Source organism: Styela clava, chromosome 9 (assembly GCF_964204865.1).
Source record: "Styela clava chromosome 9, kaStyClav1.hap1.2, whole genome shotgun sequence".
In the NCBI taxonomy this organism is placed as follows: domain Eukaryota; kingdom Metazoa; phylum Chordata; class Ascidiacea; order Stolidobranchia; family Styelidae; genus Styela; species Styela clava.
This window is the reverse complement of record NC_135258.1, coordinates 2,911,445-3,055,623: the sequence shown is the minus strand read 5'-3', so window position 1 is coordinate 3,055,623 and position 144,179 is coordinate 2,911,445. Positions and strand designations below refer to the sequence as shown.

General features: G+C 35.8%; 8 protein-coding genes across 9 annotated transcripts in view; 3 read left to right on the top strand and 5 right to left on the bottom strand.

The window, feature by feature from the left end:
* LOC144411742 (zinc finger BED domain-containing protein 4-like) overlaps window positions 1-1,554 on the bottom strand; it is a 1,674-nt gene extending 120 nt beyond the window's left edge. Inside the window, exon 1 of the mRNA XM_078116253.1 lies at window positions 1-1,554. This exon is cut by the window's left edge and continues 120 nt beyond it. Coding sequence (XP_077972379.1) covers window positions 62-1,549 — 1,488 coding nt within the window. The 5' untranslated portion in view covers window positions 1,550-1,554 and the 3' untranslated portion in view covers window positions 1-61.
* A 6,018-nt stretch (window positions 1,555-7,572) lies between these two features.
* On the top strand, window positions 7,573-30,486 carry LOC120339895 (uncharacterized). The gene is made up of 7 exons (XM_078116248.1): window positions 7,573-8,750; window positions 10,347-10,436; window positions 19,709-19,810; window positions 24,786-26,273; window positions 26,518-26,828; window positions 28,603-28,767; window positions 29,163-30,486. Exons 1-7 carry the CDS (start codon window positions 8,699-8,701, stop codon window positions 29,349-29,351), a joined length of 2,397 nt encoding a protein of 798 aa, XP_077972374.1. The 5' UTR covers window positions 7,573-8,698; the 3' UTR covers window positions 29,352-30,486.
* Window positions 11,825-13,547, bottom strand: LOC120330652 (E3 SUMO-protein ligase ZBED1-like). The gene is made up of 4 exons (XM_078116260.1): window positions 13,229-13,547; window positions 12,860-13,146; window positions 12,516-12,776; window positions 11,825-12,436 (listed from the first exon to the last, which is right to left on the bottom strand). The coding sequence occupies exons 1-4, from the start codon at window positions 13,545-13,547 to the stop codon at window positions 12,317-12,319; spliced, it is 987 nt and encodes a 328-aa protein (XP_077972386.1). The 3' UTR covers window positions 11,825-12,316.
* On the bottom strand, window positions 13,584-14,472 carry LOC144427297 (E3 SUMO-protein ligase ZBED1-like). Its single transcript, XM_078116271.1, has one exon. The coding sequence runs from the start codon at window positions 14,043-14,045 to the stop codon at window positions 13,584-13,586; it is 462 nt and encodes a 153-aa protein (XP_077972397.1). The 5' UTR covers window positions 14,046-14,472.
* Window positions 30,487-50,649: 20,163 nt separating the features above from the next.
* LOC120339902 (uncharacterized) lies at window positions 50,650-55,155 on the bottom strand. The gene is made up of 2 exons (XM_078116052.1): window positions 53,143-55,155; window positions 50,650-51,435 (listed from the first exon to the last, which is right to left on the bottom strand). The coding sequence occupies exons 1-2, from the start codon at window positions 54,363-54,365 to the stop codon at window positions 51,288-51,290; spliced, it is 1,371 nt and encodes a 456-aa protein (XP_077972178.1). The 5' UTR covers window positions 54,366-55,155; the 3' UTR covers window positions 50,650-51,287.
* Window positions 55,156-67,630: 12,475 nt separating this feature from the next.
* On the top strand, window positions 67,631-115,947 carry LOC120329520 (protein kinase C delta type-like). Of its 2 annotated transcripts, none has more exons than XM_078116249.1 (18): window positions 67,631-68,011; window positions 68,975-69,069; window positions 69,606-69,719; window positions 78,621-78,681; window positions 95,518-95,703; window positions 101,120-101,205; window positions 101,765-101,802; window positions 102,460-102,551; window positions 103,593-103,708; window positions 104,151-104,262; window positions 104,929-105,092; window positions 105,531-105,704; window positions 106,191-106,332; window positions 108,180-108,331; window positions 108,715-108,903; window positions 109,776-109,904; window positions 110,542-110,607; window positions 111,346-115,947. In XM_078116249.1, exons 1-18 carry the CDS (start codon window positions 67,891-67,893, stop codon window positions 111,442-111,444), a joined length of 2,136 nt encoding a protein of 711 aa, XP_077972375.1. In that variant the 5' UTR covers window positions 67,631-67,890; the 3' UTR covers window positions 111,445-115,947. The 2 variants fall into 2 exon arrangements, with proteins under 2 accessions (XP_077972375.1, XP_077972376.1); XM_078116250.1 differs by lacking the exon at window positions 101,120-101,205 and adding an exon at window positions 98,308-98,387.
* Window positions 115,948-116,855: 908 nt separating this feature from the next.
* Window positions 116,856-121,298, bottom strand: LOC120339901 (uncharacterized). The gene has a single exon (XM_039408139.2). It carries the CDS (start codon window positions 119,905-119,907, stop codon window positions 118,330-118,332), a length of 1,578 nt encoding a protein of 525 aa, XP_039264073.2. The 5' UTR covers window positions 119,908-121,298; the 3' UTR covers window positions 116,856-118,329.
* Window positions 121,299-134,827: 13,529 nt separating this feature from the next.
* Window positions 134,828-140,194, top strand: LOC144427292 (uncharacterized). Its single transcript, XM_078116259.1, has one exon. It carries the CDS (start codon window positions 136,779-136,781, stop codon window positions 137,787-137,789), a length of 1,011 nt encoding a protein of 336 aa, XP_077972385.1. The 5' UTR covers window positions 134,828-136,778; the 3' UTR covers window positions 137,790-140,194.
* The last annotated feature ends 3,985 nt before the right edge of the window (window positions 140,195-144,179 follow it).

The window sequence follows — 144,179 nt, the reverse complement described above, 5'->3', positions numbered from 1 at the left end:
TGCTGAAGAAAATTGTGTGCATGGTGAAAAAGAAAGAACACTTATGTAAGTTTATGGAATCTCAATAGCTCCAGTTTAACAGTCTCAAGTTATAGTTGAGAAAGCAGAGTTTTTCTGCATTGGCTCCAAGCAATGAACATCTGTTATCTGCATAGATATTCCCAGCGGTGCTGAATACTCTTTCACTGGGAACAGATGTTGGTGGTGCCGAAAGGTATTTTCTGGCCAATATAGCTAAGATAGGAAATCGACAAGCATTGTCATGCCACCATTTGCATACATCCGTTTTCTTTCTGTCAGCCACTGGCTCCAGCATATATTGATGGAGCTGACTACTGCCTGTACCAGATGTTGGTCTTTCATAATGCAAAATCGAGTCAAACATAGTATCAAGCGAGCTTGGACCTGGCTGTGTCACTTCAGGCTCTGCAGTAGGTATAGACGCTGCTAAGACATTTGACTCTTCCTCCATCCATTGTATTGCCCGCTGTTTGCTTGCTTCATCCAGAATTGCCCTATCTTTGAATCGTGGATCCAGCAGACAAGCCAGCATGGCCTGCCTGTTTTCTTGAATTTTACAAAATCTTGAATTGATACTTCGAAGCATAACCTCCCTCATGGACTTTATACCCCTGGTTTCCGGCCCCGAAGATCCTAATAGCAGCTTCAAAACGCCAACACTCGGTATGATGAGAGAGATAGTTGCATCCTTTCTTGAAATGTCAAGAGTAACTCTGTTGAAGGGCTCTAGCGTCTCAATCAAATTTTCGATCAAACTCCACTCGTGCTCATTGGGCAATGAATTTTGGATATGGCCATGCTCTGCTGAGTACCATGATAGCGATCTTTTTTGTTCTAAAACTCGCTGCAGCATGTGTAAGGCGGAGTTCCACCGTGTTGGTATTGATTGCACTATTGCATGGACGGGCAGGTCAAGCGACTGCTGTATATCTTGTAGTCGCTGTTTGGCCAAAACCGAATGGTTGAAATGTGTGGCAATCTTCCTTACTTTTGCCAAGAGGTCAGACACAGCTCTTTGTGCTTGGAGCCCATCATTAATAACAAGTTGAAGGCTATGGGCAAAGCAGCTTAGATTGGGAAGTTCTACCATATTTAAACCCTTTACCATGTTTGCCCCGCTGTCACGAAGAACTAGGAACACACGGTTCTTGTCAATATTCCACTGTTGCAGTAAATCCAAAAAAGTGGTTCCTATGTACTCTCCAGTATGCGAGCCATGCATGGCCTTGATGTTTAATACAATTTGGAATCTTTCCCAATTACAATTTATAAAATGAACAGTCAAGCTAATAAGTGATTCTGTTGGTCCTGACCAGCAGTCTGTAGTAAATGCCAATCCATCGCCAGCATTTTCTGTCACAACAAGAGTCATTATTTTCTGGCTCACAAGTTCATATATTTGTGGCAGCATTTCTGTTCTGAAATACTTCTCAGTCTTTAGGGCGTAGCGAGGTTCAATGGTTTCTATTAGCCTGCGGAATCCATCATCTTGCACTATTGCAAATGGCCTGTTGTCAGTGGCTATCATCTCCATTATTATTTTATTAAGTGATTTCGTTCTTGCGTCATTTCCATGCCATTTATTAAATTTATCCATTATGTGTTCCCATGAAGGTTGCCGATTAAACTGGGAAGCTTCAGCTGGCCTTTTTCGCGTTAACTGCGTCTGTGAAATCTCATCATACTTGCTCTTGTGTTTCGATCTGAGATGACTCCACAAATTACTGGTGTTTTTCTTTTTGGAATCGGCGGAACCTTGACTTAACAATGATGAGCATATTTTACAAAGTACACCATCACTGTGGCATACAAAGTATTCCCATACTTTGCTCTTACCGCTAGAACCAGCCATCTATAACATACCAATACAAGAAGTTAAATAATACCTTCAACGACTAAAGCGCAAGGGAAATCAAGCGCCGTGTAAACTACGCGAAAATTCTCTATCTAGCGTATATTATTTGACACAAATAAGCCGTTCACGTGTTCTATTGCTTCGATTTGTAAGCCACCACGCTGCAAACTTGCTTGCAAAGTGTGAAATCCCGTGTCGCAATCGTCTGTGAAACCGCTTTTGATAAGAGAGAAATAGAAATAGTGAAGAAAAAGAGTTTCACGCAGAACCGCTCTCGAATTAAACAAGCGATAAAACTGCTTTCCCGGCGCAATTTTGACACTTTGGCAGTCACGTGATTAGCCGATAACTATCGGTAAAATTAGCCGATACCGATAGTTCAAAATTTGTGAAAAACAAGGCCGATATATCGGCCGGGCCCTAGCTATAACTGCATGGGGCTCTGCAACACAAACCAACATTCACAAATTGGAGGTCTTACAGAATAAAGCTGTTAGAACTCTCTCCAGCGCGTCTATTCGTACAAACTTAACCCTTTCCGTGCGGTGGGCACGTATACGTACCCACGACAAAACTCGCTAGATTGCGGCGGGTACGTTGATGTACTCCACTGTTTTATTTAGCAATCGGTCGCAAACTGTTGGTCTAGTTTTTCCGGGTTTTAGTTTATTGATAAGAAGGCTTCTTCGAGATCAACATAAGCGACGGTAAATCTCGCTTTCGCTCACTATGGAAATTTTATTTGCGTCGGAACGAGGGAGTGTTTTTGAAATTTATGCAAATTTCGGTGTTTTTTGGGTGATAATAGAAGACATATTATCCCTTCCATCTACCAAAGTATTTTGAGTTAGATAACGAAAGTGCTACAGTAATATTATGCTATTGTTTGCCAACCAAGAAGCGGTAACAGTAAAGGATTTAGCGAATATTTCTATTTTTTATCACGGTTTGAAGTTTCAACCCCCAAGAAAAAAAAATGCCTTTTTTCTATCCGGTTTGTGACTCAGACCACCCCTTTTAAAAAAAAAAAATTTTTCAATCGCCAATTGCAAGCTCTTTAAATAAGCTTTCCAACGAGCCGTCAGTGGGCAGCAGAGGATCAATACTTTTTCGTTATTCGATCGATTAGTTGTGGGGGTACAAATGCATAAAGTCGGCGTAGCAAATACGATTATTTTATAAAAAATAAAAATCGCATGGAAAGGGTTAAACACCCTTTACCATAAAACCAGGGTGTTGAAACTATCCGACATTTATACTCTAGAGATTGCCAAAGTTATGCACCAATTTCAGAATAATTACTTGCCCACAGCGTTCGACAATTATTTTGTTTCGCTTACCTCTGTGCATGAACACAACACACGCTCTTCGACCAAATCCAATCTTTTTGTACCTCGCTTTTCGCTGAGCAAATCTCAAAATTCCCTGAAATACAAAGGCGTAATAATTTGGAATAACATTCCCCAAAGTTTACGTGACTCCACATATGCTACTTTCAAAATAAAATATAAAAAATTCATGCTTCCATCCTACCTGTCTTTCTCCAGCACATCTGTTTGATGTGCTTACTGACTTTCCCTCGGCACTGCCAGCAGAATACTTGACTAGGTCCACAACCTCCCAGAGTCGACAGTACCTGTAATAAGTGAATCTGAATGTTTCATGTAAATTTTAAGTTGCTTCTTTATTATCATCTACTTCCATAGTGCATGCTCTGCACTATATTATACTGTATGGCCATTTGTCATACAATGGTAATTCAATTTTGCTCATAGCCTAATCGTATAGTGTTAGCAGTTTCTTTCAACAGTTCTACACTCATGATCCTTGATATTGGTCTCTCACCAAATACAATTTAATAACTATCTCGTATATATTTTTGTAAAAAGCTATCATATTTTACCACTTTATTATTATTGTGCTTTGTTGCATTTTCGAAATTTGTATATATATAGCACTGTTGATACTCAGTGCTGCAGTGGGTATTTCATCCATCTGTTCATACACATATTGTGTTCATTCTATATTCTCAACGATTCCAAGCGGTATGCTTACTAATTTACAACGCTATTTATTGTTACCCCCATCTACTTTGTTGACCTGTTTTTCACAGATTAGAATAATTTTTATCTTTAATGTATTAATGACGATTCGACTGGGAGGCGGACAACTCGACTACACGGACAACTCACCAGAGACAACTCGACTACCTAGAGGCCTGGTGAGTTGTCCGTCTTTTGGCATTTTCTACGGTGGTGTTTTAGGTCTATAGAAATGCATTTTTGATATTTTTAGTGCTCAAATGTTGAGAAATAAATAAATATGCTCTAGAAAGCATTTTTATTTGTATAAGTGGCTTATTTTGATCATGATGTATCAATACAAATACAGTTTACAGACAGAATTGGAGTAACGTTAGCGAAGTTAGACTGTTGACTTATAGGACTGTGTTCGTTTAATTTTTTGAACTTTATTGGTAATAAATGTTTTGAATGAGCACCTTTAAATATAATAAAACCTTTATACTTCACAGTAACACTTGAATATTTATGAATGTGAGCTCAGTAGTCTATGGTTGCAGTAGTCTAAACTCGCCTAGGGCAGTCGCCCGACAGGCCGTTAACTCACCAGTCGAGCAAACGCTCTGCGACGTGACGTCATCGATGCTCGAGGTGAAGACAACTCGACTACCGAGCAACGAGAGGCAGACAACTCACCAGTCGAGCAATCGCTCTGCGATATCGATGCTCGAGGAGAAGACATTGCTTTGCAAAACGCAGACTCAAGAGTTGCATGGCATTTACTTAGTTGACGGCCTGTCGGGCGACTGCCGTAGGCGAGTTTAGACTACTGCAACCATAGACTACTGAGCTCACATTCATTAATATTTAAGTGTTACTGTGAAGTCTAAAGGTTTTAATATATTTGAAGGTGCTCATTCAAAACATTTAATACCAATAAAGTTCAAAAAATAAAACGAACACAGTCCTATAAGCAGAGCCATTTATAATGGCTCTGCTATAAGTCAACAGTCTAACTTCGCTAACGTTACTCCAATTTCGTCTGTAGACTGTATTTGTATTCATACAACATGATCAAAATAAGCCACTTATACAAATAAAAATGATTTCTAGAGCATATTTATGTATTTTTCTCAACATTTGAGCACTAAAAATATCAAAACGCATTTCTATAGACCTAAAACACCACCGTAGAAAATGCCAAAAGACGGACAACTCACCAGGCCTCTAGGTAGTCGAGTTGTCTCTGGTGAGTTGTCCGTGTAGTCGAGTTGTCTGTCAGCCATTCGACTTACCCCAGCACTTGCAATCTTCTTGCACCCCAGCACTTGCAATCTTCATGCAATCTTATTCGAACTCTTGGCAAACATTTATAACTATGATTACGCCGTGTTATCGGCATAATATCCCTACCGGGATATATTTAAAATCTGTTAAATAACTATCAATTCCATAACGCTGCGATATCGGTTCGGTATCCTGTCATCGCACTGTACTGCATTCCTGCTGCCGTTCCCATAGTTACTCGCACATATGTGCTTGGAATCGTTTTTGGTTTTGCTTTTCTGTGTCTCGAGCGTCTCTTGGATTCAGGTCGTCTCGATTTTTCACTTCTTTATATTCTTTTATTTATTGTTTGACTTTTTTCATTGTTTTATGATTCATTTATTAGACTTTAGCTCAGGTGTCGCCGCTCGATAACCAATTTTGGTTTTCGCGACTCCTTTCACCTCGAATTATCCGTTTTTGCTTCCTTTTACATTCCGTATGCATTTAGTGTATTTCATGTGTGGTGAAAAAATAAACTACTGATTACTGAATTCGACTGCAATAGACGGGGAGTCGCAAATGAACTGTAAAGTTAACGTGTCAGCGACACCTAAATTACTGTAAACACAGATGAAGTCAGTTAGGAGAAAATAGTTAAATTGAAAATAAACGTGAGAAAAACCTGTCAGGAGAAAAAATGCTCAAATTGTCAGCGTCATGCTCGGCACAGTTACAGCTGTCGTGCTTCTGACTGACATGACGCTACCTTGCGGAGATAAATTAAGGGGAATTCCCAGCAACCACAATATGGGAATTGGTTTTGGAGGTATAAATACATATCGAAATCTGGGCGACAGAATCAACAATATGAGAGATTAAGTACAAGTAATACACAGCAAGGAGATTTGGGGCATCATGGCTTGTGTAAGACTAGTGAAAATATTCAATAATAATGGAAACGAATGATATGATCAAATTAGAAAAACATCACATTCAGCAAAATTGTCATCAAAAACAGGATTGATGACCAGTGAATTAGACTAGCCTACTGGATGTTATAAGCATTGAGGTAGAGATTTTTTAATTCTTTTTTAAATGTATTATAGCTCTTAGAGCGTATGGTAACTGGAAGCATATTCCAAAGTTTTATACCAATAAACTTAATGGAATTTTGTGTTCGGCTGGATGAATAGCAAGTCATGTAATATGTGCTATCGGCAGAAGACCAAGTTGCATAAGAGTGAACCATTACCTGGTATTAACAGTTTAGCAGAATGGCGACACGGACCATATATTTTGTTCATCAGAGTGTATTCTCACCCAATATCTCCGGGACAGCTGAAAATAGACTGTTGCCATTTGCACTCTGCAACAAAAAAAATTATTGCGTAACCTTTAGACTATAGTCACGGTACTCGTTCCAAACATACTTGTGGGGTCATTATTGGTTGACCAGAGATCAAAATGAGTTACATGAGCAAAACCCAGATATCATGGCCAACAACTGATATTTCACAAAATTTCGATCGACTGAGTTCGAGTCTTTTTCGCTCCAATGCATATATTGTGATTTTGTATATTGTGTAATATTCAATATTTGGGTTATTCAGTGGAAAGTAAGTAAACACAAATCCTTATCTTGATGACTAGAAAAATTTATTGTTGAGGTCAATAGTTGATAAGCCAAGTATTAAAGTAACAATTACCTATCAATATCTAACACAATCTCAGTATATTTGTATCTGGTTTAAACTAGCAAAAGAAAAAGAGGTCTTACCTATTAGAATCCAAGAACAAAAACTGTGTTACAGAGTGTATATATATATTAATAGGGGCTCCCGAAGTATGCGAACCAAGATGGCAAATGTGTACTAGGTTAGGGTTAGGCCATAATTTTAGGTATAAATACTACGGGAGACTCTTGGCTAGTCTTCGAAATGATAATAGGACTGAAATAGGGAAAATTGGAAAAAAATTATCGCCTAACCCTAACCTGTTACCCATGTTACGTTCCGATGTCCGACATCTTGGTTCGCATACTTCGGGAGCACCTATTAATATATATTAGAGTTGTTCTAAATATGCACAGTGGAAAGAAACAAAGGCAGTGTCTTCTCATTCATACAAGTTCAACGAGAACAATAAAAATGATACTTTTTAAAACAAGACTTCTTGAAATAAAGCATTATTGGCTTAATTCAGTACGGCACACTATCCAAATTCCAAGAATTTCCCTCATTTGGCTTAATGAAACAAACACTCTATGTGTCTCACAAACGAGGGGCGACTGGGACCACATCAGATGCTTCATATCGCGGCCGTCACATGACCAAAATTGCCGTTTTTTGCTAAAAACTCTCGAATGCTACGGTAAAAATTTTTTCTTTCGGTAAATCGGATTATTTTGCGCAACTTCAATATACTGTATTATAACCGATATTTACGGACAACAATGTCCAGACGTCTCCCAAAGGAGGGGTGTCTGATCATCTGTAAAATGGGTTTCTCTGAAACGGGACAATGTCACCCGATTTGTATAGTGTGCCGTACTGTAATATTAGCAGGTAACATTAACAGATGTGGCATAGGCATTATGTATCATAAATGTAATATCTCATAGTCACAATATTTGTAGGGTGTACCCAGTGGTGGGATTCAAATTTTTTGTCAGCCGGTTCCATCATACAAATGTCGAATTTTCAGGCGGTTATGTTACAAAAAGTCATGTAATGCTAACCGGTTCGCTGATCTCATAAAATTCTGTGAGACGGTTTTATAGAACCGGCTGAATCCCACTACTGGGTGTACCATAGTGAGTATATACAAACGGGCGTTGTCTATAATTACATGGGCATAAAATTCCATTTTGTCTGGACTCATGGTGTGATAGGAATGATTTATAACTGATAAATATTCTTAGAGTTTCTAATTCTTCTCTTTCAACAATTTCCCTATCTACTCCAATGTGAGTAGATTGTGACTGACATGAGACTTGAAACACATATAACAATGCAATACTGTAGGAAAACAACTTGGAAGAACGGAATTTCATTCCAATATTAAAATAGAATTTCATATTAATCGGAGAAAAGGCACAATCTGTTACCAATCTATGTTAAAAGCTGACTGGTTGTAGAGACATATGCGGTTTGTGGAATAATTCGCAAACTGTAAAATGGCTACATGAAGGACCTTGTAACGGTAGGATAAAGTATTCCAAAACAGTAAAAGCAAGAAATCTTGTCAGTATTCAAAGCTTTTCATCTGAACCTATAGTGGACTTGTCAGCTTTGAACTGTTATATAAGCACTGCTGTTCATTTGTTAGCATACAATTGAAAGGCATGGTAGGGTTGAATATGAATAATTTTTGAGTTAGACCTAAACCTTTTTTTTGTTTTTGTATATTTAATTTTCTCAAATTATTCAAAATTTGTGCTTTTATGTTTAACAGATATTATAACATTTACATACTTTGAATAGTTATCAGTAGCATATCCTTATGAAAACATTTGGACTGTTTGTCTTGAAAAATGGCTGATCAAGACCAACCACAAGAGGGAGCTAATGTTGTGAACATTCAAGGTGAGGCTCGGTTAAATTTTATTTAGGTAATTTTCCATTTTTTGAACAAGATTGTCCTTGAGAACATGAAGTGCTGTTAACATTTCAAGTCGGATATTCAATTAATTACCAGTCGATTAGTATTTCCTACCAATCTTGTTCACTCTGGCACCTTTTTTTAAATAATACGCTATCTGTTGTTTTCGCACTAGTTGAATTATCTTCTTTAAATTGTTGAAGTCTCTTTCGTGGTATTTGTAAATGCATTTCTTACAGTAGTTGTTGAGTTCGGGGCTGGTTAGATCCATTATGGATACAGAAGTCTCACGAAGAGGCCCCAACTGATATCATTCTTATATATGAAATATTCTGTTCATTACTCTATTGTCAAAACGCAGCATTCTTCTCATGTTATTTTTTATCATTAGCAGGGTTTGAACTTTTTCTCGTTGGGTACCCCCAAGTAGAGGTAAGATCGGGTCCAAAAGTCCCAGCCCGACCCGACACGGACAAGAGTTTAGTACATTATATGGGAAAGTGGGGAGTGTTGGGACGCATTTTTTCTTTTGTATTTTGTGAGCTCTATAATCTGCACATCCATTTGACAATGCGGGGCTAATGGATAGAGGTAGGCCTATAATTGCAGTTTTACTGGGAAATTAAGAAGTTCCCTAGCGACACACATATTATCATCAAAAGGCTTTGAAAAATGCGTGTCAAATGTCCCATTAGAAATTGCTATGATAGACTAGGCTAAAATTCTTTACCGGTAAAAAAAAACAGCTTGTTGCATGCGATGAATTATAATGGTGGTTTGAAATAAATACCCCATTTTACTCGAAACCACTCGTAAAATAAAATATCCCCCGAAAATTTTGCAATGGTAAAGTATATAAGTCAGCGATAGAGCCCGACCCGAACGTAATGATTGACAATTCAGGCCCGACCTGGCCCGAACGCAATGATTGATATTTCAAGCCTGACCCGAACATAATGATTGACAATTCAGGCCTGACCCCCCCCCCCCCCACGAACGCAATGATTGACAATTCAGGCCTGACCCGAACGCAATAATTGACATTTCAAGCCCGACCCGACCCAAACTTTCAGGTCAGGCTCGGGCTTCAGATCTTAGCTCTACCCCCAAGTCATAAGAGAGTCCCAGTAATCTAGCGACAAGTGTTTACTTTACATATTCCTAAACGATTAACAATTTTAGATGTACTGTCGTATTACGAGCGTTTGTTTGTTTAAAGTTCAGTTAAACTTTATTTGATACCAAACACCCATCTATGTGGATAATTATTCCGTCTTTAGTATTCTTGAATAAGAAAATTGTGTAAATTATATAAAATACAAAATCGAGATTGTGTACATACACTTATCCACCATTAAATTTTACCAACTTCAAAAAATTAATAAAAAACCTTCAAATGAGACCAATCTCATACCACTAGTGAACAACATTTATGTTTTGTTTAGCAGTTGATATGAAAACTATAGCCATGAAAACTGATCTACTATTTAAGTTAAACATTCGACTTCAACTCTAGACCAGAATCAGAATATTTTCAATATTAGTTCCAACATAAACCTATCAAACTTAATTATTTTTAGCCCCACACCTTCCAGCTGTACCACAAGCTCAAGTACAAGCTGATGAACCTTCTCCCGGTACTGCACGAGAGGAAATACCGTCCACTTCAGGTATGAATTAAGAATCTTATCAAGTATTTTTATAGGAAATAAGTCTGAGGCAAAATTACAAGCATTCAAATGTTTATGATAAATGATTTGAACTTTTGCTGTGTTGGAGACCGTTTTTAAAACTCAATTTAACTTAGTTAAAACAGTCATGCTTGTTCTAATGAGCTTATTGAGAAGACTAGTATTTTTTATCCTGTATACCAGGGGTTCCCAAACCAGAGGTCGCGACCCCAAATTGGGTCGGAGTGATAAATAGGTAGGGTCGCAAACAGGTCATGGGGGCCCCCAAAGTGGGTCGGAGTGATAAATAGGTAGGGTCGCAAACAGGTCATGGGGTCGCTGAGGTATGGTAGAGGATGGATGTACAAATCATCTAAGATTTGACAAACCATGTTAATTTAGCAGTTTGTAGCATGGCTCACTTACTGTAAAACAGGTCCATAGGCATCGCTCTGCTTATTCTATAAAAAATGTAGGTGCTTATTGTGAAATCACTGTTTTGTTGTAGCTTATTTTACTCAATACCACCACATGACCAAGCTTAAAAGTCCAGTAAAAGAAGCTCTAGAGTTTCATGAAAAATATATATATTGACTTGGGTCGCACTGAACACTTGAAAGTTGTATTTGGGGTCGCCCTGAAAAAAACTTGGGAACCCCTGCTGCGTACGCTCTATATGGCTATTAGGTAAATGACAGGATAGGATTTACATATTTATACCGAGAGGGAAGAAATATGATAAAATGTCATCATTATATGTTAAACCATGGTCTCTCGTCTGGTTACCAGTCCATGTTGGGTATGGATTAGTTAGCCAGCACCGAACACTGATTACATAGAACACCCTACGGCAACAAGAGGCCCAGCAATGTTCTTGCACATAATTGTCCCTCACTAGATTTGAACCCATGTAGGATGATTAGAGGTGGAGTGTCGAACGTATTTCTAACGCTTGGAAAAATTTGTGCCATAGACCTTCTGACAATTTTGAAAGCACCCAATTTTAAATTTGTGTAACCCGTTTAAGGATAAGATTTACATATTTATCCCGAGGGAGAGGAAAGCCAATGAGACGGCTTAACCATATGGCGAACCACGTCCTCTCATCCGATTACCATTCCATGTCGGGTATGTAGGGATGGGCAATGTAGAATAATTTACTATTCTAGAATATTCTAGAATAGTTAAATCGAATCCAGAATACCGAATCCTATTCTATTTTCATTTACAGCCACATTGTAAGCTAAATGCCTCAACTGAACTCTACCCTGTTTCAATAACTTAACTAACAGCTTCAACAAACTAAATTGAAGTCACAATCTAGTAATCGGAATATTGGAACTGTTTTATTTTATGAAAAACATTTCAAAATCAGAACAGGAATGTGAAAAATTACAAAAAACAAGATTGTGGAACAGAAATGTGAAAAATTACAAAAAATAAGTTTATGGAACAAGAATGTGAAAATTACAAAAAATAAGATTGTGGAACAGGAATGTGAAAAATTGCAAAAAATAAAATTGTGCACTTCACATGCAAAATTTTTTGTTGCAGTGTAACACATTTAACATCTCCACATGTTTGCCGGTTAACCGTGATCGTAATTTACTAGCAGTCAATCCTGCACTAGAAAAGGATTCCGTTCCGTTCCGGGGATGCTGATGTCGCTGGCATGCATGAATACTTTACTGCCAGTTCTTTCAAAACAGGTGTAGCTGTGTTACTTTTCCACCATTCCAAAGTATTTAGGTTGATAGTCTGAATTTTGGTTTTTAAATACGAGGCCGTTTCTTCCGAAACGCTGGCAACTTCATCGTCATTGCCCTCGTCTATTTCTTTGCTGCTGTCGTGGCTTTCAATGCCACAGCCCAATAGTTCATCTAGTGATTCTGGCTTTTTGGCAAAATCAAATTGTTTTTCAAAACAGTTATCGATATCCTTGCTGTTTGCATTTGTCTGTCGTTTATTGCGATCATTTCTGATTCTATACTGCCTTTAATCTATGAGAAAGAAAGAAATCTATAAGAATTGTGTGTAAAAAAAATAAGGCTGCAAAAGTTGCAATGCAGTGAAACTTACTTGAATACCATCCACTTTTTTGAAATAGCTCGTTTTGTATCTTGGATCCAGCCAAGTTGCGATGCTCATGTGAATATAACACGAGTTCTGGTTGAAAACGAACCCAAATCTCTCATGCAATTGAGTTAGAATTTTGTTCTTAAATAAAGCTAAACTTCTTGAATCTTCACATGGCATGTACTTTTGTGACAATCCTTTGACCAATGGTATTACACCACTTATTGACACATATTTTTCACCTTCCAGGTAATATGTTGCAATCTGTTAATGAATAATAGGTTGTTATTAACAAATTATGTGGCCCAGTACAAGTTATTTTTCTCCCAGTCGCACATACGACTTACCGTAATTGGTTTAAGTTTTTCAACTAGGGTTTGAATCAGTGCCCAGTGGTTGTCTTTTAACTCCAAATGAGCTGACGATGTTGCTTTTACAATGAGCCCATTGCAAAGGACTTGGCGAACATATGCTTGCAGGCGACAAAGTCTCTCCAACATACTGTATGTGGAGTTCCATCTTGTGGAAACATCAAGTATAAGCTCCAGCTGATGTTCTTTTTCTTGAGCAGCTTTTAATGCTTGGCTGGCTTTTGATGACTGTCGAAAAAATGCAACAAGGTGTCTAGCAGCACCTAATAATAATAATAAAATAACATGTTATACAATGAAGTAAACATAGACTGGTCATAATGAAACAATAATTTTATCACTTACCAATAGCAGATTTAATCAGTGGAATATCGAATGCCTGCTTTAAACACAACTGTAGTGTATGTGCTGCACATCGTATGTGTATCCAACCATATTTTTCTTTCAGTTTACGACAAGCATTGACAACATTTGCACCATTGTCAGTAACAATGGCTACAATTTGTTGAGGCGACATCTCGTAATCCTCAATGACAGCTTCCAGCCATTCCACGATATGTAGATATGTATGAACATCATTCACCTCTTTTGTTGCCAGCACAAGATTTATGAGTTCAAAATCCTCATTTTTATAATGGAGAGTAACGCCAAGAAAAGATTGCATTTTTGCACTGCACCATAGATCTGTCGTCAATGCTGCTTATTTAACACGATTCAGAACTTTCCTTATTTCCTTCTTGCAATTTAAAAACTTTTCTTCAATATTTCTTGTCAGAGTTCGACGACTTGGCATCTCATACCCGGGTGCTAATTCTTTTATTAGTTTTTTGAAGTTCTCCCCTTCTACTAAGCCAATCGGCCTCAAATCACCGATTATGGTATTTAAAATCAGTTCTGTGATTTTCTTTGATTTTGCAGGTGTGACCGGGGTTTGAAAATAAGAGGCTAATTTCGGTTGCTTTGGTGCAGGCATAATCGAGGTACCACTTCCACTCATTTGATCAAGTCCAATGAAAATATGTTTTGTCCTCAAGTGCTTCAGAAGACTTCCTGTATTGTTGCAGTAGCTCATTTCAAGTTTGCAGTGATTGCACACCGCAAATCCATCGGGCCTCAAAACAAAGTGTTCCCAAACATTAGATGTTTTCCTCTTTCCTGGCATTTTGTATCTCGAAGCTAGACTGAGAAATTGAAATCGCTAATAACACAGTAATAAGTCGACTTGAAAGTATATATGTTGATAGTAGAGCTGAATAGCGCAAATGGACGTCCAAGTGCCTAGTCAGGTGCCATTTCGGTTTTGGTGCGATTTCACGATGAGATTCCAGCTGGTATTGCAGCTTTCGGCGCTTATCACCCATCGTTAGCGAGCGGCCACTATATAGTTTTTCCCTATAATGAAAAGCAAGACAACTGTCATCGGTCATCAACTTAAAGAAAGTGATCGAATAAAATACAGATTGTAACATTCTACAAAATACTTCGTAGAAACGATCGTGACTAAAAACCTATACTAAATACTTTTATTTAATATCAGGTTTTGGAGCACCAGATAAACGATTATTGCTAATAAACGCGTTGTTTGGAGGGCGTTTTATGACAAACAATCAACGATTTTATTATTGCATATAATAATGAACCATCGCATTCCACAAGCAGACAGACCGGCGCCGATAAACGAGAGAATTCTCGGCGTGCTCGCACAAGCACGATGTGGTGTTAGTATTTCTTTACAGTGTAATTATTAGATAAACAATGTACTCTTGATTGCTCTGGTTCTGTCGTACTGCATACTTCACTGTTTGCGTGTTATTCTATTGTTTATAGTGTTAAGTTGTGGTAATGGTGTTCTTATGTTTAATAAAGCCTAGAATCGGTATCATGTTATCTTTCATAACAATTTATTAATCATAACTTAACGAACCAACCACAATGGATAAAGTTTTAAAGCCTGAGAAACTAGACACAGATCCTGATACACGTGACGCGGAATGCGAATGGCTGCATTGGCAAAAGACATTCGAAAATTTCTTGGAAGCTTTACCCACTGAAGGACTGGATAGATTGAGAGTATTAACAAACTATGTGTCTCCGAGAACTTATAGATATATTAGAAATATCACAACTTATAATGAAGCCATAGATACGCTGAAAGGTATTTTTGTACAGCCAAAGAATGAAATATATGCACGTCATATGTTGGCCACGCGATCCCAACAAATTTCTGAGTCAGTTGCTGAATATTTAAGAGCATTGACAGAATTGAGCAAAGATTGTAACTTTCAGAACGTATCTGCTAAAGAATACCAGAATGAATATATTCGGGACTCTTTTATACGTGGCTTGAATTCCAGTTGGATACGCCAACGACTGCTGGAGAATAAGAAATTGACACTGGACGAAATGGTTGATCAAGCCAAATCATTGGAAACTGCCGTTCGAAATTCAGAATCTTATGGTATAAACGAAAACGCTTCCGTCGGAGCAGCACCTTCAACTATACAATCTAACAATTTCGATGTTGGATCGGTGCCAGATAATGCAACGATGACTATTAGAAGTAAATGCTTTTTCTGTGGTAATAGTAGACACCCACGATCGAAATGCCCAGCTCGGGAAGTAGTCTGTTTCAAGTGTCGAAAGAAAGGACATTTTGCAAAGGTCTGTCGCGGAAGAACTATTTCGAACAATGACTCCAGCAGTCGCATTGACATTTCAGCAATGATACCACATTCAACATTGGCTACTATTCATGACAAACCTTATACTCATGTTGGATACGTTCCGTCTACATTACGACAAGCCACAGCCTTGGTAGAAGTCGGTCAACGAAAAGTACGAGCTTTGTTCGACAGTGGTAGTACGGAAAATTATATTCACCCAAGGCTGGTAAAATCTCTTAGGCTCAACGTTCGTCCGACAAAGAATGTCATTTCCATGGCATCGTCTAAATGTTCAGTAGAAGTTCTTGGATGTACTGAAATGGATTTATACTATAATAATTATAAATATTGCGGAGTTAAGTTTGGTGTAATCGACAGCGCATGCGCTGATATGATCCTCGGACTCAATTTCCAAACCCTGCATAAAAGTGTAAGATTTCACTACGGTGGTAAAAAACCTGAATTATCAATTTGTGGTTTCTCGTCATTGAAAATAACCCCACCTGAACCATTCAAACATTTAACTGCGGACTGTCATCCAATCGCCACTAAATCAAGGAGATATTCACACAAAGATAGATTATTCATTCAAGACGAAGTAGCAAGACTTCAGCGAGAAGGAATTATCGAAACATGCCTTTCGCCATGAAGAACTCAAGTCGTTGTGGTTAAAGCAGAAAATCGAAAGAAACGTTTGGCAATTGATTACTTGCAAACTATTAACAAGTTCACTTTATTGGACGCTTTTCCATTGCCAAACATTTCAGAGTTAGTGAATGAAATCGCACAATATCGAGTTTTTAGTACTGTTGATCTCACTAGCGCTTATCATCAAGTTCCACTGAAACACCAAGACAGAGAGTTTACCGCGTTTGAAGCCGAGGGAAATTTATACCAATTCACAAGGCTGCCTTTCGGAATCACAAACGGGGTCTCTTGTTTTCAGCGGATAATGAAGCAGCTCGTGAAAGAAGAACAACTGCGAGGAGTTTTTCCATATTTGGATAACATAACTATTTGTGGAATGACTAAAGAGGATCACGACAAAATCCAGGCTGCTTTCCTGGAATCTGCAAAACAACGACGATTGATTTTTAATGAATCAAAAAGTATATGGACTACTCGAACATTGCCGATTTTAGGATATCAAATTGCTGAAGGTGAAATTCGTCCAGATCCCGAAAGATTAAAACCTTTACGCCAACTTCCAATACCATCAAATTCTAAAGAATTGAGCAGATGCATGGGATTATTTTCATACTATTCTAGATGGATTCCAAACTTCTCAAATAGAATCAGATCATTAACAAAATCGACCTCTTTACCTCTTACTGACGCTGCTATTGGAGCTTTTTATGAACTAAAACAGTTAATAGAAAATGCTGTTCTCATTGCCGTTGATGAAAACATTCCATTTGAATTGGAAACTGATGCTTCAGATATTGCTATAGCAGCGACACTAAATCAATCTGGTCGTCCCGTGGCATTTTTTTCACGTACATTACACGGCTCTGAACTTGAACACCCTTCGAAAAAGAAGCTATGGCCATAGTTGAAGCATTACGACATTGGCGTCACTTTTTAACAGGAAGACGTTTCATCATGAAAACAGATCAGAAAAGTGTCTCTTACATGTTTGATTTGCGCCACAAAGGTAAAATAAAAAATAACAAGATGGAGAATTGAGCTATCCGGTTACTCTTTCGATATCGCATACAAACCAGGCAAAGACAATGTTGCACCAGACACTCTATCGAGGATTTCATGCGCTCTTCCTTCTACTAATATCCTCACTAAATTACATGATGCATTATGCCATCCAGGTATATCTAGATTCGCTCATTTTGTTAAGGTCCGTAATTTACCTTGTTCGACTGAAGACGTTAAGCGAACTGTCTTGAATTGCCGTGTATGCAGAGAGATAAAACCTAAATACTATCGACCTGAAGCAGGAACTCTTGTAAAAGCGACTCAGTCCTTTGAACGTTTAAGTATTGACTTCAAGGGACCTCTTCCGTCGAACAATCGCAACAAATATTTTCTCTGCGTAATTGACGAGTTTTCACGATTTCCCTTCGCTATTCCAACACCTGATGTTTCGGCCGCCAGTGTCATAAAAAGTCTAACTCCATTGTTCGCTGTATTTGGAATGCCTGCTTACATACATACTGATCGTGGTTCGGCTTTCATGAGTTGTGAGTTTAAAAGATTTTTGCAAGAAAAGGGTGTGTCTCACAGTAGAACAACTCCTTACAATCCTTCGGCGAATGGTCAAGTAGAAAGGTGCAATGGTACAATTTGGAAAGGAATAAAACTTGCTTTAATGTCAAAAGGTTTGCCAATTGAATGTTGGCAAGACGTTCTATTAGATGTTTTGCATTCCATCAGATCACTATTGTGCACCGCAACAAATGCAACACCACATGAACGGTTGTTCAATTTTGCAAGAAGATCTACCACAGGATATGCCCTTCCAACGTGGCTGACAAATTCTAAAATTGTTCTTCTCAAGAGACAGATTAGAAGAAACAAATCTGATCCATACGTCGATGAAATGGAACTCTTATATGCGAACAGACATTACGCTCATATTCGGTATTCAGATGGTAAAACCTCAACAGTATCAACAAAGCATCTTGCACCGTGTGGTGATGGTACGTCGTTTGGAAGTGAAAATAATGGAAGTTCCTCCGATAATCAACCTTCTCAATTACCTGTAAAGCAGGCTGATACAGCAGATTCCGACTATGTACCAAAAATATCGCATCCCGTTATCAACCAATCAGAAATTCAAGAAGGGGAAGAAAAGTCAAATATTCCTGGTGATGATGAAAAACGCGAAACATCCCCAATGAAGAAGATAGACACCCCGGCTCCTAGGCGTTCTACTAGAGAAAAACGTCCAATTGATCGTTTACATTACTATGAGTGAAATGTTTATTAAACTTTTGTTAACTAATCTTTTAGGAGGGGGAAATTGTGGTGTTAGTATTTCTTTACAGTGTAATTATTAGATAAACAATGTACTCTTGATTGCTCTGGTTCTGTCGTACTGCATACTTTACTGTTTGCGTGTTATTCTATTGTTTACAGTGTTAAGTTGTGGTAGTGGTGTTCTTATGTTTAATATAGCCTAGAATCGGTATCCTGTTATCTTTCATAACACACGAGAAAACACTTTCGTCAGCCGTTTAATCGATAATTTGAGTACCGCAAACACGAAAATTGCACGCAGCGTAAACCGAATCCTGTTGGATTCGAATCCTCCGGATTCGGTATTCTATATTGCCCATCCCTACGGGTATGGGATTAGTTAGGTATTTGTTTTTCCGAAGCATGGACTTGATGGTGGATGAAGCCGTAACCGACCAGCGGTTACGTGAACCACCCAACGGCGGCGAGGAGTCCAGCAATCCCCTCGCACATAACCATTCCGCATGGGATTCGAACCCACGCAGAGCAATTAGAGGTGCGGTGGCGAGCATATTCCTAACGCTTAGCACGATGAGCCACACTGCCGCGCCGTTTCTAAATAAAAATGGGTCAGAGTTTGCAAGTCCTGGCCTTGGAAAAAGATCTTTACTCTGTTTAAGGAAACTTCATCTCGGCAAACTTGGCCCTTTCAAAAAGGCTATTCCCCATCTAAACATTATGCCCCCTTGGAAAGGATTTTCATCATTCCTAACAAACTATGCCCATTCTATACAACAGGGGTGGCCAACACCTCGATCTAATCGACCAGTCGATTGCCATGTCTCGAGTAGTCGATCATGTCTGATGATGAGTGAATTTAATATATTACCTCAAAAAATTGCCCTGAACCAGTTCCATGCAGCGGTATTTTTTGTATGTGTGTGTGCAGTTATCTGCATTTTCAGTACTCATTCGTTTTTGTGTATGACCTTATTATCGATTAGTCGATAGCGACTTGTTTTGTCGATTGCGGTCGAAAGCAGGTTGGCCACCCCTTCTATACAAGATGGGCGGATTCAAACAGGCTACTAACATTTAGACAAGTTATTTTCCCTTTAAACGAGCCATTCTGAACACTCCATGTCTTAACACTATCTTGCAAAGGTTTTTTCAAATTTGACCAAAATATCATCCGAATGAGTTTTAATTCAAAAAAGTATTTCAGTTTTTTATTTAAAATTTACCTCAGGTGAAACTGCAAGAGCTCAAAGAATGAAGGGATCCACTGATGCCAAACTTGCCTTAAAAGATTTTCCTTGTCCAGTCTATGAAGTGGTGCCCTCACCATCAGGTAAGTGTAAAATGATATTTATTGGTCACAAAGTGAACATTCGAAATACAATACAAAATATTTTGCTATATCACTGGCTCACTGCCTTTTCACCTGACTCATAAGAGTTCAATGCGAGCAGGGGCGGACACTTTCCATAATTTTGGGGGGGCGAACTTGGATCGCCTAACGAAAAAACACTGCGCCGTGTATCGTCACGTAACAATAACCTGTCGATGTCATTCTCTAAGTATTAGAATGTCATTTTGCTACTCATATATCGAGTACCTAGGATGCTTCGCTTAGACACGGAACTTGCGCGTCACTGAACCAATTTCTTGAATTCCGCGAGAATTAGCCCACGGCTCTTGCTAACAAACAGAAAATAACAAATTTGAGGAGTCGTATTGGGTCATTGTTTCAATTCCTAGTTCTGCATAAAGCGCACTAACACCGTTTCGTAAAATTAGAAATGCAAAACAAGGTAACAAGGTATTGTGCGAATTTTTTTCCTAAATTTTACCAAGGAATTATCATTTGACTAGTAGAATTGTCATTATTGCCGATTTATTGAATCATCATTTGAACTCGAAATAACATTCAGGATTCACGCAATGACTTTGCAGGGTTTTTATTTATAATTTAATACGAAAATAAACAGACACAAGTTCAGGCGCGCAGCCAGGATTTAAAAAAAAGGCGTGGGGGGGAGGGGTCAAAGTCGGAACTTCCCATTGTCGTCTGCAACAAGCACCGCGATTACGCGCTCGTTAAAAGAGCCGCCTATTCAAGCGTATAATGATTTTTCTGTCGCGTAAAATATTCAATCCATGACAGCCACGAGATTCTAAAATGTCCTTATATATTAATTTAATTGTGTGCAACGTAATTGCGGCTGCGACTTCTTACGTCAAAATAAAAAAAAAATACTAAACTAAAGTACCACGACGATATGTGGACATAAAAATATGAGATAAGCTGCCTGATGTATTTTATTTTGATACGTATTTTTGCAATCTTCCGAACTCGTTATCGCCGTTACAAAAATCTCGATATCTGATATAAAACCCCATATAGTACAATTTTACTTCATACAATGAAAGTAAGACCGATACGGGCATATTCAAAATGTCTTGATTTATTTAATTTAATTGTCTTTAATTTAAACTGCGATTGAGTCGACAAAACAAGAGCCACTCTAAAACATCACGGCAATCCGCGGACATAAAAATGTGTGGTAAACTGCCCGTTTATATATTGTTTTGATCCGTATTTTTGCTATTTTGCGAATTCGATAAATTTGAGATGTACTTGTAACACTGGCTCTCCCCTCAATCGCAATGTTGTCACTCCGATTATATTTAAAGATAAAACATTTCGGAAATCCGTAAATTTTCTGTCAATTCTCACATAGTAAAAGTTATTTCAGTATAATAAAAATACATAAATAAATACAACGATTGATCGAATATACTTTAATTATCTTATATATCATCACAAACCGGGAAAAAGTCGCGTTCTCAGCTTTGTTTAATGTTAACACGAAACTTTTCGACGCTAATTTAAAAGTAATGGATAAAAAGGCAAATGCCGCTCACAATTGACCATGTTTAGATTTTAGTGACGAAATGTTTTTAAAGGTCAAGCAAACATAAATTTTGCGATTTTCGATGTCTAGAAAAGCGTTTTTAGACTGTCGTGGGCCTCAACAAAACTTATATTGTTTACAGTTTCATTTTTAGTATTTTATATTGCCGATTTTCAACTTATGGATATTTATTAGAATTCTCGTCGGGTTCATAAATCCGTGCTTGTACGAAAATATAATAATTATCATAGTCATCGTGTCACGAATTTGTGATTCAGAGAGGATAAACGCCAACGTAAAGGCGTTCACGACCTAAATAATAGGTCTCAATAATGAAAACAATCGGCGATTTTAGCAAAAAGCAATTGCACGCGTTATTGGCGACTTTTTCAGTTTTCAAAAAAATTCAGGGGTATCTTTTTTAGATAGTTTCTGTGGTCAGAAAACTCGAATGGGCGTTTCGACATAGTAAATGCTTTGATCTTTAATCGCAAAGTATGCTGGGCCTTGCACGAAAATCATACCGTGAAAAGATACGCCCAGCGGTGAAAATTGTTTATAACAACTTTAGATCTAGTTTATTTTTTAGCGATAATTATTAATTGTTGTAATGAAAAACAGTTTGCCTCTTTCACTTCTCTCGCAAGTGCCAACAATAGCACTATTGAAAGATTTTGACAATGAGAAAACCATATTAAATTGTACAAAAATAAATTAATTAGTTGTGCGAAACCGTGGCGCGTGATCGGCGGTGTGTTTGAAGACTGAGTCTTACCCGCGCGGGCGCGCATGTTTCACGAAAATGTGAGGTGCTCCGAAAGCGCTCTGGTCCACATTATTGTAAGAAAACAGTTATAATATCGGTGACAAATAACCGTTTAATTGCGCTTGACTATCGCACTTTTCGGAAATGATAATTTTGTAAGGCAGAAACAACATGTATTAAAATTTTTTGCGAAATTATTGGGGGGGCGACTGCCCCCCTTCGCCCCCCCGGGTGTCCGCCCATGAATGCGAGATATGTGAAATCGAATTAAAGCAACAATATAATAAACAATTCTGGTTCACCAGCATGCTCTGATTTATTACTTATCGATTTTAATTAAGTATGTTGATAGGTATTTGTCTGTCTGTATGTATGTCTGTTAGATGCACGTGATATCTCACGAAAGCGAGATTAAATCTGCTCAAGATTTTGCATGTGCATTCATCATATCTCGGACCAGAAGCCTATTGATTTTGGGTTATTTACGTCATATTATTAGCGAGTTAATTAATTAATTAGTGATGGGACACAAGGTGTTCCTATGTAGTAAGAGCGCTGTTTTGGGGGATCCCCTAACTTTCGATCGATAAGTCTTCGGTCTCTGACCGATATTCTCGTTTTGAGGAGTTGTTAAATACACTTGCTACATTATTTTATAACTAATACGTTAAAAACTGAGACATTAAACATAGCTGTATTTTCTGATATTATATGTAGGGCCCGACCCGACATACATTATATGTAGGGTCTTTTCAAACCGATACCGATACTTTTCTAAAACTAGGACGATACCGATGTTTCCTCACCTAAAAAGATGGCTACAAGCAACACTTGGAGAATATTGTGTTTTTTAAGAGAGACATAGTCAAAAGAATTCTTTATTAGTCAATGTATATTATTTGACACAAATAAAGGGTTCACACCGTTTTCTCGTTTCAATTTGCAAGCCAGCACGCTCGCAAACTTGCTTACAAAGTGTTAAATCACGTGCCATACGTCAGTTTTGGAAAAGAGAGACGTAGTCAAAAGCCTCTTTTTGATAAGAGAGAAATAGAAGTAACAAGGAAAAAGAGTATTAGACAGAACCACTCTCGATCAAACAAGCGATAAAACTGATTTCCCGGCATGAATTTGACATTTTGGCAGTCATGTGATTGGCCGATATATATCAGTAAAATTAGCCGATACCGATAGTTTGAAATTTGTGAAAAACCCGGCCGATTGGTCGGGCCCTAATTATATGTGTTAAACGCAGTTCTGATGAAGTTTCTGCAAGGCGAAGTAGAGCTGTTTGAACTGGATAAAACTTTTTTGTTTGATTGCCTCCATTTTACTATCAAACGTCGCTAAATTATAGGCCTACTGTCAAAAACGGACCGTGCGAACTGCAAAGTTCTCAATCAGGTACCGTACTATGTGCTATCAAACTACTTCGTTATGACGTTAGCCGCCGTTATGAGGTCATAGACTTATTAATGAGCATCCAGCTATTTAGGGCTTGGATGGACAGAGCACCTCTCACCAAGTTTGGTTGTTGGGCGAATACCGGTACTACGGATAAATGAGAGTTGGAAAAAAATCACAATATTAATAGAAATGCCGTCAATATTTTGCAATTTGCTTATAATATATTTATATTGGAATATATTTGGCGGACTTTCAGCAAGGTTGCCGCGGACCGGCGGCTGAGAACCACAGAATTAGAGGTTATTTGCAATAGGGTAAAATAGACTCGAATAAAGTTTGGTAGAGTGTTAAAAAACCTAGAAATTTATTTGCTATTATTAACGGCACACAATTTTTATTTCTTCAAACAAGCGACAAGTCATAAATTTACTGAATATAATATAATCAATTTCCAATATTCAATTTGATATAGAGGTCTCCAGTTCGGTGTGATTTGAAATTGCCGCCAGCCGAAAAAAAAGGTTGATTTATTATGAGACATAATTTATACTTTTTCTCGCTTTTTGGCAAATAATTTTGATAATAAAAGTTGAAAGTATTTACTTTTTACTAGGATGATTTTCTATTGCGCAAAATATTTAAATCCATGAAAAATACCAGAATTTAAATTGCCTCATCAGTTACCGGATTAATTTAGTTCTGTTTATCGTAGCTCATGGTTGCGTCAACTTACGAAAAATAAAAGCATTACTACTCCGAAATACCGTGGCAATCTGCGAACATAAAATTTGTGGTAAACTGTCCTATTTAAATTAATTTTTGATTCCTATTTTTGTACTTATGAAAATATTACTATGCTAAAATATGTAGACATAAATTGTTTAGTAAAGTGCCTGATTGTAATTAATTTTTATTTCATATTTTTGTGAAATAAAATCATGACTATTCTAAAATATGGTGGCAAAATGTCTGGTAAATAGCCAGGTTGTAGATAACAGTTATTCCATTGTTTATTGTATACAAATATCTCCACCTAAGTTTTTTTAATGGAATTTATTTTTGAATTTATTTCAAAATAGTGAATTATTTGGTATCGACTTTCCCCCACATTCGAAACATTGACAAAATACCTCGTTTTATTGGCAGCTATGGTATAACCTGTCTGTATATAATGAAAATTTATTGTCAAAAACATTATTTAACTTAAATATTAAATGCATTCAAATCTTGTTTAGGAAAGTGTAGAAGAAAAGGATATGGAAAAACGACAAAAGGAAAAAAAATTGTGTATTCAAAAAAATTCATCAACTATTTCAACGAGAGAACCTGGGAGCAAACAAAAGTGAACATCACAGAAAATTACAAACTGCAAAACTTGAGCGAACCAGACTTTGAAGTAAATCCACAACTTAGAAAAGTGTCACGATTCTACCTGGGAGAAATGGCCCCCAAGGTTGCGGAATACAATATCAAGTCTGAATTCACCGTTAAAGCAAATGAACAAAAAGTTGGAAAACCTATATCTCTGGATGAACTCGTAAAACAATTAACTAACAAGAGGTATACACGCATTGCATTAATCGGGCAGCCAGGGTGTGGAAAGACAACAATTTTAAAACGTCTTGCTCAAATCCTTCTAGTTGTCAATGAATTAGTCCAACAAGCTCAAGTCAGTCATGGATCGTTTTCTCTTTCAAAAAAAATCAAAAAAATGAAACGTTGCTTTAAATTTATTCATCACTTGAATATCAAAGATATCCCAATTTTAAAAGGAACTTCCAGAGATGAAGCCATTAGCCCATGTGAATTACTTTTTGGAAAAATAGCTTCGAGACTCTCATCACAAGATAAGGAAGAAGGCTATGAATGGCTACATGAAAATCAATCAAAGACCATTCTTTTTCTTGACGGCCTTGATCAAGCAACTTGGAGTCTTCTTGGAAAACATAACAAGATGAAGTATACCGATAAATCTAGCACAGCAACATCCATGTACAATCTCTTAACCGGCAATCTCTTTCCCAGAATGACGATCGTGATTTCTTCACGTGAGCACAGATTGGCATCACTTCCATCAGAATTGAGGCCACAATTTATAACTGCCCTTGCTGGTCTGGCTCGAGATGACATCAAGCGTTTGTTCATTGCAATTATGGGAGACGGCGGAGAAAAAGCTTGGGAGAAACTAACAATGCAGTCGCCCGCACTTATTCCGTTATCATCTGTTCCTCTTTTCCTAATTTTCAATGCAATCGGCTGTAAGAACAACCCAGATACCATGACTGGGATAATGCTACAAATCCTCCACATCTTCATGCGATCCGATCACACTCATGAAAAAAACCAGATTGAAAACAAACTCAGAAAATTGATGCTAATGTCGTTCGAAGGCACAAAAGATAGGCGAGTCATATTCACAATCCATGATCTTGAAAAAGTCGAACTTGATCCCAATGATGTTCATGATTTTATCATCAAAGTTCCTGGGAAAAACATGTTCAACCAGCATCTCATGGAAGGTGACCATCTAATGTTCTTTAGTCACCAAATTCTTCAAGAAGTTTTATCCGCTCTCTATATTTCAAACATGGATTCCACTGCGTTTCGCGCCTTTATAGAAACTGAGATGGATTACGATCATTGGGCAGTTGTTCGTCATTTTCTAAGTGGAATTATTCTGAATCCTGATATTGAAAGCAGTCTCATAGCAAATCTTTCCTCTGGTAAGTAATATTGTATGCCTTTTATATCAATTTTTAATTAGTTTGCCCTCCAGATTGGTGAAAGATCAAATCGTGATTAAACAGCAGTTACTTTTGATTTCAGTCTATAACTCTTAGAAGTCCAATTATGCCTTGTGCTCATAATTATCCCCAACGAATCAATCCCATGTCTTTTACATAGGGTAATCAGTTTCAGGAAAATGTTGCTCTGAACCCAAACTACGAACAATTTTAAACTTTTCAGGTGCCAGACAAGATGAGAAGATAAGATTTGTAAGAGAATTTCTCACATCTAAGTCAAGTCAAAAAATGAAATCGTGTCATAGGTTGGATCTATTTGGAACATTATACGAAGCAAACGACACCGAACTTATTCATTCTTGCATCAAGGAAATCAATTTTAAATTTGAATCCATCACAACAGTAGGAATGCATGCCATGTCATCAGTTATGCGACGCTGCAACCAACTAGATATTGTTTGTCTTTGTGGCTGTAGTCTTAATGACGAGTTGGTTCATATCCTGACTTCAAATCTTAAAGGTTCCTGTTTGAAGGTAAACATAAAATTCCAAGCTTAGTGGAGTGTGATTGAAATATTATATTAAAATTTTAAATGCTGGTTGTGAGGTATATAATTTACTGAAAAAATCCTGAGAAAATAAATTATTATTTTAGGCTCATTCTTCTATCAATAAGGATTATTTTTTATAAATTATTGCTCTATGCAAAGCTTTAATGTTAAATCGAAGTTCCTTTTAGTTATTAATAAATTTCCAGACCAGCTTTTCCTCCTCCATAGTAGCAGTAGCAAAAAATCACCTTGGTTGGAATTTGCGATGAGGCCAAATTTTATGGATAAACAAGTTTTTTTTAGTATACTACTCTTACCGCATATATAAGCCGGCTCCCTAGAAACGGTCTCAAAACGGCGATTTTATAAAAATTCACATATAAGCCGGCCCTACGATTCATAAGTCAAGAATATCAAAGTATTCGAATACTTTTTCAGCTGATTTTCGAATAATAGCCACTTTAAAACATCGATTGTTTATCTTCTGTGCCACCCTGCGCCTCATCTTGTTGCAGAACATTTGCATGGTTGTGTGGTGGACATTGCCGCCATTTCCTTGCAAGGCTTCTCATTTTATATTTATTTCCATTACGTCCCAAAATTGAAAATTATATTGTTAAAAGTTGTATCTCTGTCCCGTAGAATGTAATAACCATTTCATGTATGTCAGACATTTTTATTCATGTTAGCGTTATGGTTCGGCGTTATGGAAGTGTACTGGTGCCGCTGCTGTGATAACTATACCAAAATGCTTGTAAATCCACAAGTATTTTGTATATTATGATTATTGAACTCATATTTTTTACCTAGTGGTCCAAATGGACTGTAAACCATCAAAATAGCAGTATGGAATTTTCAAATTTAAATGTTAAAATACTCAAATCCAAGAAGTGTGTAATACACAACAATTTTACTGAAAAGAATAAAAACATAAACAGCTTGTATGTACAAAAAAACTTCCGGGCGAAGCTTATTTGCTAATAACTTTTGTGAGCGTAGGTGTCAAAAAGTACAAAAACAATTAGGGCAAGATTTATGCGTTGGTGACTGTGCCAAAATCTATTTACAAACCACAATAATAACAACTGGGTGATGGAAATGATTCCATCCTAGTTATAGTCAGTTATCAGTAGTTATTTTATAATCATACTAAAAATATACTTTACATGAAAAATATAAAAAAAACGTAAAGTTGTTATTTCAGGGTGAAAGAAGGCATAAAAAAAACAATAAAACTCAGAAATCTTGGCATTTGCTTACATTTTTAAAATATTTTTCGATCAATAATTTTAGAACTTTACTTGTACCAACAATCTATATATACTGTGGCATCTCATAGATACATGTTTTTCAACTGTGCTTGTTGAACTTTTATCAAAGCTTGATTCGGGATTCAATTTCTTGGTTTAGAACTTTAGATTTAGAATGAATCTGAAGAGCAATTAGCTGTCTGCAGTATCAGGTAATAATCTGAGACAAAACTATAAGATTAAATGTTGGTAAAAAGCATTTCCAATGGATTACTAATGGCGCCAACTGAATCAGATCCAATGGATTACTAATGACGCCAACTGAATCAGATAAAATAACATACACCAACCTATCTTAACCGGCTTTGTCGACATATCTAAGGTTATCACCCCACAATTTTTATTTAATCCATGCAGTTGCAACGGGAAACTTCAGAACAGCGTAACTTATAATTTGGTTCACTTTCTCACCATTCTAAATAATCTAACAGTTTGTATTTGTTTCAGCTGAATGAACTAGATGTCAGTTTCAATGATACCCTTGGAGCTGCTGGTTTTGGTGAACTTGGAATAGTTGTTTCACAATGTCATGTGGAGGTATTCAGTGCCGCGGATTGCTATCTGACTACAGAAGGAATGAAAGCATTTAAAGAAAACACTCGTAATGCAAAGGTAGGATAAATACTTTCAATTCAGTGCGTGTGCATGGATGAGTAAATAGTGTGAATCTGAACTGAAAAATGATTTATCAGACGATTGGTTGTTCATGCATGACTTGAAGGAATTATGTTATTGACTCGAGTCAAATTTTTTAAAAACTCGAAGTGACTCGACCTTTTGAGTAACCACAAGATAATTTTGAGCATTAAAGCGAAAAAAAAATGATGCAATGCAATTTACCATGTACATCGTTGTAATTAAAAAAAATATAAAATGGAAGTTCCAGGTGTCAATGTGATCAATTTTGTCCATATCCTTGTTGTATGTGAAGTTTATTAGGTTTCGTAACTTGTAATATATGTTTTATAACTGCGTTGCTTCATGATTTCAAAATTTGATGTTTCTAGATAAAGTTGCTGGATCTGAGTATGAACGACATCAGCAGACTCAAAGATGAAGGATTATCTACAATCAGTGAAATTGTTTATCAATGTCAGGTTGAAAAATTGGGAATGCGGAGATGCTACCCCAACCTTGATCAGTTGGAAAGATTTAAAGCATCAATTGCAGATATTGGAGTCTATCTCTATGACTAATAGACACCACAAACGATGAATTGAATGATTCTTAATGCTGGGAATGAGTCAAAAAGCTTAAATCTTAAAGCTTAAATCTTATTTTAGTTCCATCAAAACCATTGCCAGTATAACATTATTTGCAAACAACACAAGAAATATAATTTACTCGTTATTTGAACTACAACGAGGTTTGAGCAAGTGCGTATGGATCATCCTGTTTAAATATTCAGTCCCTAAATATCCATTGCCAGCAGTGATTTCCCTACCCCCCCTTAAAATTCCAACACTAATTAGTAAATAAATTTTATCACTGATAACAAAATATCTACCACCTTCTCAATTTGGAAACACAAACAAATATTTGCCATTATCGAGATTTTGAAATCGCAACATAGCTTTACCTAAGCAAAACAGCAGCTTCCAAGTTTTTAAGCTGTCATACTTCACACGTATACAATTACTATTGAGCAACACTTCAGTACAAATATCAAACAAACTAGAAAATAAAAGCAGTATCTTTTAGTTTTATGTTGAAAAAATAAGCGAACAAAGAAAATTTCAATGTAACCCGATTTTGGGTCGCGACGCATAGGTTGGGAAACACTGCTATAGATCATAGGACCTGGATTTCCCAGGATTTAAAAGCGTGATTTATTTGTACAATGTATCTGAATAAATCTAAGGACTTTGGGGTTGAAAAGGGAACAAAGACGCAAAAGTAATTTGATTATAAAAGTTTTTCCATTTCTATTCATTTATTTTGTTGAAAAATTTGAAAATAATAAAATGGACTCATTGACACAAAAAAATCAAATATGTCAGTTTTGTTGCACGATTTGCAATTTAATCACACTTATTTCAATTGAGAAGATTGTCATTCAATGCCTCCCGTGTTACCATTAATTTTTTGCTGGACTGATGTGGATATCATATGAAAATGTTCCTTTTTGTAATTTTTATGAAAGAATCATTCGAGTCGAATTAACCAGCAATATGCTTTTTTTAGTTCAATTAAAATATTGCTTCATTTGTTTCCCTAAGTTGAGACCTCAGAGCTTTCTCTAACAGAGTCGAGCCAATCACTGAGTTAGGACTGGAGGCTGGGTGCGTTCGATTAGTATCGGGGTTTCCCAAACTGGGGTCCGCTGTTCCATGAGAGAGAGAAATTTATTGCCACAAAAACAAAATCAACACTAATATAAACATAATACAATAACGAAAATAATCCACAGTAATTGATTATTGCTTTGTGCGGGTCGGTGTACAAGACCGATTAAAGTCATCTAGGCTCCCGACCCTTGTGTATGTGCTATATATAAGTTCATCATAGGTGTATAAAAAAGAGATTAAATATAAATATTTAAAAAATAAATACGAGGAAAAAAGGAAACGAGTCGGCAATTCAATGGTATTATGGAAGTTACTAAGGGCAATTTAGGATTTAGAGAGGTTATGTGTTGTTTGAAGCCGGACATGTCCAATGGAAAAATTTTCACGAAAAGCATATTTTTTGTTATTGGACACAGACCGGGATCAAAAATGAATACCAAGGACGAAAAATAATATTATCACAGATTCAGTAATAGACCGAGTGCATGATGTAAAAAATATCATTACTTGTCGATCTTGTTTATCGATCTTTGTCTGTCTGTTAGATGCAAGCGATATCTCAAGAAAGCGGAGTTTAATCGGCTGGACATGGGCTCCACAGCAATATGAAAAGTTCTTGATCAATCTTTAATGATTGATTTCGGTACTCCCGAAGAATATGAACCAAGATGGCGGACAGCGGAACATAGTATGTGTACCAGGTTAGGATTAAACCATAATTTCAGGTACAAATACTATGGGAGTAGCTTGGCTAATCACAGACTCGTAAAAGAACTAAAACAAGAAAAATTGGAATAAAATTATGGCCTAACCCTAACCTTGTACACATACTACAGTCCAGTGTCCGCCATCTTGGTGCACATACTTATGCAGCGCCATAAGTTGTATTGCATATTTTGGTATTCTCAACTTATCTGTTTACTGGCAACAGTTATTTATCTGCTAATTCATACTTGACATACTTTTATCTGAGTCATGATTTCTTGGTGCTTTATCATTTCATTGTGTACTGCTTTTAGGTGCTGCTAACGTTCAAGTGAATTGAAGCCCAGTATTTGCCAATGGATTTGTTTGTAGACTTAGGCTACGACAAACTATAGTCGAGTCAATCAAGCCTTTCCTAACTATGTCAGAACTTATCTTTTAATTGAAGTTGAATATGTGGCATCCTATGTATTTTCTACTTTTTCCATATTTTCGCTATTTACTCACCCCTTATTCATCGCTATTATTTATAATGGTTTCACATTTTGTTAGACAAATCTTAGTGCTTTTTGTTGCCATATGTATAATATTCCTTATGATTGTCAGTTTCTCATGTGTTTTATTTTTGCACGATTAATTTTTTTGATATTTTTGTGAGCTATGGAGAGAATGTAATTTTACTCTGTGTGATTTCAATATCATTCTTATGCTTTTATACATTTTTGAATCAATATTTGAATGACGAAATAAATATCTGAACTTGATTTCAATCCAAAATATACATTGATGTCAGAAAAGGCAAACGACCTATATGTCTGAGGCAGCATATTCTGCACTTACCAATGTGATGACAAAATACAGGTTGACCCTTGCCGTAGATTCGCACCTACGAGTTTGCTTCTCACAAATGATAAATTGTGCAGTGAAATGCAACCTCATTCATCTCGTTAATATCTTTTGTGTTGTAAATGGAAAAATAATTTATATGTCTTGTTAGTAAGGCACTTAAATTGATACGGTATAGAACGGGGTTCCATCAAAATTAGATTCATAAACATGGGTTCGTGGCCCAAGAAGTTTGGGAAACTCTGAACATAAAGTTTCGGCCATTTTCTTAAATTTTGAATGCCATTCACACAATAATTTTTTACATTTTACTAATATTGCAATCTATACAAATCTAATCTCTGTAAATAGTCGTTTTCTGTATGAATATTAATAATCACTTTTACTTTGAATAGTTCGATGTGTCACATTTACATAAAAATCCTAAATAACAAAATATTGCAGTTATTGTTAAGCGTTAGAGTGCCACGAATTTGACACCCCTGGTCTACCATGCTGAAAATGCATCCAAATGCTATCCACGCTGCAACTCTGATCATCCAGTCAGCAAATTCACCTGGGTTACCCTGGCCGCCAATTTCCAGCATCCAATTCTGCAAGAGGGTAAATTGTAAAACTAATTCTGTCACTAATTTAACACGATGTCATATGGTCACCGAGATGAGATTTTGGTTTATTTATTATACAAACTAATGTTCCCGATCGGAATTAAATTTTTTATATGTTCCCACGAGTCCCAAGTTTTTTTTTATTCCAGAATCTTACTTCGGAAAACAAAAACATTATGCATTCAACGGTATTGTTTGTAAAAGACTACCGAAAATTGCATATATCACCCCAAAAATGTTTTTTTCTAATTTATTATATGTTCCCCAAATTGGAATGTTTTTTAAAAATTTTGATATTCTTTGCATTACATCAATAAAGTCTTGTGCTAGAATGCTCAAAGACTACTGTTTTAACCAGTTGTAGTAATAATTATAGTACATGGTATCTTTATCGGTATATCGACTTTTTCCAAATATCGGTATCGGCGTTTCTAGTTGGTATCGGAAATGTATCGATGTCGGCGACTTAATTTGTATCGTTACTATCGTTATCGACTAACCAATTTTGTAATCTTAATTATATTAACCACCACTGTTACGTCACAACCATCGAAGACACGCAGTCCGCGTTGCAATTCTTGCCATGTGTCCTTCGATTAAGGTGCAGTAGTGCTTTATCGAATCGGTATACATAGGAGTTGCAGATAGATATGCTAAGCACAGCAGGAAAGCGAGGATTTTCCAAGCGTAAAGAAATTAATTGCCCGACGGTCGCTCGGGAAATTGGCATTATTGGCGATTTTTGTCTTAGAAATAGAAAAAGTTGGATAGATCTCTCGAAACGCTTTACCCCCGGACATCTGAGTGCGGACGAATTAAATCGGTTGATTGCGAAACTAAAATACTATTGAAAAAATATTTTAGATAATCAATCCGGTCATAAAGATTCATCAGACCCAATCACAAAGAACAACATAGATTGCGGTAATTTCACGTTTACTCTCCCGAATTTTGATTCCTTCGACGAATGGATCGAACCCGATAGAACAGTAAAGGATGTGGATAGCTCGACTGATATGAATGTTCGGTGATTTGGACCCCCGAAACTAGTCTTACTGCAAAGTCGCACATTTCTATATCAAAATCAACATGGAGCCTCCTAGTGCAGTCTGTGGATGGGCGGTCTTTTAGGGATAGCATTTGGGCCGACGAAATTCGTGATTGCCTGCGCGAGAGCAATCCTTACTGTTGTTTCGCCATCAAGCGACACAGAGTCAACACAGGCGCAAAATCGAATGCAGCTTTATTTAATTGTGATGGATACTGCAGATTTCCATCTTGTAAATGCGAGGTGCACGTCAGTCTCGCCCACATTGTTGCCACATATATATTATTCCCTCTTATGATTGTCAGTTTCTCATGTGTTTTATTTGTGCATGATTAATTTTTTTGATATTTTTGTGAGCTGACAAAGTTTTTGAGTCGGGAAATAGAGATGCAGCTCCTTCAAAAAATGTGTTAAAAAGGCGAGGAATGAAGCAAATAAAATCAAAACACCAAGTCAGATCACCTTCAGATCTGTGGAATTCTCTAATGGCGATACAAGAAAATCAGCAAATTAGGGATAATGGTGAAACTATTCGAGGCACTTTACAACAAATTTCGGCTTCTCCAGGAATCATATTATGGTCAGAGCAGTTGATGGAAATATTTCATACTCAACGCAGAGAGGGCATAGTCTACATCGACGCCACAGGAGCCATATTAACATCAAATGGCGGTCCTTACTGTTTATACGAAATAGTTGTAAGACATCCTATCAAAGGAAAAGTTCCCATTGCTGTTGGGTCATATTTGACAAACAAGCACAATGTGGCATCGATCTCCAACTTCATTGCTCGATTCAGAGCAGACGAAATAAAGTTGTTTCCTTTAAAAGTCTCGCCGAAACAAATTATTTGCGACGGCAGTATTGTATTGATTCGTTCGATGTTAATGCATTTTATGGGAGAAACACTGGAAAGCTACACGAAACGGTGTTTTGACATGGTTACTTACTGGACATGTAAACGTTTTAATGATGACAGCTGGTATTATTCATCTCTGCTCAAGTCACATCATGAAAAATCTCACAATCTTGTGTCATGATCTCGACAAATACATACCAGATGGCATACATATATTTGGGTTGGCGGTGATGGCGGGCAACATGGAATTCCTCACCGAACTTATTCATCACGTGACAATATTGTTTGGCACCAAAAGCTCAGATGAGGCTTCTGTGAGTTGGGAATGTTTGAATAAACAGATAGCGCAAATAAACTCCGCAATTCCGGGACGTTGTCGGAAATGGACGACATTGAAATAAATATGACCAGTTCAGGCTATAATCCGTTTATGATCATGACAATGATTTTCAGACGACAATGAATCTGGCCGAAAAAAATATAATAAACTCAGACACAATGGTTCCAATAAATAAATGTTATTGCCCGAAAATTGTTCAAAAATTTATGAAACATTATGTACCAAAAATTGCATTATGGTCGGGACTCATGCTTGTGGATTTAGGAAGACACGGAACAAGCGATCATTACATAACATTTTCACGTGGATAAAAAAAAATTCTCAACTGAAAACTCAAAATATTACAGAAAACAACCGCACGCAGGGAATCATGGAGAAAAGTCAGCAGGAGTTGAAAAGGACTCGGTGAGAAGATTGAAGATTTTCTCGACTAGACGAGTTTGCTATTGCTTATGATGGGTTACATGATTCCCTCGTGCGGGAATATCAAGATGAACGGATTAAACCAAAAACGGGTAGCAAATGGAAAGTAGCGGAGATAGAAGAAGTTGAAGTTTGGCAGAATAGGGTGAAATCTACGGCGCCGAATCCAAATCTGGGTAAATATTTTCAAGTTCCTTTCAAACCAATTAGGAAACCTTCAAAATTATTAGCAAAATCATCAATTCGGCTTCAACGCAAGCATCGTTTCATGTCCACTGATATCCATTTCATATCTTCAACACCAAGACCGCAACAGTCTTCATGGGTTTCACGATTCTACTCTCTCTGTTTCCGTCTCCAAACCGCCAGAACGATATTTGATAGCGACTTCAATATTCTTCCCTAGACGAGACAAATCGGGTCTGGAGTAATTGATCATGCAATGAACATACTAAAGTCCCAATTTCCGAGTATTGATGGTTTGCAGGCGATAGAGGCATATACTAGTTTTTGTGGAATACCCGTTCACACGCCATTATCGAAGTATGTTCAAATTTTGTTGGTCCACGGTAACCACTGGGTTGTTGCATCCAATTTATATTGTAAAAGTATCGATGAGGTCCATCTCTACGATAGCGCGCAATCGCCATACACCGATGACGACATTTACCAAATTTCCAAACTTGTTCGATGCTCGGGCAGGAGCATAAAAGTTACATTCCCGAATGTTCAACGTCAATGCAAAGATGTAGAACAGGCCTGCACAACATACGGCCCGCTAGATACTTCTGTGCGGCCCGCGGGTGATTTGGAAATACGCCACTTCTCGAGTCTAACAATCAAAGCCCGCATTGTTATGCAAGCGCGCCGCTACTCCGATCATTTTCGAAATCGTAAGATTTATGTTTTGCACTAGTTTCAATAAATATCGAACTTTGTGTGAAATTGGTGTGCCCTTTGCGACCTCTAAAATTTGTTGCTCGACAAAAATATCGGTATACAATCTCACACCCATTAGTGCATATTAGCAACCTATTAACGAGAATATTGGTCAGAGACCGAAGACACATCGATCGAAAGTTAGGGGATCCCCCAAAACAGAAACTGCGGTTTTGATTCATCCGCTCTTACTCCACAGCGACACCGTGTGTTCTATCACTAATTAATTAATAACTCGCTAATAATACGACATAATTAATAGGCTTCTGGTCCGAAATATGATGAATGCACATGCAAAATTTGGAGGAGATGCAACCTCGCTTTCGGGAGATATCGCGTAACATACGAGAGTGTCCAACAGACAAACACACAAATACCTATCAACATACTTACCGATTTTAAGATCGATGAGTAATAACCCCATTATTTTTTACTAGCAGTTTATGAAACTGAAGTTTCTTTTTTGATTCAAATTAAGAACTTAAAAAACGATTCCTTCATTCATGAATGGTGCAGAAATTCTCGCACAAATAATATTGCTATTTATTGTAAAATTTCAAATAAATTGGAGCAGATTTTGTAGAAAATGTAATTTAACAGTCAAAAAAGTACAACAGAGGAAGATCTATTGATACTAATCGGATTGTTTGTCTAGCCTACAATGGAAATATCCAATAATGGTAGATATGACTAAATAAATTGTCATATATATATTTGGGACGAAAACTGAACCTGGGTAAAATATTTTCCTGCAGTCAGTTTATACTGCAACACGCAATACCTAATTCTAATAAAAAAGTAATATTGAAAATGAAGGGTGGGTTTTCAAGGTAGATGAACCACTAAATACATATTTTCCATCTCATATGCAAAAATACTGTACCTTGGCTTTACTCAAGAAAATGAGATTCTTCCTATTTTTAAGCTCCCAAATAATGAAAGCGTTTCATTAAATTTAACTGTTTCACAATATTATTTTTATTTGTAGTTCATCTTGTGAAATATGTATGTTTGCGGCCCGCCGCGCCTTCAGATTTACGCTTGCGGCCCTCGGGATAATTTGAGTTGTGCGGGCCTGAGGTAGAAGGTTGCGGAGCATTTGCAATAGGATTTTCCACGGCTTTGTGCTTTGGCGAATGCCCTATTATCATAACTTTTCAGGAGTTAGACCTTCGGCAACATATCTTCCAGAGTCTTAAACAAAAGAAATTTTTTCCACTTTTCAACCAAGGACCTCCACCAAAAGCAAGTTGTCTCAAAGATTTAAAAATACCTGTATTCTGTCTATGCAAATTGGCTGCTAATCCGTCAATGTTGGAATTTTATATAGAGTGCAGTTTATGCAAAGATTGGTATCATCCCGCATGTCTATCTTCTCCCATATCTCCGCCGCGCTAGAGAATGATGAGGTCTTGTGGATTTGTGAAAAATGTTCGTAGTTTACAGGCTTTTTTGTAATAAAACCTTGTCGTTATGGAAAATGAGCATAAAAATGTTTTTTCAAAGGAAAATACGGGATTTTCAGAAATGTTGCTGGCAGCATCGGTCGAAGGTCAGGAAAGTTGTAGTAATAGCCCTGGAATTTTCAGTGGTTATCGTTGTTCAAGATGTCGGGAGCTAGATCTAAAGTGTGGGTATACTTTACTGCCGGAAGTAAAAATGTTCTGTGTGAAATATGCCAAGCAACAATAAAGCAAGGATCCGATGAATTAAAAAAGAAAACAAACTTAAACACCACCACAGCAACATCCATGAAAAACTGCACAAGCAAACGTTCCAGAGCAGAGCAGCATACATTGCCGGATCTGTTCAGTTCTGTTAAAAAGTGGCACGGTACAGATGACAGAAGCAAAGTCATAGACAAGGTTATTATTGAGATTATTACCACCGACAGGCGACAATCAACCCTTTATAATAGTAAGCAACATTGGTTTCCAGAGGTTGCTCAATGTCGCAGAACCTAGATATTGAACCTATTAAAAACTTCTACAGAACTGGAAGCCTACCGAAAAATTTACCAGAAAGTTGTGATAAAGATCAAGCTCATGCTCACACTTGAAGAAGCCGGCAACATATATTTCAAAACAGATTGTGAATACGGGGAATATATCGCAAAGACTTTTGACGATATGCTCAACGACTGGGAAATTAAAAAAAAAAGAATTCAATTTTGCAGTCCGTCCCAACTCTTTGGAATTCGAACGTACAAGTGCTAGAAAGAATGCATGCACTAATATTTTATGCATCCAAGTATGGTCACATATAGGGCTGGGCATTTCGAATTGAAAATTATTCAAATTGGTTCGAAGCAAAATTTCGAATCGCAGCCATCTATTCACCCCAAGTAATCGAGATTCGATTCTAAAAATATATTCGATTCTAAAATCATATTCTTGATTCGAAACGAACGTATTTTATGTGATATGTGTAGCATTTTCGGTAAACCAATGCATGTAATGTGCATGTTTTTAACTTCTTAAATTTTTCTATTGCGCAAAATAACCAATTTGTGGCTGATTCGATCATTTTAAAATGTCTTTCCATAATAACTCTGTTCAACGTATCTCTCGATTGCGTCGAAATACGTTAAAATTGAAGCACTTCTACTAGAAAATGCCACTGCACATTTGAAAATACGTAGTAAGCTGCACAAATGAAACCAGTTTCTCAGTTTCTATTCGTATTTTTGCGATCTTGGAAATTAGAGCTATTCACAATAGAACTGTGTGGTGGTTTCTGGTCAATTTGCCGTAAAAATCTTGCGAAATTGGATTTCTAAAATTAGCAGTAACTATCCAGTTAACCGGATAGGTATAATACGGAACACCCGGATATATCTGTTATCCGGATAGTAAAAATTATAGGTATCCGAACTAACCCTACTTTGGGGGATTCTGTGCTTGATGACACAAATATTAGTAGAGTGTGAATTGTCATATTTTACGACTTGTTTTCTATCTTGCCGGTAGCTCCGGATCCAATTGAGTGGGATCCCTCTTCCAAGCCATTGTGATAAAGCTTACTTATTTAAAAGGATGGAATGACCAATGGTGTCGACATCATACCCTTTTTAAAACGAGGAAGAACTTTGGCTATGTGGAATAGTGTAATAAAGTGCTTCAATACCGAATCAAGAATCCTGTATTATTTTTGTTGTTTTCGAATTGTATCGGGTCATCCGAATAAACGGGATTTAAAACTAACAATCTTGCAGAACTGTTACTGTCATTCAATGAAAGCCGTGTGTGCTCAACACACACAAGTACCGTAATAATACCAGTACCGTCATGAGGTTGAGTAGTGTTTTTTTTAACTGTGAAACATTGCCAGAAGTTGATGAAATGTTTGAGAGCTTGGTTCTTATAATCACAAATTGACGAAAGACATCTCCAGTCGATGACAACTTTGCGAAACTGGACCAAAGTGTGCATATAGAAAACTTCCCCGCAAACGCAGATCTGTACGAAGATGATGAGGTATTAGATGAAGACAATTTTTTATTTCAAGTAAGACTGGCGACTTCCAGCACGAACATAAATCTCCATCATTTTACAATATTTCAAATTGACTAACGAATTCCGGTAATCAGATACTTACAAAGAACAGGAATTGGTAAAAACTCAAGTTGTCAAAAATTATTATTACGACGAAAAATTGTACAAGTAATTTTAGTAGGATATGAGCATTGTCCAAACTCATGTGAGAGGATCTATCGCGCCATACCACTGCTCACACAAGTTTAGACAAAGAAAAAAATATGGGTTGCAAGCAACTTTCAGAAAAACAGTTACAAGATATTCTCGAGCACAAAGGATACAATCAAATTGTCAAAACTAAAAAGAAGAAAATAGCTGTATTTGCTTAACCCCAACAGCAGGGATGGCCAATTCGAATAAAGTATTCGAATGTATTCGAATATCTCGTCATTCGAATATCGGAATTAGCGTTCATAAGAATATCGGATATTTGTGTGACGTCACACATTTTCGACGCCGCTCTCAAGACGTTTCCGTTGAATGAAAACATTCTCGATAGAAACTTGCGCGTGATTGTTTTCATCACTCATAGTAAAGTGTTATTTAGGCCGTAAACGCTTTTACGTTTGTGTTATTTTCTCTGAGACCAAAATTTTTCACAAATTTGTTCCACGATAACGAAGACAATTATTTTATTTTTGTACGCGCACGGAATTGTGAATCTGGTAAATACGTTCATCGGCGCGAGTTTCTAAAGACAACGCAACTTTTTGATTGAAAAGCGGCAATTTAAAAGACTGAAAATAAAACCGTAACCAAAATAAGTTTTATTGAGGCCCGCGAAAATTTAAAAAACGCTTTTCTAGGCAGTGAAAATCGCAGAATTTCGTGTGCCTCTGGCACACATTATGTCTGGTCGGCGTTTAAAAACATATCGTCACGAATTGCAGGCGGGATATGCCTGACTATCCATTACTTTAAATTGCCGTCAAATATTTTCAAAGTATATTCAATCAATTTTATTTTGATGAAATAAATTTCACTCCGAGATGTTACAGAAGATTTATGGATTTTTCGAACGGTTTTATCTAAAAATAATCAGAGTGGCAGCATTTCGATTGAGCGGAGACACTGTTAACAAGTACATTAACTAAGTATTTGCCGAATTCGCAAAATACGGATCAAAACATTATTTAATCGGGCAGTTTATCACACGTTTTTATTTTTATGACCGTGGATTGCAATGGTATATAAGAGTGGTGAGATTTTATTTTGTCGACGCAACCGCAGGTTAAATTGAAGACAATTAAATTCATAAAGCAAGACATTTTAAATATGCCCGTATCGGTCACGAATTCATCACTTTGCACAACAGAAAAATATATATTCGTTGTTATATTATTTGTTGTAAAAGTCGACTCTTTTAACAGGTGGCATAATCGCGGCGATGAATATGTATTTTCAATTTACTGCTAAACTTTATATTTATATTCATTGTATGAAATGAATTATACTCTACACTTAACAGGATTTTATATCATTATTTGAGATTTTTCTAACGGCGATAACGGGTTGGCAAGATTGCAAAAATACGTATTAAAATTAAATACATCAGGCAGTTTATCTCGTACTTTTAGGTCACAGATCGCCGTGGACCGAATAGTATTGTATTTTTTTTTTGACGTAAGAAGAAGCAACCGCGAGTTACATTGGACACATTAAATTAATATATTAAGATATTTCAGAAACTCGTAGTTGTCATGGATTGAATATTTTACGTAACAGGATGATCATTATACGCTAAAAGACGGCTCTTTTAACGAGCACGGAATCGCGGTGGGTGTTACCAAAGTCACTTTGGGTGTTACAGGTGGCAATGGGAATTTCCGATTTCGACAATACTGGCTGCGCGGCTGGCAGTGGTGGTCATCTATCCTCTACTAATTTATTTCTAATTTCAAACACAACAATATGTTACACATAATAACAATATGGTTCACATAAATGAATATACAAATATACTGGTAGGTAGTAGAATACTCTATGCTTAAATATTAGAATTTTTAAAAGCATAATGGATTTTCGATTGTTGTTGCTTGTTTCAGTTGCCTGTATCGCCAATAAATTTTATTACTCTCAGAAAATATACACAATTATCTGAATACAAGTAGTATTTTTGTCAATAGACTTAATATCATGATACCAATGATAGAAAGCGTCAGACAACTCCTTGGCTATCTTTTTATATGGTCATTTGTACAAAGTGAATAATTTTAAACTGACTGTGTCACAAGTTGCTATTATTTTTTAGTGATAGCTATAAGTATAAACTATCAATTACTTTGTGTACATATATTGTTGGTTTGTGGCTTTATTCTGATATTTTTATTGAAGCTTATTTCCTAATTTACTGGGTTTTAATAAACTAAACAAAAATGTGTTATTTTCGATTTTAGAATGTATTCGGAATTCCAGATTCGAAAACATTATTTTAGAATGTATTCGGAATAGTTTAGTATTCGGAAATGGCCATCCCTGCCCAACAGAAAGGAATCGCCAGAGACACCTATGGTTGAAAAGAACGAGACAAGGGATACTACACCCTAATATCTCCGAATAAAAATAGAATAGAAGAGATAGCTTCAGAAATTCGAGAAATTTCTCACTCACCATTCCATAACACTCACAACAAGTTGTACAATTTTTTCCCACTGTTTACATCGTACATTGAATTTTTAGGGAACACTCTCCTCTTGGTGTGAATTTTCATATGTTTATTCAAGTTTCAAGAATGTAAAAAACATTTGCCACATATCTCACAAGAGTATGGCTTATCACCTGAATGGATTCTCATATGTGTTGATTGTGAAAAGCATTTGCCACAAGTTTCACAAGAATATGGCTTTTCCCCTGTATGAACTCTTCTATGCGCATTCAGACTACTGAAACTTATAAAACAACTTTCACATGAACGGATTCGCATGTATGTCTGTTTAAATTACTTGATTGTAAAAAACATTCGCCACAAGCCTTACAAGAATATGGCTTCTCTTCTGTATAAATTCTCCTATGTACATTCAAATTACTGGAACTTGTGAGGCATTTACCGCATATTTTACAGTAGTATGATTTTCCCACTGTATGACTTCGCATATGACTTTTCACATTATCAGCATTATGCATCTTCAAATTACTTGCTGTTTTAAAGTCTTTCCCACATATTTCACAAAATAATTGCTTTTCTTTTGACATATCAGACGCTCATTCAGTTTAGGAGATATTTAATCAGTCAACTACCGCATGTAATAAGATACTCTAGACTAAATTTGAACAATCAATAAAATCTGGTAATGAAATATTATATATTTATGTGAATTAAGTCTGAATCCCAATATGAGTATGGAAATTAAATATTCTCTGGTCTGAGATACCAACAAAATCAATATTAATATACAAGCTTATTCTAACAACTTGTCTTGAGATTCAGGAATAAAGTTGGAACTTTTAGAATTTTGGTGAGCCGGCAAATAAAAAAGGAAGATACCAACTATCTAATACTAGGAATATATAAACATATATCACTTGCTTAAATAAACAGTTACTCTCATGCACCTGCAAAAACAAACTGGTGAAATGACTATCTTTATATCTAAATTGGACTGGCGTGATCAGACAGTTTTATCGGCATCTCATTTAAACCAGGTATGCTAAAAATTAATCTTCAATAATCATATTTTCTCAGAATATTCACAACGGGAATCGATTCATGCTATCAAAAGTTCAAAATATATTCAGCCAGCCTGCAAAATACGACCCATTCTCGGTGTTGTGTATTTACGTCATAGCTTGTTGTTTTTAACACAGACTAGATTTGTGATTATGATGTCATAATTGTTTTCTCGTAATTGCTCCTTGCTTTACCTGTCTGCGTGCTTGTTATTCATTCTTGTGTTTTGAACTGTCTAGCGTTAAGCTGCGATATACTGACGTCTTACTTTGCCGTATAATAAACTGTAATATTTCTGTCTACTGGTGATTTGGTAATACACAAGACATCACACTGGCGACGAGGATGGGATATTATTCCTTATAGGGCGAATACATGTGGAAACGAATCAACGTAATTTAAAGAGAGGCAGAAATACCCGCTCGATCACTCAGCAGAAAAATCAAGCTTCGGGAATTGAGAATAACGGCATCAATTGAAATAAAGTCGTCAGTCATCTAAGTAAACAGTTATCACTATTTAAAATATGTGAAATGGCGGTGGCAATTGGCTCAATCGGAGAATTTATAGAAGATCAGGAAGACTGGCTTACGTATGTTGAAAGACTGGAGCAATTCATGATTGCTAACGAAATTGCAAATGGGAAAAAGGTCAGTGTTTTCCTCAGCGTCATAGGGCGTAAAACCTTCATGCTTGTACGTGACTTGGTCGCCCCGGAAAAACCTGCCACGAAAACATTCGCAGAACTCTGTAAAGTGTTAAAAGATCATTTGTCGCCGGAACTACTGGTTCAAACAGAAAGTTTTCGCTTCCATCAACGAAGTCAAAAACATGGAGAAAGTGTGTCAGCTTTTTACGCAGATTTAAAGCGCCTCTCCACCACATGTGAGTTCAGTGCTGAGTTGGGAAACACACTTCGCGACAAATTCGTAAGTGGACTGAAATGCAGCCACTCACAAAATCGATTGATAACTGAGAAAAATTTAACACATGAAAAAGCGTTGCAAATTGCAGTAGAAGTTGAAACTGCTGCAAAAGATACAAAAGTGCTTCAAGGCAAAAATTATGAAAGTGAAAATGCTCATTACGTAAAGCGTGATGCATCAAGGAAATGCTACAGGTGTGGTAAAATTGGACACCACCCTGATAAATGCTGGTTTAAAGAGAAATATTGTCTTAATTGTGATAAAAGAGGTCACACCAAATTTGTGTGTAGATCTAAACCACACCACAAACGAAACTCCCAGCCACGACCTGGGCGTCATCAAAACTGCACTGGAGAAGCAGAGAAAAGCGTCGCTGCAGATAAAGTGGCATCGAAATTTCTATCGAATATACAAGTGGCAAAAGTAAATGAAAAAGTGTCCGTCCATGCCACTGATATCATATGGATACCTGTCAAAGTAGCAGGAAAAGTAATACGAATGGAAATGCATACGGGAGCAGCAGTATCGATAATATCGAATAAAGATTATCAAAAGCATTTTAAAAATGAGAAGCTCACACCTACTGCTATAAAAATGAAAACGTACACGGGTGAGCCATTAAAACCACTTGGGCTGTTACCAGTTGAAGTTCAATGTGGAAATGAAGCTGCAAAATTGAAATTGTATGTGGTCGAAAAAGGTGGACCACCATTAATGGGAAGAGATTGGATCAGAGCATTGAAAGTTAACTGGAATGAATGGGACAATGTGAATAGCCTGAATCCAAATGAAAATCCAATTGATATAAAAAAGAAACTGGATACCTTACTGAAAAATTATGAAGATTTATTTAAAGATGAACTTGGTACTGTTAAGGGCCATAAAGCTAAATTTGTATTAAATGAAAATGCATCCCGGTGTTCAGGAAGGCACGTCAAGTAACCTTCGCCATGAGACCAAGAATTGAAGAAGAGTTGAATCGTCTCGAAAAAGAAGGAATACTTACCAAAGTACCACATAGTGATTGGGGAACACTTATTGTAGCTGTAACAAAACCAAATGGTCAAATACGTCTCTGTGGTGATTTCAAAGTAACTGTTAATCCAGCCTTGAAGATTGATCAATACCCATTCCCAAGAGTTGAAGAACTGTTTGAAATCTTAGCTGGTGGACAAAAGTTCACAAAATTGGATTTGAAAAATGCTTATTTGCAATTAGAAGTCGATGAAGACAGCAAACATCTACTCACATCGAATACACACAGAGGACTGTATCGTGTAAATAGAATGGTTTATGGAATTGCATTAGCTCCAGCTAACTGGCAACGGGTTCTGGAACAAATTTTGCAAGAATTGCCTAAAGTGGCATGTATATTAGATGACATGATCATCACTGGATCAAATGATGAAGATCACCTCAAGAATGTGGGAAACGTCTTAAAGAGATTAAAAGAATATGGGGTGAGACTGAATTTAACAAAATGCGAATTTATGAAAGATCGTATTACTTTCTTTGGCCATGATATTGATTGTAACGGACAACATATGACAGAGAAACTTGTCAAAGCAATTGTGGATGCACCGCGTCCTGAAAATGTATCTCAAGTCCGAGCATTCACTGGTATGATTAATTTTTATGCTAAATTTTGCAAAGAGCTAGCAAGTGTGCTACAGCCAATTTATTGTCTATTGAAAAAGGGTCAAAAGTTCGTATGGTCAAAGTCGTGTGAACAAAGTTTTTTAAAAGCGAAACAATTGATTGCATCTGATCAAGTATTAGTGCATTATGACCCTAAGAAACCAGTGAAATTGAGTTGTGATGCCAGTCAATATGATATTGGTTGCGTATTATCAAATGTAATGAAAGATGGATCAGAGAGACCCATTGCTTTTGCGTCTCGAACATTAACAAAAGCAGAAATGAATTATTCACAAATTGAAAAAGAAGCTCTGTCCATAGTATGGGGTGTGAAAAAGTTTCACCTATATTTATATGGTAGACGGTTTACACTGGTTACAGACCATCAACCACTAACATCCCTTTTCCACCCGGATAAATCAATTCTAAAAATGACAGCTGCTCGTTTACAGCGTTACGCAATGTTTCTAGCATCACACCAATATGACATCGAATATCGTAAAACTGAAAATCATGGTAACGCAGATTTTTTATCAAGATTTCCATTGTCTGAAAGTTCACATACAGATGATGAAGAATATTCTTTACGTTGCATTTTTTTTGCCCGTCACAAGTACGGAAATAAGAAAAGCAACCACTGATGAGCCAATCTTGTCTAAAATAGTAGATTTGGTCCTGAAAGGTTGGCCAAACAAAATCAAAAATGATGAATTACAACCATATTTCAATAGAAGACATGAACTCAGTGTTAATGAAGGATGTTTATTGTGGGGAAACAGAGTTGTGATTCCACCTAAATTACGTTCAAAAATTTTAGAAGAACTACATGAGTCACATCCAGGCATAGTCAAAATGAAAGCATTGGCTCGATCATATGTCTGGTGGCCACAACTTACTAACTCAATTGAAAATAGAGTGAAAGAATGCGCTCCTTGCCAGGAAACGCGAAAAATGCCTGCAAATGCTGAACTACATATGTGGGAATTTCCCTCAAATGCGTGGGAACGAATTCATGTTGATTTTGCAGGACCGTTCATGGATATGATGTTTTTAGTTGTAATTGACGCGTATTCAAAATGGGCAGAAGTAATTCCTATGCGTTCTATCACATCGCAAAGAACTATCGAAGAACTCCGACACATATTTGCAAGATATGGTATATGCAAACAACTTGTGTCTGACAATGGACCTACTTTCACGTCGGAAGAGTTTGCAAATTTTATGAAGAATAATGGAATACGTCATTCACGATCGGCACCATTTCATCCGTCGAGTAATGGTATGGCAGAAAGATTTGTCGGAATTTTCAAGAGTTCTCTTCTCCGAGGGAGGAAGGAGAAAGTTGATAGGATAGGATCATACATATTTATCCCGGGGGAGAGGAAAGCCGATAAGACGGCTTATCCATATGGCGAACCACGGCCTCTCGTCCGGTTACCATTCCAAGTCGGGTATGGGATTAGATTTACTGTATTGTTTGTTTTCGGAAGCATGGACTTGGTGGTGGAGGAAGCCGTAACCGACCAGCGGTTACGTGAACCACTCAACGACGGCGAGGAGTCCAGCAATCCTCTCGCACATAACCATCTCTGCATGGGATTCGAACCTGCGAACCCACGCAGAGTAGTTAGAGGTGCGGTGGCGGGCGTATTCCTAACGCTTAGCCCGTTGAGCCACACCGCCGCGCCGGATATTTTAAACAAACTGGATAATTTCCTACTAGCGTACAGAAATACACCTCATTCGACAACGAACGAGTCACCAGCCATGTTATTAATGAAGCGATCTCTACGATCACGTTTAGACTTGGTCAAGCCTGATCTAGCATCAAAAGTTAATGAAAAGCAAACTAACGTGCAAGATTCAAAAAGAAATCGTAAAACAAGATATTTTGAACTTGGTCAAGCAGTCTTGGCTCGTGACTATTCTAGCAAAAAGAGAAGATGGGTCAGTGGCACAATTATTAAACATCTTGGACCACTGACATACCTTGTCAAAATTTCTAATGGTGTAACTTGGAAACGCCATATCGATCAGCTGCTGAAAGCTGAAAATGACGAACTTTGTCGAAGATATGAAGAACCGGAATGGTACAATTGGAACCGGTCAAGCACATCGACAGATGACAATCCTGTCCAGTCACAGGGTAATCAAGAAGCACAGCAACGTCCTATACCCAGGCGCAATCCTCTCAGAAACAGGAGGCCGCCTGACAGATTAAATTTATATTGATAATGAACATTGAAGAATTGAGAGGGTTCACTGTAAATGTGTTCATTTAGTGACATTGTTCATTTCTTCCTAAGGGGAGAGGGGTGTTGTGTATTTACGTCATAGCTTGTTGTTTTTAACACAGACAGATTTGTGATTATGATGTCATAATTGTTTTCTCGTAATTGCTCCTTGCTTTACCTGTCTGCGTGCTTGTTATTCATTCTTGTGTTTTGAACTGTCTAGCGTTAAGCTGCGATATACTGACGTCTTACTTTGCCGTATAATAAACTGTAATATTTCTGTCTACTGGTGATTTGGTAATACACAAGACATCACACTCAGATTCTAGATGACGGCAATTTAAACATGAAGTTACGCTGCCACAGCAAAACCTACCAACCCCCCATTACCATATTCTGTGATATCTATAACTACCGCATAAACCATAAATCTTAATAGACTCACTTTTACAATAGTGTTTTGGTCGCAGCGTACGGTATTATAACAACACGTTACACGTATATGATTACAACTGACACTAACAGAACAATACCGGTATTCGACCGTACCCATTAACGTTGAAGTGGGTGGCCAAGTACTCCTGTACTCATTGAATTTTGCAATTTGGCTCCCAAAGTTTTTTTATATGATTACATTGATCAATATATTTTCTTCCTTGCTCTGTTCCATATTTCTGTTCATCCAAAAAGCGGTTGTTGTTTATTCATACAATATTGTGTTGAAAATATTCATGCGAAACGTAAGCACTCGTTCTTCCGCCAACATAACTAAAATTATACACAGAATGGGTCAATGTTACTAGTCAGTACTGTATCGGTTACATGTAGACCGATATATTTAGCTTTTTATCCGATGCAGAATATTTCAAAACTAAAATACGAATGTTGAAATATTTTTTTGGGTGGCGGGATCATTGTGTACTTTGTTTTTTTTAACTCTGACCCATGATCTGATCTGTTGGATCTCCGCTCTATAGGAGGCCCTTATTATCAGTCGTTCTGTCTGTCTGTGTATCTGTCTGTCTGTCTGTTTAGATGTAGCGTCTTAATGGCTGGACCAATCTGGATGAAATTTTTCACATGGGTTATCCTGTCACCCTAGTAATGTGCGTTTTATAGAAAGTCCAGATAAATGTTTCGTTTCCATGGTAACAACGAAAAACGCTCTGATCGTTATGAAATTTCTATTTTTTTCACAGTTTATCGCCGTTTTCTCGCCAACCAAGTCGAAAATTAAAATTCCAAGAGCGCTTCCTTCCGCATGGCAAAGTACTCTTTCCAATAAGTCGTCTTTGGTCTCGATACTTCATGAACTGAAGAAGCCTTAGAGATTTGATGTACTTCTCGCTGTTAGTGGGTGGTTCACCTAAACGCTGGCTACAGTTTTTTTTAACTATTTAAGTCGTGGCGTGGCGGTGTGGCTCAACGGGCTAAGCGTTAGGAATACGCTCGCGTGGGTTCGCAGGTTCGAATCACATGCGGGGGTGGTTATGTGCGAGAGGATTGCTGGACTCCTCGCCGTCGTTGGGTGGTTCACGTAACCGCTGGTCGGTTACGGCTTCCTCCACCACCAAGTCCATGCTTCCGAAAACAAACAATACAGTAAAAAACTAAATCCCATACCCGACTTGGAATGGTAACTGGACGAGTATGTCAACGGAACGCGCAGCGTTTGAAATGAACTCAACGGAACTGGTGAGCCGGTGCAGGTGTTCTTGATATACGGAATTATTATTTGCTTGAGATTTGATGTACTTCTCGCTGTTAGTGGGTGGTTCACCTAAACGCTGGCTACAGTTTTTTTTAACTATTTAAGTCGTGGCGTGGCGGTAATAATCCTATTAAACCGTGAAGTACCGGAAAAAATGTTGAGTCTTGCATGGTTATATGTTCCTTCAGCTTAAGTTGTAATCATAATGCCTAGGCGAAAGAAAACTATTAAGCGATTATTGGAAGCACAAACAAGCCAAAATTTTGACGAATGTTGCAGCAGCAGTCAGATTGAAGATGACCCGCATAGCGTACAGTCTACTAGCCATTCCATTGTACCGAAAACCATTCTTGTGAGGAAGTATTCAAAGGTACGACGGGGAGGTGTTTCGCAGCGACTAAAATGAATTGGATCCTCGCGATATACTGTTATGCCGCGGGCCTGGGTGTCAGCGGAGATCCTGGACGCCTACCGGCTTGTTTTATCTGTTTATCAGCAAACCTAGCTCAACTGATTTGACTAAAACAAATTAATGTTACTATTCACAGTTTCACAACGCAAATATATTCAAGAGTCCTTGGTGAACGAGCCTAACCTATGCAAAAGGTTAAAGCTCGAATTATGAAGAATTGGCTAAGAAGTAAATAGTATGCAAAAATACAAGAATGCAATCGCAGAGCTAATCGTGCTATTGTTGCCCCGGACGACATGATAGATGCAAGCCAATTAGAATGAAAAAAGTTAAATCACCATATAGAAAAATCGTTACAGGAATTTCAGATTCGGGCAAGAAAATTGCAAAATATACACACTATACACTGTCACATGGATAAAGAAAACAATTTCAAGATTTATTTTATATTGACAAGAAAAGTGGAAAACATCATTCACATAGATCAAACTTGCGATGACAAGCCTGGCTCTCCTAAAACGTGGTCGAAAGTACTGACTTCTGTATGTGTTTACAAAATCTGAACAGTGGTTCTCATACTTTAAATCGCCCCCTTCTTAGAATTTATAAAGTCTCACTCCAAATCCACAAAAAAAATTGCTAACAATGAGCTACAAATAACAGATTCAATGCAAAAGTATGTTTTCTTTAAGAAACAGGTTGAAAATATTCAAAATAAGGCGGGCAAGATCAAATATTTAACAGCCTCTCACAAATTTTTTTTACGAACGCCTTATGGGGCGCGCCCACCGATTAAAAACGACTGCTCTAGAATGACTTTATTAATGTCTTGCCATTTCCCCCACCACTCCATATCACTCGGCACAAGTTTCCCCATTGTTTACATCGAAAATAAACTTTCATATTATTTTTTTTGTGGAATACTTTTCACATGTTTTGCAGCAGTAAGGTTTTATCCAATGTGAATTTTCATATGCTCATTCAAGTTGCTAGATTGTGAAAAACATCTGCCACATATCTCACAGGAGTATGGCTTATCACCTGAATGGATTCGCATGTGTCTGTTCAAATGACTTGCTCGTAAAAAAAACATTTTCCACAAGTTTCACAAGAATGGCCTCTCATCAGTATGCATTCTTCTGAAATGTCGATCCAGACCAGCTGTTTGTGTAAAACATCTGCCACATAATTTACAGGAATATGGCTTCTCTCCTGTACCTCTCCTTTTTACTCAATTCTTATATATTCAGTTTCAATAGGGCATGTGTGGCCTGTATATACTCTTTTAACCCTGTTATCACTAGTCTAAATTTGTGCAATTTTTTAATAAACATTAATATAAATAAAACTGTTGCCCAAAAATTTTAAAAATGTAGCTAGTTTGATGATGATAATATCCCTAGATGAACCTATTGTTACTGTACCAGCCATCAGAATGCAAGAATGCAGTTATTTGTCTTGTTAATAGATGGTTAATACTAAGTATTGCCATCATAAAACCTCCACAATGTGTGCTTCCCGATTACTGACTTGAAATGTTCGAATTGATTTGCATTGATGGAACTATCGTTTTCTATGGATACTAAATTGCTCTTTTTCCCTTGTGTACTCTCTCTAAATATATACTGCCAATAATAACTTGTCAGTCATGACCACGCATGATATATACCCTCGGCATTAGGAGAGACACCCTTTTTCATCGCAATATGAAGGCTAGAGAAATATCGGGTCGTGAGGATATTTCCGCTTTATGTAGATAATATTGGCCGAAAACAATTCGAATCGTTTTTGATCCGATTTCGAATATTCAGTTCGCTGGACATCACGAACTCCATGTAATTAGGTACATTTTTTAGTATGCCTTCCGAAATCTAATTCATTTCTTTCTCTCTGTGTACCCCTCATCCTTACTAGATTAGGAATAAATGCCAACAGATACACTCTGGATTGAAATAAAGGGCATTTATTTATTTATTAATAGTGATTATTTGTTCAGCAAACTGTAAGGTACTATTTATAAAGAATGATATAATAAGCAATTTCATTATAAGCACTATGAATATAATATTGTAATCAAATAGTCACATTATCAAGTTTTCCATCTTTGTATCATATTTTTCTTGCCGTTGCATGTCTTAATAGTGTAAATTTTCTGCCATTTGTCGCACCAAGTTTTTCTGTATGTATATTTCAAGCAAAGTGATTTGTACATGTTGTCATTTGAAGCCCAATTGAATTTAATGTATCTTGGCAAAGTATGAAATCATCCGAGACTGGACTGGAGAATTTGCTTCATGATTAATTTTCAAGGTCCTCGATCTTCCCCTAATCATACATGTATTAACTGTTATATCACTCCAATTATCGCTTATTTCAAGCCTCAGGCAGTTACCGTATCCACTGGTATGTTCTGGCTTCTATCTTTCAGTAGAAATTTTTGATGTGACGAACAATATTCAACCAGCTTAATACATAAGTATTGTATTTATTAGATAGTCTCCTACATTGCATGCAAAACAAAAAAATGTTATGAAATTGACCTACTAGGAGTCAAACCCCAGACCTAAAAGCTGAAAATGCCATTGCTTCAACCATCTTATAGCCTAATCTCAAAAATATTCTGTAAGAGTTCTGGTCAACTCTCCAATGAGTATCTTTTTTATTTTATTTCTTATTTATATACATTTAACTGTGAATCGTAATAGTGAACTTGGGGGGAGCTGACTCCGATGACCTTATGGTCGTATCGCTCCCCCCAGTCTATACCGAATTAACTTTGTGTATATTGTATATACTATTTTGTATACCATTGTTCGTTTACAGTTGACAAAACAATAAATCTCTCTCTCTCTGTATGAATTCGAATATGGGCATTCAGAGTGCTGGATCTTGCAAAACATCTACCGCATATTTTACAAGAATATGGTTTCTCTCCTGTATGAATTCTCATATGCAAATTCAGAGTACTAAAACGTGTGAAGCATGTGCCACATATTTTACAGGAATGTGGCTTCTCTCCTGTATGAATTCGAATATGGGCATTTAGAGTGCTGGATCTTGCAAAACATCTACCGCATATTTTACAAGAATATGGTTTCTCTCCTGTATGAATTCTCATATGCAAATTCAGATTACTAAAATGTGTGAAGCATGTGCTGCATATTTTACAGGAATGTGGTTTTCCTTCTGTATGAATTTGTATATGACGTTTCAAATCACTTGGCTGTGGAAAACATTTTCCACATATCTCACAGGAGAATGGCCTCTCATCAGTATGCATTCTTCTGAAATGTTGATCCAGACCAGCTCTTTGTTTAAAACATCTGCCACATAATTTACAGGAATATGGCTTCTCTCCCGTATGGATTCGGATATGGGCATTCAGAGTGCTTGATCTTGCAAAACATCTACCGCATATTTTACAAGAATATGGTTTCTCTCCTGTATGAATTCTTATATGCAAATTCAGATTACTAAAACGTGTGAAGCATGTGCCGCATATTTTACAGGAATGTGGTTTCTCTCCTGTATGAATTCTCATATGCAAATTCAGATTACTAAAACGTGTGAAGCATGTGCCGCATATTTTACAGGAATGTGGTTTTTCTTCTGTATGAATTTGTATATGACGTTTCAAATCACTTGGCTGTGGAAAACATTTTCCACATATCTCACAGGAGAATGGCCTCTCATCAGTATGCATTCTTCTGAAATGTTGATCCAGACCAGCTCTTTGTTTAAAACATCTGCCACATAATTTACAGGAATATGGCTTCTCTCCTGTATGGATTCGGATATGGGCATTCAGAGTGCTGGATCTTGCAAAACATCTACCGCATATTTTACAAGAATATGGTTTCTCTCCTGTATGAATTCTCATATGCAAATTCAGATTACTAAAACGTGTGAAGCATGTGCCGCATATTTTACAGGAATGTGGTTTTTCTTCTGTATGAATTTGTATATGACGTTTCAAATCACTTGCATTTTTAAACTCTTTTCCACATAATAATTGCTTTTCTTTTGACATTCCAGACTGTCATTCAGTTAAATCGAAAGATATTTAATCTGTGAACTATAGCAATCTAATAATGTGGTATAGTAAAATATTTTGAACTACGTTTGAACATGCAAATAAGAATGATCAAAAGAAAATCTGGTGATGAAATGGTACGGTATATAATTTTGTGAATAAAGCCCAGACATCCAAAAACTGTGGAAAAAATTATCACTGAACTGAGATACCAAAAAATCAATAACAATATACAGGTTTATTCTAATAACTTGATATTCGGGAATAAAAATAAGTTCGAAACTCTTAGAATTTCATTGAGCTGGGAAATAAAGAGAAAACACTACTGAAGTTCGAAGACAGCAGTTTATACTAGGAATATATAAACATATATCACTGCTTGATTAAAGTTCATATCAATTATTTGCATGCACCTGCAACAAAAACAGGTAAAATGTCCATCTCCTTATCCAACTTGCATGATCAGATCGCGTAATTGGCTCTCTTCCTTCCGGGTATAGGCCAGACTGGATTCCATGACAGGTGCACGCCCGAGGGCGCTAGCGCTCCGCAAAAATGCACGTGACCGAATTCAATTTTGCACGCCGAAAATTTGCAATTGCTCACCAATGTAAATCGGTTTAAATGGTTTTAAAATCAATATTCCAGTAATATAAAAATGCCAAAATATTATAACTCCACAATTGTCGAATAATACTAGCTTGCAAGATTTGGTCTGATCGAAAAATGCGAAGCAAAAAAGACGATATCGTATTGAATGATAGAAATCCCGTGAGAATAGCTATGGACGAAAAGATCGCCTCCGCACAAACGCTGGTCAGGTACGGCTCTGATTCAGCGTATTTTTCATACAATAATTATACACGGATGTACTGAACCAAAGTGACTATAAACCAAGTGAGGACAACCATTGGTAACGTTTATAAGCGCTCGTGTGACGTCACACCAGCCATTTTGTGTCCAGAGTTCTATCGCTGTATGATCCTAACTAAGTGATTTAAACCTGCGATCGTTGAACAGCTGATTAAAAAAAACGATGCTCGATAATTCGGACCAAACTTTCGCAGCGGCAAAACGAATGAACATTCTTCTGAAAATTTAATTATCCGCAGATGTTTCTCAGATAATTCGGCTCGGCGGTATGGTCAGCATATACGAAGTTAAGGTTGAAGTCATCCAACTTCACTCGATAAATCAACAACCCGATAAGACCAAAATATTAAACGAAAAGATACACATTTTAATATTAAATTATTATAAAATTCCTGGTGTAATTATCGCTACTTGCACAGAACCTATTTTAACAAACTGACAGAACTACAATACAACTTATACTACAGAAACTTGCACTATTTTCGCGGTACATGTCATGATATTAAAATATGCGTATCGCAAATTTTCAACAAGGTGTACATTGCCAAAATAATATCCAAAAAATATACTACATGCATGGAATGAAGGATAACGGCGTATATCAAGTTTACAAGAACATATAATAATCTGTAGTGTATAAAATAATATATTATTTATTTGACTTGAGCTCTTGCCGCAGGTCTACTGGCATACCGTTTTCAATAATTTTATTTGTCTCCTCTTTTACGTGAATATTTAACCTTAAATTGAGAAAACGTTTCAAAATTTTAAAAGCGATATTGTAGCAAGATGGGAAATTATATTTCAAGCAACTTTATCTGTCAGAAAAGTAACAGGCGAACATATATTAAGAAAGGCATTAATATTTGCGCGAAATATAGTTTATACTTCGCGCAAAAATACGATTGCTTTTTTGGATGGGTGGCATAAATATTGGGTAAAACTATCAATTTTCAAATATTTATCAGGTGTGTATGACCTGAAAAGAGTTAGTAACGATTGTGAGCATTCATCGGGATTGACACTTTCCATAGAAACAAACAAACAATTTAAACCCCGTGTCTTTATAGGGTTCCCCCGAAAACATCAAGGCTAATTTTTCACTGTTGGATATCGATAAAATTACAATTAAGTTTTATCAACGAGAACGTAGAATCACGCTAGATCACCTGGTAAATATTTTACATTTTTCGACGCAAAAGAATCGAAATATCCTGCCAATAATGGGTTGATAAGAGATGCAACACCAGTCGCGGCGGCTGGTTTTTAAATTTTGTACCTTATAATGTACATGCTGCGATGAAATTCATTGGGCCGCACAATGTGCTAGCCATGAGATCGTTTACATTCTATAATTTTTGGAGCAACTGTTGCAACAGCTCGTTAAATTAAGAAACATTTTTCCGAGAAAATTCATTTCATCAGCTTCTGGAATGATTAATGTAAAACGCAGGCTTTAAACTTTCGGCATGGTGTGAACAGGTATCATAATACCAGTTCAAATAGTACCTGATTTAAACGTATGCATTAGGTTAATGACGTTTCACACTTGCGAAGGAAAGCAATATGTTTTTTTCATACAGAACGTTGCGACGTAATTGCGTAACGAAGTCTTCCGTGATCCCTCGTCTATTGCAACAAGCCGATATCTGTCTTCGTAATTTGTTATATGTCTTTTTTTTTATTTTTTCATATCGTATATTGGTTTTGCATGACGAAAATAAAATCTGAATCTGAAGTAATTAGGTAACGTTGTTGTTTTACTCGAGTTTGCGCAGTGAACATGTCAGGAATTGGAGAACATTGAATGAAATAGCTTATACAATTTTACTGGTGCACGATAAATTCTATCTAATGTCGAAAGCTATCTTTAACCTCTGCAAATGTGTCGATGTCATATTAGGTTAAAACAAGAACAAATCGAAGTTTTTGTTATTTAATTCAAACGCTTTTCAAAAAAAATTCACGATTTTCAATTTTGCAGATTTTTGTATGATAATCGCAACATTTTATCTCCATCTCATAATTATAATCAGTCTCCTAGATTGTCTTTCAAACAATATAAAACTTATCTGCATCTAATATAAGGTTCGTGAGTTATGAGGTTTCAAAGTTGCATAACTCACACGGGATGATAAGATAACTATCGCAACTTTCACGAAACCGCACGATACCAGGCAAATGATTCCACGAGGCAAATAGCAAAAGAAAAATGATGAAATTACCCCAATTAAATGCAAAACAATAAAAAATCTTCAAACAAATTGACGAACGAGACGTTCTGGCGAAGCTAAAACAAATCGACGCTGTCGCGTTCCCCCGATTTTTTGGACACAAAATGACGTCCGATATGTATCATTGCACTCGGTGTCTCCACTTGGTTTATAGTCACTTTGTACTGAACAGTACCGGTATCTAGGGTCGCACAAACACTCTAAAAATTAGTGACGAAGTATAAAAATAATGTTCGGGGTCAAAAGTCAAACGTCCATTTTGCTGTAATTTGACGTATTTTTTATCCATTAATTATACGTAAAAACACTCCCAAAATTAATTACAAAGTATGTCCATTTTGCTCTGGTTCAACGTATTTTTTTATCCAATAATTTTACGCGGATGTACTGATCAGTACCGGTATCCAAAGTCGCACAAACACTCTCAAAATTAGCGACAAACTGTAAAAATAATGTTTGGGGTCAAAGGTCAAACGTCCATTTTTGCACTGATTCAACGTATTTTTTATCGATACCGGTAATTTTACGCAGATGTATTGAGAGGTATCTAATGTCAAAGTCAGTTGCACGCGGGCGCAGTTGTTTTGCACGCCGTGAGCTATAATTGCACGCCAAGAATTCTTATTTGCACGCGGGAATTTCAGATTGCACGTCCGATTTCTCGTTCAAAAAGCATGAAATCCAGACTGGGGTATAGGTATGTAAAATTCCATCATAACCGTGTAACGCCAAGAAATAAATTTTTAATCAACAAATCAGATTCCCAACGCCAGATGCAATCTTGTGCCAAAGGGGGATGAAACTAGCCTAGAAAGCCACGCCCACATTAATAAAACAAACAAAGTTATTCGCGTTACGAGTTTCTGCAGCTTCACGCTCCATTGCGGTCACTTGATTTGCTCGGGGACTGGTGATGACGGTGGTATGTGTAAAAAATATCTCGCTGTATATTCTCAGCTCAGCAGCCTATGGTATTTCATTAGGTTGGTTCAGTACTTCAATGTGGATAAAATATCAAATGCCGGTTGTCCATCTTGAGCTCTGTCTCTATAGTTTAATCCAAGATAGATTCGATTTACCGTTGGCTTCAACTAGTAATTTCCTCTTCAAGACAACGTAGGTACAGCAGGTGACTTGGCGTTCTATGAAACACCTCAATACTGCAATATTCTACCCGATTATCGTAACCTAGGCCCTAGGCTACTTTATTTCTTATGTTCTGTGAGTCCGGTACTGGGTTACGATCTTTTTAGTTACATACCCCCTAGTCTATAGGGATATAATTCTACTATTATAACTCACGACTAACATACCAGCACTATAGTACTGTATTCACCAAACTCTAAAAGTCAGAAAATTCCGATTCCTTTTTTCAAAGTCAACTCGTTTTTTCTTTTAGGCTACTTTTTTTTAGAGTTGCATAATTTGTATTATAGGCTATTTATTTACATCACTCATCAACATAAGTAATCGATGATGCGTTCCACAATGCGATAGTGTCAGTGGATCTTGCACCCTGTTTTTGGCACCATCCAAGCGATTTTGTTCCGGTTAAAAAGTTATATGAGCAGACAAAATTGAAAAAAATGTGATTGGTCTGCAGGCTGATCCTGATATTAAACACCTGTATTTATGTGACGAATAAAATTCGTGAAGGGCACTTGGAAGAAATGACATTCAAAAAAGTAACTTCAAGATTTTAATTTTATAATAAAAGAGAGGAATATCCAACAAAGCCTCACAGTCGCGTCCTAAAATTGGTGCAATACCCAAGATGAACGCCAACTTTGAATAGATCTTCTCCAAAAAAGAGGGAAGTAGCTGAAAAAATATGTCATAAAAATTGAATTTTGAATTTTTTTTATTTTCAGGCAGAGATATTAGTGTGGAGAAAATTGTAGTGGAAGATCATTGCAGCCACTGTCCATATTTTACCAAATGTGGTCAAATACTTACAATTGTTGCTGAAGAAAAGTCCTGAGTGATCAAATGTTATCCTTCAGCTGTGATGCAGTTAGCGTTATTCCTCACACTCGAACATTCCAGAGTATTCCAGGTTTACTATACCCTCTAGTCTGTCGGGAAATTATTTGATAGATTCACAGCCAAAGAAATGGATAAAACGAAAGGTGTGGTGCTTAATATTTGTCTGGATTTGAGTATGTTTAGATACCATAATTTTACGGACCATATGACTAACTGGCAAAAATTGCTTATATTGGGTTTTTATTCATACATAAGGCTATAAAACGCAAATGTTTTCTAAGCAATATTGGTTTTGAATGTAGGCAATAAAGCCCTAACTGATACATACATTGTGCGCACCAGCTTAACAGGCGCTTGATCGATTTCAATTCCAATTATTGACCCTGTTTGATTGAAATTCATGTAATCAATAATGTGATATCCTAATATTACACACCTGTTCCCTATGTTTTCCAGATTTACTGGATTCAAGTTCTATCATATTGAATGACGATGAGGTCCATATAATCCAATACAATGCTGGGTTTATTTTACAAAAAATGCAAAAACGATGCTAAGACTCGGAAGACTGCAAAAGAATCCAGTCATTATTTAATCCAGAACCGGACTGTTTGATAACTCTGACTCTATGATTGCAGTAATGCAGGAAACAGAATATGGACGCCTAACCGTACCATTGCCCAGTGTCCAAGCTGCTCAAAATTGAATTTAGATTAAACTATGCTCATGAAGGTGTTACAGCCACAGTTTTTGAAAATTTTAATATAGAAACCTTTGCTGCTGGACATCTTGGAAAAATAAGGTGCCATCAAACAGAATTTATCCCTACGAAAACTGCTTAAAAAATAAATGTAGATGAAGAGCATGATCTCTTTTCACTTTATTTTGCAAGGTAGTGCGTTTAGATGTGATTCCAGTTTTATTTTTAATACTTTAGCAGTAATTAAACAAAGCAATCTATTTTTCATAACAAAATTTTCATTGCAATATAGTATATTTTCATGACAATAGGCAATGTAAGTTGCATAATAAAAATACAGCATATCTAGAACTGTTTGAGTTGTCCCAGCGACAGATGATTCCAGTTGCGTATTCCTGGAATGAAAATTATTTTCAAGCCAAATCATACGCTCACCAATGCTATGGAATGGTCGGAGCACTTTTTTAGGCACTCCCTTAGTATGTGTACCAAGATAGCGCACAACCTGGTACACATATTACGGGAGCACCCTTTTTTATATTCAAAATTTAGCCAAGTATTCATAATATCAAACCATTTATCCATAGACAATGCTGACCAAGAGCTCTGGCCCACCTCTCTGCTGCATCAATCTTGCAGCAGTCTTAGATAGCACCTGGGCTGCATATTTGACACACACTTTTAGGTAGCTTTGTAAGCACAAGTGGGATTTCGTCAATTTGCAGGAGCGGAACTTTTCGGATGAAAAAGAAGGGTACTGCACGAAAATGGTCATCTTTTTTAATAGGCGAATTCCACCGCGTACTGTTTTGAGTAAATGAAATGATCAGAACCATTGAAACATGTATATGGGAAAGTTAACCTCAAATTATTTAACTCATGGAACATTTTACGGTTTGCACTAAGTCCATCTGTAATGAGCCCCAAACCCACTTCTCCAACACTTTCCCAGAAAATGCTGGCGAGATGGTCTGCGCGGATAACGTCAAGGGCTTTGAAAACTTCCCAATCAAACCATGTGCATAAACTTGCAGTGCATTGTGTGCAGGAACTTTTTCTTGACTCTCCCAAGTCAACAAAGCCATCATATCATATCCAACCATCATATCTTATTTTGAATTGTAGACAATATTTTCTTTGACTAAAAAGATGAAAAAGGTTTGTCTTCAAATATTTTGAATCGAAGTTATGTCAGGTTTTGAACCAAATTTCGCACATTACAGTTTGTTTACTAATAATAATTGTACAACTATAAATTTGGGCACTCCTCAACTAATTTTGTTCGCCTACTTTACATCAATTTGTGTAAAGGAACTGAAACTTATGGACAGGTGTATGTATATTCAATTGGCTATGTGTCCCTGAGCTCGTAATAGAAGTGAAACAAGGGAAATCTTCAAAACACTGTTCCCATTTTTTCCCAGATGAAATAAATATTTCACAATTTAGTGATCTAAAATAATGATAGAAGAAATTTCCTATTATTGCTCAAAGGAAGTGCCCACATAGCAGTGTTGTTATGTCATTCGCAAGATGATACTGTTAATGGAAATAAAATTAGAAGGTATTACGCTCAGACAAACAAGCTGAAATTACTGATTCAAGTACTTTGTTAGTGAAAAAATTGTAAAATTTTCAAGGTATTAACATGATGATATCAACACCAGTGGTGAACATTGTGAATTCTTGAAACAGATGATTAGAAAAATATGTAATACCTTAAATCAAGCAATCTAAGCTGTGGAGGCCCTTGTTCGAATTAGATCTCGAAAAGGACACTTCAAAATGTTGACTCGTTGTGGGACTGGAATTACTGCTGCCAGTTATCCCCTCACAAATGATCGATGTTCAAATAATATGCAGGATATTTGATAAAGTTGTTTCTTTTACATTAATATTATTTAGGACTTCCGATGTTACACTAGTCCAGCCATGATAAATTGCACCGATCTCCAACTCTGAATCAATGTTTATAGCTAAACTTGATTGCTCTGCAGCTGATTAGGGCTTGAGAAAAAATTGAATATTGTCTTCTAAATCCTGGTATTGCCAGTTGGAAGGTGAATAAGTTGATGCACTTTTTTCAAGTCTTGCAAATTTTTATGACATATTTTTTCAGCTACTTTCCTCTTTTTTGGAGAAGATCTATTCAAAGTCGGCGTTCATCTTGAGTATTGCACCAAGTCAAAGACGCGACTGTGAGGCTTTGTTGAATATTTCTCTCTTTTTTTATTTAAAATTACAATCTTGAACATACTGGAATGCAACAACGATTACTCATGTTGATGAGTGATGTGAATAAATAGCCTATAACAGTATAATACAAATTATGCAATTCTAAAAAAAGTAATACAAAAACGTAAAGAAGAGATAAAACGAGTCGACTTTGAAAAAAAAAAATTGGTACTTTTGGTGTTTAGTAAATCTGTGAATACTACCTGACTATAATGCTGGTATGTTGGTCGTAAGTTATAATAGTAGAATTATATCTCCTAGAATGAAGGCTGTGTAACTAAAAAGATCGTAACCCAGTACCGGACTCACAGAACATAAGAAATAAAGTAGCCTAAGCCCTAGGTTACGATAATCGGGTAAAATATTTCAGTATTGAGGTGTTTCATAGAACGCCAAGTTACCGTACCGTACCTGCGTTGTCTTGAGGGGGAAATACTAGTTGAAGCCGAAAAGTAAATCTAATCTATCTTGAAATAAACTAAAGAGACCGAGCTTAGGATGGACAACCGGCATTTGATTAAAGTATTGAACCAACTTAATGAAATACTAGGCCCATAGACTGCTGAGCTAAAAAATATACAGCGAGACATTTTGTGCACATACCACCGTCTTCACCAAGCTCCGCGCAAATCAAGTGATCGCAATGGAGCGTGAAGCTGCAGAAACTCGAAACGCGAATAACTTTGTTTGTTTTATTAATGTGGGCGTGGCTTTCTAGACTAGTTTCATCCCCCTGCGTATTACTGTATGTCTAGTAACGCGTGGCTTCCAATACACTACCTTTACTCAAAGCAAACGACTTCAGCTAATAGTGGAGTAGTAGCTTTCCACCAAAGCTCTTCCATTATTTTACTCAATTCAGCCTGCACAATTGGGGTATACCCTTTTAGCCTCAAAGCAGGCCGAATGTTAATTACATGTAATTTTTATTCCGCGATGTTGGTTGTTCAACTTTGGCTTCTCTTCCCCAGTGAAATGTGTATTAAATAATACTCTTTTGAACTTTCGTCTTTGTTGTGTCGTGAACTCGAAGAATAGACGATGTTTGTAGATATTCAAAATGTATTACAGAAACACATAGTCATTGACTGAACGAACCATCAACAAAAGAAGAATGGCGAGAGAGAAACCAAGGTCACCCATGCATGAAATAATGGGAGCCATAATACATTATGCCACATTTCCCCCTTTGAAAAAGAAATATGTACATAAGCAAAGTACAAAGCAATATAAGCAAGCATAAATCACATTTGGTAATCTCTATGCCATTTTGGAGATACACGCATTCTAGAACTTTTACGAGGCAATTCAGAATTAACAGTGTCAGAATCATCATTAGCAGTGTTATCAACATCAGGTATCACAGTATCCTTAGAATCAGGTAAAGCATCATTTTGTACAGGGTTAGGATTAGCACATGAAGAAATTTTGGATTGATTCCATATACGACCATCACTTGTAGAATATGTAGCAGGACCATCCGACCATGATCACTAGTAATTAGGGCTGGGCATTTTCGAATACCTGATGATTTCAGAATCGAATCGAATATTTTTTTCGAATCGAATCTCGAATACTTGGAAGGTATGAAATTGTATGTAAATTTCTTAGTATTTTAGGTCCTTCAGACACATAAATTACTGAAAACATAGAATACATCACTGACAATAAAAAAAAAACGTTTTCATCAATACCTCAATACAGAAAAGAGTCATAAGTCAGCATTGTGTTAAAAAAATATGGCTTCAATGAAAAAAAAAATTGAGAAATTTACCTCGACCATTGGCGGAAAGAGTAAAACAAGATGGCGGCGATTCGAAAATTTGCTCCAAACCGATTCGAATAATTTACTATTCGATTCGATTCGAATATTCGATTCGAAATGCCCAGCCCTACTAGTAATATGTACAGGTTCTCCGAACTTCATGTGTTCGTGTGAAGCAAGATTCTTGAATTGAATAGTATAGGCCAGTGGTCGGCAACCTTTTTTCAGTGACGGACCGGTAAAGCCTGACCAAAATTTTGGCGGACCACCTTTATATAACTTACAGACGAACTGATGTAATTTAATAAATTATATGCGCTAGAATAGTTATGTTAACAATACATTCAAAAACGAAGGTATACCGTGCTTCTTACGTTCGTCCTACTTAAATATTTCGTTTTTGTAGTTGTTAATTTTGAAAACCTGACTTTACATACTGGTAACAATGCTATTAGGGCATTGTACGTTTTTTGTGTCACCTTTCTGCGGACCCGTAGCAATCTTCCCGCGGCCCGGTGGTTGCCGACCACTGGTATAGGCTATTCTTTACTTGCATTTTGTTTCTTCATAACATGTTCATACACTTTTTTACTGGACCAGTCTTTCATCATATTATGAATTCCAGGAATATCAAGACCGGTTCTTTTTGTCTATTGTGTAGCAGAACAGAAGGAGAATGTCCAGTATATATAAAATAGTTGAATTGGATCTATCAACACAGCTGTACATTCAGTAGAGCAGTTTTCCCAGCATTTCCGAATACAGCATTCCAACGTTCAATTTTACCCGATGCTTGAGGATAGTAAAGTGAAGAGTAACTATGTTTAATATTTCTCTGACGTAAAAATTCTTCAAACATTTGTGATCGAAATTGTACACCATTGTCACTGACAATTTAATTGCAGTAACCTTCTTTGCAAAAAACAGTTTTCAAGAATTTTATCACAGTGGGTGTATCCACTTTCGAAGTAAACATAACTTCAGGCCATTTGCTGTAGTAATCAATAAATGTAATAGCAAAACGACATTCAGCAGGAGCACTTTCATTCGGACCAACAATGTCAATACCCAGCTTTTGCCAAGGTTGTTTAGGCGAAGGAACAGGTTTCAATGAATGAATACAGGTTTAGTAGATTTATCATGAGTATTGCAGACAGAGCAATGACGAATCATGTCTTCAACTTGTTTATACATACCATTCCACCAGTATAGATCACGTAATATTTGTTTAGTAGAAACAATTCCTTGATGTGTCATGTGTGCAAGGTTAATCCACTTTGTAGTCAGAGCATTAGAAACAAGGATTCATTCACCTCGAATTATCAATTCTTTGTAAACTGTTAGCTCTTCACGTACATAGTAAAATGTTTGTAGAATCAACATCTTTTTTGTAATGCCTTCCATTACAAATGTAAACTTTCATTTTAGAGAGTATAGCATCATTACGTGTAACTTCTTGTAATTCAAATAATGAAATGGATAAATCAGTATTCGTAGTATTCAGAAAATTACACACAACATCATCTTCGCAATCAGCATTTTCAGTAGAATTCAAAGGTAATCTGTATAATTGCAATGTAGCAAACAAGCATTCTATCGAGCATTTCTCATCGATTGTCGAGTATTTCCTTGAGATGTAAGCAAAGTAGAAATAGCTTGATGATGAGTTTGCAGCTCAAATTTTCCCATCAACCCATTTTACAAGCGCCAACTCGCAAAAGCACTCTTAAAATAGCCTCGAAAATTTTGCAATGGTATGTAATTATGGGAAGAATTTAGGTCGGGGAAAGGTCCATATATAAAAAAAACTACAGTATGGCATGTTAGTAGTTGGTATATCCCAAGTCGTTGGTATATGCATATGATAATCTAATCAGAAACAGGATAGCCCTACCGTGTTTCCCCGAAATAGAACCTACCCTGAAAATAAGACCTAGCTTGAATTTTAAGGAATGATTTTAATATAAGCCCTCCCCTTAAAATAAGACCTAGTCAATAACGCGATTTTTTTAACTGGTCGATAGCAAGAAATCTCTTCCATACGTTATAAATGATTAATCTAAAACGTGTGAGAGAGGAAAACGTGTCATTTAAGTAAATGGATATCGGTTTCAATATTTTTTATATTTGAAAATCACCTAATTCTGTACTTTCTAATTCTGTTTTTGATAAATGAAATTATAAGACATTCCCCGAAAATAGGCCCTAGTGGTATTTTTCGAAAAAAAATTGAAAAAAGACACTGTCTTATTTTAGGGGAAACACGATAAATGCTACTACAAAAAGGTAATATTGTATTTTGAGGGACTTTGGAGTATGGTATTTTGGTACACCGTGAGCATAAAATTGGAACCCAGTTTATTTTTAGACGAAAACTCGTGAGTAGGTGAGTCATCGCCATATAGTGTCTGAATCGGAGGCATTATCATGGCCACTCAACCGTGGTGAGAGATCTCGGATATGCTTATCCATTTCTATACAAGTAGGTACGGTATATTGTATTCAGAAAATTATAATTTCGGCTCTCTTATTTATTATTAAGACAAGATTTTGTATGTGATGTTTATTCGAATGAGTGTATTGTGATGGCACTTTACGCAAAACAGAAATTGGCAGAGAGAAGGTTTGCATAGTTACCGTACCGTACCAGTATATCAATATACGGTACCATATCTGTATATAAAATATTGCTATTAGGTTACGGTACCTGGGTACCGGTACCGGTACCGTGAATTTGGAATGACTATTATCATTATATACCGTACCGGTACCGGTAGTTAGTAAATCTATAAGTTCAGCAAGAACGCTCGTTTTAGAATTTGTTGTACCGGGATAGGCTTTTCATGTTTATGCCATGGAGATAAGAGTTGATAAAATGACTTAATGCTGTAGAGATAGGATAGGATTTACAGGTACCGGCTCATTTTCTTTACAGTTTCCCGTCTAACCGAAAGCCAGCTTAATCATATCTTGGTGAACCATGGATTCTCTTAGAGCTGTACCGGTAATGTTACTGTACCCTACCAGTCCATGTCGGGTATGGGGTTACGGAAACGTGGATTTGTCTACGATGGCGAAGTGTTCAGCGCAATCTTCTCGCACATAACTATCCACACATGGAATTCAAACTTGCAAAACTAGGTCTCAACCAATGTTCCCTCTAATTTTTTGTAGTATGTGTGCGCAGAAATTTTAGTGTGTGCGCACTTTTTTGGAAATGACTGATATTTGTGCAAAAACCAATGAAGAAATTTCGGCGTTCTGACCGGGTAATAAGTGGGTCAACAACAAACTTTCTCAACCTGCCAACCGAGCACATTGTTACATTACATCGAATGTAAAATATCGAAAATGTAACAAATTTAAGATATTTTTGAAAACTTAAGAAATATCAGTTGTGAGGTTGAAAACTATATTTGTGTGTCTGTTACATTTATGCTTTTGATAAACTTTTTGATATTATAGGATTATGTTAACGTAACATAATAGTATTTAGATCACATACATTTTATACTAAATACGTCACTGGGATAACGTTACGTAAAAAATAGAGATTCCAGAGTTCGAAGATTTCGATTTCAAATATATGGATATATCAAATATTTTATAAATTATCAGCAAAGAACAGTGAATACTACTTTCAAACTGGTTTAAATATCCAACCTTTTAAAACTCATCAAACACGTGGAAAAACTAAATAATATTCATATATTTTGACTTATCAACACTATGCCTCCATTTGTGAGGGTAAAACTGGTTAAGACGGAGCCAGGACCTAATTTTGTTCAGAATGGGGAACCATTTGATCCGTTTGTTGCAGTGAACGTAAAGGAGTGTATTTTCCAAGAAGGTTTGTAATTATTTAGGTCTTTATTTATTTGTTATCAAATCTTTTGTCGCATTTTATATTGATTGGGGAGTCGAATATGTTAGGGTTTCTCAAAATCTTTCATTTAGTTTAATTATTACAGGATTGTAAGACTCATTAAACACAACGCAGGTAAAAGCTTCTCCACCTAAATTATTTCGACCTGTTGTCTTCGGTGTTATTCAGCCTCATCTTGAGACCGTTTCCAGTTGAAGCTTGTGCTGTCGTTGGCCCTTTTATCTTTACAATAAATTTATGCTAAAGTTTCATAACTATTTCTTGATAGATACATATATCCATGTTCCCATAAAACTAATGAGATTTCAAAGCTGCCACTGGTATGTTTGGAACTTCTATCATTTGAAAGACTAGAATCAGACCTTTCCCAGTTATCCCCCCTCACTAATATTACCCCGCCATGTTTAAATTAGGTCCCTAAAATTTTTCTGTTATGGTATTGCATGCTAATTTTTTAAATCATTGTACACTGTGTGAGGTAGTTAGTGGATATGGGGTTTGAACTCTATTTTTTCCAGTTACATAGTTAATTCCAATTGTATAGTTCTAATGCTCTAACTACTAGGCCAGTGTTTTACAATTCTTGTCTTTATTAAATTCCCTATTTCGCCTATTTTCCAACTCTTTTTTACTCCCCTAGTCTTAAAAACTATTCCATTTGTTCAATCTTTATTAGATCTTTAGCTGGTGTTATGCACAAGTCGTGCAAGTTTATTACATTTAGGTTTGCATAAATGAGTATTATATTAAATAAAGAAATAAAAAATGTTGGTAATTCTACCCAAATACGAAGCTAAATTGCCCCAAGAACGATAAAATCACTCTCTGGGAGGGCATTGGGTCTGGAAACATTGTACCCATATATGTAACAAAAAACGGCTTTTTTTCTTTATCCGGTTTCTTATTTTCTGATCTCATTTCTCCCAGGTCGTGGAAGTCAGTTAGTACAGAAGAAGAAAACTATTTATCCAGAATGGAATAGTTGCTTCGATTCACATTTGAAAGATGGCAGAGTTATACAGGTGAATATATCAGTTCTGTATTCTGTAGTATTCAGATATTTTACAATTCACTTTATTTAGAATGCTATTGTTATAATCTATATCCAGATTTTATCATTTTGTTGAATAAAACTGATTTCTAATCTCAATTTGATATCTGCCCCCTCCCCTTTGGTATGATATTATTCTCTGACCAGAGATGCGAAAAACTGAATAAAGTATTATTATAAATTTTGAAGAAATATTCTTGCTGGTATCGATGATGACGAAATGCTGTTTAAATTGCCATGTTCAACTGAGAACAAGTAAAAAATGATGTGTAGCCTTTAAGATTGAATTATATTGGAAGTTAGTTGAGCATGATTTAGACGGGCCACAGCACAGCAACTATTCTCTGTTTACCAAGATAATTAAACAGTATTGTTGTGACTGAGAAATAGGATTAAAAGCCCAAAATGATAATTTACATATCAATCCAAGAATTTATAATCAGGTAAAATATACTTCCAATCTCCACCCTTTGACATTTAACCCAAGAGGTGCGACTATCTATTCAGATTGTGACTCTACAAAGGCCAAACAAGATGCTGGCTGAGTGCAATATAGGATTACAAATACTTGCTGATAAATGTAAGAAACAAAGCATGGGAGGAGCAGGAACAGATGTTTGGGTGAGTTGTTGTATCCTACTGTGAAGGGATAGATGTTTTCCCAAGCAAAGATTTCCTCACCTAATTTAAATTTATGCCGCCTCTTATACACTGCTCTTGCTCAGACAAATAATCAAGCATGTGTGTAAACGATGCCTCAATATACGATCGTAGTTTTGAATGTTAGAGCAGCGGTTCCCAAACTATGGGTCGCGACCCACTGGTGTGGTGCAAAGGGAGTCTTAGTGGGTCGTGAAATGATGTAGAAAGCTTTGATTAATTATACTGGGTATTAGGATCGGTGTCGACTCGAATACGTAAATCTTCAAAAAAAATAAATAAAACTAAATTTAAATTCTAATCTCTTAAAGTTTCCTTTTGCCAATCTTCTCAGAGGAACAAAATTTGCTACACAAAGAATGACCATGTGAATTTTTTACGCATAGCAGTTTTGTACACTGTACAGCATGCACTTCTTACCGTGTTTCCCCGAAATTTAGACAGGATTTAGATTCATTTTTAAGAATAACTCTAGTTTTTTTTAAAGAGGCCTTTTGGGTTCATTTATCAAAAATAAAATTACATTGTAGAAAATCACGAAATTTTAATGAACATTATATAAAAACCGACATCCATTTTTTTTTATTTGTATTTCCTATACAAAAATCAAGTGACAAATATCATAATTGTGATATCACACAATCTTGAATAGTGGTGTGATCTTCACATTACCTCAGGTAATTGAACCTTTCCCTCCCACACATGTTAAATTTATTTTAAGGGTAGGGTTCAATTAAAATCATTTTAAAAATTCGAATTAGGTTTTATTTTTAAGCCAGGTCTTATTTTTGAGGAAACACGGTAGTTTTGCGATGATTAGCCATTGCTGTGTTCTGTGTTGTGTCAATTTGTTTCCTCCATCAATGTGTTAATAAATAGTGGGTCGCAACTCTAAAAAGTTTGGGAACCACTGTGTTAGAGTGTATTTTTTTGAAACCTCTCTAAAGTCAAATTGAAAGGAAGAAATCTGAAAAGCGTGAATTCAAATTAATTCGACACAAAATGAATTTTCATAACGTAATACATATATGTTGATAAAAAAGGAAGCACAACCAATGGGGACTATTTGTTTGAACTTGTGCTAGTTTGTTTATTTATACATATTATCTTATCATCATCCTTTTAGATTAGAGTTGACGCCTTGATAATTTTTTCATATTTTTCCTTTTTCTTTTCTTGCTCTATATATATATATCCACTTGTGTCCTTTCCATATCATGCCCTGATGAAGTTTTTCTGTATAGAAATTCAAAACGCCGGCAAATTACATCGTTTTGCTAACACCGGTTGTGCTTCATTTATTATCAACATGAGTTTACCTGGTGGCAATCATGCACTAGTCATACATATAAATTTAACACACATATAAATATAGGTAGAGTACCGCTGATCTGATCTATTTGCATATAATCCCACCCTTTTGACTTGTGTGGGATTTTGTGTGTACCGACGTTACAATTTGTTCTTCTTTTCTTTGTTTTTAAATTCTATATTTAGCTTCGATGTGGGCGTCTGGTGCGATGTAAAGTTATTCATGTAATGTTTCTGGTGATTGGACATAAATGAAATAAGTTTAATATTAGAGGAAAAATAACGTTTGGAACTTGTTCCCATCTCTTCTGTCTAATTTTATTATCATTCCAAACTTATTTTGTTCAATTCCTCCCAGCTATTTTGAAACCCTTTATTCTACCCTTACTATGCATGGAAAGCATTTTTTAGAATAAATCCCCCCTTTTGTACTGTTTAGGTGGTTTATAATGTGTGCATGAATAAGTGTTATAGTAACAATAAAAAACTGGAGAATATTAGTAATATTACAGCAAAATTTCTCCCCGGTTAGGAGTTAGGATACATGGCTTTAAATCTTCGGTCATGTATTTAGGAGTTTGAATGTTATATATGGAAACATTCAGCTGAAGTATATGGAGGTAACTAATTTTGTTCGCCTACTTTACATCAAGTTGTGTAAAAGGGACTGAAACCTATGGGCAGGGGATATTCACTTGGCTAACACAGATAGTACTGAACTTGTAATAGAACTAAAATAAGGAAAATCAGAATAGGATTATGACCTAACCCAAACTTGGTACACTTATTACGGGAGTACCGAAAAATTCAGCAGAAGTAGGGTAAACGTAAAGTACCTTTCTATATATAGGCTCGAGTCATCTAACGTAACACTCAAGGCTACTTGTTTATTGTGTCACCAATGTTATGCATTGTTCTTAGTATCACACAATGGCAGGGTTTTCCTTCTTTATTTTCGTATACCATTTTTCGCCTACTATTGGTTATTGGTTATATTGGATCAAATCCTATTTCAAGCCTGTCAATATTAGGTATCTGCAATATATACAATACCCAACTTTTTGATTTACTCTAATAATTTATTGACATATATAAAAAGTTTCTTAAAAACTATTAGATTACTGAAATAACGTTTCTAAATATTTCAAAATTCTAAATACTGTCAAAGGCTCTATGTAATCCTATTTAAATTGCACTAGTACAGCTGTAATGTGTTTATATTCACATTTATCAAGCCATGGATAGATGTCATGAGTACTCTTATACAAACGTATAAATAATTTAAAGTATGAAATTTGATTAAAGTAATATAAGCATAGTTTTATGTTTTCTGTCTATGTCATTTTAGGCTCTTCTAAAGAGAGATAGATACATGAAAATATCCCAAATATGATTTTTAAAATACCTAAAATGTTTTTAAAGGTTACTAATATACTGTGAAAGTTTGAAAGTTATCGTATGACTTACGTAGTTTTTTTGTCAAACAATATGCACACTCAGAAACGCTCTGCAATGGTGTCATGTAGGCCGCCACATTAGTTGGCACTACTTCAATTTCATCGCAGTAATCAAGACATTTTGATGTTATTTACTAAATTGCTAAATTCAAGTTTTGGTAATTTGAAGATTTAATTTGAAGTTATATCCTACATTTAATACAATTATTTAAATGCAATTTACTGCCTACAATTTTCACAAAGTTTTAAAATCATGTGATATAATTCTTCATATTCTATTTTTAATACAATTGTAAAAGGCTTTCTTATTGAACATTATTCACAATCTACATTAGCAAAGAGTGATAGGTAAGCGGCATTGATGATTTATACCAAGTGGCAACCAGTTTCTATTTGTACAATGCTATCTATCACTGGATAAAGTTAGTTGAGTCAACATTGCAAGCTATTGTAAGCTGAGGTTAATGAAGATCACTCTGTGTTCTACGTTGTGAAACCTCCTTTTTATGAAATAGTTTCTGACTAAAACTTTGAATATCAAAATACAAGTGATCTAACCTAGGGTTGTTCAAAATGGATTATATACTCGCATATATGCCGAGTTGAAACTAAAAATAAATTTGCCAAAGTAAGGGGGGTCGGCCTATACGTGCATAACTCTGATCGCACTGATTCTCCTCTACAACCATTTGTTGTGATAGGTGCAGTGTGTTATAATTTGTAGGGTCGGCTTTTATCATATTCAAATTTTTATGAATTCACCGTTCTAGTGGATAGGCTTGAATGCGGGAATATACAATATTCATTTTCTTTTATTAAGAGCTCACAATTTAATTAATAATTTTTTCTTTAAAGAATTATTATTTCGAGAAATTGAAGTTTGACAGTAAGATCAAAAATGCCTTTGTTTAATTTCCAAAAAATAGAATTATTTCATCATATTGACTTTTCATCTATATTTAAAAAACAACAACAAGAAGTTCTTCATTTAATTTATGAAAACCGTAATGTTAAAATCATCGTTCATCGTATCATCATTAAAATCATCCTTTTTTGTTTATCATGTCTACTTACTCACTCAGAATATAAAAAAATTGAGCGGTTAGTGTCAAAAATAGCACAATGTTACACATTAATAATGGTACACATTAAAATCTTTCAAAAAAAAGTATTGTGTTAGATTTCTATAGCTCTATTTTGTTTTCATTTTCAAACGAGAAATATTTCGGTTCTTTTTAAAATTGGTAGATTTTAGACCATTGGTGACTGTTTGGGCTCAGCCTTTTAGTAGAAAATTATTTCAAAATGAAGTATTGTGTTAGCTTCCCTTGGATACCCTTTTCCAAACTAGAGAGATTTTGATTCTTCTGAAACTAGTACATTTTAAAACACTGATCTTATGCAGAACTTTCTTTCAATGGAAGGTGGGAAATTACCTCATAAAAAGTTACGTGTGAGCTTTTCATGCTTTATCTACTTTCTATTTGTTTGTTTCTCTTTGTGTGGGCGTAGGGATTAAATTTAGAATGAATGGGACAAAGTTTGTTTTCTGCGGAATCAATGGTGGGTCATGTTCACGATTTTATAACTACTTTCAATTTGGAGGTTTATTTTTCTATTTTTGGAATGCAAACATGATAACTAACTTGAAGCGGCAGCTGAGAATTTAATTTCAACCACCTAACTATGATTCAAACTGATGGACTAAAAATTTAGGTCCAATGAATTAAATACCATTTGTGCTTATTCGAGCATAAATACAGTGTTTTATTGTGTATTAAATACAGTGTATTATTAAGTCTCTTTTCTGTTATCACCTCAATATTGTTGGATATATTTTTGAAACTGTATTGGGACTTTAGAAAATAAGACTTTATTACGAGAATATCGGTCAGAGACCGAAGACTCATCGATCGAAAGTTATGGGATCCCCCAAAACAGCGCTCTTACTCCATAGTGACACCTTGTGTCCCATCACTAATTAATTAATAACTCGCTAATTATACGACATATTTCGCCCAAAATCAATAAGCTTCTGGTCCGAGATATGATGAATGCACATGCAAAATCTGGAGCAGATTCTATCTCGCTTTCGTGAGATATCGCGTGCATCTAATGGACAGACAGACAAATACCTATCAACATACTTACCGATTAAAATCGATAAGTAATGATATAATTTTTTGAAATTGTAACTTTGTGGCCACCCTGTATAAGTAGACCAATTAGGTATGAAATATAAGGCAAATTGAATTTGTTTTTATTCCTCCTTGAGTCCTTGGTTATTAAATTTTCAAGCAAAATGTCAAACCAATTATTAGTCTTTTTCGCAGTCACAACCATGTGGTTATTAAAAATTTTGAGTGGACGTATGTAAAGACTAGCGTCACACTTCTTACCAAGTCCTCCTGATCGTGGATGATAAATTTATATAAATGGCAATCAAAAATAGCATTGCCAATTCTGCCATTAGATACAAAAACCAAAAATAAAATTCACTGACTAATTGGTGTTTGAAATAAACAAGATTTGTCTTTAGCATAAATTTCTTTGGCTTTGTCGAAGATTGCCAGTAAGACTAATGGCAGATGAAGGCAATAAATTTGTTTTTATTCTTCTCTGGCAAATGGATCATCAAGCAAAATGTCAAACCAATTGATAAGCCTTTACATCGCCAATTCTATCAAGCCTCGCTAATCCTGGATGATAAATTTATACAAGGCCATCAAAAATAGTGATACTAGTTCCGCAAATAGATACAAAAACAAAAAATAAAACTCACTAAATGGTGGTGGAAATAAACAATATTTGTCTTCAATACTTTTTTTTTGGCTTCTTCGAAGATTGCCAATAAGATTTAATTTAATAGGCAAACGAGAAGCATTTGTTTTTAATTCTCCCCGGTGATTAAATCTTGAGAAAAATGCCAAACCAATTAATCAGCCTCATTTTGGCCTCAACTATTTGAATATTCGGATGATTTTATCCGAGCAAATGCAAATACTAATCATTAAAGCGAGTGTTGGATTATTTTTTCCAGCTTCCTTAATCTTGGATAAAAAAATTTCCTTGATTATTGATTGAACTGACGTAAATACAGACGATATGTCAACACTTAACTTGATCAAATAAACAGTATTTGCAAAATTAGTGAATTTCTTAATTTATCATCCAATATGGGCCGATAATAACAAGCAGACAATCAATAAAAATAGCAGGTAACAGGGAACAACAAAACAGAATATTAATATATAATAATATTCTATTAAATACATTCAGAAATAATATTTTTCAATCTGTAATAACCAATATATTGTAAATTGAATTAGACCAGTAACACTCATATTTTATCTTTGACAAACAGTTGCATGTTCACTCTCAGAATTAAAAAGCTTAAGTAACAAATATTGAATTGGGTCAGCTCAGTAACATCTACATTGTGATTTATGATAGTAGACATGTAGTTCTTAAAAACCACCTGCATGTTCAATATCAATATAAAAGTCAAAATTAAAAATGTCTCCCTCTACTAAATTTTTCAATTGATTTACTTATACTAGGAAATTGTGGTTTATATATCCCAAACATGGTGACAAAATTGAATTACAATTTACAATCAGAAAGAATATTTTTGCATATGAGAATACATATATGTAAATTAAATCAGGCCAGTAACATCAACATTTTGCCTTATGGTAGCTTCTGGCAAACAGTTGTATGTTCATCATCAACATGACGGCCATTGAGAATAAATACTTTAGCTTTGATTTATTTCAAGGGTTTCGTTCTTGTTAGTTTCAAGACTGTTATTTTTCATCATTGAAGTTAACTAGGGTTTCCCCATTCTGGGGTTTATGGCCCAATGAATCTACAGAGAGATATATGGCAATTCAAAGGTTCAACGTCATATTATATTAAAATGAAAAACATCACTATGACGGGCTGATGGCCATTCTCTGCCTGTACGAGATTAAATACTTCATCTATGATTAATTTTAAATGGTTTTGTTTTTGTCAAATACAAAACTGTTATTTTTAATTGAAGACTGAACATTGCTGTGGTCAGTATTCTCTAATAGTGTAGAAAGTAACTTCATTTTGTCGACTGTCAGATGTCACATGCTCAAAATGACAATTTTCTGAATGAAAATATTAGCAAAAGCAAAAATATATTGTATCGAATAAACCCAATTTTAATTGCATTTAAATATTCGATTTGTTTTGGCATCCCTTCTTGTGACCTTTAAAATAATAAACTGTGTTTGGTTATGTTAGTGAATAATGCACATACATCAGTTACCAACGTTAGGTCGACTCATTTCCTCAATGCGTTAGAAAAGCTTTACTGTGTACTGTGACTCACGCTATAACCTAGTCATCTGTATTGCGGTGCATTATAGGGTATATCTGGTATGGATGGACTCAATTAATATAGAATTCCTGAATGAATGTCATATATATTGTGAGAAATGTTTTCAAATAAATGCATATTTGAACAAAATTGTCAAAAGTTAAGTCAAAATCACAGTAACGTTGTTTTACTATGCAATTCAAGAGTCCTGCCGAACACTAAAACAGGACACTCTAAAATACATCTGTGGTATTGTGCAGCAGACCTATTAAATTTTATAATATGGTCTCATTTATCCCAAAAGTTGGGACCATCAATCAAAAATTATTAATTGATCGAACAAGATCTAATATATCAATGGGCGTGGTGAAACCTCAGCAAACTAAGTTTATTTGTATCAAAGATAAATAAAGCACAACCGGTGTATAGCAAAATGATATAATTTGCCGACGTTTTAAATTTCTATTTAGAAAAACTTCATCAGGGTATGATATGATGGAGTACACTATCGTATATAAATAGTGTACTCTTCATATCATGCCCTGATGGAGTTTTTCTGAATAGAAATTCGAAACGTCGGCAAATTATATCGTTTTGCTATACACCGGTTGTGCTTTATTTATCTTTGACATGAATATACCTGGTGGCAATCATGCGCTAAGTTTATTTGTATTTAACACATGTGCAATGAACCATGCAGTCACAGTTTGTTACATCACAATAGGATAAAAATAATTGGCACCCTGTGTAGATGATACTTTGGTTCTTTGGAGATAAATTTAATGATCCAGATAATGCATAAGTTTTGATTTACTTTACAAATATATGGTAAAATAACAAAATGGTTAATAGTAAGACTGAAAACTGGAATACTCGATGAAATATCTGGGGATTACAAAGCAATCGGTCCCTACTAAGCTTGATGAGGTTAATGCGTTCAAAATCAGTAAGAAGCAAGGGTACTTCCGTAGTATCTGAACCAAGATGGCGGACACTCGAATGTAGTATGTGTACCAGGCTAGGGTTAGGCCATAATTTCAGGTACAATGACTACGAGAGTCACTTGGCTAGTCCCCGAACTCTTAATAGAACTAAAATAAGAAAAATTGAAATAAAATTATGGCCTCTAACCTGGTACACATACTACATTTCGGTGTCCGCCATCTTGGTTCACATACTACAGGAGTATTGAAGCGAACGATAGCAAAGAGAAACTTGCAGTTTGTTACAAAATGTCTTTGGTATCTGTCATCGGTTCCACTCTTGGTGGCATGAATAATGTAAAATTAAATAGAAACTGAACAGGGAATGGAGGACTTGCAAACTTATTACCCCAACTGTTCCCAAAGATTTAGATGCTACTTGCCGGAATTTCGCAAGCTGCAGTTTATTTATCTGTTGAATCGATTTTAGCAAACATGAGTGAATTTTTCAGAATTCCAAAGAGTCGACCTTTTGGCTTTATTATTTATGCTTGCATTTTTACAAACTTTGAAAGGTATGAAGTACACATTAGCGATCACAAAATTGGGTTTTATTTGAAAACAGTTTTTTTTTGTGCAAGTACTTCGTGAGTTTTTCCCAGATAATTTGTCGTCACTCGAACAAAAAGTTTGCGAATCGCTATATTACACAATATTCTAGTGCCCTCTGTCATCGAATGCTGGCTTGATCATAAAAGCGACCGAAATTTGACTTTTTCTTATGTTATGCGAATCTGAGTTGTCTTATTTTTTATTTTAGTTGGATCTCAAGCCAGAAGGAAGACTACTGGTTCAAGTGAAGCTATTCGTAGAGCAAGAAGGTGAGTTCTGGAGTATTTTAGACTATCTAATTATCTAGGAGTAGATCTTTTGAGTTGTGCGTTTTTTTCTGTTTTATGTTAATCTATGTAAGAATGCGCTCTCGATTTGATGACTTTGTCATGCAAAATAGAGTAGTTGTGGGAGCAAAGATGCGGCTCAATGTTGGAGCAATCTTACTTTTACTATTTCTGTTATATATTGAACTTTTTGCAAAATGCCTTTTTTGTATGGTAGATAAGGTGACTCTAACTTGCTAGTTTCAAATGAGTTGGCTGTGCAATTTTAGGGTTCTTGAAAGATTCCTATGTAATTTATTTGTTCAATTTGAAGCAAATGGGTTATTAGTTTGCTTTATGGAATTAAAAAACATGTCATTTCCCATAGACGAATTCTTAAAAATTTACTGAACGAGTAAATCGAGCATTGAGTGAAATATATATTGAATCAGGATAGTTATTTTAAATACCCTAATGCCGCACTGCAATGAATACATCATTGCCTGAGGCATTTTCGCTTGGACCTAATGTAAATAAAAGTTAAATGTTTATATAGGCAAAAAATAACTTCAATAGAGCACAAGGGTTAGAGCACAATTAATAATCTTAACCTACACATCATTTCATAATATAAACTATTCTAGATGTCTTGCAACTGGAATTTAGATAGACAAATTTAAAAATAGGTAGTACACAACCTAATCACTGTGACTGTGACATTGTTAGAAAACATCAGTAAAATCGACTGAGATTTTAATGCGAGAACATAAAGCACAAATTTTCAACAGCACTTATACTCCTAACAAGGCATCAGGCAACCAAACTCTGATATGTGAGAAGCTAAGGAAGATTTGCATGAGATTTGAAATGCAACGTGCCATACCAATAATCAATATAGTAACATAATACCAAATAACAGTTTTAATGATGCCTCGCTATATTAAATCAATTATTTACAGTTACCACGGGGCAAGGATTATGAAATTTTTCAAATTTTTTGTCTATTACTAGTATTGGTGCAGGAAAAATGCGAGCGTACAATATGGCACACAGTTACATTTAGAAAAACACAACAATAAATTTTTTTGTTGTCTGAAATGCTAACAATGCCCAAGAGATGACATTACGGTTAGGGCTGTCCAAGCGAACCAAATATTCGAAATCGAATCGAATCGCAAATTATTCGAATCGTTTTTCGGCTAATTTTCGAATCGCTAAAATTAGGTATCGGTACATAAAGCGGAAATATTTTTACGGGATGTTTTTCATCGGGCAAGCGGCGGCGCTCCGAGCTCAGACCACTCTTGCTCCCGGCTTACTTAATTGGTTTCCCGATATTTCTCTCGTCTTCATTTTGTGATAAACATGTCATTACTAATGCCCGCCCGGTGGCACGTGATTAGCCATTTCATGCATGGTCGTCATAACAAGGTATAATCGATCGTGACGTTTTTGAGAGAGAACAAGGAGAAAAAGGAGAGAATTTAGAAAACGATAGTTCTATAAATAGAATCGATTTGAAGCTGTTGAGTTAGTTATCATAGGAACATGGTACAGGCAACTCAAAGCTGAAACAGATTTTGGGATCCTTATGATGGCAATACCTTCTTTAAATGGAATTTGTAATTTCTTATGATGGCATTACTGTATTATCCATCTATATACCAAGACAAATAATTGCACTCTTGCATTTTGATGGCTGTTGTACACTAACAATATTATAGTCATCAAATAACATTGTCATCAAACTAGCTTGGAATTTTTAAATGCAATTTTGAACTTGAGCAACAGTTTTATCTATATTGATGGATGTTATTATTTTGCTGAAATTTACACAAAAAAACATAAAGACTAGTGAATAGGATTAAAATAGCATCTACAGGCTTTATATGTCCTATTAAAACTGAATCCATCAAAATTGAGATTGCAATTTTTGAATAGTGCAGTTTTTACTCTTAACACTCAACAGTTTTCGAGACCCAAATTTTGGAGTTCTCCAATTTTTTTGACCAGGTCTTACAAGCGTGTGATCTCCTTTGATGTAACTGCACATACGTTACCACAACATCGAAGGGCAGGCGTTTATTGTATAATAGAGACAGATTTACTATTGCGCAATAATATTCGATTATTCGGTTCGATTCGGAGAAAATATTCGATTCGATTCGAATAAAAAAATTATTCGATTTTGGACAGCCCTAATTACGGTACTTCAAATCTCATCGCAAATTAAGGTTCATGGCCCTCAAAAGAACTGCTTCATGGCCCCCAGGGTTCCCATGGCTCCTGGTTGAGAATTCGGTACTCCGGTAGCATGTGAACCACATTAGGGTTAGAGCATAATTTTATTCCGATTTTCTTAATTTTAGTTCTATTACGAGTTTGGGGACTGTCTTTGTTAGCCAAGTAAATATACCCCAACCCATAGGTTTCAGTCCTTTTACACAGCTTGATGTAAAATGGCGAACAAAATTAGTTATCTCCATAGCGGTACACACACTTCTGAATCGCCAAGAATTCTTCTTTTTTATCTATATATTTGTATCATATGAATCATCTTCATATCGTTGTGATGTAAAATCAATATTAAACGGCCATAATTCATTTAGTATTGACAAGTAGGCCTAAGCGATCAATAACTAAATCTAATTATAATGTTTGTAGGATTGAATAAACGTGAGAAATCAATAAATTTGCCTTTGTTCTATGAATTGTAATAGATTAAATGCCATTGCTCAAAAAGATACATTCATAAAAGGTTCCCCTGTTTATCGATTTTATAATCCTGATTCATATGACTAATATTATTATGGAAATGTGCAACGGCCTAACATGTAAAGCATTAGACCTAACTGTGCTGGCATGCCATGTTTCACATCTCAGGTTCAAATCCCACTCCCACAACCTCACCCAAGGTATAATAATTTGGGTAGGCTTACTTACATACTCCTCACGTTTGTTAGATACCAGTGGCTGCTTGTACAGGGTGAGTGAAAGGCCTGAATAAGCATGATATATATAAAAAAAACTGGAGTCATGATATTTAGCCAAAATTTTTGCTGTTCTGTTTTATTTTAATTAAAAGGGAACACTTTTTTATTCTGTATTGCCCAACCCCTTGTGTATTATCAGATAGTCTGCTAATGTTTTTAGTAAACTGGCTATTTTCAGGTCTTACTGTGCCTAGTGCACCCTTTGTGAACATATATTTGTGCATTGCTCTGTTATCAAATCATTCATTTAAAAAAATTTGCTCCACAAAAAGTTAGTTTTTTCTCATTCGATTTAGGTTTTGTATAAATTGACATCTGATAACAGGCTTGACAAAGAATGGAGAAATGTTAGCGGTCATTTACAACTTTATATTGATATGTTTTTCTATACAACATATTTATATGCCTTTCCCTTCAAACAAGACTAAATTTCTACAATAGTTAAGAACATTGGTGCTCGTGGGACAATTACGGCCCATGCAACGATTTAATATGGCCCGTCGATCTTAAGTGAAATAGTGTATCACTTTATGTATTTTACCTTTTTGCGCTCTGGATACCGCCAATTGTTACATCATTGTCACAGTTTATGCATGTTTTTATTTGTCGTACAAATTCAATTTTAATGATATCCTAATTATACATACTGGTATTGGTATCGACCCCTTGCGGGTGTTTCCCTCTCTTAGCCCGCAAATATCTATTCTCTTCTAATTTTGATCTCCGGCCAATCAACTTTGGGAACCACTGGACTTTAGGAGGATTAAAATCTTCCAGTTTCAGAATTTTCTAATTTATAACATCCTTGGTAAATTGACGGACATGAGATTCAGAGTGAGCTGATTCAGCTGAGTTTCTGGTACTCCCGTAGTATGTGTACAAGGTTAAGGTTAGGCCATAATTTTATTCCAATTTTTCTTATTTTAGTTCTATTACGAGTTCGGGATTGTCTGTGTTAGTTAAGTGAATATACCCCAGCCCATAGGCTTCAGTCCCTTTACACAACTTGATGATAAGTAGGCGAACAAAATTAGTTACCTCCATATTGGTACACACACTTTTGGAGCGCACACATTTCTGGAGTACCGAGTTTCTTTCACTTTTGGGTTCTTAATGACCTATGAGGAATTACTATTAATGAAAAAAAAATGCCGACGTGAGCAATGTTGAAAGTAATTTGCTTGAAATATAAATTCTCATGTGAGAAAATTAATAAAATTTGCATTAAATTTTTATTCGACCACAAATTGCAGCAATTTTGTTTGAAGTTTTTTTAAATAAAAAGTAACGAGTTTGTTTTCAAAGGTTTCGCCTAGTTTAACAAGAAAAATATTTTGAAATTTGTCAATGTCTTCACTTTAAAGCGCATTATTTAACTCTTACTTTAGTCAGCACTGTGGCCGTTAGAGATGAGAATAACAACAGCTAGTCTTGAATTTTATTTTAAAATTTTGGACCAAATGATATATAACCAATTCTGTAATGATTTAAATAGACCAACAATTTGAGCACACAGTTTCGTTGTTGCAATCCTTTGTATTAAGACAAAATAGTTCTTCTTATGTTAAATGCTCACTGCTTGTCAGTAATTTTGTTCAGAGTACAGCACCCCATTGAAATGATCTAATGACTGACAGACCTCGCGAGCAAGTATCTCGGCCGTCATTTTATATTATTATTTCTGCTTAGTGTTGATTCCCTTGCATGATATTTAGTCACCCAATCACCTTAGTAAAGATTATAAAATGGATCGACTGCGAGATACATTTTCCTCCAAGCGGCGTTTAGCGAAGCGAACTCCAAGATTGAAGTCTTACGTATCATTTAGCGACAATGCTCCTCGCGAGACAAGAAGCTTCGACATGGAGGAAGAAATTTTTGTTGAAGAAAGCCTTGGCGAAGATTCTAAAAGAAATTTATCGACTCGAAAATCTGGGAGTCGCAAAAAAGGACTTTTTCATCAGTTGACTTCAGCAAGTTTCAGAAGGAGCTCTAGCCTTCGAGATCCAGGGACGTCGAATAAAAATTTTAATTGGTTTTCCGAGAATGAAAGAAGTTTTAAAAAATTCTCAGAAAAACGCAAGAAAACTTTAGTGAGAACATCAAATATTGAAGACCAAGAGAGTGCATTTATGGATTCTGATATTTCAGGCAACTTTTTAGCATCCTATGCTAATCAACATAACACTCAAGAACCGCCAAACATATCAACTGCTTCACATAAAAATGAAGATAAATCAGAAACAACTTTACATGTAAAAGACACATCAGGTTTTGCATTGGAGACCTTTGCTAGTGAAGGTAGCGAAACTGGCCAACTGGAAAAAGGTACAGATAACAATAAAAAGTTGGAAGAAAATGTAGCTGATAATTTAGATGCAACTAAGAATTTGCCCAATATTTATCGAGATCCACAGAAGCCTGATGAATGTAAAGTAAATGAGCCTGTTCTACCAATACCAAGTTTGGTAGAGATTGTTGAAAGCACAGAAATGCCCAACACTGCTTCTGACTTGTCAGTTTCTTCTCAAGATAAAACAGAAAGCACTATCGGCTATGATGACAAAAATTCTACTGTTACTCATGAGAATAATACCGAAGTGTCTCCTACTGGAGGTGAAACAAATGAAGATTTACAAAACATACACATCTATACAGAGAACAAAGATGAAAATACGGCACCAATCATGTTGGATTCTGTGGAAAATGTTGATTTTCAAAAGAGTGTTGCTCATTTTAAAGGTGAATTCATTGGTAATCAAGAAGATGACTTTCCAATCAAAAAAGGCTCACAGGCTGAACTGTCAAAAGATCCCAACCAAAGTGCTAGTGTAACTGTTATGGACTCCACCATCATGCCCTCGGAGAATGCTGAGCAATATACAATAATTGATAATGGAGTTCCTGCTGATTTGAAAGATTCTCTTATAACTGTTGTTGAAGTCTACCACGCACCGAATGTGGAATCCTCACAAGATTTAAAATCTCGGGAACTTGAATCAAAAATTGAAAATAATGAGAATGGAATAATAAAACCGAATATGGTAAACCCACAAAATGAAGCGCCTGGCAATTTTGCAGTTGATCAAAGTGGTCGACTCCCTTCAGATAAAAGTGAGTCTGAAACGGTTTATCCAGTCTCGTCCATTGTGGTTGGAGACAGTACAGAAGTGGAAAATGACTTGTTTCCTATTGATGCTGCTAAAACAAGCACAGAAGGCCTTGATCTTTTAGACCTGGCATTTGGAGATGATACTTTGTCAGTAGATCTTCATTCGGAATCATTGTCTCCAGATGGACCTTCTAGCGGAACGGACGAGTCTTTTGTGGAAGATGATAAGAATCTTGATGGTGAAGACTTCAGTTCTGTAGATGAGGTGGAATTTTCAGTTGAAGGGACCAATGATCATCTTCACACAAAGCAAGATATTGAGAATTCTATGTCTGATTTAGATCACAAGCTACAAGAACAATATGAATCTAGCTCGCTTGATATCAATATCACCAGTGGAAACCAAGATGTGCAAAATGAAGAAAGTAAGATGCCACTAAATTTTGAATGCTATGTTGAAACTATTCTGATTTTAAAAAGATGGTCTGCAGCGGCAAAAAGACGAAATGAACGTCGAACACATGTTGATGAATTGAAGGGGAACACTAGGCCACATGTGTCGAGTAAAACAAAACAGAATAATTCAGACCCCAAGGTAAAATATGGTGAAGCCAGTGTGACTGGGTCAAATGATGAAATTGAAGAAAGCCCTGGATTCGTTCTCCATGAGGAAGTTACTGAAATAAATAGGAAGACTAATCTTGATGAAAGTAGGGCTGAATTGAGGATCTTCTTTGAACCGGGCAATTTGAGTTTTGATGATGACGAATGGTACATGGCTCACAATGATATTCCTGAAAGAAGGTTTCAAGTTGTTAGAGGTGAATTACCTGCTTTCAGTGAGGATGCAGGAAACAAATTTGAAATAAAAAGTTCTAATTTAGATGAATTCGGCGATGTCAAATTTGTTGATGATCCAACTGACAGATACTTTGAAATTGTTGAAAATATTGGGAAGTGTAGTGCAAGTGGTGCTTCAGCCAATGTGTCTGAGATTGTGACTGTGAATGCAAGCATAAAGGTACAAAGTGATGTCGCGATTGGGTGTGGATTACAAACTAAAATTTTGGATTGGGATGATGGTGAAAGAAATGACTCTGAAGGAGTTAGTTCAGAGATTATGGAAGAGTTCAAAGTCAAGTCGGTTTCTCAAATTTTTGACAAAGCGAAAAAAATGGGAGATGAAAAGATGCAAGGAAGTCGGCGTGAAAAAGAAGATAAAAATATTGGTTTGGAGAGAAATTTGGTCATGGAGTCCCGGGAGTATGATCAGAAGGTTATTGAGGGAATAATGAATAGTGACAAAGGAGACAATTTTGGAGTTGATGGTGCCATGATTTCCCCACAATTATGTGGAAGCAACGTTGAATCTGAAGATATAAATCTTAGTCAAATGGTAATTGGTTGGAAATTAGGGATTTCAAAAGAAACATTTGAGAAACGAGATGATACATCAGTGTGTGAAAACCTGACGCTTGAAGATCGTAGACATATTGCTGAGAGTGGGACGTTGAGCAGATCAATTATGCTACAATCGCACTATGACTCCATAGATGAATTGCTCAATGACTTCTTCTATGATACTAACGAGGATTATATAAATGATGAGATTGTTTATGAAAATTTGAAATTAGAGGGGGATGTTACTGGAATGGATGGATCTGGGATTACGGGCTTGGATTTAGTTGAAACTGATTCTTCTGTTGTTTTAGCAGATGTGGGTGATGATCACAAAAAGCTAGCAATGCTCAGTGATGGTGCAAACAAAATGCATACCAGAGTAGAGATGGATATTGAAACAGATAATGTCGATGAAATTCACAGCACAGAGTTATTTGAAGCAAAACAGAGAGATGATAGTGAAAAAGATTGTGAAGGGTTGAAGAGTCTGGAAATGGATGAATCTGTTAATTTGAAAGAAAATATGCTTAGTGTTAGTGCCAGCAAATTGCATGGTGGGGATGGGAACGTTGCGAAAAAAGGAAATGAAATTGAAAGTATGGGTACTGTGGGGAAAATTGAAGAATGCCTTGCCATTGAAAATATTCAGAATGATGACAATTTTCAATTCATTGAGGGTAAAAATACCCATGGTGACCGAAATGAGATAGAGAGCCAATCGTTTGATGCGGGATCTGATTCAGAATGTAAAAATAATACAAAATATGTCAGAAAGCTGGACTCAATTTCCGAGGAAGATACGACAGTCGATAATAAACAGGAACAATCAGCAACTCGAAGCAACGCAGTAAAGCAGCATAAAAATAAATTCAGAGTAAAATCCGCACCTCTAACTTTTTCAAAATCTGCCACGATTCTGTATCACGCCAACTCATTCACATCCGCTGCTCAAGGGAAGTATGATACATCTCGTATTGCACTTGTGAATTGGGAGCCTGGAGTTCTTGGGTCTTTTAATATATTGAATAATAAGTGGGAAGCTTTGAAGAAAATTGAGCAATGTTTTGTGATGGTGCCACTCTTCATCGGAGGCGAGATTTATCTTGTGAACAATAACTCAATCAGAGTTCTCGAAGATCAAAAAACATGGAAAAAAGAAGTCGACATGCCAGAGTCAAAACGTGGTGCCCCACAAGCGATTTTTGTGTTCCATGGATATATTTATTTTGCTTATACAGATAATATGTCATATTACGACTTAGGGAATGGGAATTGGACAAATGATTTAAAAGGATGCGGACTGGGGTATGGATTTTGTGTGGCTGCATCGGATGATCATATCTACGCAATGGGTGGAAATCTAACATGGAATGACGCTCATGTTTACGATCCAAAATTGAAAAACTGGGCTCCTATTAAACCTATGTTGTACATGAGACGTGGGGCATCAACGGCAGTTCTGGATAACAAAGTATATGTGGGTGGGGGTAGCGGACTTAGTGGGGCAACAAATTCGATGGAAGTTTACGACCCGAAAGTCAGAAACTGGACTGAAATTGCTAAAATGATTAAATACAGATCAAATTTTAGCTGCTGTGTTGCAGATGGAAATATTTATGCTGTTGGGGGTTCGACGACCTTGAATGGACGAAGGCTTGACCTTGACTCAATAGAGGTTTTTGACCCCGAGTTAGGCACTTGGAAAATAGTCCAACAACTGAAATTACCAAATGGGGTCGTGTCTGCATGCTCATATATTCATCATCATGTTGCAGACGCGGAGGACTCTGATCAAGGTATGGTATCAGTACTGAGTTGAAATCACCCATGAAAGTTCCTCTCTCGTAATATTACTTACTACCCAGATAAACCTCTATTAAAAGTTAGTCGGGCGATAGCCTAGCGTTCAAAACGTTAAAGTTAGACGCGATAGATTTTATCCACAGTTGAACAGGTTACAGCAATGATCCCCTCTGAATATGTCATTTTGTTTAGATATTTGGTATTTTATCATAGTTCACTTTAAAATATAACAATATATAATTTTCTAATACCCATAACATACGCCCGCAGGTATATTTAAGTGTGTCAGATTCACAATTCTTGTTCCTGGAAAAGGGAAGACTGAGATTGAAGTTATAGGAAAAGCTACAGAATAACATTTGTTCAAGCATTGAACTAGAGTTAATTTAATATAAAGTCTGACTGTAGTGATAACAAAGATTCTAAAATAAAACTACAGACTCACGACAGACATCATAAAAGCCCATTTTGTGGCCTGCAGTATGCTTTATTTGCATATCTAGAATCACTTTCATTTTTATTAATGACTCTGCTATTGGCAGTCTGTGTTATTTCGGTTTCTGTTCAATTTGTAGTTGAAGATGATTATGACATCACTTAAATGTGGTATAAATATCTTACATAGACAACCTATCACAGCTGTTCGCAACCTTATTCTCAAGGAACCCACATTTTAAAAAAAAAATTTGGAAAATTTCGTGACCCAAGGTTCTGCTCAGATAGTAAACAGCATGTAGTGTCGTGAGTCATGACTCAACTTAGTAAAATAAGATTCTCTCAAGATTTTTTTTCTGGTGATACTTCCAACACGTAAAATTACTACTGAGCAACAAGTCAATGCCTAATACAAAATAAACAATAAAATTTACTAAAAAAAAATCAACTCAACTTAGGTGACCCTATGTTTGGAAACACTGACCTATCAAATGCCTGAAAGTAAAAGAAGTCTATATAATATACATTATTATATTAAAATGTCCAAAACTATGTGAACCGAATAAATTCGAAATTAATTTTGTTTAGGCATTCAAGTTGTCTTGCAATGCTTATTGTTTGATTTATATCTTACATAGACGGACTGTTTATAATAAAAATGCGCGACGCCTCATTGAAAAGTCCAGATATACAGTGAATTGCACTTAATAATATTCAAGATTGTCTCAACTGTTACCAAATTTATCAATTTTTTTTTCATAAGTTTGCTCAAATTATGGTGACTCAAGCCTATACAAAAAGTATAATAAGTATTTATGAAAGAGTTACATGGTGATTTACCAAGAGCAATATGCAGATTTTTATTTTGAAAAGGCACTTGAAATAGACACTGAAAGAAATAAAATATTCAAATAAATTATTCCTAGTTATGCAGTTTTATAGTAATAACGATTGTAAGTTTAATTGAATTTTAATGTGGGATAAATAAGAATTACAAGCATGATAAGAACTATTAATAAACAGAGACAAGGAAATTTTTATTACTATAAAATCGGGCAAAATTTCATGGACACCCTGTATATTACATGGTAAATTCAAAATTTAAGGAATAAATAAGAAATTAGTGTTCGAAATAGATTCAGTCCAGATTTTTATTAGATGCTTTATTGAAAATTTAAACCATTGATGCTTTTATAAATGACTATTAATCATGTGCTACAGCATTTCAATAAGAATTTCCAAATTAGGAATTTCTAAGTTTTGCCAAGAACAGCTGGCACATCAAATGAAATATTAGGTCATAACGAATTGAAAGGAATTCTTAGTTAATTTTGAGCCTTGCAGTGGTCAGTTTTTCTCTTTGAACATTAATTTTTATTACCCAGCTCTTCTCATAATAAGGCTCTGAGCCAACGGGCGTTGTGTATTACTCATGCTCTATCAGCCAAATACAAAATAATCTATTATACTTGTGAAATTATTTGGGAAAAAGGAAAAAAAAACATTTCAAACTTGGTTATGCCTGGCAATGAATGTAGAGATGCTGATATATATTTAATGTGTTTATATTTGACCTTCAGATGGCCTTTCATCTTCCCACTTCTCTTATAGTAAAGGTGTGATCTTTGAAGTTTTTTTGTGTATCTGTCAGCGTGTTTTCATTGTATCATGGGCTAATTTGACATAACTATTTTGAGAAACTAGAATGTGTTTCAAAATTGCATTTCTTGAGATATGTAAAAGTTTTGTGTGAAATATGGGCATTTCCCGACAGGAAGCCTTGATCACTCAGTTTTGAATATTTTGTACTTTGAATATTGTGACATTTTGTGTTTCGCCCTCATTTTGTATTTTAAGAATTGAGTGAAACTAATGCGGGAAATTTAAAATAAACATTGAATTTAGATTGGGTCATTTTTTGTGATGTAGATGAAATTATTGTAAATTAGTCCTGATTTCAGAAACAATTAAAATTGGTCCGAATATTTGAATATTATATAAATACTATTAATATATTAAATATTATCTAATTTCAATGTTAGTTTAATTAATAAAAAAAGTCTCAGTTAATTTAATGATAAAATGTCTGACTGTAATGATAATAAAAATCGAAATGAAACTCATAAAAGCAGGGCCATATGATTATTTGCATAGCTGGAATCACTTTCATTTTATTTATTGGCTCCTTTTGGCAGTCTGTGTTATTTTGTTTTTTGTTTGATCTGCAGTTAAAGATGAATATGGAATGGGATGTGCCGTAAATATCTTACACAGACAGCCCATTACAGCTGTTTCCAACCTTATTTTCAGGCAACAAAGAATTCAAAAAAAAATGTAAATTATTGCGTCCCAAGGTTATGCTTAAATACTAAACGGCATATAGTGTTGTGGCTTAACTTGAGCACTTTCCTGTTTATGATTGATTTGCAGTTGAAGATGAATATGATATCACTGGAATGTACTATAAATATCTCACATAGACTGTGGTTCCCAGCCCAGTGGTTAGAATATTCGTTACTCCTGTAGTATGTGTACCAGGTTAGGGATAGGCCATAATTTTATTCCAATTTCCCTTATTTTAGTTATATTACGAGTTTAGGGACTGTCTGTGTTAGCCAAGTGAATATACGCCCTTGCCCATAGGCTTCCGTCCCTTTACACAATAAGATGTAAAGTAGGCGAACAAAATTAGTTACCTTCATATTGCTACACATACTTCTGGAGCACCGAATATTCGAATCAAATTTGAATCCTTGACTCAATCAATGAACATTGTTTATAATTACAAATTTTCTTATTCTGTTAATTTTGTTACAATAATAAATTAGTCGAACTGTCATCAAATTATAGCAATCAAATTTAAATACAATAATCAAAGCTTTCGATATAACGTTAATCAAAACTTGCAACTTCTAGGAAAAGAGTCATTGATTATGATTGTTAATGCTTTGTCGATCAATTGTCTAATATGACTTGACGGCGCGTTGGCATAGTGGCTGAAGCCCTGGACCTTACTGTGTTAGCATCGCAGATTACACATCTATGCTTCATATAGCTGTTTATAGGCGACTAACAGAATAGTTGCAACAACAATAGAATGATAGTTATAAGCAACAACTGTTATATGAATTTAATATGGTCACATCTGGGGGTCATAGGTCTACAATTCAGTCTTGTTTTTGTTGGTCATTAGAAACTTTATTCTTCAAACCGCTAAGTAACAGAAATTAAATGACATCAGTGTTTACTCAGCTGAAACCAAACGGCAATAGTTTTCTCATCTGAAACTAAGAAAATTTCATTATTTCAATATTTGGTCTTCATATCAATCGCATCAATTGATTATTCATTTATCAATACTAATCAAAACCTATTACCTACTTAAAGGAAAAAAGTTATTGATCATGATTGTAAATTATTTGACTAGCATGTCTTGTGAATAGTAATTATTGCCTATTGATGTATAACAAAAGCCTCTCAATTATATATGACTATCTTGTGTGCAGAGTATATCATTACAGACAGTGTTCTGTTTGTTATTCATGTCCATAATTAAATTATGGATATCAGAGTCCCGAATAATCTTCTTTTTCGAATTTATAATAAAATAATATTTTTGACTTTATCAAATATCCATTCTAAAGCAGGGCCATGCAACATTTTTTGTCGGTGAGCCATATACACAACTTCGGACGTCTGGGCCACGCAAAAAAATTAGTTTTCCCATGTAAACAACGAATTAAAAAATTCTCTTAATGAAAAGCTTGACCTTGCAGTAATAAAGGCAAAACTGTGAAAGACTTAACGCAGATCCAAGAGCAAAAATATTATGGATTTTCACCCATCTGTGCACATTTTTGAACATAAACTGTCGGATTATGCTTTAATGCTTTATTGCAGGGATTCATGAAATTGAAATAACAAATTACTAATCAATTCCAATTCCTGATTATAATAACTCATAGACAACCAAGTCAGTTATTGGGCAAATATTCAATCAAATTTGTCTTCTTAAAAGAAATTGATCAAATTACCAATTAATGAAAGTTATAATTTGGTTGCATTTAGCATTAATTTGATTTCGATTCTAGTAATACTTGGCTTACAGTTTCTGTTCTGATTCTTGGCAAAGCGTCAATGTTTGACATCATAGGCAGCCAGCACTGGTCATGCATGAATGACCATGGTGTGAATATAATTGCTGTTGGTACCTGACTGACATTATAAGCAGCCAGCACTGGTCATGCATGAATGACCATGGCATGAATATAATTGCTGTTGGTACCTGACTGACATTGTAGGCAGCCAAGCACTGGTCATGCATGAATGACCATGGCGTAAATATAATTGCTGTTGGTACCTGACTGACATTATAGGCAGCCAGTACTGGTCATGCATGAATGACAATGCTGTTAATATAATTGCTGTTGGTCCCTGACTGACATTATAGGCAGCCAAGCACTGGTCATGCATGAATGACCATGGCGTAAATATAATTGCTGTTGGTACCTGACTGACATTATAGGCAGCCAAGCACTGGTCATGCATGAATGACCATGGCGTAAATATAATTGCTGTTGGTACCTGACTGACATTATAGGCAGCCAAGCACTGGTCATGCATGAATGACAATGCTGTGAATATAATTGCTGTTGGTACCTGACTGACATTATAGGCACCCAGCACTGGTCATGCATGAATGACAATGGCGTAAATATAATTGCTGTTGGTACCTGACTGACATTATAGGCAGCCAAGCACTGGTCATGCATGAATGACCATGGCGTAAATATAATTGCTGTTGGTACCTGACTGACATTATAGGCAGCCAAGCACTGGTCATGCATGAATGACAATGCTGTGAATATTATTGCTGTTGGTACCTGACTGACATTATAGGCACCCAGCACTGGTTATGCATGGATGACAATGGCGTGAATATAAGTGCTGTTGGTACTTGACTATGCGTAATATAGGAATTGAATATTTGGATGGGATATTCTGACCTTTATCAGTTACCCACTCATATTAAGAAAACGATGACTCGTATATATTAGCCAAGATGATGCTGAATATTTTCACAATTTAGCCAGATAATGGTGAATGAATTGATAAAGATGAATGGACCTCATAAACTACCTAATACTTTCATTAGTGAGTTTGAGTATTCATATATTCAAAAGGGAAAAAAAGGTTTGGATATTTCATATAGCCATAATACCATACCCAACGTGGACCGGTAATCGGGTACAAGACCATGGTTCACCATATTATTCATATCATTAACTCATCTTACCTCCCTCATTATAAACATGAATTCATCCCATGAATGAAAAATATTTGTATATGGACGCATCTCTGCACACCTTCATTTGTAGTGAGGATTTGTGAAGTGCCCTGTGTTGTTAAATTGTTGTAAACAAAGGCAACAGCTATTTTAAGAGTCTATTAATCATTCATGTGCGACCAAGCGTGAATCTGTGTTATAGCCCACTATGTAACTGTAGTCAAGCTTTGTACAACTCCATGAAAATATTCATATAGTCACTACTGCTTTACTTAACCTGGTCAAACAATCTTATGTTCAATCATGTGTGATCAGGCATGAAGGAGTGTCATATGGTGAAAAATATTGTGTGTATATTAACCTATAGGCTAGGAAGATTATTACTTGTTATTACTATTGTTCAGCATCGCCCTACCATCCTTAAATTTTGGTAAAAAGAATTCTTAAGCATACATGTACCACGCTCAGTTATTTGTAATTTTAGAACTTATTGCATGCCGCGTGCCAATCTTAGTGCATTTGATTGGTTCAAAATACTTATTGATCATTCATGTGTGGCCAAGTTTGAAGCCGTATTGTATCACACTATTTATCAAAAGAAGAGCATTTGCATTTTTGGCCAGTATGGTCTTGCACATGCATTACAAGACAAATAAACGCACATTCAAGTATGGCCCAGCAATGTGCCATGCTCGGATATAGGTATCCATACCTGATTACATTCCCATCATCATGCTACATAACATAATGGCAATGATTAATACTGCCACTGATTATTAATAGGAATTTCCTGTAGTGATACATAGTGTTCCCCTTGTTTGAAAGATAATCTCGGGCAGTAGTGTTCCCATTTGGGGATCTATCCACATGATTCCATGACTTGCTTAAATAAAACAGAATACACTTTTGTGGGTATTTTGATGAGTAGAGGAAAGCCCATGTGATGGATTAATCATATGGTTTCCCTGGTCCCTTAATTCAGTGGTCACCAAAGTGTGGGTCGCGACCCCAAGTACATAGCAAGTTTGGGTATTCTAAATGACGGTGATATCCTTTATAATAAGGCTATTGTTTGACGGCAATAATTAAATTCTAACATGAAATCTAGAGCGTGTGAAAAAATAAGTTGGAATGAGATTTTACTGTGATTAGTTTTTAGTGGTTTGAAATATTTTTTCAAATATTTTTTTCCTCGTCATACCTTGGGGTCACGAGCTTATCATACGTCATAATTTTTGAAATGGGGTCGCGTCTCAAAAAGTTTGACGACCACTGCCTTAATTAATAGTGCATTGGTATATTAGACTGAATTATCTATCACACCTAATATTTGACTTGTTTTGTGAGATATAACGAAGGAGGACAGTAAGATGACTTGTAATAATAGAGAAAAACCGTTGTATTTCATACAGTTACCAGTTTGGTTCAGGCATGGACTTAGATGGTAAATCCTTGATATGACCAAATAATTTTTGGGCAGTAGTTCACCATTTTTCATTAATGTTTTATTTTCGATGAAAATGTGAGATAGATTATGATATTGCAAAAAGATAAATCCAATTTAGTGCAATGTGAATTCCCAACACCAAAATTATTATATATTGACCTCCGTAATTCTTAACAAGATTGCTACTGAAGCAGATTCATACATCAGAAATGAATATCTGGTTAACTATTCCAACGCTTGATTGAAATGATAAATCTGTTAAGAGGCTGTGTCTTGCCATCCTATCAGCTTTTCCTCACTTTGAGGTGAGTATGAAAATCACATCTAATTGCACGATCTAACGTAAGCTTTTTTATTTCAGACGTCATGCAAGACCAGGAACTTCCAGAGCGAACGATTCAGCGTCGACGAGGTGCGATGAAAAAGGCCAAAGTTCATGTGGTCAAAGGTCACGAATTCACAGCCAAATTTTTCCGCCAGCCTACGTTCTGTTCTGTCTGCAAAGATTTCATGTGGGGATTGAATAAGCAAGGATACCAGTGTAAAGGTATGCACTCAGTTTTCTATCTAATTTTAATAGCATAGGGTGTTCATAAAACCTTCAAATGAATTGCAACTAATTGAGGGCATATAAACGTGTATATGAACTAAATAATTTGAATAAACTTCTATTAAAATTAAACAAACAGAACGACTGAGAACCAACTTCTAATTGCTAAGTCAGAACGTAATAGCAAACGGTTTCGAAAAAAAAACTTTTTTTTTTACACTTCCTATGGGAGTTAAAACAGCTACGCCCCTAATCCATTACCAAATTTTACCAAATACTTTCCTATTTGGCACTGCCCAAGAGAATCATTTATGAAGTGTTTTAATCTAAAAAAGTTTCTAGAAAATTATATGTTGATACATGAGGTGCCACTATTTTTCGAAGGACCAGAAACTTGTCAATTGGGCATTGCCAAACTAAATGACAAATGACATCCTTCACTCTAGACCAGTATAAAATAATATTTCACAGGAACCTATGCTTAAGCTGATTCATTATCTAATCCCTATTTAAAAAAATTAGAATGATATCTTGAACATTTCAAAAGTATTTTATATTTTAAATTCAAATTTTTTCAGAATACAATTAGAAAAAATGAAAAATACTTTTTTTGTGATTTTTTTTTTACACCACTGGCTAAAATTTCAGAATTTTCTACATCATTCAACCCGAAATTGAAACTGTGATTGACAAAATTATTGTCAAATTCAAAGACACTCATAAATAATTGAAAGAAATTGTCGTAACCGTCTTGAAATGACACCCCTTCATTAATATTCATGGTTTCAAAATCCCCTGGCTTGAAATCTTGAATAGGAAACATTTATTACAAGTTTGAATTGGGCACTATTTCTGATATGTCTAACTCTGCTCGGTTTGTAAATATTTTATAGGAGGCTATTTATGTCTTACTAGGGCTGGGCATTTCGTATCGAATATTCGAATCGAAAAGTAAATTATTCGAATCGGTTCGAAGCTAAATTTCGAATCGCCGCCATCTTGTTTTTTTCTCCTCGCCAATGATCTAGGTGAATTCCTCATTTTTTGTTCATTGGAGTCATAATTTTTCAAGGCAATTCTAACATATGACTCAGTAGTGAGTTATTGATAAAACGTGTTTGTTATTGTGTGTAAACGCTCAGTAATCTATCTGAGTGATGTATTCTATGTCTTCAGTAATTCATTTGTGGACCAATTACTGTAAAAAAGTCGCTTACAATTATATATTTCCAAGTATTCGAGATTCGATTCGAAAAAATTACTCGATTCGATTCCGAAATCACAAGGTATTTGAAAATACTCAGCCCTAGTCTTCACTCCAAATAAGAATCTGGCTAAACATTGACATATACACTCAGATTGCTGCTTTTTTTAAGAGCAAAAAATTTTCTGGTTTGGAATTGCACAATCAACTTTTAGTTCGGGGTTCTGGATATCTCTTTCAGAAAACCCATGTAAAAGTTCCCACAAATTTTTCTATCTGTTTGCATAGAAGAATTACAGACATTATTTCATTTACAAATTCAAATATTGTTAATAGGTGTCAACAAATTAATACACTAGGAAAGTATTCCTCAATTAATTATTGCAGCGTTTTTCAACATTTTTACACAAATAAAAGATTATTTAGGCATAAATTATGGAATGGGATAGGAGTTTAAAGTTAAATAAAGGTTTATACTATAAGTCGTGAATGCTAAAATGATAAATTTTCAAATCAAGCTATCCTATGTTATTCCCAATTTCAAGGATTTACAATATTGGGTATGATTATTTTTGAATATATCCGGAGATTCTATCCATTGTGTTGTATTTCCAATAAGTATTTATGCTCAAAACGCAATGTGTACCATTAAAAACCAGAAAATGTCGATATTTCTGATAAGTATTGGATTTTTGGTACCAAATTTGTCCCAAGAGACTTTCGTTCTAAGCTAAGTGTGAATATTTTGAAGGCTGCGGTTTGCTCATGTCAGATTTGCATTAATATTTGATGAGCTTGATTTCAACTTCAAAGATTTGGCATTTAATTACAATTTATCACCTACGGTTTTCAGCATTAGGAATAAAATATTCATTTTAATTTGTATTTTACGGTTGTAGCTTGACTTGTGCGGCATTTTTACATAGTGCTATTTTGCTTTGAACAAGGCTCGATGGTGTGGCACATTGTGCTAAGCGTTAGGAATGCGCTCGCCATGGCACCTCTATTTACCCTGCGAGGGTTCGCAGGTTCAAATCCCATGCAGGGTTAATCATGTGCGAAGATCACTAAACTCCTCGCCACCGCAGGGTGGTTCACGTAACATCTGGCCGGTTGCGTTTCCTCCACTGTCAAGTCTATGCATCAAAAAAAAAATAACTAATTCCATAGCCGATACGGACTGGTAACGGACGAGAGGTCGTGGTTCGCCATATGATTTTAGCCACTGAGAAAGGTTTGAAAATAGTATGCGCAGAGCCAAGGCATGAAGATGTCATATACTAATGAAAGCCATAGAAGTGTTCGACCTTTGACCTATGATCTCAACATAATTTAATTACTCCAAATAGACACGAATCGTATACTCACAATTTATTTATTTAACTTATTTATCTCAGTCTGCCAGTCAGCAATCCACAAGAGGTGTAAAGAGCACGTTTTGGGAGTTTGTGTCGGTTCAACCAGCGATTTAAACCTTGTAAATATAAACTAATAATACCAATCTTTGTTTTGCTTGCCCGGTGACATCAAATTATTTTGGTTTGTGGGATCTAAGTTTTTTTCATTCCCATTTTGAATAGCACTGAAATTTATCATCGAAGATTTCATTGAAATTCTACAAAAAAATGAAAATTTTTCGTGAATTTTGATTCTTTTTGTTCTACTAACACACGATTTTGTAGAAAATTGATTATATATCCGCTATGTTCAGGTATCCTGAACTTTTTTGCACTGACACAGCAGAATTGATCACATAAAACATGACTTTGCATAAAAATAGATTTACCTTTCACTTTAGCTATTATGATTCATCTTTGCAGTAGGTTTTTTTGTATTCTGTGCTTTCAAGCACTTTTTCCTAATAGTCAGACTTGATAAAATCGTGTGTCAGCATTAACTGACATAAAAATGGTTGTCTACAAAAATGATTTTACTGTAGATTTATCTCTGCAATAGGTTTCGTATACTAAACTTACAATGCGCTCTTTTAAGATTTTGTTGTGGAATTAACCTAGTCAATTCACATCAACCAATTTAGTGACCTCCAGGTACCACTGCAATGACCCATCATGAATCTGTTACCTTATTGCTTGCAACCGAGCAGTCAAAGTAATAGTCAAAAAGGCACAAAAATTTTGTAAAACCCAATATTAGTAAGAGTGAATATTTTGATACCCTTATTCTCTGGAGTCACAATGTATTTGCTCCAAGGATACAAATTACCATGATCTTAGTTTCTAGCAACCACTTGATGAGCTATAATGAATATCATTCTATGAAACCTTATCCTAAGGTTGCAAGCAGTGGTGTTTTTCAGGGGTTCGCGCAACTTTTTTCATGTTTTAAACATTATCAACTGCAGTTAATGGTTAACGCGCACCGCAGTTGGCGACTGGCGTTATATTTGGCATTTTTAATGTCATGTATTAAGATTTAATGTAGCTTACATAGTGAGATACATACTGTTGTTAGTGACTCAATACAAAAAAATGGTTCTAGGAAAATTCGCCGCATGAAATTTCGTCACATAGGAAAATTTGCCGCAAGAGCATTTTGCTGTTTTTGAAGTACCGTATTTATTCGCAAATACGCCGAGTTTAAAACTCAAAAAAAAAGTTGCCCAACTAAGGGACCGTCTTATGCGCGCATAACTCAGATAGCACCAAAAATTCGGCTCCTTCGCACATCAAGACTTTGATCACGCAACGAAATGATATAATGCTGACTTGCCGGTAATTGCAACAGCTACAGACCATGCTTAATTCTCACGATAAAGAGCGTGCACGCACACACCACACACGCGATCGCTTGTCTAGATGTGATTGTCTGATCATAAACGTTACCGCTTGTATTTGATTAAATTTAATTGTATCTTTTGCATAAGAGCAACAGCATTGATCTACCAGCCGTCTCGTCGTCAAAACGTTATCATTTGTGCACAAGTAAGAATCAGATAGAAGTTTCAGGTAGAATAATACTCACAGCATTAATTCTTAACAATAAAACTGTAATTTCAATCATTTTGAACAACCATTTACGGTAACTGAAAGGTCGAAATAACATATGAATATGATGTGATAAATACTGTGCTGTACGTCCATGGGTTAGACAACAGCTGTGTTTTCCGTTTTTTCCTGAATCAGCAAAACGGAAGGTCATACATCAATCACTTTATTTCGTGGTAGCCGTTTTCTTTCTGAAGTGCCGTTATCGGGCAGGGAGTGCTTCATTGCACCGGCCACGTTTTTGTTTTTAGGATTAAGACAAATAACAGCTAGTATACAAAGTTAATTAAATAATCGGCAGACACTTGGGCATACATTATAAAATATATCAGCCCATATATGAAGCTCACACAAATCATGTTTGAGAAGACTTGCGAAAAATAACCAAATTTATTGCCGTGTCCGCTCAGGATATCTCGACTACCTTAATATAAAATAATGATTGTAAAATATTTTCAATCAAAAATGTCCTCATGTTATACGTTTGATACTTCAAGTCGGCCCTGATTTAATTCCTTTCATGTTGGCAGTAATTTGGTTGTGCCGCAAAGTGCTGTCTTCCATTACGATAAAACAGAAAATATAATAATCGAAAATTGTTTTAATCAAAATGTGGACTGTGTGTGCCATATACAAGAAGGTAGCGAATCGCGATATTTGAATATTAAATTTGAATTGAACATCATTGACTGTAATAGATGCCTGCGCCGTGTTACGATTTGTGGAAACGGCGTATATGCGAATTTTTATAAATTCACTATTTCGAAGCTGTTATTAAGGAGTCGGCTTATCCGCGTGATAGGCGTATAGTCGAGAAAGGTACCTTTTTATTTAAAAAGGATTCATTATTTAAGAGCATACCCCAACACTATGAACCTAACTGTTTTTATTACAAATACTTGTTTTACTTTTGCTGCAAAATTCAATATTTTACCATATGTTCCCTATGGCGAATTTACCGGACACGCAAAAAAATAACCCATTCTTGAAATTTCCTATCTTATCACTGGTCGCAATTGAATATAAATTCAGTAATTCTACTGGGTATTGCAAAATTGCAATCTCTTTCATTTTGTGTACTAACCTTTCATTTATGGGTGCAAAAGATTTATTTTGGTTTATTTATTTTCTTGCATGTTATTGTTCAAATCATGATGATATTGGTGATGCAACAATGATGACGATTATGACATCATACTACCAGATTGTGGAGCTGCGTTGCATAAAAAATGCATTTATTGTGTTCTTGCATCGTGCAGTCGTACTGCAGTCGGATCGGCTCACACAGTGGTAAATAACGGATTTATTTTGCATTATTTTTGATTAATCAATACTGATTTTTATGTGATAGTTATAAAACATCAGTTATGTGCTATTGTTTTCTATCTATTTGCTATTGGACAAATTTGGGTTATACTGTAACACATTCTGAAATATAGATATCGAAAAACATAAGTCAATGTTTGGTGTTGGGGAAACCCTTGCCATTGCAACAATTCCATGTCTTTGAGTCTTATGAGGATAAATGGATACAAATATGTTACACTTTTTGTCACATGGTGGCTGAGTGAATGGTTTACTGGGGTCAGATAGACGTATAGTTTCCAGTTTACATCAGGTGTGGGGATGGTCGACTAGTTAAGCGGTTCCAAAACATTTTATTAGTGAGGCGCCAAATTATCAAAGAAAATACTTTGCGCAACCTTTGGGAACCGCTGGACTGGTTGATTGTTCAAAGATGTAAACTTTGAATGGCCAGCAGCTCAAGGCGACTTTGGGTATTTGAACGGGTTCACACTCTTGTCATTCCTTTTCCCAAGCATACATTTTATTCACTGTCTATTTTCAGTATCTGAAAGAAAGATTCAAGATCAACATGCCTCACAGGTAAGTCTATTCAGTAGATGGGCTATTTCCGGTTATCCTCTCCCCCCCACTAATATAAATAAATCTGCTAATTTTCATTTTTTGCCACGACAATGCTGTGAATTTTCAAAATTTACTCAAATATTGGTGAATGCATTGGTAAAGATGAATGGGCCATATGAACAAAATACTTTAATTAATGAATGTGAGTATTCATATAATATTGGAGGGGGGGTTGGGCAACTGGCTAAGAGGTCTGTAAGATATAGGCTTTTTTGATTACATTTTTTGTATAAATTTTTTTTTCCATCCATTCCCTTGCTATATATCTCTGAGGTCATTTCAAAGACATGCAATCCTTTTGTTAATGTGAAGAAAAATGTGTTTACTTTTGTCACGAAGTCTGTCACGAAAGTGACTATTAAACATGGCCAACCAAGCCAAGCCTTCTTCATCCCATTATTTCATTATTGAGGCTCAAAGCGTAAAATTTTTTATATGAATAAATAAAGCAAAATTCTAATATTTGAAACTTTTGTCACGAAGTCTGTCACGAAAGTGACCATTAAACCTGGCCAACCAAGCCAAGCCTTCTTCTTCCCATTATTTCATTATTGAGGCGTAAAATTTTTTATATGAATAAATAAAGCAAAATTCTAATATTTGAAACTTTTTCAGGTTCAAAGTCTGCACCTTTCTTCGGCCGACATTTTGCGATCATTGCGGTTCCATGTTGTATGGTCTTGTCAAGCAAGGAGTTAAATGCGAAGGTGAGTGTTTTTAATTTGATGACATCTTTTCATGAATTACACTCCAAACAAGGTACTCATGTAGTATGTGAACCAAGATGGCGAACACTATGTGTACATGGTTAGGGTTAGGCCATAATTTCAGGTACAAATACTACTGGAGTCACTTGGATAGTCTCCAAATTCATAATAGAACTAAAATAGGGAAAATTGGAATAAAATTATGGCCTAACCCCAACCTGGTACACATACTACGTTCCTGTGTCTACCATCTTGGTGCACATACTTCGGTAGCGCCCCGAACAAGGCTCTTTACAAACAGCCACTAATATCCAAAGATGGGTGAGCAGATACTATTATTTGAAAGGACGTGTTAGTATTGACAAATAAATGGATCAGAATGGAAAACCTTATAAATCATGGGCGTAAATCATTTTTTGTCGGTGGACTTTATAACCAACTACATATATTTAGCCGGGCCACGCAAAAAATTTAGTTTTTTCATGTGGATAAGGTAAGAAAAAGAAATGCGGCTGTTGCTTACACGAGCATAACCGGGCATCGGGCAAAATGACAAAAGATTCAACGCAGCGACAATAGCAAAAAACCTTGGTTCCATTACATTTGAACCCACGTACATTTGAACCCATGACAATTGCACCTGTATGCTTTTGCACCTATGGAATTTTTTTTGTTTCACGGATATTTAAACCCATACTAAACCTAACCCATGGGTTTTAGCACCCGCATATAGATTGAACCTGTGGATATACGCATGGGTTCAAATGTTCGGTCACCAAAAACCTTATGTATTTTTACACATGTGAGCGCCTTTTTAAACATAAACTGTCATATTCAATTTTATGCTTGATGGGGAAAAATCTGAGTTTTGACAAGGGCCACACTAAATACCTTGGCGAGCCAGATTGTGGCCTATGGGTTTCCTGTTGCACACCCCGGGTTTAAATATATTACTAGGCTTTCACATTGATAAATACCAACTTTTCAAATTATGTAAAAAAAATACGGAATAATTTTTCAAATAATAATTTTTTTTATTAGAGTGTGGGACTAGTTCTCACCATCGTTGCTACAAGAAGATGCCGCATACCTGTGGAGTAAATCAGTCTCTACTTGCTGCAGCATTGGAGAAATTGGATAAACTGCCTTCAGTAGAGGTTTGTATGACATAGCCCACCCAATTTATTAAAGCCATGAGGAGGTAGTGGGAATGGGATTTGAACCAAATATAAAATAAGCAATAAAATTTACTTGTATATAAATTAGTAACTTTTTGGTTTATGTTGAAGAAACAATGGACCAAGAAAATTTTCAGGCGGCCCAGTTTTGGGTCGCAACCCATAGGTTGGGGAACACTGCCCTTATAGGTTGGGGAACACTGCTTTATAGGTTGGGCAACACTGCCCTATAGGTTGGGAAACACTGCCTTATTGGTTGGAGAACACTGCCTCATACCAACATTGAAATTTCGAATCGCGACTCTTTGGAGTTATAAAAACGTTGCCGAAATAAATTCAAACATGCTATACTACATCTTTACAGCCTATTATACTTATTTTTTGGTGAAAAAAATCTTGACTGTAAAAAAATATTTTTTAGGAGAAAGGATCCAAACAACTGCCCACACCAGAATCCAGCATATATGAAGATGTTCCACAAAGTCAATTATTAGTTCCAAAGCAACCCAGACCAATGTCAACTCCGCCCAACAGTAAGTTATTTTGCTTTAGTTCTTATGTCAATTGGTGTTCACTAACATATAATTCTACGCTGTAATACTTTCTTTTGTTCCTTCTTCCAAGCATCTACAAAGTTCCCAAATTGTTTCCAAACATTCAATGGGACGAGGTCCATGATGTTTTGTACAATTAGCGGGATAAACTACAAAAGCAAACTTTTTAAGCCATTATTCTGAGTATTTATATCACAAAGTTTCATATTTACAGTCATATTTCAGTCTTGAAGCATTATTTTTGGTACAAAGCTTCCTTTATTGATAGATTTTCTTTATCTCCAAGTGACTGTGCATTATCTTACTTCAACCAGGTAAAAACTGTTGTTTACTGAGATCCTCCTGCGTTTATAAAATCTGCTTACAACTCATAATGACATCTTTGTCTCAGCGATTATAAACATACATGTTGCTTTTAGCACGACCTTGCTTTGAGCAAACTTTTAATTTTCCATCAGTACTCTTTCCACTTTTATTTGGCGTCTTGCTTTGTGATAACTTGTACGAGGCAATCTCTGTTTTTAAGCATTTTTAACAATTTTTATAGATATAAAAAAAAATGTTAATTTATATGTAGAATACCATTTTACTTACATTTTATGTCAATTATAGACCCTACTAAACACTATTTTTAACCATCTTTAGGTCAAATTTACGAGCCATTATGGGGAGCACAGTCAGGCCAAGGAGGCTCTAAACCCCAGGCAGCCCCTATCCCTGCACCAAGAGCAAGTAAACGCGGCATGGTCAAATTCACAAGCGATGATTTCAGGTTGCTGAAGGTCTTAGGGAAAGGAAGTTTCGGAAAGGTGAGAGGAAAAGGGGGTTCTCGCACTTTCACTGCAAACATGGCTATCTCGACTCATTGGCTTCACTGAAGTTGGACTCGAGACACCATTTATTAATAATGACTAGATTGATCTAATTAGAATGAGTTGTCATTAACTAACCTCCCCTTGTGGGCAATAGAGCCGTTCTCTGGGAGCCAAGAGTAGTCACTAGGCACCTTTCGCAATGCTGCAATTTTTTTATTCTCTGTCAAAGTGTGCTGGGTCTTTATTATTATTAATAAAATAAGTGATAAATCAATTAAAAAGAAAAATACCGTTAGTTATTTATTTAAATTTGATACTGAGCATCAAGCATTCTTGTGGCAACGACAGATCCAGAATAAGGAGTAGTCGAAGAGAAAGAACCTGAGATTCAATGCACAATATCTATAAAAATGTTTGCTTCCAATTTTCCAGGTGCTTCTGGCAGAGTTGAAAGGTCACAATAAATTCTATGCGATCAAAGCTTTGAAGAAGGATGTCGTAGTCGAGGATGATGATGTTGAATGTACGATGGTTGAACGAAGGGTTCTCTCTCTCGCTTGTGAACATCCGTACCTGACGCATCTGTTCTGTACTTACCAGACTAATGTGAGTGTTCACAAACATTTGACTAAGCAATTTCAACAGTTAATTTATGAAAGACCGCATACTCCAAAATTTGTTTTCTCAAAGTCTGTGTCTTAGAATATGAGCCATCTTTGTCAACCAGAAACTACTTTTTTTAATGGTTTGTAGTCGCTTATTTTTCGTTGCTACCTATCCCTGGAGTATAAATTTAGAGAGTTGGGAGTGCCTAAGTCAAATTTTTAAACTGAATCATACTATTCTTTGCTAATGCTGAAGTTTTTTTGTATGGATCCGGCAGTGCTTTATTACCTACAAATAAAAAAAAACAAAGCAATTTGTTGACGGTTCGGTTTATGATCTGTCAAATATGGTATATGTGTAACATTTTGTCTGGCTAAAGTCAGGCTTCCTATGGCAAACATAGTTCACTCCTCCAAGTGATTTGAGAATCTTGCTTCACCCTAACATAAGTTATTATATTTTTAAGATTTTAAAATTTTTTCTCAGGACCATTTATTCTTTGTGATGGAATACCTGAATGGTGGAGATCTCATGTTTCATATCCAAGCAAGTGGACGCTTCACCGAACAAAGAGCTAAATTTTATGCTGCCGAAATTGTGTTAGGACTGCAGTATTTACATGGAAAATGTGAGCTCTAAATGTGTGATATACTTATTCCATAGTATACATATGCTAATGATGGGTATTTAAAAGAACAGTATGGTGGCTGTCAAACTTTCATGGGTATTCCCATAGAGCATAGGTTCTCAAAGTGCTCCGTACGGAGCCCCAGGGCTCCGTGAGAGAAACCCAGGGGCTCCGCGAGCTATTCAATTACTTTTCAAAATACTGAATCGGTTAATTTTGTAACTGTTAAAAGAAGAAGTAACAGCTTTGATAAATTTTGAAATAGCCTCGAAATATGGCAAAGAGACGGAATTAAAAAATGGCATTATTTATAAGCAGGAGCGTAGCCAGGATTCTTAAGACAGAGGGGGTTCAGAATTGGAATCGGAAATTCTACGCAACAATATTCGCGATTAAAAAAAACAGAAAACGAGATTTCTGTTGCGTAAAATATTCAATCCATGATCGATGCGAGCATTTAAAGTGTCTTGTCGTAAGGATTTAATTGTGCTCATCGTTACTCACGTTTGATTCGAGATTACGATTAGGATTACTAAAATGAAAGAATACTATTCTAAAATAACATAAAATGCGCGATAAACTTCCAACTATAAATAAAATGCAGTCGTATTCTTGCGATCTTGGGATTTGTCAAGCTTGATTTTGTCCTTTCGCACTCGAGAACAAGATATTGTCGTTCAAAAAATTATGAGGTCTGGGCAAAATACGAAAGATTGAAATTTATTTTTATTTCATCATGCTCAGTCGGTAGTTTCAGAATGAAAAAAAAAGGTACATCGCGCGCACAATCGACTGTGTTTCGGTTTTGCAGTTACTACGATGAAAAACCAAAGAAAACCTAACATAACACAAAATTTTGTGATTTACAGTGTCTATTGAAGCTTTTTTAATTTTACGTGAGTCTGCTGAAACAAAACTTAAAGTGTTATCTTTCATTTTAAGTTTTAGTTTTAATATTTTAGAATGCCGCTTCTTTAATCAAGAAATTTGAGTTGCGGATTTATCTCTTTATTATTTATTATTTTTAGCATTTCATCTCCGATGACTATAATATGGTAGCATGTTTTTCACATTGAACTCATAATTCCCCATGAGAACAAAAAAGCAATACTGTGGAACAATACATGTATAATTATGCCGAAGGAAATTTTTGATTAAGGGAGAATAAACACCGCCATGCTGACGAAAACAATCGGCGATTGTAACGAAATGCAATCGCGTACGTTATTAGCGGCCGTTCAAGTCTTTCAAAATTATCTAAAGAAAAAAGATTCGACCCCTAATTTATTAATATGTTTGTCAAGTGTCAAATTTACAGCTTTAGCATATACAATTTATCTTTTACATTTAGATTTATTTATGACTTGTATTAAACCTATTAAAAGAGGTTTAGCATTTAAATTAAGTAAAGTACTTTTAACTTACTCAGGAATTTTATTCGGAAAGTAACAATTTTAACATATATTTTGGGGCTCCGTGAATAGTAGTCAACTTTTTCAAGGGCTCCGCAACACAAAAAGTTTGAGAACCCCTGCCATAGAGTGTATACCAGGTTAGGGTTAGGCAATAATTTTATTCCGATTTTCCTTATTTTAGTTCTATTATGAGTTCGGGAACTGTCTGTGAATATTCCCCCTGCCCATAGGTTTCAGTCCAATTACAAAACTCGATGAAAAAAAAACTCACAAACAAAATTAGTTTATCCATATTAGTAGACACACACTTCTGGAGCGTCCTAAGTAGAAAGTAAACAAGGAGGAAGGAGGGTTCACTGTTTTAACACACAATATCCTGGTACGCCCAAGTTTGTTTAGTCTTTATTCATTGTTCTGTTTCTATTTGTACAGCAATTGTCTATCGTGACCTGAAACTTGACAATGTTCTGTTGGATTGTGACGGCCACATTAAGATTGCTGACTTCGGGATGTGTCGGGAGAATATCACTGCCACAAACAAAGCATCTACGTTTTGTGGAACACCTGACTACATCGCTCCTGAGGTAAATTCCCTGATCTTGTTGTTTCGTATCTGATTAGGTGCCTCCACATCAGCTTTTTGAAGAGCGCAAAATCAAATCCCATTTCTCTAATACCTCAATTTGGAGTCTTTCTGCACACCTTCGTCTGTCTATGATCAATGTAAAATTTAACAGACTGAAATGCCATACCGCGTAGATTTCGTTTTTTTCAAAAAATCAGTTCCTTATATATCAGTGCAAGACATGTATACGATGTGAAAAGGGCATGCTTGTAGTAAAGTTTTCTTTTAATTTTGAAAAGCGCTGATCAGGCATAATTAGGTGCTGTGAAAAATCCCATACAATAATAGAATCGATAACAAGAATATCAGCATTTACAATCTTTTTATTTCTTACTTCTCCAGATTCTACAGAACAAAAAGTATACATTTGGTGTGGACTGGTGGTCGTTCGGTGTCTTGCTTTATGAAATGATGCTCGGACAATCACCCTTCCATGGAGAAGAAGAGGAAGATTTATTCAATGCAATCCTAACTAAAGAACCAGTCTTTCCAAGATGGATGCCCAAGGATTGTACTGCCTGTATAAAGGAGGTAAAAATTTTAACTTGTGCTATCAGTTGGATAGGGTACTTAACTTTCGGTGCTGCAAAAGTGTGTGTACCAATATGGAGGTACCTAATTTTGTTCGCCTACTTTACATCAAGTTGTGTAAAAGGGACTGAAACCTAATAACAGGGGGTATATTCACTTGGTTAACACAGACAGTCCCCGAACTCTTAATAGAACTAGAATAAGGAAAATCGGAATCAAATTATGGCCTAAACCTAACTAGGTACACACACGACGGGAGTACCCAACCTTTTTCTATGCTTTTGTGCCAGTGGCTCCGTGTGTATATAATACAGGGTGCTGTATCAAGAGCGTCTTTCTATACACAAACAGAAATATATTTCTGTAACATTGTGCTGAGGTTTTTCGGGGGTTTTAAACTCGGCTTATTCTTATTTAACTATTGAATTCAACAATTCAAGTCATGATGTCAGGGAAATCGATATCAGCCTATACACTAAAGCAATCAAAATAAATTATTCCCAAATAGCTCACTTGTTCATGACGACACTTTTATACGCGTTTGTCATATACAGCCATTGCTATGTAAAAAGCTACTCCTAATGCAACTGCTATTCCCACTGTATGAAAGCAATCAAAATGCATTATTCTAGGTAATCCGGTTCAAATGTATATTTAACAAAATTCCAAAACAAAATCCAAAGTAACCAATAAGCAACACCAACTGCACTGTGCACCAGACAACTGAGTACATATGGCCACTTCCACCTTCACAACTGGTTGGTTATGATCGTAACTGATGACATCACATGTCATGTTCAGCCATCTAGGAAAATTCTATTTGCCAGAAAAACAATAAAAAAAACAGTTGAAAAATTTGTTATCAATTTCAGCTTCTTAAAAAAGAACCTGAAAATCGTCTCGGCGTCATCAATGAAGTCAAAGACCACCCATTCTTCACATCGATTGATTTCCAACGACTGGAAAAAAGACAAATTGATCCGCCATTCAAACCTAAAGTTGTAAGTCTGTTTTCACTTTATAACCTGGATAGATTTGAAAGTGGGCCCACTCAGAAATACAGCTTCTGGCACTGTACAAGGTTTTTTTTTGAGAAAATTTGCTTACCACACTGTTGTTTTGTATTGGTTGAATAGATTTGCTCAAATCGGTCACTAAATCAGCTTTTGGCGCTGAACAGGTTTTTCTTTTTAAGATAATTTGTTTAAAGCAAGGACATGCTCACCCTCTTTCAAATAAAGCAGGCCCTTCTCTCTGAATTCTTGATTTCTCAAAATATCCTTCACTAGGATGAGAGGATGGGATTTTTCATATCGAATTTCGTCCCATTTCCGGTCCAAGTCTAGTATAGTACAGGAACAGAACTAGAACAGAACGTTCTAGGATTGAATGGTAGAGCAAGCTGCCTCCCAACTTTTTTCCACCCATTCATTTTGTATTATTTTAACAAGAAATATTCCAAGAATGAGTTGAAATATTTCTTCAAATATAAAAAATGCAGTTTGCGTTAAGATAGTAATGTATGTATTTTTTTCATTTCTTTCGATAGTAAATTAGAAAGAAATACTTTAAAACATAACAAGGTCACAAACATGTGAATAATCCTCACTATCAACATTTATTTTTTTACTTTTTCAGAGATCTGCCAGTGACTACAGCAACTTTGATAAAGAATTTTTGGCTGAAAAACCAAGGCTGACACAGGTTTGTTATATTAATTGTGTTTTTTCGTCACAACCCACTCGGCACGGCTAAATTTCTTCGCGACCCTCAGGAACTAAAATAAAAATAAACCAAAATTTAATAATACAGAAAGTATATAAAAAAATAAATAAAATACCTATAATGACTGACTGATGTGCTTGCATATTTTCACACAAAAGTTAGAATCTTGGCTCTACTTCAACGATAGTGAAACCCAGTATTGGTTTCACATCTTAAATTTATACAATATTGTTAGTGTTGAAAAATATTTTATCACAAACCCTGTTGGAGCCCTTCTGCAATCCACTCGGGAGGACGGGACCCCCAGTTTGTAGAGCCCTGATACTGAGCCTTTAGCAAAGATGTCTTGAGAATCGGAATTCTCATTTGGCGGTTTGCTTATTGGGCTGGAAATACGGATCATTATATGCGGAAGGATTGCTGGCATCTTTGCCAAAGTAATTTTTTTCATATATCAGCTGATTTGTTACCGGCTTCGTCCACCATGAATTCCATGCATCTGAAACAAATTATTTGGCAGTCGTGCTAAGCAAGAACACCCGCGCAGGACTGTGTGTCCTGTGGAGTATATTTATGTGCTGGACGTCACCCCTGTGAGGTGGACCTTCATCAAGTCCATGCATCTGAAACTAATAACTGGATAACTAATCCCATACCCGACATAGCCAAGCGCATGGACTAATCAATTTTTTCAATATATACACTTTAATTTCACAGGGAGACAAAGATGTTATTCAAAGTCTTGATCAAGGCTGCTTCAGAGGATTCAGTTTCATCAATGCTTCTGCTGCTGTAGGATTGAAAAAGACAACGTGACCTTTCAACTTCGAACTTTAAGGGTCATTAACTTCAAATTAACAACTTTATGAGCTTTTATGCACAAACTGTTAAACTTTTCAGCATTGACTTCTCAGTTACATGGTTCTAGGGCCATGAATATTTATATCAATCGGGCTTTATACTAATCTTCATTGCTCGGTAATATAGATAACTGACATAAAGATGTTCACGGCCTAAATAATCATGTCATACTGACAAAAACAATTGGTGACACCCCAAAATTTGTGAAAGAGGCTTTTCGACCCTCGTCCCGTTGGCACTTGAGATCCTCTGGACCTATAAGAGGGTACCATATGAATTATTTCGCATTTTGTCAATAGAAGGGGAGAGATTTTATTTTTTTCGTCAACCAAATAAAACAACAGTCGTAATAATGAAAAATAATAACAAGTAATAAATTAGTTTGTATAAACAGGAGGGAGTGATATGAACTGACAGACGGTCATCAAAGTCAACTCGCCCAAATTATCATAATACCAAATATTCAAGGTAATTGGAGCAAAATGATGACTCCAAGATTGGTAGTATATGGTCTACATCTGGTACTAAAGAAACAACAGTTTTACACTAAACTGCCCTTTCTAAATAATTGCATTTTTCTGAAAAATGATAGCTCATCATCATGTATTAGCGATGCTTGTCCAGATTAAGTCGTGTAAAAAATGTCCTAAAAATCTAGTGTTTATTTGTGGCATTGTTAGGAGGTATTTCAGTTTTTAAGTTGTGCGTTCTGTTGCTTTTTTTTTTAATTTTTATTGATGTTCCGTCCATAATGGCTGTTTACCCTTAATTCCTCAGTATAGCAATTTTTTTGTAAAACTGCATCTCCATATAACATGGCCCGGGAATCGGATATAAGCATCAGACTTTGCTTATAAGGAAATATGATTCTAATAATTTTCTGACTGGCTTGTTGCCCAGTAGCGAAGCATATGCAAGTTTTATTTTTTATTGTAATGTGACCAAACTGATTTAGAGCTGACGCTCTTTCGCTCTTTTAGTTGATTGATACTCACTGACAAAAATGTATTCATTTATATCCTTGGAACAATTTTCTACAGTTTAACCTGGATTAAAAAACACAAAAAATAAAGTTTGATTTGCGAAGAATTTTTGAAATATAAGAAAAAGGTTTTATATCTTACACACCTTGAAACGCCTTTTGGACCCTCAAAAATCTTAAAAACCCACACTTTCCGGCATTCATACCGGACCCTCTAGTTGTTACGGTCCAACTTAGCAATTAGAAATATCAAACCCCCCTGTTTGAAAATTTTTGGGTGCTCCTGAAGTATGCGAACCAAGATGGCGGACATCGGAACGTAACATGGGTAACAGGTTAGAGTTAGGCGATAATTTTTTTTCCAATTTTCCTTATTTTAGTCCTATTATCAATTCGAAGACTAGTATTTATACCTAAAATTATGGCCTAACCTAGTACACATGTTACATTCCGATGTCCGCCATCTTGGTTCACATACTTCGGGAGCCCCAATTTTTGTTTATGCATATGGTTGATCCATCCTATCCTATTATTAAATAACCTTCTCCCATGAATTTTATACCAATGTTCGGCTGCCTGATCATGACCATACCCAATGCAGGCAGACAAGTGGAAATAGTACAACACAAGGTTAATCTATATTCTGAGCCTTCCTATCTTCATTCGAATACATAACCTTATCTTATGAGATTGGTTCTTGGTTCCACTGTCCCTCCCAATTCCTCAAATATCAAATTTTCTGTATGTACAATCAAATTTGTATGTTAATCCTCTTTACCATGTGCTTTCAATGTATCAGCTTTTTATGGCCTTTTGTTTTAAAACTATTTTAATGTATGAAATCTTTCTCGTCAGTTTGTGTCAACCTTTTACGCCAATCCCAATTATGTTTTTTTTAATTATCATGTGGTCCTAGCTTTACAACAGAGTTATGTTAAAGGAGACCTATATATATTATATTATGTACACAGCACAACAAATTTTATCATCTCGGTATCCTGAAGTAGATGGTTTGCAAAGCACAATATTTTAAACGACACTATCTGGCCCAAAAGTGTACTCTCCTTCTGATAAGTTTGTTCAAATTAATTTTTCAAGTAGTATCAAGTATCATATGGTCCCAGCTTTACAACAGAATTATGTGGAGGGAGACATTCACACCAAACTGAAGCCTATTTGACAAGATTTCTATCATTTTATTTCTTTATGTCTGATTACTTTTAGTTGCAGTTTTTGTGTCGAAATATCTCGCAGTATAAACCTCCCAGCAAATTGGGTGAATGAACCGCTTTGCATTATTTTTCGGTATGGTCATATATTTATTTCATAGTTTCACCCATAGAAGATGTTTTCTCACAGTTTTTTTTAACATCAACATCTCTCAATATAGAGCATTGACCAGAGCATATGGAATCCATCCACTGTCACAGAAAAATACTAGCAAACCTCAAGTAAATATTACTTAAGCTAAATAATCCTGGACCTCATTGCTGTCATGCAATATTCATGTTCATTATTTTCAACCACCTATTACCAAAATTTAGTAGTGCTACTATATATAGCATGAGATGTTCCGCACTATAGCAAGAGGTTCACCATTGCATTTGCAACCCTTAATGGACATCACCTCAATTTAGTGATTTATGATATGGATTTTCAATGTGGTAAACATCAGCCTGCACTTGGGTAGGCGGCATCGCACTGGACCTCACGCTACATTGACACAAATTTCAAACTAAGGTGGCAATAACTGGTCTGGCACTTTTGAAGCAGGAAGAGAAGGAATATTAAATGTCACAAAATATCTTCGATATAAATCTTTATTTTTTGTAATGCTCTTGATGCGTAAAATGCAGTTAATATTAATTAAGTGTTGAAAAGGGATGGAATCCTTTCCCCAATGTGGCACTGTCTAGATCAGGTTTTCCCAAACTGGGATCCGCGGACCCCTGGGGGTCCACAACAATGTAAAAAGAGTCAGATCAATCTCAAATGATTGATTTCGATCAAAAATCCATTGCATCTTTTGGGTTGATCGTGGCGATCGAATATCCATGAAAAGCAACCAAATTCATCACATTAATGTCGTTTGTGCTGTATACGAAACATTGGTTGACCTCATTGGTTAGTAGGGCTGTCCAAATCGAATATATTCGCTGAATCGAACCGAATATTATTGTTTATTCCTAAATCTGTCCCTGTTATACCATAAACGCCTGCCCTTCGATGTTGTGGTGGACTTACATCTTACTTACTGCTGGTATTTTGCAATACAGTGTTTTCAGATTTAGGAAAGGAGATCACACGCTTGCACAGCCCTCTTGGTTAAGCACTCAAATTGATACGGCATAGGATGGGGTTCTGTCAGATCACAAACAGAGTTCCACGGTCTCAGAAGTTTGGGAAAACCTGATGATGATTCTTTCTAGCTTTAAAACAAATAACCATTCCCCGCATGACTCACTTTTTCATTAAAATCAACTTTTAATCAAATGCTACATAGATTTTGTAAACATTTCACTTTAATATTATTATTTTATTGTGCCCAGAATTTGTACACTCCACGCCTATCTGCTCTTATATGTATGTCTATGCAGCTAATGGTTTTAATCATGTCGTATATTTATATGGTGTAAAATAGTCAGAATTGTTGTTATTAATTCCTATCCGTTTGTATTGAGGGTTCCCTCGGATTTTAGCGAACCTGATGGTAGCTTTTTCACTGGTCTTTGTGTCATGGACCTATTGGACACAAAGTAGAAGGTTTGCTAAATTGTTTTTTTAAACAATTGTTTTTTTAAACAATTTTCTTTGGATACACAGCCAATCAGTTTTTCAACTTTTCAGTACCTGAAAATGGAAGCATCTGGAAACCATTACTTTTTGTTTCAAAGTGTCTTTGGTCATTGTGCTACCCGAAATTCTACCATGTTTGACAAATAGTTATATCTACCTTGTGCTCATACCCATGTAGCGATGTTTTTCAATTCTTTTTATGTATATTTATTGTAAACAAACTAAATGCTTTAGACCAGGGGTGTACAACCTTTAATACAGGAGGGCCAGATACAAATAACTGGGTGAAACTCGCACAAACCAAAACTAAAAACTCATTTCGCAGGTCGCACACTATTCAAAGTTGTGGCACTTTTCTGTGGGCTACACACTGCTTTAGACCAACCCAAACTTACTCCTAATAATTATATATATAATTATACATACTCAAAACAATGCTATGACAATGATTATTTATTATAAACTCCTGTTATTAAAATTACAGACTTGATATATTTAGGCGAATTAACTTTGATTGGTATGTATGTAGTGGAATTTATGTAACTTGGAACATCCCCCAATCTTGACTTGTGTGTATATATTTCAATTATTGTTATTTTCTATCTAATGTTACTGTATTGTTTTTTTGATTATTCATTGGAAGATGTTAATAAGTGTATTAAAAGTAATTTAGTATCGGAGCTTTGCTACTTTGATAGAAAGAAGTTAGTAGGAAAGATATATTGCGTTTACTCCCTTCACAAAGCCATCGCTAGATGTATTATTACACTACACCACTGCCGACTAAATGTATTATCGTCAATAATTTAGGGGGGGGGGGGGCTATCTATGGTTTTCAGCTTAGGGAAGCAAATTACCATATTTTACGGACTATTCACTGTCGAGGCACATCGGGCTTGTGCTGCTGCCATTGAGTGTAGGCAAGTGATCCATGCATTAGGCACATTGTGTAATTTTGAGAAAAATGGATATAAAGTCTGTAAAATACGGTAATCAGAGTTTTTTTGCTCTTTGACAGATTGGGCTCAGCTTAGTTAGTATTCTGAACAGGCGTGGCCAAAACTGAATAAATATATTCCTACATAATCTTTTCAAGTATGAAATGGGTCTGTTTGATCGTTAGAAATCCTTTACTATTGTGAATTCATAGCAAATAAATTTGGTTTTGCAAAATAATTGGGATGATGTTGTTTTATTTAATATCAATCAATCAATAATAATAATCAAACATTATCAAATGAAAATATTCCAAATTAATCGTAAAATTAAGAATTTACAGAGTTCATTTTGAGCATAAGTCATCTACTAAACATATTTTGTAGCATGTGGGCCATGTTGTTTTGTTATTAATTAATTATGGCACACTCACAAATGGTTTGGCTGATTTGAGTTGCCTAAAAGGGCGGATTACAGTCAACAGAATGATGAGTACTGTATATAACAAATATTGATGACAAACATAAATAAACAAAGGCATTCATGTCAATCAATTACTTCGGGTATCAAATAAAAAGGCCCATCTCTATAGATCTCAAATTTTATACCTATCATATCAGACTGTACTCTGTGACATTTACCAACGAGAGACATTGTGTCCATATACTTGCAATACTACTCTTCCTAAATAATTGGTCAATTACCGACTTGGGTATTCCGTCCGTATTATATGTATCAGGTTAGTCCATAAATTTATTTAGATTTTCCCTTAAGCTCTCCGATTGAACTGAGAATATTGCAGTTCCATTACGAGTTCGTGGACTGTCTGTGTTAGCCAAGTGAGTATAACCACCTGCCCATAGGTTTCCGTCACAACTTGATGTAAAATTCAGTTACCTCCATATTGACTCTGGATGGATTCGAAAATTTCATTCTGATAATTCCTACAATAGGATACAATTATATACTCATAGCAAAATTTTAATACAATGATAAACAACAAAATAGAAGAGCATCAATAACACCATAAAGTAAAATATATGAAATCGGAGGAAGCAACAAAATAAAGAACGAAAACATTAACTGTGGTTATGAATCAGCGATGCCGAACCATTTATTAAGTATTTATTGAATATATCCTGTAATGGGTCCATTCAACAAGAAAATTCTCAAAGACACAAATAAATTGTAAAAATCAAATTTAGTCAAGCAGAATAATTTAGACTAACATTGTATTTTATTTTGTCTAAAATTACTAATTTTCATTGTATCATAAGATAATAAATCCTCAAAAGAAAAAAATCAAATGATAAAATTCTAAATTATTCCTAATATTGGGAATTTAATATAACCAATTCCAAACGTATTCAAATATTGAATTCGTTTTGGACATCCCTGGTCTGGAGCACTTTATGACCGACATCCTTTATTTAATCAATCAGGGCTGGGACGTGTTTGAAATTTTTCACTTGTATCAGGAGCCCGAAGGCCATTGAGTGTCATTAGCCCAAGTGCAGTTTAACAGAAGTGGGACTAGAAAAAACATAAAGGTTTCAAATTTTAAAATTAATTTTTTAAATGTACAAATTCAACTTAATACTTGAGATAATAGCAGGGATTAAAAACAAATTAGTGTTGGAATAAATTATTAGGAAATTACAAATAATTACATTTAGATAGTTAGGAGCTGGAACAATTCAGTTCCTACATTTAATATTCCACCAACTCCAATACCTGAGCTATGCTTAGTCAGTGTTGGGCACCAAACATGGTTCTAGAAAAGGATTATTTAACAGAGTAATGACTTTTTTTCAATACCAATTCGCAAGTGCTTTGCCAGTGTACTGACACTGCTTATATACTATCGCATGAATTTACATATATCATCAGATATAAAGCACTTGCCCCAAATTTTTTTTTATAGAATGTATTTATATGCCTTCCACTCTGAACAAGGCTCTGTACAAGCATCCACTGCTTGTTAGGTGCTGTTTTATCAGCGATCTGCACCTGTATCTCCGAAGCCACATTCAGATCTCTGTTCTCAGAGCTCCGGCTCCCGTGAATTAAAGGGGTTACTAATGCTTTAATTAACCAGGCCATCATTGGCTGTGAAATTCTAATTTTCAGCGTTGTAGAACCATCGATAATGAAACTTCAAACGATTTCTTTCCAGTATGGGTTTGCATGTGTCGTTTCAAACTACTAGAAACTGTAAAGCATCGATCACATATTTCACATGTGTGTGGTTTTTCTCCAGTATGAATTCTTAAATGTCGTTTCAGAGAACCTAGCATAGAAAAACATTTACCACATGTTTCACAAGAATGAGGCTTTTCATTAGTATGTGTTATCATATGTTGTTTCAAAGAACTTGAAACCGAAAATCCTTTCCCACATGTTTCACAACAATATGGTTTTTCTCCAGTATGAATTCTTATATGTCGTTTCAAAGAGCTTGCTTCAATAAAACATTTTCCGCAGGTATCACAAGGATAGGTTTTATCTCCAGAGTGTGTCCTTTTATACTCTTCTAAATAGCTTATATCAGTAAAATTATTTTCTCCAGGGTGAGTTGTCTTATGTTCTTCAAAAGAGCTCGTTTCTGTGAAACTATTATCTCCAGAGTAAGTTCTTTCATGCTCTTTTGAAAAACTTGTTTCTGTAGAACTATTATCTCCGAAGTGAGTTTTTTTAAGTTCTTCAAAACAAATTGTCTTTGTAAAACTACTATCGCCGGAGTGAGTTTTTTTATGTTTTTCTGAAGAGCTTGTCTCTGTAGAACTATCATCTCCGAAGTGAGTTCTTTTTTGTCCTTCCAAAAAACTTGTTTCTGTAAAATTATTTTCTTCAGAGCAAGTCATTTTACTTACTTCCAGCAAGCTTGTTTCTGCAAAACATTCCTCCCATGTTTCAGAAAATTGTGGTTTCTCTACATTGTGATTTCTAATGTGATATTTTAAAGAATTTCTTTCTGTAAAACATTTTCCACATATTTCACAAGAATATGGTTTTTCTCCAGTATGTGTTTTCATATGCCGTCTTAAGCTACTAGATATTGCAAAGGCCCTGTCACATATTTCACAAGAGTATGGTTTTTCTCCGGTGTGAATTCTTGCGTGTCTTTTTAAAGAACTTGATTCCGCAAAACATCTCCCACATGTTTCACAAGAATGTGGTCGTTCTTTACTGTGGGTTTTCATATGTCGTTTCAAGCTACAAAGTACAGAAAAACTCCTTTCACATATCACACAAGAGTATGGTTTCTCTCCAGTGTGAATTCGCATATGCTCTTTCAGACTATTGATATTGGCCGATAACTTCCCACATATTTCACAAGTACGTGCTGGCAAATATTTCTTTAATGATCTCGGTTTAGGTGGTTTATCTTCAATGTGATTCCGCAAATGCTTTTTCAAACTATCAATATTGGAACACAATTGCCCACATATTACACAAGGAAGATGTGGCACATATTTCTTTAATGATCTTGGTTCAGGTGGTTTTTCCTCAATGTGAGTCAACAAATGTTTTTTCAAACTATCGGTAATGGTCAACAATTGCCCACATATGAAACAAAAATTTTTTTTAAATGATTTTCGTTTTTTAAATTCCACTTTGTGTTCTTCACATCGACAATTTTTAGGTTGTTTTCTTATTCTTGAGGAATGAATTTCAACTTCACTACTGCAAACAGATTCCATGTAGACTTGATATGAATAATATTATTGGTACAGTTAAATATTTTTGTTTGAATTTCAAAAGTATTTCTATTTTCAATGCAGTAAAGATAAAATGTCAATAATGATATTTTCTATTTTTTCAAATCGTTGGTACCATAGGATTTATTTTCATCCCTGGGGCCTGGTGTAATTTTGAACCACAATAATTTCTAGTGAGATTGGCACAGTCAAGCAACTATTTATGCATATGTGACTCCTCCCCCATTGACTGACTGTGTCCCTAAAAAATTAGGTCACTACGGCCAAGTACTGTGTTGTACCAGTACAGTAACGGCAATCACTAATGTCCTAACATGGATAACATAACATCGGTAACGCCAATCACTATTTTTTTTTGTGCCGAATCGAATTCAAGAGCCAATATGGAATTATTTAATTATATATATTTATTTTTTTATTATGCCAATTAACCTGTTTCAGACGCCCAATCGAGCCCAATTTTGAATACATTTTTATTAATGTCATACGACCCCCAAAATTTACCCAATATACAATAATTATATACCATTGGAAAGGTATTTTAGAGTACTATACGCTAGATGTCACTGGAGGAACGTAAACTAAAACACCTCTTTCAAGAGGTCTCTCGTAACGTCAAAAAATAACAAAAATATTTACACTCTCTCATTCTATCAGCTGTTGGACGTCTACAGCTATTGTAAAGCTGAAATGTGACTATACAGTTGACTGCACATTGGTTTTCTCTTTCATATGGTACTAAACGCTTCTTCATAGCGCGCGTTGTTAAAGCGTTTTGGAAATTTTCCGTTTGAGAAGTCACCACATCGAATCAGGCCAGGCTAAGCTTGATAGATCGATCGGTTGTTTGTTTGTGCTTTATCGCGTTGAAAGCTTTTGTGAGTCATAATAAAACATTTATTATGAATCATAAAAGCTTATAATCGTCAGACAAGGAGAATTTGCGAGATAAAACGCCTAACTTTTTTCGGTGAGGCAGCTGCGATCAAACGACTCGATATTTTTATAACTTCCTGACGTTGTGAGATGTCCACTCTCCTATGTTATGTAGCATATAAAATGACCTTCAAAATAAGACCTTATCATACTAGCTTTTGTTATTGGTTAGCGCGCAACGCCAAGGTTTATGGAATCATTTTCTTGTTGTGCGACGTTTTTATATCGCAGCGGGAAGTACACGCGTGATATGTAAGCGAAATTTTATCACTTCTAAATGTCATATAAGGTTCATTCTCATATCGTTGTGTGGGGAATAAGATTTCCTTTCAAGCAAGACCATAACAAACATTCCAGACCTCATGGTATACACACAGCATTGCAAAACGTCTGAAATTTCGCGCATGCGTCAAACCGGGAGGATTAGGTTAAAGTGTCAATTTTGGTTTCATACAAACTTTTTTTTTTTGGAAAACAATTGCATGTATTGAGTTCCAATTCAGATAATTGTAGAAAAAGCAATAGCTGTATAAGCAATTAATTATACGGTACATATGAAACCCAATGTTGAAAATCCAGTATTTTTCATAAATCCATTTGTATCGAGCATTGTCCATATTCCATCATACGCATAGCATCATAAAATGGATAAATAAATATTTTTTTTATATTAGCATGGAAAATGAGAAGATTTAAAACAATTAGACAGAAAATGGAAAACCTATCATGCTGTTAGAATTTTCTTTTCTCCGACTACGTTATGCAACCATTTACAAAGACAGACCTCCTGAATTAGGACAATCTAAATTTCGTTATTTTCAACCCATTATAGATTTTTGTAGTATATCATCCACACTTTTATCAAGTATTACTCTTTGCCTATCAAAATTAGTTATTAGTCTAATTACACCTAGGAGTTTACATTTAAAAATTGCCCGTAAATTGCATTGCATTTGGAATACATCATCATACTTGACACTGTTCCTAAATTCCCATATGGCAGATTTTCCACATTGAATGATTAATGATTCCACTTCACTACGAATGTTGTTAGAAAAATTATGTCACAATTAATTTCCCTTATATTGCTGGCGAATATCTAATATCCAATCACAAAAACAAAATAAATGATTACAGGTTTCTTCATTTTCATGACAAAATACACATTTTCCATTTTCATCATCAAACCAATATTTCAATTTGTCACCTGTAGGTAGGCAATTATGTAAAATTTTCCAACTTAGAATTTTATACTTGTTATGGAGTTTATATTGCCAAATTATGGACCAGTCAATATTTAAATTGAATTTTTGTGTAATATACATGTCATGGCGTGTAGCAATTACTGTAGTTTTACTTATTTCCAATAAATTACTTATTTTTTTGGTGGATAAATCAGAGTTGATATATCTATCGATTCCAAGACTATTTTCTATTAAATTACGATTTCTCGATAGAATTTTCTATCCAGCTTATGGGTAGATTGCCCTAAACCTGCTGGATTTCATCAGAGCATCTGTTTAAATAAAAAAGCTTTCTTTGGTGGTTCCCAATTTGATCAATATAGTAAATCATATTTGGTAAATTATGCACAGTGTTATCTACAATATCAGTCACAGAAATGACTTCTGCTTGGATCCATTTAGAAGAAAATCGAAAATTTTGCTCTGATATCAAGGGATTGTACCATAAAATTTCATTTTTTACCCCTGTAGTATTAAAGGGAAGATTTCCCTCCAAATTAACATCCTTTGAATGAATTGATAATGGCTGTATAAAAATTTGGTATGGTAGTTACTTTGTCAAATCGGACTTTCAAATACAGACATTCCAAATTATTCATGGACAAAATATTACAATAGTTATTAATATAATAAATGGCTCTTTTACTCCATGGCCTACTTTCGTTTTTGAGTATTTTGAAAATCCATTTGACCTGAAGAGCCTTCATTTGGCTTCTGAGGTCTTACATGTTCAAACCTCCGGATGTGAAATTACTAGATGTAATTTGTCTTGACACTAGTTGAGATTTATTACTCCAAATGAATTTCCATATTATTGATTCTAATTTTTGAATGAGTTTTTCCGGCATAATTTCATAATTGGCAATGTGCCACACTTTAAACAACATTAACGATTTCGCTATTAAAATTTTTGTTATAATGGATAAATTTCGTCCCTGCCATGAATTTACTACATTTTGAATGGAGTTAATGATTTTCAACCAGTTTTTATCCCGGGATACGATACTGTTTCCTATGGAGGCTCCCAGAATTTTCAATTCTTCCTGTATTTGAATGCCCTTGTATGAGGGTCCTAAGTTAATCCATTTTGCTGATCCACAAAGCATTATGTTTCATTTTGGAATATTTATTCTCAACCCAGTAGCTTTCTCGAATTCTGTCATTAGTTTTAATACTTCATCTATGGAGGATAAACTATCTGTTGTGACAATAGTGTCATCCGCAAAACCTTTATATTTTTCCAACTCACCTGTACAATTTTGAAAACCTATAATTGATCTATTGCATCGGATGTTGGATGCTAACAATTCGGACATTATAATATATAAAAGTGGGGCAAGGGAACAGCAACAGACAACCTTGTCCAACTCCTCGTGTTATTCTAAACTGCTTTGATACTGTTAAATATCCATTTGTTTTTATTTTTGCATTGGTGTTGTTAAATAGGGTATTAACCCATCTAATAAAATAATTGCCGAAATTCAGTTTTTTTAATATTTTGAGTAACAAAGCTCTATCAACCGTATCATAAGCCTTTTCGGGTCTAGTATAGTTTAGTACCACGAGTACTTCCAGTGGGCGTAGCATAACGATTTTTGCATATGTTATTCCTAACCCTCAACTGACTATGTTATCCAAAAATTTCGTCACTACGATGTCACCATCACGCCATACCGGTAGGGATTGCCAAAGTATAATTACGATCGCCCGAAATGGCATCTGCGCCGCCGATAAGAACTTGCTAAAGCCGTCGATCTCTCTCCTATCGTTGCGACGAGAAAACGAGAGAAATAGCTTGCTCGATTTCGGGTTATCGTCTGCGCGTTTTGGACGACCATCCGCATACTTCGGTGAGCCTTATTACGCCACTGTGACGTCGGAATGACGTAATTTTTCGGTGACGTAGTCAGGTGGGGGTTAGGATTGACATATGCAAAAATTGTTGAGCCAGGTCAACTAGAAGTGGATGTGGTACTAAACTATACCAGATCCGCCTTTTCTTGGTCTATACTGAAAATTATTAGAGGTTGGTTTCGTTGATTCGCCCAAAAAATGTCATCTCTTATAGTTAATAAATTTTCATGAATCGTTCTTCCTTCAATAAATCCTGTTTGATCATGATTTATTATACCAGGCAGTACTGCTCTTATTCTCTTTTTTTTTTTTTTTTTTTTTTTTTTTAATATAATTAGCCATGCAATTTCATCATAATAAGAATATTAATTTGCTCTTATTCTCATATTCTCTTTATTATTATTATTATTATTATGCTCTTATTCTCATAGCCAAAACTTCTGCGCCAATCACTAATGCCCCGATATCGACCGACGATTGCGAATCAAGCAAATATTGCTCGGCAGTTATTAAATGAATCCCACGCGGTATAAATCCTATGCAGAATTAATTATTCAAAAAAACGTCATATATTTTAAAATATTTTCCCAAATGTAGTCGGGACTCTCAAGTAATATTTACCAACAAAAGTTACAAGATATATAAAATATTGTTCTTGTACAATTCCCGAACTCAATGACTCGACAACTATATTTTGACAAAGATTTTGAAAACAAGAGAGTGAGGCTTGAATATATGTACAAGCGTAGACCACATTACTTCACCAGATGGCAACGATCGCGAAAGCAGAATCACCACAAGTTGTGCAATTTTTAATTTTGACACAAAACACAAATCACGTCTTCCATGATGCCCACAGTAATTTAGTTGATACATTTTCAAATAATTGGTCTCGTTGTTAAGAGGAAGTAAAAAAAAGAAACATTATCAGGCATGGATTGGATTGCTCAGTAACCAACAGAAATGACACCATAGGCACACAACATAAGATTAAAGATACGAAAGTTTCCGTTCAATGTGTCTTTTTTATCTATTGTCGGTTTTGAACAACCCCTATTGAAATTACCGCCACGAATTTAATCCAGATAATAATGAAATAAAATTTGATCATTGTACAGTATGTTCAAACAAGTTGGTATTCCACTTAATCAAATTGTATTTCTCTGGGTGGTTTCCGCATTCGTGGTCTAAATTTAAAAAGAATGTCATCCGCTGTGAATAATCAAGTTACAGTACCAATATATATTGTCCTACCGATTCTGTATCATTGTATAAACAGAGAATTAAATAAGCACTTGCCGTATTAGTGAAATTCAGCTGAAACATTGGATTCGGAAAATTCACAGATCGTGCGACTTGGTGGATGATGAACTGAAATTTAATATTTTTACAGTGCATTTACAATCTAAGCGCAATAAAAGCATACAATTAAAATAAATAAAAATCATGCAAGGTTATCATGAATGATTCAATAAGCTTGTGCCATTACTATTTTATTTTTCCGCGTGGGAAGAATTTTATATGACCGACCAACACAGTGTGATTTTATGGTGACCAGTGCCAGGGTTGTCATATTGGCTTTTTCAACGCCAAATTTGCCATATTTGGCTTTTTTCAAACGCCTTTGGCGTCAGAATTTGCTTTTTGGCGTTTTTTTTGGCTTTTTCCAAGTCTATTCTAGTCTAGTGTCTATTATTAAAATTATATGAAATACAATATTTAGTGTGTAACAACTGAACAATAGCCTATCACCTGTACTTAGCTACTTAACATTAGGATTTCCTGGAGCATCGATTTCCTTTTTTGTTACATTAACTCTTAACCATACCCAATAAGAAATAAGTGCAGTTTCTGCAGCTGCTCAGACAGATGTTCAAGCAGGGTTGTAAACATTGCCTCGTTTTCGGTTCCTTTAATTACCGGAACGGACCCTAAATTACCGGAACGGGGTGGAAAACATACATAAACCTACCGGAACGGATCTTTAGATGTCTTGCAAATGTCATTTCATATACTTCCTTGCAATTTTTATAATAAATCGGCAAACTTGGGGGGGACAGTGGTAAAATTAATTTTCTTTAATTACCGGAACGGACCCTAATTTGCCGGAACGGAGTGGAAAACCTACATAAACCTACCAGAACGGACTTGTAGATATCTTGCGAAGGACATTTTATGTCCCTCCAAGCGATTTCCCAAGTAAAATGGGAAAATTGAGGGGGATAGAATGATAGAAAATAACAATTTCATTTTACGCCACCTAGCGGATGTAAATTGAGCAATGAATTCCTGAATCATCTCTTATCAATATGAATTGATGATAAAAATATAAAAAAAGCCCAATATAAAGATGTGGAGCGTGCGCTTATTGGACAATTACCGTCTGGCAACTGAGTTTAATCATTTTTTCATTGCCCCAAACAAATATTTTGGGAAATCAAAAGAAGAAAAATTAAATTTACTAAAAAGATTTCTTACCTTCTCTTCAATTAATCAACGAAAATCGTTGCTGTCATCGGATGGAATGTTAATGATCGGAGTAAATTCATCTGGTGGCAAAAAACAGTGTCAAAGAAAACGACCTCGATCCGAAAAAACCCGAACTGTAAATAAACTCAAGACAAGAAACAAAAACTAAGTTGAATTTTACGCATTTCTCGTGTTTTGTTTATTCTTTCATTTCTTCGGTTCTTCCCTTTTTTTTTGAATATTTTTTATCGTTCCCACTTCCCGTTAGTTAGTTTTCAATATTCTATTTTTGTTTATTCATTTTTTTGTTGTATTTTTTCTACTCTTGTAAAATACAAAAACCTCCACTGGCAGAACGAATGTGAGCATGAGTTCCTACGTTTAAGTTGGTGAAAAATTATAAGAAAGCACGTTTTATATTTTGCGTATAAATTTCGAGACCTAGTGGAAAATTAACAATCTGCAGCTAAGTCAATAGCATATTAATAAATTTTGAAGGAGTCATTTTAGAGCAGGGGTCACCAACGCGTTGCCCGCGGGCACCAAGTCGCCCGTGAAGACCTTACGATTCGCCCGAAGGTATCCAAACTAAGTATAACAACGGCGCTTATGAGTAAACTACATCAATTAATTTCTGTCCTGCTATTCTTGTGTAAACCACACTTATATGGAAATCGGGAAGGGCACTATATTAATTATTGTAGCCATCAACCTGATTTTTATTTGATCTCAGTAATGTGACGGATCAATTAACAGTCTTGCAATTATGACATCACACTGATATCACTTACCACGAACCCACAGCGTAGTACGGGCAGAAAAAGCTCGCGATTCAAATCATACAGCAATTCTATTTTACGAGACCATTGTTTCGTTCAACCTATCTTTGTGAATCAACATTTTTGACATAAACTGAGGATAGGATGGGATTTACATATTTATCCCGGGGGAGAAGATAGCCGATAAGACGGCTTAAACATATGGCGAACCAAGGCCCCTCGTCCGGTTACCATTTCATGTCGGGTATGGGATTAGTTAGTTATTTGTTTTCGTAAGCATGGACTTGATGGCGAAGGAAGCCATCCCAACGACGGCAAGGGTCCAGCAATCCTCTCGCACATAACTATCCTCGCATGGGATTCTAACCTGCGAACCTAACGCTTAGCACACTAACGATGGCCACACAGCCGCGACTTTTTAGAAGTATACATTGAATTGGTAGCCCGCGGCTTAATCTGTACCCAGAAAGTAGCACTCGGCCTCAAAAAGGTTGGTGACCCCTGTTTTAGAGGATCAGATTTGTATGTATGTAGGTAAACAAGAGGACGATGCTCAAATATATGAACACGAAGCAATATGCAATCTATCAAGGTAGATTACAGTGCCGGAACAGCAGTCTTACGGGTGACACGAACTTAAATAACAACATCATCTCTAATAATGACAGATTTAGGTGGATATTCATGTTGTGCTACATAGTTACAATACCTGCACAAGAATGTTTGTGGAAACAGTTTTTATTTGTTTCAATCTGAATCTATGACTACGTTATCTTATCTACAAGGAAAATTAAAGACTAATAACATGTAAGAAGGTTTTGATTATCAATTATCATCAATTCATATTGATAAGAGATGATTCAGGAATTAATTGCTCAATTTACATCCGCTAGGTTGCGTAAAATGAAATTGTTATTCTCTATCATTCTATCCCCCTCAATTTTCCCATTTTACTTGGGAAATCGCTTGGAGGGACATAAAATGTCCTTCGCAAGATATCTACAAGTCCGTTCTGGTAGGTTTTCCACTCCGTTCCGGCAAATTAGGGTCCGTTCCGGTAATTAAAGAAAATTAATTTTACCACTGTCCCCCCCAAGTTTGCCGATTTATTATAAAAATTGCAAGGAAGTATATGAAATGACATTTGCAAGACATCTAAAGGTCCGTTCCGGTAGGTTTATGTTGGTTTTCCACTCCGTTCCGGCAAATTAGGGTCTGTTCCGGTAATTAAAGAAAATTAAATTTACCACTGTCCCCCCCCCAAGTTTGCCGATCCAATATAAAAATTGCATGGAAGTATATGAAATGACATTTGCAAGACATCTAAGGGTCCGTTCCGGTAGGTTTATGTATGTTTTCCATCCCGTTCCGGTAATTTAGGGTCCGTTCCGGTAATTAAAGGAACCCTCTCGTTTTTATAGTTTTGCGTGTTATTTGTCAGTTTACATTCTGTTTCCAAAAAATAGTTGTATAACTCAATTTTCATTATGCCTGATATCGTTTATGTGAGCTTTCAGCTTTAGTTTAATTCGGCAATTGCAGTAACGATGTGATTAACTACGCTAAAATTACTGAATTAGATATCAGTGGTCCACCTGTGAGCGGCAGGGGGTTAGATAATTTTTTAATAAAATTGATGGTTTATAAATTTTAAAAGTGAAAAATGTTTCAATAGTAAAGTACGATATAGGGAGAATTTTTTAAGGTGTAGCACAAGTTTAAGTAGAAACATATTGTAGGTATATTACATACTGACAGACTGAAGCGGCACCCTGTATTGTATATATTGAATGGTAAAATAATGCTGCCCGCTTGATATTTATTTTACTTTCTACAGTTCTGTAGGAACTTTACTTTTTATTTGTGTGCCTCGCTGAATGAACTGATGGCTCTACATCATCATCAGTACGTTGCCAAGGGCTTAAAATCTGACAAATCATGGGGCTTTTGTACTTAGTAAAATTGTTGGCTTTTTCTGTTTTTTTTTATGTCTTGATTTGGTTTTTTTTTTATCGCTGGGGTCTGGCAACCCTGACCAGTGCGTTGAGAAATTTCTGCGAGTTGCGCAAAATACTACAAAAAAGCGCAATCTAGTAACGTCATCATTGAATTCCTTGGGAAAAAATAATCCGATTTACCGAAAGAAAAAAAATTGTACCGTAGCTTTCGAGAGTTTTTAGTAAAAAACGGCAATTTTGGTCATGTGATGGCCGCGATTAATTCAGATTATTATTGAGACAAGAATGGCGCGATATGAAGCATCTGACGTGGTCCCAGACGCCCCTCGTTTGTGAAGATAGGATAGGATTTACATATTTATCCCAGGGGAGAGGAAAGCCGATAAGACGGCTTATCCATATGGCAAACCACGGCCTCTCGTCCGGTTACCATTCCAAGTCGGGTATGGGATTAGTTATATTGTTCGTTTTCGGAAGCATGGACTTGGTGGTGGAGGAAGCCGTAACCGACCAGCGGTTACGTGAACCACCCAACGACGGCGAGGAGTCCAGCAATCCTCTCGCACATAACCATCCCTGCATGGGATTCGAACCTGCGAACCCACGCAGAGTAATTAGAGGTGCGGTGGCGAGCGTATTCCTAACGCTTAGCCAGTTGAGCCACACCGCCGTGCCAAAGAGTATTTGTTTTATTGAGCCAAATGGAGGGAAATTCTTAGAATTTGGATAGTGTGCTGTACTGCATACCGTAGTTGCCAAGGGCGATTTAGGCGCGATGCAGAGTTGCCACATCCTCGGCGGCAACCCACAGGCCAGTCTGGATCTCATGGCCTTTTTGAACAAAAAATCGGGCGTGCAATCAGAAATTCCTGCATGCAAATAAGAATTTTTGGCGTGCAATTATAGCTCACGGCGTGCCCGGGTGAAACTGACTTCGACCTAAGATATCTCTCAATACATCTGCGTAAAATTACCGGTATTGTATAAAAAAATATGTTGAATCATAGCAAAAATGGTCGTTTGACCCCTAAACATTATTTCTACAGTTTGTTGCTAATTTTGAGAGTGTTTGTGCGACTTTGGTTACCGGTACTGTTCAGTACATTCGCGTAAAATTATTGGATGAAAAATATGTTAAATTAGCAAAATGGACATAATTCGTCATTAATTTGAAAGTGTTTTTACGTGGAATTAATGGATGAAAAGTACATCAAATCAGAGCAAAAATGGACGTTTCACTTTTGATCTTTTGAGAGTGTTTGTGCGACTTTAGATACCGGTACTGTTCATCACATCCGTGTAAAATTATTTTATGAAAAATACGCTGAATCAGAGCGATAACTGGCCAGCGTCGGTGAGGGGGCGTCCTATCATTCAACACGGTATGGTGTTTTTTGCTGCGCATTTTTCGATCAGGCCAAATCTTGCAAGCTAGTATTAGTCGACAATTGTGAAGTTATAATTTTTTGGCATCTTCACATTACTAGATTATTGATTTAAAAACTATTTAAACCGATTTACATTGGTGAGCAATTGCAAATTTTCGGCGAGCAAAATTGAATTCGATCGCGTGCATTTTTGCGGAGCGCTAGCGCCCTCGGGCGGGCATCTGCCATGGAATCCAGTCTGGCCCACAGGGGTGCGGTATCGTACCTACTAGTTGCTACCGCTACATGTCTAAAAAAATCTTCATGAGAAAGAGTACGGTACCGTACCATTGCGGGACTTAAATCTTGTTTGGTTTGACTAGGCAGATCATTCACTGTAACATGTTATATTCCAGTATTTAGATGTGAGGGACTAAAATGAATTCAGTTTTATAAAACTAGGTTGTGCTGAGCCCGAAACTAGTATGTTACAATGATACAACTCGTGACCCATCGTTTATATATAGAATCGAAATTAGAGCTCGACCGATACGGGTATCACTTTTTGGCACCGATTGTTCGATAAGCAATATTAATATAAATCATATTGAGCATAAGCGCTAAAGTTCGATAACCAATATTAATATAAATCATATTGAGCCACAAAATGGGCTTTCATGATGTACCTCGTGAGTCTGTAGTTTCATTTTGATATTTATTATCATTGCAGTAAGACTTTTATTTAACTAACTCCAGATACCGCTTGAACAAATGTTATTCTGTAACTTTTTCTGTGACTTCAATATCAGTCTGACCTTTTTCAGGAAAAAGCATTGTTAATCTGACGTTGTTGAATATAATTGTGGGCATATGTTAAGGGTATTGGAAAATTATAAATTTTAAAGTGAATCATGATAAAATTCATCGATATTGTGACAGTTACATGTGAAGTACTGCTGATATTTAGTCAATTATAATGGATTAAGTTTTTTTTGTGTGATTCTCAGCTACATGAAAAACAACCAAAAATATAGATAAAACTGTTGCCTGAGAAAATTTGAGAAGGCCACAAATACTTCGATGACAATTATGCTTTGAGCTACATGTACCATGTTTCTGCGATTACAAACTCAACAGCTTCAAATCCATTCTATTTATAGAACTAGCGTTTTCTGTCATACTAAATTTGCCTTTTTCTCATTGTGTACTCTCTAGAAAAGTCTTCCCAAATGTTACTCCGGATAATAACTTTTCAGTTATGAACATGCATGAAATGGCTGATCATGTGCCACCGGGAATTAGGAGAGACACATTTTCACAAAAAGAAGGTGAGAGAAATATTGGGAAACCAGTTATGCAGGGCGAGAGGCGTTGAAGCACGCAGCCCAGTGCTTGCCCGAGTATTGCCATATATATCAGTGGTTCACTGCCGATATGAGATATCGTCAAACGCGCAATATCGGACCGGTATATCAGTCGAATATCAATTTTTCCCCATCTGAATAGGTATAGAACTTGTTTGCCTATTGTACAGTGACTTGAATCATCATATGGTTTTCCATATGAAGCATGTTGGGAGCAGTGTTAACTCTAAATTATGAGTGCGAAAGTGTTTTTGCCGATTTTAGCAAGGTGCCCTAGTTTCTGATTAAATTCTTTTCATACAGCATAGATACTCGAAAAAGCGCTTTTTCAATTAATATTGCGAATTAAAGAGGTGCCTTTCTGTTAACTGGTTTAAACCCTTGTTTAAAACAAGCGAATTCATCGGTAACAAAGGTCACCTGCTAAGCACACCTGTCGCGAACAAAACTTTGTGCAATCAAACCAACCGTGTCAGTTGCGACAGGTACTCCTTCCCGTGAACAGCAATGCTGCGCACATTTTTGTCACTCCTTCCATCCAACAGACGGCGATTAATACACACAGCAATCAATATTAGTTACTACCGGTCATAGCCAGAGAGGTGGTCATTTGTACCAAGCACGTGCTAAATAACATCCCCGGTCACGGATATGAATTGACGCCATGTTTCTTCATCCTATTTTTTCTTTGAAAGATTACACTAATTCACTATGAAAGTCGGCATCCTGCTATTTTGAGCGATAGGTTGACCTACTTTACAATTTAATGTTAGTCATAAAAGGACTGTTATACGCTAATTTAAGACCTTCTCTTCAAACTCCCTACACAATCATTTTCATTAATTCAAATCATGGCCATTAAAAAGCAAGATCAAATTTATTAACATTAATTTCGAAGTAAGAGTTACGAGGAAGAATTCACTTACGACTGTCGCTATCAGACGGAAACGATAAATATGAGAGATCTTTCAGTTGGTGTTTTCTTTCTGCGCCTATCACATCTGTTCAATTCAAGCGCTTCCAAGCCGTTTTTTACGTTTTAAAACGTCAAACCAGATAAAGAAGACAGGTAAATATTGTATTCTATGGAAATTTCCAGAGATTTTAGGCGGAAATATTATTTTGACCATGTAGAAATGCTATTAATACCGATTTATTTAATCAGTATATTTAATTCAAAGCAACACTGAGTATTCACGTAATGACGATTTTGCAAAGTGTGTTATTTGTTATTTAATACGAAAATAACACAGAAACGATAGAAATTGAAATCATAAAAAGTCAGCTATTGTTAGCTTTTTAAATATTTCCATCACGGGGTCAGTAATGATAATATTGTTCGCTAAAAACTCGGACCGTAATTTACAAACTGTTATCGAACCAGACGATGAGATCAAAATAAAATTAAAAGGTTTATGAATTCACTACTTAATAGTTTCTTTAACATTTTCGCCCATGTGAACTCATGGTTCGACTTGAAATATGAAAATAACTTCAATGTCCGCCGCTGCGTGAGAATTATTACTTGTGAAAAAAGTGCTTTAAAATATACTGCAACAATAAATAGGATGTCGGCCGCTGAAACGGTCGGCGTGACAAAAAAAATAATCCGCAATTGTGACAAAATTAGGAAGTAAAAACTCCGCCTTGTTGTTACCAAGTTTTCAGTCTTTAGTGAGTTTCTATTCAATAAAAATAAATATTCAAATTATTCCATTAGAAAAAATCCCATTTTGCCCGTCTCTAATCACGTGTAGGTAAATACTCATAGAATGACAATAGAAAGATTAACATTAAATTACCACGAGTAATAGTTTCACACATTTCATGGACATTTAATCGATGTTTTTGTGCATGTAAACGATTGTAACACCATTGATACTCGCGAGTTTTACTTTTCTCTTGAAATTAATTTTCACAATTTTTATCGTTTTATTTCTCATATTTGTTTCTCTCCGGAAATACCTCATTTATGATAATGACAATACGCTACGTGGTTACAACTGATTGCGATTTAAATAGTGGCCGAAGATTAGCAAGTAGATTCTTGAAATAGGCATACCAAATATTCACCAAACGACTACAGAGGGAGGCGAGCTACACGAAACTCTGGAATGTATTTAACAGACGTCTTACGGAGTTGTAAATTGTATGATTAAAGCACTTACGGTATTTAATTTTACCGTAAGACCCCCGTTTGAAAAATCCTGGCTGAACGCCTCAAGTTCATTAGACTTTCCTTTTGGTAAGTTGGTTACTCGATTACACTATAATATTATTATTACACACCTATTTGAGCATCCCGGACAATTTCAAATTTGAAATAAATGGGAAGAAACCTAACAAGAACATATCATAAATAATACACAAATGTAAACATTCATTAAAAAAGTTATTATTTAAGGAAGACAACATGATCGTACAATTCCGCCCTATGTTGGCCAGTGAGATGATTAATAAATGCTTCCGTGTATTCGATCAATCAACTTTAGCCGAATCGTTGTTCTGCAAATAGCAGGGGTGCAAAATATTTCATTCCAGTGATATACTCACAAATATTCTCCGCAATAATATCATAAGCTCGCATATCAGTGAGAAATAGTTGCATCCAATTTTTGACTCTGGTCTAAGTTCGATTTATAGAGAATGAATAGATAATATTAAATATCGCAAAATGGCACGTGCTTTTGACATTCGTGGTTACAATAAAATGGCTGTTAATACGACCTATGTATTTGGTGATTTCGCGAATCTGTAAGATGCTGCTGAAAGTTTCTTCTAATTCAAAAAATAATGGCCTAGGTTTACATTCGTTACAAAAAGAAAATCGTGTACTTTGGTCACAATTCATCGATGTCTTTGACAGTCACATGACCACTTTCGTTTGAAGAAACGCACTGCGTTGTATTGAACATCTGGTTTCAAAGACACCGCCAACTGTTTTTGCGGAAGAAGCGGAATCGGTGTGCTTGTATAATAATCATATTATAAACAAGAATTCTTTATCTCATATGTATGCACCACATAGGTTAGAATTCCAGCAAATATCATTATGTAATTCAAAATTGGGTTACAAAAGTACTAGTAGGCAACTTATTAGTCAAATTCATACTCGCACGGAAATAATTGTCAACTTTGAATTTTTGCCCTTCAAAATCGAAAAAAAAAGTGCTATTTTGCAGTTCCCAAAAAAAGCGCTAATAGTGAACACTGCTTGGGAGGAAAGCCGATATCGTGCTTTCCCGAAAGTGTTGGATGGCAAGCTGTTAGGAAGACCTAACCACATGGTGAATCATCCAAGTTGCATGGTTACACATTTCATATTATGCATGACACAAATTGGTAATACCGTATATGATCACAAGTAGGCCGAGTTTAAAACTCAAAAAAAAAGGTTCAAAACTAAGGGACCGTCTTATCTGCGCATATTTCAGATTGCACTAAAAAATCAGCTCATTCGCGCATCTGAATTTGATCACGCAACGAGTTGATATTATGCTGACTTGCCGGTAATTCCAAAAGCTTCAAACAATACCAAGTTCTCACGTTAACGAGCGTGCACGCACACACACGATCGCTTGTGAAGGTGGATTGTCTTATCATACAGCTGATAGCTTGTACAGTCTGTGATTGGTTGGTTATCGCTCGGTTGTGCTTGTCTGATCCCACGTGATCGCTTGTACAATCTGTGATTGGTTGTCACACACTTGATCGCTTTCGCTTGTTTCGCTATTAAATAGTCTTGTCATTTATCGTTTAGTCCAGTTTTAAACTACCGTTATCATGCCGAACTCTATCAGAAGAAGAATGTCTTACCCTTGTTATTTTAAACTCAAAGTAGTAGCGGCTGCAGAAAAGCCAAGCAACCTTTAAGCAGCAAGAAAGTTTGGAGTGGATGAGAGTAATGTTAGAAGATGGAGAAAGGATAGCTCATTGGAATCCACGCCAAGTTCAAAACGCGCCATGAGAGGGCCCAAAACTGGACAACATCCTGAAATGGAAAAGGACCTTTTTGAGTGGTTCAATGGCCAAAGGCAGAATGGCTACAGTGTATCTCGATTTGCAGTGCAAACCGGCTGAATTCCACTACCGGTACTGGGTATCTTCATGTTTAAATCTCCGTCATCTAGAATGGGATATCGTCAGTTCGCATTTTGCCGTTATTACAAATCCGCAATATGCTAGCGGAATAAATGATAAACCGTCTTATATTTTGAACTTTTGATAGTATGAATCCATTCCCTTTGTGAATATTCATACTGAGAGAATATGATATGTTTATTGAAGATTAATTTTCAGCATACTTGGTTATAATGGGATTTTTCTTACGGATCACGCCAGTCCAAAAGATATTCATTTCAGTTTGTTGTTGAGGTGAAAGAAAGTTATTGATTTGCGTTTAATTTAGAAGGTGATTTTATATTCTTAATATTAAACAGTCATAAGTTATTTTAGTTGTATTTTATTGCATGGGAGTAACTGTTTATTTAGGCAAGTGACATATGTTTATATATTCCTAGTATTAAACAGTTGTTATCTCCCTTTTTTATTTGCGAAACTCAAGACAAGTTATTAGAATAAGCTTGTATACTATTATTCATTTTGTTGGTATCTCAGTCCAGATATTATTTCCTTTCTATACTCTTATCGGAATTCAGACTTAATTCACATGAATATATAATATTTCATTACCAGATTTTATTGATTGTTTGAATTTAGTCCAAAATATCTTATTACATACTGGAATGGGATAGTTGACTAATTAAACTCAATGGTCGTCTGATCTGTCAAACGAAATATGTGGAAAAGACTTTAAAACAGCAAGTAATTTGAAGAAGCATTTGAGAGTTCATACCGGAGAAAAACCATATTCTTGTAGGATATGTGGAAAAGGTTTTACGCAGTCCAGCAATATTTGAATATTCATATACGAAGTCATACAGGAGAGAAGATATATTCCTGCAAAATATGTGGCAGACATTTCTTGCAAGCAGTTAGTATGGATCGGCATACTGGTAAAAGGCTATGCTTTTGTGAGATATGTGGGAAAAGTTTTTTGAGAGCAGATAGTCTGAAAAGTCATATGCGAAGTCATACAGGGGAAAAACCATATTCCTGTAAAATATGCGGCAAATGTTTTGTGGACAAAAGTGCTGTGAATGCTCATGTACGAATTCATACAGGAGAGAAGCCATTTTCTTGTAAGATATGTGACAAATGTTTTTCACAATTTAGCAGTTTGAATAGACATATGCGAATCCATTCAGGTGATAAACCATACTCCTGTGAGATATGTGGCAAATGTTTTTCAGACTCAAGTTATTTAAACACACACATGCGAATCCATTCAGGTGATAAACCTTACTCCTGTGAGATATGTGGCAAATGTTTTTCACGATCAGGCTATTTGAACGAACACATGCGAATCCATACAAGTGATAAGTCTTATTCGTGTGAAATATGTGGCAAATGTTTTGCACAATCAAGGTTTTTGAACACACATGTGCGAATCCATTCAAGTGATAATTCTTATTCCTGTGAAATATGTGGTAAATGCTTCACATGTTCCAGTAGGCTGAATGTGCATAGAAGAATTCATACAGGAGAGAAGCCATATTCTTGCGAAATATGTGGCAAATGTTTTTTACGATCGAATGATTTGAACAGACACATACGAATCCATGCAGGTAATAAACCATACTCATGTAAGATATGTGGCAAATGTTTTTCACAATCAAGTCATTTTAACACACACAAGCGAATCCATGCAGGTGAAAAGCAGTACTCATGTGAGATATGTGGCAAATGTTTTTCACGATCTTGGAACTTGAATAGACATATGAAAATTCATAACAAGAAAAACATTACGGCTGAGAAACATGTGGAGATGTAATGGAAGTCGATGTGTGATATGAACAGTCGGAAAAACTTGTGCCGAATGAAATGGAGTGGTGTGTGACATGGCAAGACATGAATAAATTCTAGAATCTAGAGCAGGGTCGTCCAACTCTTGGCCTTTGAGAATCTTTTTCTATTTTATCACCTGGTCTTTTATTCAAATGTAGCCCCAACCAAATATTCAAACATGCCGGGGACATAAGCAATAATTGCTACTGCTGAAATCCTTGATGTTACGGCGATGAGGCAAAATATTGATGAGTTGACAACTTTGGCGCCTAAAGAATGTACGGTAACAGACATGGAACAAGCAATTCAGGATCCCGAGTAAAGGTGAATGGTTAATATCGCCGTCCGGTAGAGATAGAGTTCGCCTTCTGCCATTCATCGGATTATGATAAATACCGAGACAAGATAATTAACAAAAGTTCTTCAAGGACAACAAAATGTTTTCTCGAAACTTTTTATGCATCAGGAGTCAGTTGTGAAAGCAAGACACTTGGTGGCAGAAATAATCGCAAAACAATCGAAACCATTCTCAGATGGAGAATTCGTTAAGGAATGCATTGTTCGGGTTGTCATGTCTGGAAATGAAACTTTCGGGAATCACCACTGAGAGACTGCAGGGTCTAGTAAACTTTCTCCAAATTGGAGCAAGTGAAGTCGGAAATGACACTACTATGCAGTTCCAATGCATAATACACCAATAGAATCTTTGTGCCAAGTCACTGAGAATGCCAAATGTCATGTCAGTTGTCACTGAAACGGTAAACTCCATTCGTTACAAAGGGCTGCGCCACAGATAGTTTCAAGAACTACTGCACAGCATGGATGCAGACTTCGATGACATTCCATACTACACCAAGGTCCGATGGTTATGCCGCGGCAAAGTGCTGAAACGGGTGTTTGAACTCGAGGGTGCAATACAAACTTTTATGGAAAGCAAGGGTACTAGTATTTTTGAATTCAATAACAAGAAATGGATAGAAGATTTTGCATTTATGGTGGATATAACTACCCATCTAAACGAATTAAATTCACGCCTGCAATAAAGAGACCAACTGATCAATCCGTATTTGGTCATGTCAACGACTATGGGAAACGCAAATAAACAACAACAACTTTGTTCATTTCCCTACTTTTCAGAGTCTTCCAGTTCAAAACAGTCAGAAATATGCAGAACTAATAACGGAATTAAAGGAAGATTTCAAACTCAGATTTGCCGACTTTAAAAAGACCGTCGTGTATTTCAAGCTGTTTTCCTGCCCTTTTTCTGTGAAGATGGAGTACATTGAAACTGATTTAAAGGAGAAGTTTAATGAGGACTTGCCATTACTAGAATTTTACCGAAAATGCGTCTCTAAAGAAAAATTTCAGAGGATTCACAGAATGGAAGTTTTCATGACCTCTTTTAGTAGCACTTACTTGTGCGAGCAAGTTTTTTTTACAGATGAACCCTTCGCATTGCTACATCGCAGATAAACTTTTTAGCGAAAAGCAGTGCCAAACTTCACACTAAAATATCAACGTGTAAAGAAGACTTTGTTGACTTTACTGTATCTTTGTTTTTTATTGTTATTATTGAGAAAGTTTTGTGCGAGGGTTTTGTTTCTTTTTTCATTAACTTTTAGTCAGTGTTTCATTGTTTGATTTTCAGTCGTGGATGTAAACAATACTTCGTTTTTGCGACTTTGAATGCTATTCGTTAGTTTTTGGTTGTGTTCCGGAAATTTAAGTTTCAATCAATCAAGTCAATCATCATTTGCCTCCTAAGGAGTTGTAGTTTTAATAGTATTAATGAAAAATTAGTCTAGAAATAGCTGTGACAAAATAGGCTAAAATTCTCTACCAGTACGCAACGTTTTCTGCAAAAGATGCACTCGTAGCGCATGCTTTCGACAAAACTGTTAACGTTTCTTGTGCTAAAATAAACGTCGAATGTGCACTTTGCGCTAACAGTACTGTGATCCTTTGCGTACTGCTCCAATTTCACAAATGCGGATATTCATGGTACTAAAAAATTGAAGTTCATCCGATTTAAATAAAAACTAAAGTTTAAATAAAATTTTAGTTCACCCGATTTAAATAAAAACTTCGCCAGTGGATAGATGTCGCTGAAAATACCAATACCAAGTTTATAAGAAACGGTCAAGAAATAACGGAGACATCGGAATTTTAGTACCGCCCGACGGGCAAATCATTTCCATAAGGATTGTATTACTTGTTTGATAATAACTTTAATAAATATGAAAAAAAAACACATGTGCGTCACATATATGGAATAGTGAGAATATTTCCGGATTTTATTCTGGTTTTTGATACTTGAAGGATATTTTTAAATAGGTGTAGTTTGTGACATATATTGTGATGTAATTAAACAGCCACCTAAAGTTCTGTAATTTTCTCAAATTTCAAATGGCATTTACATATTAATTTTTTGTATTTCGCTAATATTGCAATCTATACAAATCAACTTTCTGTAAATTGTCACTCTCTGTATGAATATGACACTTTTCACTTGAAAAATGTGTTACATTTATGAAAAAAAAAAAAACTTACAAAATATTGCAGTTATTCTTAAGCGTTCGAATATTTTATTTTCGAATCGAATTGCGAATCAATAAGTTCTGATTCTATTTAGTATAACATCACATTATCGTTTAATTTCATCAAATTTGGGAAAACTATAGCATAAATTATGATTAAATACCAAAAACGAAGAATAATGAAGAAAAATGTTGTTGTCATGATGGCATTACATAGGTAATTCAAAGACACGTTTATATGACATATTTGCAAATTAACATTTTAAATAGTCTAAATAAAATTTTACGAAACCATTGGTTCCTCTAAAGCTGTGACCCATATGAAATATAACTTACGACTTGGGAACGCTGTAAACGTAGCGAAAATATACGCTTTTAGTCGATTATGAGACAATGTCGCGGTGTCGTGCAATCGCCTCGTGCTATCTAAATTATTATTATTTTTTAAATAGATTCAAGCCGTTTTTTCTCAATTTGCTCCGAATCGCTTCAATTCGAAATTCTAAAACTTACATCCCTAGCCGCGAGTTTGACACCCCTGATCTACCATGCTGAAAATGCATCTAAGTGCTATCCAGGTGCAACCCCGATCATCCAGTCAGCAAATTCCATATGCAAGAGGGCATGTCCCAAACACTAGCGGGCCATTCTTTCTTCTAATTTTCTAATCAATTGTAACTTTCTTGTTAAGACATGATTGGTATTTAATAATGGGTGAAGTTGCCTTTACGCACAGCTGGTTTTCCCTTCCATATAATTTCATTTTTTGGCAATTTATCACGCTTATTCTACAAAATTATTCATTTCATAGCTCTTAGGTATATAACCTTTCTCCTCTAGAAAGTTTATCTCTCAAATATCAGGCAAATCTTGCCTCGGTGTACTCCAGTGAAAACAGGTTTTGTAATTCTGACAAGTCTTAACGAACTAGTTTTACTTCCTTTAACATTATCAATTTTAAAAACAACAGTAAATCTAAAACTAAAATAACAAGATTATCCCTATAGGTATTATGGAAAGACATTTTAAATTGCTCGAATCGGCCACAAATTTGGATATTTTGCGCAATGGAAAAATTTAAAAACATGCGTTCTGTCAAGATTACAAGGAATCCAAAGTATTGTGAAATTCAAAATGGTTTATTCCACCATGAAATGCGTTCCTTCAATACACGCGACAACTATTATTCTTGTCCCGTGTGAAATATTCAATCCCTGACAACTACAATATTCTAAAATGTCTTTATATATTAATTTAATTGTGTTCGACCCCGACCCCCCCCCCCCCCCCCTGGCTGCGCAACAGCTCTAACTTTATAAAGCGAATAACGCAATAATCACATTTGTCATGCGTGTTTTGTGATGCAATAGTGAAGTTCGTCTGGCATTTTACGGATGGCTAAATACAGGCAGAGTAGTGTGAATAAAAGTTGTTATTATTTGCTTTGGGAGATGTTAGTCGCCACATAAATATAAAATAATAATATAAAAATCACTAATGCGCATATGCATTATTCATACTGCTATATTATTAAATTAAACGTCACAATAATATCAGATAGCAAAAGAACTCTCGGGTATCCGGATAATCTAACCCTATTGATGAGCGAGACAAACTGCGCGGAAAAATCACCTGAAATCAACACTTGGTCTGCTTTGGGGCTAAAAGGGGATTCTCCGACTGAGCAGACCGAATTGATTGAACTAATGATAGAGAGAGAGGGATTTGTTGTTTAGTAAAACCAGAAAAAACAATGGTATGCGAAAAAATATATACAATATACACAAGGTTAATTCGGTATAGACTGGGGGGAGCGATATGACCATAAGGTCATCAGAGTCAGCTCCCCCCAGAAAGAGCTTGGGTGACTGGAAAGCTCGTTTGCTTTGAGTGAAAGAGGGTTGTTGGAGACCAAGCGTTACTAGACGGAAACCAGACAGAAAATAAACAAACAGTACCGGTACGAGAGTGTCATAAGCATTTCACAGTACCGGTATAAGTTGAATGCAAAATTCAATGAGTACTTGGCCTGGTTTAATAACAAATTTTATTTGGCTACTCACTTCAACGTCAATGAGTACCGGTATTGTTCTGTTAGTGTCAGTTAAAATCACATTCGCGCTGTTATAATACCGTATGGAACCGGTACGCTGCGACCAAAACACTATTGCAAATTAAAAAAGTGAGTCTATTAAGGTTAATGCCATACCTAAGTATCGGTAGTTGTAAATTTCACAGAATATGGTAAAGCGGGGTTTGTTCGTTTTGCTCCAGCAGGGTAACTTCAGTGGTGAGATTCAAATTTTTTGTCAGCCGGTTCCATCACACAAATGTCATGTTTTTTTTAGTAATGCTGAGCGGTTCGCTGATCTCATAAAATTCCATGAGACGGTTTTATGGAACCGGTGCGAACCGGCTGAATCCCACTTCGCATTTGGCGGTATTATAAATCCGCAATATGCTAGCGGAATCAATGATAAACAGTCTTATATTTTGAACTTTTGATAATATGAATCCATTCTCTTTGTGAATATTCATACTGAGAAAATATGATATGTTTATTGAAGATTAATTTTTAGCATACTTGGTTATAATGGGATTTTACTTACAGATCACACCAGTGCAATTTAGATATAAAGATATTCATTTCACCATTTCAGTTTGTTGTTGCAGGTGAAAGAAATAATTGATTTGAGGTGTTTGTTGAGCCCAGCTTTGGGTCGCAATCCATATATATATGGGAAAACTGTTGAATCATACGCGTAAAATAAAGAGTACTATTTCAAAATATCCGCTTTTGTTGCATTAAATAATACAAGCCTGCTAATGCAGTCGCCGGTGGTTCAAGTGGATATACACCCGGTGGAGAACAGTCAATTATTTGTTAGCAAGAATTGTTATGCAGTCGGATGATCATGACGATGCAGTGAAAGATAATGCTATCACAAGAACAAGAAAATTGCCACATTTTGTAGTTTATCCATGGGAAAGAATGTAGTTAATTCTTTTGTTCCATGCCAATGCTTTTCAAACTACCAAAGACTCTCAATCAACACTTTTGCTTCTTCTCTTGTATAAAAATAGATTGTTAATATATATTGGAATTTCCATCTGTTTGTTCGTGCTCCCAGATAACCAATCAGCGGCCTCCAAGGAGGCCGGGGTCCCCTGTCAAGAAACCCTGTCATAAACTAAAAGAGGCGACCGTGCTTCGCCTGCCTGTTGTCATGCTGTCCCTCGAATTCAGCTACAACAAAAAATTCACGAAAACAGATTTTTAGATTTCATTAATATTCTCGACAATGAATGATATACGGGTGCTAAAATGCCTAGTTATTCTAACAACATGATCATGTTTTGCAATTTACAACCAACATATTGTACTTAACTTTGTTTGACAGAGCCCCAAGAACTCCAACTACAAATATCAAAAATGTGAGGTCAAAAAGTTACACTACAACATTGTCAAATGTGCTGTATTTACTATAGTAGGGTTTACCATAAAGAATTACCCGAAAAATAGTAAAATAAAGACCAATTCAGCAATATCTACTTGGAGATATGCATCTGTTGGGGATGTTTCAAAAAAAGGTTGAATGGAAAAAAGTTTTCACAAAATGTCAAGGTTTGATAGTAGTAGAGAAGTAGAAAAAATACACCCATGTTTTTTTTCTGGTTTCCCAAAATTGTTATATACGTATATTATCAAACTGTGTTGGTGCTTCGTTTTCTTATATTTCGAAAACAATTATTAGCATCCTTATTACATAAAATTTATTCGCTAATCTGAATCAGCGTTGTAGGTGTCGCTGCTTGAATCCTTTCGAGGTCCCTCGCGA

Excerpts from the sequence above, each read along its gene's own strand:
- LOC120339895 (XM_078116248.1), top strand. The coding sequence starts at position 8,699 with ATGGCTGATCAAGACCAACCACAAGAGGGAGCTAATGTTGTGAACATT. Across the intron at positions 26,274-26,517 it reads CATAGCAAATCTTTCCTCTG|GTGCCAGACAAGATGAGAAG; the intron begins GTAAGTAATATT and ends TAAACTTTTCAG. Across the intron at positions 26,829-28,602 it reads TTAAAGGTTCCTGTTTGAAG|CTGAATGAACTAGATGTCAG; the intron begins GTAAACATAAAA and ends TATTTGTTTCAG.
- LOC120330652 (XM_078116260.1), bottom strand. The coding sequence starts at position 13,547 with ATGCAATCTTTTCTTGGCGTTACTCTCCATTATAAAAATGAGGATTTT. Across the intron at positions 13,147-13,228 it reads ACTGATTAAATCTGCTATTG|GTGCTGCTAGACACCTTGTT; the intron begins GTAAGTGATAAA and ends TATTATTATTAG. Across the intron at positions 12,777-12,859 it reads AAAAACTTAAACCAATTACG|ATTGCAACATATTACCTGGA; the intron begins GTAAGTCGTATG and ends ATTCATTAACAG.
- LOC144427297 (XM_078116271.1), bottom strand. The coding sequence starts at position 14,045 with ATGCCAGGAAAGAGGAAAACATCTAATGTTTGGGAACACTTTGTTTTG.
- LOC120339902 (XM_078116052.1), bottom strand. The coding sequence starts at position 54,365 with ATGTCAAAAGAAAAGCAATTATTATGTGGAAAAGAGTTTAAAAATGCA. Across the intron at positions 51,436-53,142 it reads TCAACTGTAAACGAACAATG|GTGGAAAATGTTTTTTTTAC; the intron begins GTATACAAAATA and ends CTTGTGAAACTT.
- LOC120329520 (XM_078116249.1), top strand. The coding sequence starts at position 67,891 with ATGCCTCCATTTGTGAGGGTAAAACTGGTTAAGACGGAGCCAGGACCT. Across the intron at positions 108,904-109,775 it reads GTACTGCCTGTATAAAGGAG|CTTCTTAAAAAAGAACCTGA; the intron begins GTAAAAATTTTA and ends TATCAATTTCAG. Across the intron at positions 109,905-110,541 it reads CGCCATTCAAACCTAAAGTT|AGATCTGCCAGTGACTACAG; the intron begins GTAAGTCTGTTT and ends TTACTTTTTCAG.
- LOC120339901 (XM_039408139.2), bottom strand. The coding sequence starts at position 119,907 with ATGGAATCTGTTTGCAGTAGTGAAGTTGAAATTCATTCCTCAAGAATA.
- LOC144427292 (XM_078116259.1), top strand. The coding sequence starts at position 136,779 with ATGTGGAAAAGGTTTTACGCAGTCCAGCAATATTTGAATATTCATATA.